We start from the raw sequence: 130,212 nt of genomic DNA, 5'->3' as shown, positions 1-130,212 counted from the left end.
CGCTGGAGGTCACTGCCTCCGTGCGCTTTCCCACCTCGCCGTCCCAGAGCAAGGCGAGTAACTTCAGCTCCATTTCTCGCTATTTTTCAGCAGCCAGAAATGGAATCCAAGTGATTTCGTGGGGGAGAGCTGAGAGGGACAGCCTAGGACAGAAATTACGAGGAGCTGAGCCCCCAGAGCAGTGGGTTTAATTTTTATTTTCTAATTGCACCGTGCTCCCCTGCAGCCATAACCGTGTGTCAGGCCAGCGGGATTCGTGTCCGGAAAGACAGAAGAGCCTGGATCGGGGAGACCCAGGGATAACGTGGCCGAGGGGGATCCCTGCAACACCGATTCCCGCTGGGAATCGCCCGGCCGCAGCAGCCCAGAGCTCCGCAGGGGCAAGCTGAAATCTTGGGCAGAATTTGCATCTGTCAGAAGCCTGGTGCTGCTGCAGCCGTGGGCGTTCAAACGAGCGCGGGCGTTTCTGTGTTACGCTTCAGTTCTTGCCGCGACGACGGCAGGGTAGCCGATCCTTTGGTGACTGCAAGCGCCTTGCCTGGCAGGATCGCCGATAACGCCGTCGCTCCTCTCTGAGCCACGTTTTTCACAAGAAGGGTGTGATTTCAGGAGAGGGTGTGATTTCAGGAGAGGGTGTGATTTCAGGACGGATGGCGGTGGCTTCAGAGCTGTTTAACTTGCTCATACCAGTATTCAGCAGCTCCGCCCTGCCTTGTCTCCCTTTAAAATCTGTAGCTAATTAACCCGAAACCCAAACCACATTCTTTCTCTTTGGATGAATCATTCTGAGGCCAGAGGCAATGACCAGCTTTATGCTAAACCTTCCTCTTTCATGTGGGTGAGACTCAGCTGATGGTTCCCATACACGCATCTGAGATTCGTTGGCAAGCCAGATGCTTGAGGAGGAACCCGCACAAGGATATTGGCCCCGCAGTGGGCTCCGACAGTGGGAATGTGCTGGTTTCTGCCTTTCCCTTTCCTCACCCCTGTGACTCAAACCCAGTTTTAATTTCTCGTCCCAGCGACGGGGCCAGCCCGAGGCTCGGCAGACGAGGGACGCGGGGCCTGGCCTTGTGTGGTGCCTACGTTGTTTGCTGCTTCTGGGCCCACAGGGTCTGGCAGGGGCTAAAAGCCGAACCCTCTCAGAGCTGGCAGTGCTGGAGCGTGCGACGCACGGTGCCTGGCTCTGGGGCAGCGTCGCACGCACGGGAGGCTCAAACACGGCCGGGAAGGCTTTGTTACGGGGCTCCGTGTACGCAGGAGCATGAAAATCCTCGCTGAGCAGCACAATGGAGATGTGCCTTTCGCTGTACGGGGCACGGCGTGTTGCTGGACCTGAAGTTATCCCCGATGACCGCATGTGATATGCGAATTTTCAGGGGATTTCAGACGGGTGGATGTGTAATGTCCTCCTTCCCCTTCTAGAACATTTGAAGTCACGGACAAAACCCCACTCCGTGTCGTTAGTGCTTTGCTTTTCCTGGGCTGCCACGGATTGTCGTTGTAGCGGCAGCGCGCGCTCCAGTTCCTTGCTAGATGCGTGGTGGGTGCGCTGCAGAACGTCTGTATGATCCATACCCAATCCTAGCCAGAAAAAGGGAATTTCTCAGTTACTGCTGTGCTGGTTTTGGGGTTGTTTGTTTTTTTTTTTTTTCTGCAATTAACAGCACTGGCCATCCACAGCGGAGAAGGGAGAAAGGCTGCGTGCTGCCTTGGCACGCTGGCAGCAGGGGCTGCGGGGCAGAACGCAGCTGCGAACGCAAGCCGCAGTGTGTTTCACTTAAAATCAACGCTGGCTGCGCATCGCGGGGCCAGGAGGGAGGTGGGTCGGTCTGACGCCGTATTTCGCTGGCTGCGGTGGTTTGTAGGCTTTGTGTGAGAAGCGGAACGTCGCGTGGGAGAGCGGTGTCACGCTGAGAGCGTTTGGGCTTTGAGCCCAGTGATGCCCGTGCGTGTGGCCTCTTCCAGATGTGGTTGCGGGCTGGGGTCTAACTCCTGCAGCTGGAGGGGTGCAGCCACAAAGCGGGGTTTGGGCTAGGAGGAGAGGCCTAGGTTTGAGCCATGTTGAGATTCTAAATGAATTCTATTAATTCGGGAGGATTTCTGTCCCAGATAGCCAAATTAACCCCTAAACCAAATTCACCTGCAGCCCAGTTGGCCTAAATCTTCTGGCCCCGGCATTGAAGTAGCGATTGGATCAATGCATGGAAATGTCAAACTGGGAGAACAGGTCTGCTGGGACGTAGTCAAGCCTGGGAGAGAAAAAGGTGTCTAGTTTTGCCCAGGGGTGCTCCCCGCTGCGCTGGGAGCTGGCTCCTGCCAGAGGAGGTGGAGCTGGAGGGACAGCGCAGGGCTTTCTGCCAGAGGAAGGCAATGAAAGGCAGCTCCGGCTGCCGTCCTGCCAGCAGCGTGGAGCCGCTGCGGAGCAGCCAAGCCCAGGTGTGCTTGAAGTGCCGGTTTTCCCTGCGAGGGAGTTAGCCTAAGTATGGTTTGCAACGAGGAAACAATTCCCAGGCGCTTGCAAAGGCTTCAGCAGCAGGGCCGCTCGCTCCCCTAGCTGAAAATGCCGTCAGCGTGGCTCAGATAACGCCCCAGCGCCGGGAGCAGGAGGCAGACGGAGACCCGCGGTGCTGGAAGCGACTTTGTCCCCGGTGCAGAAGGCGGATGTGGCTGGGAGCCAGCGGTTATTGCTTGGCAGCAGAAATAAAACAGCTGCTGCTCAAACGGCCATGAATGAAACCGCCGCTCCTCCGACTTGCTGAGCAAAGCCGGACTTTGTCCAACCCTTAGGAATAGCTGTAGATATAATCGAGGTGAAGCAGCTCCCTGCTCGCTAGCAGGGAGGGAGATGCTTCCCGCTGGCTCCTGGTCCCAGCCGTGTCCAGTGCTGTGACTTTCCCCGGGGTTCAAGCTTTTGCTTGCCTGCCCGCGCTCGTGTGTGCGAGGCACGGCCGAGCTGGGAGCTGCCCCGCGCTCCAGCTGCTGGGTGGTTGGACTCGACGATCTTAAAGGTCTTTTCCAACCGAAATGATGCCCTGGTTCTATGCTGCTGCCCGTGGTGCTCCAGGCGGGGTTGGCAGGGCCGGCTGCGGGCTCCCCTCCCTGCAGCCTGGTGCACAAGCCTCCCCTTGGGCTCGGGGAGCGATGGAGGGGCGGCACAGCAAGGGTAAATGAAAAAAGGCCCAGCCTGGGGGCTGAAAATGGCAGAGGCATCAGAAAACAGGAAGGAAATGAAGCCAGCTTATCTGCTTCAGCCACCAGCAGCAGGGCAGCTTGCTTCCTTCCAGTCTTGCCAGTTCTTGCCTATACTAGCAGCTAGGAAGGGTTGTGACATTGATTTATTTAACTCTGAAATTGAATAATGGATCGCACCCAAACCATGCTCCTGTGGCGAGACAGTCGGTTGCACCTTCGGTGCCGGTTGCCTCTGCCCGTGCCGATCCCCGTCTCCACCCTCAGCAGAGCTTTTCCTTCCCAGCCGCTGCCCCCGCCGCCGCGGGGCCCGGAGCACGCAGCCCTCGGGGAGAGAGGTGCCAGCGCCTTCCTCCGTTCTTTTGGGTAGCGCGGAAACCCAGCTCCGCAGAGGATGGCCAGGTGAGGGCAAAGAACGGCTTAATCCTTGGAGTTGTGAACAGATTTGTGTCCCCTTCGAAGCTGGAAGGCAGTACAGGACCTGAGCTTTCCTAAGTCCTGCATTACAAAGATATAGGAGGATCTGAGCCCTCTCCGGCCGGTGAAGGTTTGGACTCCCGAGCAGGGAATGCTCTTCGCTACTTTTGCTAAACATTATCTTAAGCGTAGGCTGGGAAAATCTGCAGCTTAAGCATACAGAACAGGCAAGGGACACAGTGGATTTTATTCAGATTTATTGAAGCAGCTCCGGGCTGAGTAATAAACACACACAACTGCTGTATTAAAAAGAAAAAAATACGTACAGAACCAGCCCATGGGCAAAGTCCTGTCACGTGTTAAGACATTGCAGGCAGCTGCCTCTGGTGCTGCCTGCATCCCAAGTCACGGCAGCCAGCAGCGCAGTCCCGAGCCTGCTGCCAGGTACTCGGGAGCTTCCTTTGTCCTTTCTAGCAAATAGCACTGAAAACAAAATATTGAAGGAAAGAAGTAACAAATATTCCTCCGGTTCCTGCTCTGAGATCCCATGAGTCAGGAGAAAACTTGGAAAGCTTTTGCCGTCTCGAGGGACAGCACAAGGTGCCGGGCCAAGGAGGCCCCTCCGCGCGCGTCCCCTCCCCGGGCTGCGCCAAGGGGATGCGCGGCAGCGGTTTGACACCAAACCTGCGTTGCCGTGGGCTCTGCTGATGCTCATGAGATCCACGCAAGGGCCGGCAGCCAGGGCAGTTCACGGACTTGCCCTCCTACTGCCCGTGCCTTCAGGCCGGATCCTCGCTGAAGCGAGACGCTGGCAAAATCAGGTGTGAAGCCTTGTAGTGCAGAAGCAAGCGTTGCGAGACCGGTGCGCAGCAAAGCCGAGAACGCTCCCCAGGCCTCGAAACCTCAAACGCCGCTGTCGTGGTGATGGCTGCTTGCTTCCCTCTACATCGAGGAATTTTTCCATAGCTATCGCAGGATATTTTATTACAAGTTCATTTGGGTCGTACGTCTCTTGCAAGGGGAAAAGAAAAAAAAAAAACCAGCAGGGATCTGTGATTCACTGGCATCTTTTCTGCCAAGAGCAAAGGTTTAATTCCAGTTGCAAATTTTTAAAAAGTTCATCGCTGCGTAGCAGGAAAGAAATGGCATGAAAGGGACACCAGAGAATAATTAGAAGCGGAGAAACCCTGTGTTTATATGTAGACAGGGCTTGTCTTACAAATGCAATTACCAACCATTCTGGGACTAAATCCCAGCTATAATCTTGTTCTGGCACCAGCTCACAGCCCTTGCGTCCCACAAGACATTTGGGTGCCACTGGCAGATTAACCGTGGCACCAGGAGGAGGAGGCGGCTGTGCTAAAAGCAGCCGCCGGTCCCCCCGGCCCCGCGGTCTGTCCCCGCTCCTGCAGACAGGCTGCCTGTTAACGCAACGGCGACTCGACGAGCTTTCTGTACCAGGGCCGACACCCAAGCCTCCTCGCAGAGAGCATTCCCCAAAATCCTTGCGTAGGCCAAGACTCAGTGGAAGGGCTAGGATGCCAGGTTAAGCGTCGTGTTATTTATACTAATCTCCCCGCAGCATTTCAGCACCTAAAGAGACGCTCGCTCTCCTACAGGGTTTTAGATCCCAAGCTACCAGCCTGGAAGCATGTTTCTGGAGCTGATGCTCGCACGAGGCTGTTCTCGAGGACAACTCCAGTCCAGATCCACGTGCATCTGCCGCTCAGGGTTTGACCCTTGTGCAGCGCAAAGTCACATAGAGGAGCTCTGGGTTGATCCGTAACTATTTCCCTTCCAGGTTCTTCGCCACGCCGTGACTCAGGCAGACAGGTACTTCCAGGTGCTGACGAAGGCGGTGGGGATGAGGGAATAAGGCACCGTCGTGACGCTGCTCCAGGTGTCGGATGATGGGTCGTAACAGTCCAGCGTTTTGCAGCGCTGAGCCCCGCAGTAGCCCCCCACCACGTACAGTCTGTTACCCGACGTAACAGCGCGGCAGCTGATGCGCTTAGCGGTGACGTCCCCAAATTTGGACCACTGGTAGGTGTCGCTGTGGAAGCGGTAAGCGGAGCTGGCGGAGAACTCGGTGTCCCCCCCGATGACGATGATGTGGCTGCCCACCACGGCGGCGGCCGTGTATCGCCAGGGCTGGGGGCAGCTGGCGGGCACCGTCCAGCGGTTCTGGCAGGGGTCGAAGCACTGCACCTTGGGCAGCTTCTCCTGGTTGGCGCTGGTGCCGCCGAAAACAAACAGTTTCATCTTGGCTCCCACCACGGCGGCGTTGCTTACGCCTTCTCGGAGAGGGGCCACCAAGGACCACTTGTCCAGCTGCGGGTCGTAGTGTTCCACTTGCTTGAGAGAGACGGAGGGCGAGGCCGGGAAGGCGCCGCTCACCGCGGTGTGACCCCCCACCACGTACAGGCAGTGGTCCAGCTCGGCGGAGCCGTGGCCAAACCGCGCCACCAGCATGGGAGCAGCTTTCGCCCACTCGTCGTGGAGGGTGTCGTAAACCCAGACGTCTTTGGAAGCGCCGTTCTCGGAGCCCTTGCCGCCGGTGATGTACACTTTGCACCCGATGGCGCAGGCACTGCACTCTTTACGAGGGCTTGGGATGTCGGCACGAGGAATGATCTCCCTGGTTTTATGATCCAGCATATAAATCTTGTCGCACATAAAGGTCTGGCCACCGAGCAGCAGCAGGGCCTGGCTGACCTTGCGGGGCCGGGCGCAGCACCCTGTCACAAGGCCATCGTTTTGCAGGATCTTCATTTTGCATCGGACGGCGTCGGCCACGATCTCCTCCCCCAGCTTGTGGCTGGTCACCAGCTTCTCGCAGGCCACTTGCTTCCGCAGGTAGGACTCGGGCAGAAGGGCCAGGCGGACGGAGCGCAGCAGCTCTGGCAGAACTTCATGGCGTCGGGGCAAATCGTACCGGATCCAACCTATAACGGCTTCGTAGACCAGCGTCTCATCCTCTACCTCCAGCTCTTCGCTCTCCACCAGCTCCAGCAGCTTGTCTTTGGGCAGGCGGAGGAAGTCTTCGGTCTTGCAGAGCGAGGTGAAGTTGGCCAACGCCATCCTCCAGGACAGCTCCAGCAGCCGCTCGCAGCAGTGGGCGTCGGACAGCAGCAGCATGTTCAAGCAATTCCCAGGGTAGAGATTCTTCTCCAGAAAGTCGGCCGAAGCATCCCGAATATCCTGAAACTGCAACATGTCCCCGGCCTCCAGCAAGGACTCGGCGTTCTCCTCGTTAATCAGCACCCGGGCCGAGTAGGCGTAGTCCAGCAGCAGCTCCAGCACCTCGGGGTGCAGGGAATCGTGGAAGTTGACTTCGGCGTCTCTGCTCTCCTTCAGGCCCCCGCTGAACATAGCGTCGAAGTAGCGGCTGCAGGAGGCCAGGACGGCCCGGTGGCAGTGGAAGGCCTGGTTCCCCGCCCGCAGCACCACGTCGGTGAAGAGGTGCCGCTTGCGGAGCAGGTTGAGGTGGGTGAGGAGGCTGTCGGCGTGGCCCGGTTTGTGGAAAAGGTGAATGTTCATGGAGCCGGAGCTCGAGCGGGATTTTCGGTTCTCGTGGCTGCTGACGGACATGGTGCTCAGGCTGCTCTGCAAGGGAGGAGCGGAGGGTCAGCAGGGGCAGGCCGGCAGCGCGGTCACCGGGGCCCGGGGCCGGCGGGGGTGCGGCTGGGGCCGGCGGGGGTGCAGCTGGGGCCGCCGGGGGTGCGGCTGGGGCCGGAGCACGGCACCCGGCCGGTACGGGGAGCTCGGAGGGGGCGTCCCGCGGCGGCGGGGCTCGGCACCGGGCGGCCCCGGACCAAACGCCGGTGCAGGGCACGGCCCCGCCGGCCCCCGCGTAGCACCGGAGGAGGGGGGGGGGGGGGCGATGCGCGCTCCCGCTGCTGCCCTCCCCGCCCCGCAGTCCCGTACCTCGCCGGGGCTCGCTCGGGGCCGCTCGCCGTTCGCCGCTCGCCGCCCGCTCTGCCGCCGCGCCCCGCCGCCGCCGCGTGGCCGCCCCGCCGCTGGCCCCGCCCCCTCCCCGACGGGCGCGGCGGAGCAGCCAATCAGCGGCCGCAGCGCCCTCCGCCGGCTCTTTTTTGTGAATGGGAGCCGGGGCCGCGCGTGCGCATGCGCCGCCCTTAACCCCTTCCCGCCCGGCGGCGGCGCGGCCCGGTCCCGCGGATCCCGGTGCCGGGGATCCCGGTCCGCCCCGGCCGGGAGCCGCCCCCCGGGGCAGCAGCTCCAGCAGCAGCTCAAGCCTCGGCGGTGGAGCCGCCCGGCCGCAAAGGCGCCGCAGAAGCGGGAGCCGGGGCTCGGAGCCGGAGTCGGCCGCTCCCGGCCTTCAGGGCCCGGCCGCAGCCACCCGCCCCCGCCCCGCAGCTGCCTGCAGGGGGCAAAGCGGGGGCTGAGCTGGGCCCGTGGCCGCGGCAGGGAACGGGGGGGAAGAAGAGAAAAGAAAAAAGGGGGGGGGGGAGAAAAAAAGAAAAAGGGGGGGAAGAAAAAGCGGGGGGAGAAAAAAAGAAAAACGGGGGGGAAGAAAAAGGGGAGGAGAGGAGGAAAAAGGCAAAAGGGGGGAAAAGAAAAAAGGGGAGAAAAAGGGGGGGGAAGGGGGGAAAAAAGCGGGGGAAAGGGGGGAAAAAAGGGGGAAGAAAAGGGGGGAAGGGGGAAAAAAAGTGGGGGGGAAAGGGTGAAAAAGAAGAAAAAAACCCCAAGTTCTGGGAGGATGGGGTCTGCCCGCGCAAGGTCTTGCACTAAAAAAGAGCGAGTGCTGCCCTGGGCAGTCAGCAGCAGCCACCGAAGGTGCTTCGACATCTGCGCGTCACTGGGGACCACTGCCCCTCTACAGAAAATACAGGTTTCAGGAATTCAGAATTGCCAGATTTTGCTTTATCTTTGCACGTTTTGGTTTGTCCTGTGCCTCACCGGCTGCAATTTAAAATCCCTCGATGAGGAAGCGGATGAAGCAAAGGCACTCAGACCAGTTCGCAGCACCCTTCTCTACGTTAAAATTCAAAGCGTGGTTCAGAGTTTCACTAATTTGGCATCAGAGGTGCGTGTATTTGGGGGTTTTTTAATTGCTGTAGCTACACCTTGTCCCACGCTAAGCAGGAGAGCGCGTTCTGAAGGAATGGCTTAACGAGGTTAAGAATACAAAGAGACGGGATCTGATTTCTTATGAAAAACACGAAAGGAGCTACCGTAGCTGGTGACAGGACTGGGCAGCAGCCACAGCTGTCCCCGAGCCGCGTCTCTTCCAGATAACGCACTCCAAACCGTACCAAAACCTGTAAATCCGACACCAAATTCTGAGCGCAGACCTGGTGCGGGGCGAAGGTCCAGATAAAGAGCCAGGACAGGGCGGAGGATAAAGCGTATCAAGACCGCGCTCTGCTCTTTGAACGCAGGCAGGAGACAGTTTCGCATGTCCGTGCCAAAAACAACAAAACAAAGAGGCCGAACCTCCTGGAAACGCGGTCTGCGCCGTACTGCGTTGCAGAGAGCAGAACCGTTTTCAAAAGAAGCGTCTCCATGACAGTCAGTCAGGTGCCCTGAATTATTTCGGGAGCAGGAAGGCCGGTAACGGACGGGGAGGCGCAGCCGACACAGCACATTTTCTGTCGCCTAGGCGCTGTTTGGAGCTTTCTAGAAGCAGATAAAGAACATTTGCCCGGCTATCGGAGGGAACAATCACTCAAGGCCACCTTTGAAGCATTCGTCTCATTTATTATTGGCACCGCCTAGAAAGATAACTGTAAAACTCATCTTGGCCTTGGTTTGATTGGTCCTTTGAAAGGTGATTAACAAATTTAAAAAAGAGTCCGTTGGCTGCTGCCAGAGCCTGGTGGAAGAGCTCCACCCGGTGGCGTTTCCTAAAGGCACAGCGGGAGGCTCCGCGCTGCTTCTGCTTTAACCGGGAAGTCTCAACTTCCAATATTTCTCCTTGAAGGAGTCGTGCAGGCCAGAAGAAAGCGTCGCAAGGCGCTGCTTACGGTTGCTGTTTCTTTCTAAAGAAACACAACCGTCACAAGCAAAATAACCGCTTGCTCCTCTTTGCGTTGTGGCATCTGCTCTGGGCTCAAACACCAAAGCATCTGGCGGAGAAACCTCCGCGACACGCGTCACCTCCCGGGTTGAGATGAGGCACCGAGCGCTGAGCCTGGTGCTCAGACTCGCAGGATCCGTCCCTTAGAAGTTTTGTGTGACAGAACCGTGGCCATTTCTCCACTAACGCCGACCTTGTGCTCTTTTAAGTGACAGCGAAGACTGGAGGCTTGCATTTGTCTTTTGGGGCATAGGAAGGAAGGACGGAAGTGACTCTTCCTCTATTTTATCAATCCTAGGAGATTTCTTGATTTTCAGAGGATTTGCCTGAAAGATTTCTCTGATGGAGAGTGATAAAAATTGTTAACTGCAAACAATCGTCTCTGTAACAAACATCTTGACTACAGTCCCAATTACGGGATGCATGGAATTACAATCATCGACACCCAGGAAAGTTAAAATACGCCCTGCCTTGCTAAAGGCGTTTTTACCACGTAAAGACTGGGCTCCGGACCTTAATGATGGTTTACACAGCTTCAGAACTTCCTCCTCTAGATGCTTGGTAGATACCAATCAGGGAAGATATGGTCCCCAGGAGACCTACTAACCATGGAGGAAAGCGTCCGGCCCAAAGAAATCCCGGAGGCAGCCAGTGGATCGCGTTGGAGAGGTCGGCCGCGTCTGTGAGGATGCTCAAGACTTCAGCCTTCACTTGGGCTTTCGTTTCCTTTTGACTCAGAGGCGAGGATGTGCTGTTGGAAGCAAAAGCACCATCAGGGATAGCCCATAATGTAATAATAATTAGCGATAGCTCACAAATGAGAACAGAGATGCTTGGGTTGAATTAGCTGTCTAGCCAAGGAGAGAAATCGTACCACTTGTGCTGCCTCAGCTTTCTTCTCAACTGGAACAAGATTCTCAGGGATCTGAAAACGAGACCACGGAGTTATTTCTCTTGTAGCATCAAAGGGGAGGGTTTTTTCCTCTGGCATTAACTGCGCCCGTGAGGAAGGGCACCCCTCTGCAGCTGAGGGCCCTTCATTTTAGCCGGATGACAGGGAACACGGTTCGCTCCCTGCCCGCCTCCCTCCCGCCGCGGCACCCCAGCCAGCCTCACCGCAGGATGCCCAGGAGCAGGGAGAAGGCCCAGAGCGCCGTGCTCAGCGTCCACCACTTCTGAGAGCCGACGCGGATGATGCCGGCGTCGGCCGCCCACGCGACGTGCTCGCAGGGGTAGTAGAGCTGGTTGGCCAGGTTGCAGAGCACCGACAGCCCCCGCACCAGCCCGTCCTCGTCCTGCGGGGAGCGCGGAGGACAGGCCTTGGCGCCTGCGGCGTGGCCGGGGAGGCTGCCGCCGCCCCCCGCGCCCCCCGCTCACCTTGGGGCCCAGCCCGTAGCCGCAGCTGTAGCTGAACATGGCGAGGTCATCGAAGAGGCGCAGGGCCGTGCGGCAGGCGCTCAGCTGGGCCGACACGGCCAGGAGGCTCCCGGGCAGCCCGGATGGTGAGGCCTGCGGCCCGGCCAGCGCCCCGCCCGCCAGCTGACAGCCATAGCAGAGCGCTCGGACCTGCGGAGGCACAGCCCGGTGAGGGCCCGGCCGCACCGGCAGGACGGGGCCCCGCCGGGCCGCCCCCGCCGCTCACCAGCCGGTCGCGGCCGCGGTAGGTCTCCAGCACGGCGACCAGGCCGCTGAGCGCGCCCGCCGCCATAGCAACGCTTCCGGGATGTGACGTCAGTCACATGGAGCCCGGCGCGGGGCTCGCCGGGAAGGTGGCGGAACCGTCGCCATGGCGACGCGGCCCGGTGGCTACCTGAAGCCCGGCCGCGGCCTCCCGCCTCCTCGGCGATGGCGGCCAGCGCGGTGCCGGCCATCCCGGCCCCCCTGACGGGCGTCCCCTTCCTGAAGGCGTCCCACGTCCAGCTGGGGGCTGAGCGCTGGGCGCCGGGAAGCCCCCGTCAGCCATTTTCTCACAGCCAGTTCCCCCCGCGCTGGGGGGTTTACAGGCCGCCGCCGGCCCCGCCGCCCCGCAGCGGGCGGGTGCTGAGCCCGGCCGGGGCTGACGGCGGGGAAACCTGCTCGGAAACTCGCCTGGCGTTTCCAGAGAGGCCCCTGCAGCCTGTGGCCCCCGTTGTCCCACCGGAGTCGCGGGTCCGCATGCACGCAGATCCCCGCATCCGCGTCCTCCCCTCGACGACGAGGGAGAGCTTCCCCTGTCCCCACAGCCCCCTTCAGAGACCCCTGCCCGCGGCCGAGAAATGGAAGGATAATATTCCTTGTGGAGACAGAGAGAAAATAAGGCTCCCTCCGTCCGTCTACACCTTCTCGTACCCAGGACGTGGGGGCCAGCCCGCTGCCAGGCCGCGGCGCTCGCCCAGGGGTGAGCTGTTTCACGGGGCGGCCGGTCCCCACCAGAGCTTCCCCGCAGTCCTCGGTGCCGCGCAGGCTTCCCGGGCACCGGGGGACTCAGTGGCTTGGCTCCGAGTCCTGCTGCGAGCAATTAAAGCTGTTAGAACGATTCGGATATTTTGCTTTCTGTTTTTATAGCTGAGTAAATCAATCTGGTGCTCATAAAACAGGTTAATAGCACTAACTAGAGCCGCTCGCCAGCCAAGCTTTTGCTGCACGGCCTTTCCAGCTGTCTTCTACGCTTGCTGCATCCTCAGATGCCGCAGTTTTCACACCAGATGAAACTGGATGAACTTCATCTACGTTCCGCAGTGTCGCGGCTCACCTCGCTGCAGTCTGGGGCCAAGTGCTTTGCCGTTTCATTCTATGAAATCGATTCAGTAGTACTAAACTGCTAAAAGAGCAGCTGCCTCGAGATTTCAGCTTCAATAGCATTAATATTTCCTTACCAGGGTAAATAGAGCATTTTTAGAAATAACACTGTTCGTTTTCCCCTCCGGCTGTTTGGCAGGATGTGTTACTGCTATTAAAGGGGACGGACAGCCCTATTACAACACTTCTTATCAAGCACAGTTTAAGGGTGAATGGAGTCCCCCTGCAGAGCCAAGTGAAAAGGTAACAGCGTGCTTTTTGGGGAGGACCAAGACGCAGTTAAAGGGCAGCACGTTCCCATGTTGAATTCTGTCCTGAAAGGGGTGGGATCTGTGCAAGTGAAAACCAGAGGGATGGAAAGACAGAGAGGGGAAACAACGGGATTGTGCTCTGAGTGGCTGTTCTGTCGCTCTCTTGGCTTCCCTTCAGCACATGTCCTCTATTAAATTTGGGGATCCCAGGAGCAGCGGATCTATGAGCGAGCAGAAACGTGCCTACAGTGCCCCAGACAAGAGGACACAGAGGTACCAGCAGGACAACCTGATGGGCATCCCCAGGAACTGCTCTCTCTGATGAACGTTAAACAGCTCCTATCTGGTATCTTGCAGAGTCTATGACAAGGGACGTGCTGCCTCCCGCATCCACCGCACGAACCTGCAGCTGGGGGACGGCTGCACCAGATTCTCCACCTCGACGTCAGAGCAATTCCCAGTACATAACCTAGGTAGGGGAGGTCCCTGACAAGGGGCAATGTGTACAGACCGCTACTGGGGTTTATAACAAGCTGGACAGTAGCTTTTATCACTTGGGTTTAATGATATAATTATAGATAAAGATATAATGCCTTCATATAATATGTATATAATTTTATATTTTTAGTTTTGTATAGTTTTTATGTACTCAGCATCAGTGTCGTCACTGTGAGGCTCAGTTTCATCCTCACTCCCCTTCCCTGGCAGGTTAAACAGCTGTATTCATTCCTGTGCATGAGGAGAAGCTGCTGTAGCTATAAATTGTTCAGAGACCGGAGTGCTCTGACATCCTTCACTCTCGCTTTTGCCAGAGCCTGTAACTATTGCCCGTCCAAACAAATATGCCTCATCCATCCCCAGAGGCGACGAAGACCCTGAGAGAAATCAAGCGTTGACAAGAACGACTACTACGCAGCTCTTCTACCCAGAGGTCTGTTCCCAGCTTTGCTGTGCGGGTGTTTCTCTGGTGGAGACCCTCTCTTCTTTTATGTACGCTCCTCTGGCACCTAAAGCCAGTGCTGTCGGCCCTTCTCCCCTCCCGCTCTGGGCTGTGCAGGGTGTAACGTGCCATAGGGCGCCTTTCCCAGCTACAGCCTGTTTCTGTTCAAGCAGCTCTCGCGTTCTGCAGGCTGACAGGTGGATCCTCGCACCGAAGCCTGACTTGCTACTGCAGAAGCATGGAAGCGACGTCTGCTTGGGAGATGAGCGTTCAGGCTCCCGTTTCTTCAGCACAACACAGCAGTCCGACTATCGACCACCCCACCAGAGCCAGAGGGTGACGGCAGACAGCAAGAGCCACCGCGAGAGCCACATCCCCTTCAACTACCACAGTAAGGCCGCGTTGCTCAGACTCTCGTGGCGGCAGGTGAAGCCTAGCTCTGTGCTAGGCCTAGCTCTGTGCTCTGAGGTTCTCCTAGCTCTGTGCGAGGGACAGCGATGCCAGTGCTCTGGGAGAGGAGGCAGCCCAGCCGTCTTGGGTTGGAGATGGCAGGAAGGCACTGGTGCAGCATCATGCCTTTAGTAAAATGAGACTGTTACCCCCAAACCAGGCAGGACAGCCGTGCTCAGCCCCGTGCCCGCTGCTGCGGGTTCTCACAGCGCCTGCTAATCTCGGGCACTTTCACCTCCCCAAATGACATCTCACCTTGATGCCTGTGCCAGCCACAGGCATTCGCTGCCATCGTACAGCAATGTTTGGTACATTCAGGTGACATAAATGATTTCTGGGACATGAACCAGTGGCTTGATCTTTCTCCTTTGCTACATTTGTTTTGAGAAGTTGCTTTGCATTTGTATTTGGGAGGAAGGAGAGGATTTCGATCAAAAGCTGTGCTTATGCAACCTCAGGAAGGGATGCGGTTAGAGCTGGTCATGGAAGGCATTAACAAGATCCTCGTCTGACATCGCCTCCTGTTTCTGATGGCCAGTACTCTGCAGCTAAGAGCGAGCTCCCTTCATGCCACGTATCTGGTTTTAAGCCATTTGTTTTACTAAATGTGGAACAGATCACGGTTGAATTGATCTTCTCCTTGGCCCCAAGCTTGTGGAACGGCTCCATAACTAGCATATGGAGTGATATTCCTGTACCTTCCATGTGAATTTCTTCATTTATCTCCTCACCCTGAGAATTGTTTTCTGTCTGGGCAAAGGTTTTCAGCAAAGTGCTGACAGCAAAGCCTATCTTTTCCTCTCGTTAATGGAAATGCAGAGATCTGGACTGCAGGTTAAACTGCAAAGCTTTTCTGATATTGCCTCCTAATTTACTGGCTTGAATTTTCTTTTTATTTTAATTCCATCTGTCAGCAGATGAAAGTTCTGTCACAACCACGCAGGCCATGCTGGTCCCACACAGACAGCAGAAACAACGACTCTCTGAAGACATGCTACAGCAGGTACAGCCTTAATAGGCTTGGATTTACCACGGGGCGGCTTGGGGAAGCAGGATTATACCAAGCGAAGCTGTAGCCTCCCAATTAACGTCATCAGATTTGGTGTGTGCTCTTGAGCTGCTTGAGATGGGACAGCCACACATCAAATCCTGTCTGCCTCCAGTCTCAAGTAAATGCGCTGTGGGGAGCAGAGTCGCAGCTGAGAAAAATCTTTGAAGGGAGAAGAAGGACAGGCAACCAAGTCCCTAAGCCAAGGAACACTGGAGGGAGAGGGAGGGTGATTCTGGTCCCCCCCAGAGGATCAGAGGAGGAAAATCGGCATGGCTAGAGGCGTCCAGCCGGGGTAAACGTCTCTTTGCAGCACCGGCAGAGAAGGCTGTGCATCTGCCAGAGAGAGAGGATGCAGGCAGGTGCCGGGGGGGTGACCCTTCAGGTAGCAACACAGGGCTCGGATGTTGGGGCTGCCAGGTTCCACGTTACCACCTGCCTCTTCCCCAGCCCCGTCCATCTGCTGAAAGCTTTTCTCTCTCCTCAGATCAAATGCTCACACCTGGGGCTACCCTGGAGGGCGCAGGACCTCTTCAGGACTGAGCAGAAAGATGCGTTCACGCCCAAGTCCAGAGGCCCAGCAGAAATCCCAAAGGCGACCTCCCAAGCGAGCTGCGTCCCGCTGGGGACCCTGAAAGGATACCGTCCCCAGAGGAAGGTGCTCTTCGCGCCATGATGTTCTCCCTTCTTCGGTGACTGCCCAGAACTTGCTGCACTGCGGACTGCCTACGCGTCGTGTTACCTGTTAGCCGTCCTGGTGCCCTGCTCTTGGCCTGTCTGTGTGTTGTTACAGGGAACGTTTATTTCACGAGTTGAATAAGGACACAAGAAGGTGTTGTGACAGCAAGAATAAACATTGGGAGATTAGCCCAAAGATGCGGGTGACACATCTCTCTGGATTGCAAGACCCACTGAGTGCCTCCAGGCAGGCGCTGGGGCGGGAGGAAGCAGGTGGGGTAGGGGGAAGCTCAGAGAAAGGGCAAGCGATCCGAAGCAAAGTGAGGGGCACTGTCAGGACTCTGTGTGGGCTGGAATATTCCCTCATTTTGTGTTTGGATTTTGGTGTCAAGGCCTGAAACCAAAGGTCAGTGAACAGCAGGGCAGAGGTAGCCCTCCCCAGCTTATGATGAGTGGGCTGTTTTCCTAGAGGTGAGCCGTGTATTGTTGTTGAGTTGGTAACTCATGTGGGTTTCCTGAATGCTGAGCTTGCACTATCTCTGTTTGGGATGTAGGTATTTTAAAGAGGGATCGGCGTGGGCCGGTCAGCCCCGGCCCTTGGGAGGCCGAGCAGGGTCAGCTGCTGCCTGCTCACAGCTGCCCCTTCACAAGCTCTTCTCAGCCCCTTGATTCACGTGCTGTGAGCCAGCACCGAAGCATTTGAGCACGGGTTACTAAACCATTTCCAATGGCTGCAGCTTGCGTGTGAGCAGTAGCTGGACCCGCGATCCCCCTGTGCTTTCCTCTCAGGATTTGACTCTACATCCCGCGGGAAAGGGACGGTCTTTGCTCCACGTGTACTTCAAAGAAGCTGTGTACTCAAGTCTTGCAAATGCACGCAGGCACCTCGGATCAGTATCCTACGCCGATACATCGCAAACACTTCCATTCAAACGCCTCGACTGCATCATTTGCTGTAGTAACGGGGACTTACATCTGCTACCAGTCTGCCCCGTTACTTTTATGTGACCCTGAGGTGACGTTGCCACCTGTGCTACCGCAGAAACAGCCGCGGTTCACTGGGGATAAATGGTGAACACCACCCTTTTGGTGGAACCAGCTGGCTGGGGAGCTGTTGCTGGGAGGACCCTGTGGTTATTCACTTTCTTTTTCATGTGGATTTTGATGCAACTTCAGACACAGAAAGTAAAACTGGCTTTGGGGGTCTTTGCTTTCTAAACTCCTCTCCCATCCCTTCCAGCAACGCCCCAGGAATGCCTGAAGCAGGAAGGCCGAACAGCTTTTCTTTGATTCCCCCGGCTACGTGAAATCTGCCGGCACGGTTGGTGGTGCGTGACACCCCTCCCTGCCAACGGAGCCACCAGCACGTACCAGTTGAATATCAACAGTGTCTGTGACTCAGAGATAAGATGAAGTCACGTCATTTCTCGATCGGTTTAAAAACACATCACTCGTCTCCGCGGCCCCATCCTCGGCACGGCATCACCCTCACGCACATGAGGTCAATGCTGAAGTGTCACTGCAAAACAGGGTCTCAGTCCAATCCTGGGGAAGATTAGGCCCGTAGGGTTGGGTCGGTTAGGGGCAGGGATAAATTAGGGGATCTCGGTGTGGCCTTTGATTTTTCCTCCCTTCCCTGGAAGGCTGCGCAGCTGCCTATCCCGCTCGCCTCAGCCCAGGCGGGGATCAGCCTCCTGGAGCTGCCGGATAAGCGGGGCCGGCAGCGATGCAGTCCCTGGGGCGTGTGCGGAGCTTGGCGGTGGAGCTGGAGGACGGGCAAGCGTGGGGCGCCTACGGCAGCGGGGAGCTGCTGCACGGCCGGGTGCAGCTGGAGCTACGCGGCGCGGTGCGGCTACGGGCGCTGGAGGTGCACGCTTGTGGACGCGCCACCACGCACTGGCTGGAGGGCCGCAGCGTGGGGCTCAACACCGTCTACCATGACTACACAGCCTACCAGACCTTCCTGTACCGCCACTGCCAGCTCATCCCCGGTAAGGCTGGGGCACGGGGGTGGTTCTCTGCTCCAGGACATTGGGTTGGGATCCCCTCGGGCTGCAGGCATCCCCTGCGCGAGGACCTCTGCCCTCCTGGGTGCTTCCAACCCTTGGGCACCCTCTTCTCACCTTTGCCTGAGGGTTTCTCTGCTGCTGGTTTCTAGGAGGCTGCCTGCAAACTCGGGGCTGGTGAGCAGGAAGGGTTGTGGCTTTTGTTCTGTTTGCACAGGGAAGCGCAAATAGAAGTGTCTGTTCGCAAGTGTGGAAAGAGCACTTAGTAGTTCAGTAAATATTTGGTTTCAGTTTTCTGATGCTGGGACTGCGTGCCCAGCTGGCACGTTGCTTAGATCTCCTGCAAGAGGACGAGCCGCTTGGGTTCTTTGTGTGGTTGGGATGAAATGATCCAGAGCCGAGGGATATGGGACATCTCAGCTGTCCGTCTGCTCATTAACTCTGTCTTTTCTTATGAAAGCGCATGGCTTTTATCCTCCCCGCCGATGACAGTGTTACAGTCATGGCTCTGTGGCTTTTTCTCCCCCTTTCCCTGCTTCCGATGGCCGTGTTATTGCCTGTGACACGGCGCTATGTGCCGCCCGGCCCCGGAGATGGCCGTAGGACTGCACTCGTGCTGAGGGCATTTAATTGTGTCAGTGGCCAAGCGCAACCCAGAAAGTCGTGCCAGCCCTAGCTGGCAAACGTAGAGGTTGCAGGAGGAAACGGGAGCGATGGAACGAGGACGTGAGCTGCCTTCCTGGAGGCGTTCCTGTCTCTGGCCTGCACTTGGAGGCTCATACTCTCTATTTCTGGATGACCGTACCTTGCCATCTGCTCCAAACACCTGCGTTACTCTGGAGTTTCTGTCTTTGGCAGTGTTGGATGGCCCCTTTGCAGCTGCAACTGCGCTAAGCGTCCCAATCACAGTTAAGGCGATGGGAGAAGCCCTTGCCCTGATGGTGGCCGCGTTAGCTGTAAGGTTACAGGGTGAGTTTTATTCCCCAGTATCCCTGCAGCGAATGTCTGCAGGGAAGCCACAAGCTGCTGTGAGCGTGTTTGGGTTTTGCTGCTGGGATCGTGTACGATAGAAGCCCCTGGAGCCATCTGGAGAAGGGCGCTCGGCCAGGGGCTGGAGGAATTGCACGAGCCGCTCGGCCTCGCCAGCGCCCCGCACTCCTGTAGCTTGGAGCTGATGGTTTCTGGCCCTCGCCTACCGCACGGGGAGAGCTGAACTGGGCTCCTTGGGGAGCACAGAGCCTCGCCAGAACTTGGGGGCTGGGATTTTATTGCCTCTGTCCACACGCGGATTCCTTTTCTGCTTCGTGAGAGGGACACGGGCGCGTGATCGCAGGAGTGTTTTAAGGGAGCGAAGGCTGTGGGCTGCAGGGAAGTGCTGTTCTGCAGCCAAAATCGCTTCCTTCGGATCCCGCTGGCTCCTGCTCCGTCCCGCTGTCCCCCCCGGCAGCACGAGGACCTTCCTGATGTCAGCTAGCGAGAGGCTGCTGAAAACGTGCCATCATCCAAAGGTCCCTGTGACTGCTCCCTTCTTGTTGCTTCTCGATGAGATCAACTGTGTCTGCGTGGTGTTTAAAAAATGCAGGTTTTGTCATGGTAACAAGGCAGTGCAGAGGAGGGAAGCCAGGCAGAGATAAGAGCCTCCCTTCTGCTCTCCCCTGAGCTGCGAGTTTATCTGCAGTTTCCTGGCAGGGTGGTGAGCGCTGGCACCGGGGTGCTGCCTTGTGAGACAAGAAAAAGGGTGAAAGAAGGATGTTCGGACTATTAAATGTATATTGTGTAATCGTCTTCGATAGGGAGCAGGAGGAGAGGAAAAGATCGGGGTGTAATGGGCAAAGGCAAGGCAAGGAAGGCCCTGGACTCTTCGGCATGAGGTGATGTGAGAGAGCCCGAGGAAGCATAAATGCTTTTTGTGCAGTGATCTTTTCTCTCCGAGGATCCCGCAGCACTTCCCAGAGGTGTAGGTCCTGCCCGGGTGAGAGGCAAACATCTAGAAGCCATTTTATTTTCATGGAGACATCCAGGAGAGTTACGGCACGTGGGCTAGGAGCACGTCAGGGCTCCTGTTCGTTGCGGGATGGCCCTCGATCAGCACCTTAATCCTCGTACATACGCAACACTCGCAAATCCAGCAGGGACAGAGCTTATTCCTCAAGCCGGGAGCGTGCGCTTGTGCAAGGCTCCGCGTTGCCCCGTCTTGTCTCCATCCTGGGTCAGGGTAGAGCTGCTGACTCGCCTTTTTACCTGCTGCATCTCCCTCTCTCTGGCTTTCCAGGGACCCTTGTGTGGCTCCAGGGTCAGTGGGCAGAAGCCACCAGGTCCCAGCAGCGGGTCAGGGAAGGAGAAGCCCCTTCTGAGCCAGGCTGGGTGTCAGCTCCTGTTGGGACCAGCTTAAGCCTGGCCAGACTCTAGGTGGGGCTGAAGAGTTGGAGATCTTGCCTGCACCGACCCTGGCCTGGGTTTTAGTTGGGTTTGGGCACCCAGGAGCATTCTTGAATGGAAAGCCCCTGGCCGTGGTCCCACAGCCCCTGCCCCTGGAGATCCCGGGAGAGAGGAGAGACCCTCTCCCGGCGCTGGGGTCCCAAAGAGGTGGGAGAGGGGCTGCCCACCCCGCGTGGAGGCGAGGAGGGGAGCCGTGGACATCTCGTGCGGCTGGCGCGGGAGGGAGGCTTGCAGAGATTCGCATCCCGTGGGCGAAGGCTGAGTCACGGGCTGAGGGGGGTGTGCCGGCAGGCGGGAGGAGAAGATGCCAAGCGCAGGATGGAGCCTCCTCGGCCCGGCCGAGCCTCCAGCCCCTCTCGAGAGCCCCACCGCCTCTAATGTCACCCTGCGCCGCAGCAGGGACACCAGGCACCTTCCCAGAGCTGGCATCACCCGTTGACTCACGCTGTGACGTGCCTTCCTTCCTTCTTTCCCTTTCCCGTTGCTGTCAGGCTGCCTGCGCAGCATTTGCTATGATCCACGTTTGCTTGTGGCAGCAAATGGTTGCGCACATAAAATAAAACACGGCCCCCTTCCCTTGGGGAGGGAGACAGACGATTCCAGTTAGCCTTTGGAGACAGCTAAAGCTTTGCAAGGCTTCAGCCCAGCTCATTTTCGGTGGCTGAGATCAACCCAGTTCAGCACAGCAGGTCCTGCCCAGCATGGCTGGGAGCAACTCGAAAATCCTCAAAACTTTAGCGGCCAAATGCTGAGTAACATTTTTAATGCCTGTTTTGTCTTATCCCCAGCCCGTGCCCGGGGTGGAGAGCTCTGGTGCTCTGCAAACGTGACAATCATGATTAAAGTGGAAGTTCCTAAAGCTGCGTTAACCCTTTTGGGGGGTGTAGACCCCTTTTTCCTCACTTTTACAACATCTCGGGGTGCTGCTAATGGTGATGTCCGCACTGAGAATCACCACCTCCCTGTTTTCATGCTTTTACCCCGGCTGAGCCCCGGCAGCAGCAGATGCTGCCGACAGAGCGAGTCCCCACGCCGTGCCTGCCCACGCAGGTGTAATTTGTCGCTGGGTTTTGGAGCGGCACCACACAAACTCCAGTACGAACTGGTAGAAAACCAGCCCTCGCCTGGTTAAAAAGCGCAGGGAAGATGTATTGCTCACTCTCTAATTGCACAAGCTGAATGGGAGCCAGTTCTTGATTTCTTAGAAATAAGGGAAGCGATGTCCCAGACCAGTTTTCCCTTCGTCGCCAGTTGGCCCGGCCGCGCCGTGCGAGGAGCCCAGATCCAGTTGCAGCCTGTTCCGACCCCTGGGAACGGCTCTTGGGAAAGGATGCGGATCCACGTGCAGCGCGGCCCTCGCCTATGGGAACTGAACGAGGGGGCTGCTGCGCCGAGTGAGGAATCCCGCCGGGAACGGGGATTCTGGCCAGTGCCGAGAGGATGGAGATGGGATGGGACGGCAGGATGGGAGCTGCAGGGGGGTTTTGGGGGGCACCGAGCAACACCCGCAGCAGACAAGGGGGTATCCAGGGCAGGGCTCAGCCCTGCGAAGCGCCCCGCCGCCGGACGCGCTCCCGCGGGCCGCCGCGGTGCAGCCGCCCCCGGCGATGTCTCGGTGCGGCACCGGCGCGGCGGAGGAGCCGGGGGAGCCGCGCTGGGCTGGGACACGCACCCCCAGGGCCCGACCCCCCCCCGGCAGGCCCGGGGAGCGGCGGGGCCGGCCCGCACATGCTCCCTGCCTTGTTTTGCAGGGCCCGGCGGGGCCGCCCCGTCCCGTCCCGTCCCGCCCCCCCCGGGGCCGCCCCCGGCCGCGCCGGGCACTTAAAGCGCGACGGGCGGCGGCGGGAGCGGGGCTGTGCCGCGGGAAGGGGCCTCGCCATGATCTTCGATCGCCTCAAACGCTTCTCGATCGTGCTGGAGGGTGCGGAGCGGGACGGCCCGGCCGCCTTCAGCCCCGGGCAGGCGGTGTCGGGCCGCGTGGTGCTGGAGCTGGCGGCGGCGGCGCGGCTGGGAGCCCTGAGGCTGCGGGCGATGGGCGCTGCCCGCGTTCACTGGACCGAATCCCGCAGCGCCGGCTCCAGCACCGCCTACACGCAGAGCTACAGCGACCAGGTGGAGTTTCTCAACCACCGGGACACGCTGCTGGCACCCCCAGGTACGGCACCCCGAAGCGGGGCGGCACCCCGGGGGCGGCTCGGAGAGCGGCGGCGTGGGCGCCCCGGAGACCCCGGGGCTGAAATAACGGGGGTGCGGGGCTGCCTGGGGCACCCCGGCCGCTGGGCGTGCGGCACCCCAACCCGCCGAAATCGGGGTGCCTGGGACACCCCGGCTGCTGGGCGTGCGGCACCCCAACCCGCCGAAATCGGGGTGCCTGGACACCCCGGCTGCTGGGCGTGCGGCACCCCAACCCGCTGAAATCGGGGTGCCTGGACACCCCGGCTGCTGGGCGTGCGGCACCCCAACCCACTGAAATCGGGGTGCCTGGGGCACCCTGGCTGCTGGGTGCTTCAGACACCCCAGCCACCTGAAATCTGGGTGCTAGGGACACCCCGGCTGCTGGGTGTGTGACACCCCAGCCAGCTGAAATCGGGGTGCCTGGACACCCCAGCTGCTGGGCATGTGGCACCCTGACCCACCGAAATCTGGGTGCTAGGGACACCCCGGCTGCTGGGCGTGCGACACCCCAACCCGCTGAAATCTGGGTGCATGGGGCAGCCTGGGATACCCTGGCTGCTGGGTGCCCCAGACACCCCAGCCAGCTGAAATCTGGGATACCCCGGCTGCTGGGTGCCCCAGACACCCCAGCCAGCTGAAATCTGGGATACCCCAGCTGCTGGGTGCCCCAGACACCCCAGCCAGCTGAAATCTGGGATACCCCAGCTGCTGGGTGCCCCAGACACCCCAGCCAGCTGAAATTTGGGTGCGAGGGACACCCCAGCTGCTGGGTGCATGATACCGCAACCTGCTGAAATCTGGGTGCCAGAAGCACCCTGGCTGCTGGGTGCCCCAGACCCCCCAACCCGCTGAAATCTGGGTGCATGGCAAAGCCTTGTGGACCAGGGAATCTGGGGACTGGGTGCATAGGTCCCCTCCAGACACCTCAAATGCTGAGTGCACCCCAGGACCCTGGGTCCTGGGGTGCACAGCCAGACCCTGCTGCCCGGCAGGGCACCCCAGTTAGGGACTGGCCCCACACAAGACTCCCCCTTTGCTGTGGGTGCTCCCTGGCATGGAAACAGCGTTGGAAGACTCCTGCGGAGGCCCAGGAGCTTGCTTTGAGCAGGGGGGTTGGACGATCCCTGGATCCGGGTGATCCCCAGAGGTCCCTTCCAACACCAGCCGCTCTGTGCAATGCAGGCAGGACCCTGGGGGGCACGGGGGGCTTGGCTTGCCCCCGGGAAGGGGCTGGCCACCCTCCCAGAGGGCACCTCCGGGCTCTGGCTCGCTCGCCGCAGCGCAGGGTGGCTGCAGGGTGAAGCAGAGCCCACCCGGGGAAGCTGCCCGGCTCTCCGAGGGGGTGCCCCTGGCTCGTGCGTGCCTGGAGACACGTGGAAAGCAGGCAGTGCCCGGCACCCACGGGACGTGCCCAGCTCTCACGTCACAGCTGTGTGTCTGCTGCTGCAGTTTAACCCTGGCAGAAATATCCCTGTGCCATCGTGCTGCTCCTTTGCTGTGTGCTGTACATCTCTGCCACCGATTTGCCCAGGGAGGAAGTTCTGCAGGAGGGAGATAATCGTCTTAAATCTGTTGTGCCCACAGACAATGGTGAAGTCACCGTCCTGCCGGCAGGAAGGCACGAGTTCCCCTTCACCTTCCAGCTCCCCGAGTAAGTTGATATTTTTTTTGTTTCCTTAATGCAAAGGGGGAGAGGAGGCGCTTGGTCTGTGACACAGGTCCTGGGGGGGCACAGGGCGCCTTGAAAACGAGATTTTTTTCATCAAAGCCCTTCTAAATTGCTCATTGCTTATACGCAGGACCCTGGCTACCTCCTTCGAGGGAAAGCACGGCAGCGTGCGCTACTGGGTGAAAGCCAAACTGCACAGACCCTGGTCGACAGTGAAGAAGGTGAAGAAGGAGTTCACTGTGATTGAACCCATCGACATCAACACGCCGGCGCTGCTGGTGAGCTCCCCCGGCTCCCCCTCGGGGCAGCGGCATCCAAAACTTCCCCGGGAAGCCCACGGGGGAGGTGTCTGCCTCCCCTCCGGCATTACAATGCAGGCCTGATCTCCAGAGGGAATATTTGCCCCCCTGTAACTTGTGCCCTGGGCAGAGGTCATCTCTATCTCTTAGTTTTTGGAAACTTTAATGCATTGCGACAGCATCTTGCATCAGATACCTAAGAAGTTGCTGATGCTCCTCGGCAGGTTCTCGGTGCCAGGGAGGTGCTTGCTTTGAGTTTCATCCTTTCTTGCTAAATAGCTTAAACATTTTCCTTTCTCCAGGCTCCCCAGGCAGGTGCTAAGGAGAAGCTTGCTCGTGCCTGGTACTGCAATCGTGGCCAGGTTTCTGTGACTGCCAAGATTGACCGAAAAGGCTACACCCCAGGTGAGACAACGTGCTGGTGCCCTTGAACCTCTGCAGGCCCTGGGGCGGACCCCCGCAGGAGGGGATTTGGGGTCACCGTGAGCTGGGTTCTTAACTCCTGGCACGAAATCAGTCCGAGAGCCTTAGTGTGTGCACCTGGTGTGGGCAGCCGCCTCGGGACAGGCTCCTGCTCGATTAAACCTTGTGCTGGCAGTGCCAGATAGCATGAGCAACCCTCGGTGATCCTCTGCAGGAATTCCTTGAGGCAGGACCGGGCTCCATCTCCCCTCCTCCAACATGTGCGTCTGTTTTGGTAGGTGAGGTCATCCCTATCTTTGCTGAGATCGACAACTGCACAAGCCGAGCGGTGGTGCCCAAAGCGGCCATCGTCCAGACTCAGACCTTCATCGCTCGGGGCACCAAGAAGCAGAAGAAGTCGGTGGTGACCAGCATCGTCGGTGACTCCATCGCAGCGGGGAAGCGGGAAGTGTGGCACGGGCGGGCGCTGAAGATCCCGCCGGTGGGTCCGTCCATCCTCCAGTGCCGCATCATCCAGGTGGAATACTCCCTGAAGGTGAGGACCTCGCGGGGGGCGTTGCAGGCGGCTCAGCTCAGCATTAAGCGTTTTCCCCTTCTCACCAGGGCTGTGCTCGTCGCTTTGGGCTTGTGCAGAGATTTTGGGGCTGGTGATTTGTATAAGGCCTTGGGTTCCCCCTGTGCAGCTGTGGCCGCTCTCCCCGTTGCCACTCGTGCACAGCACAAGGGCTCGTGCAGGAGCATTTGCATCTCCCTTTGCATCCCACTGCAAGAATTCCCTCTGGGCCAGCTTGAGCCAGTGCTGCGGGGGGATACCTGCCCCTCCAGGCTGGGAAAACACCAACAGCTTCTCTGCTCTCTCCTGTCTCTGAAGGTTTGTGTGGATATTCCTGGGACGTCCAAGCTGCTCCTTGAACTACCGCTTGTCATCGGAACCATCCCGCTGCACCCGTTCGGGAGCCGCACATCCAGCGTCAGCAGCCAGTACAGCGTCAACCTGGACTGGCTGAGCACCATCCCGGAGCAGCCGGAGGGTGAGCGTCTCCCTCTCCCTGGGATCTGTCTGGGTGCTGCACCCCTCCCTGGTCACCCTGCTGTGGATAGCGAGGGTCAGAGCAAGTTCTCAACCTTGTCTCTTGCTCCAGGACCAGCTTTTGCTTTTTTACTTAATTTTTTGGTTGTGGTGCTGCATCTCCTGGACTTTTTCCCCCAGGAACTGGGAGGGTTTGGGAAATAGTGGATTTCAAGCCCTTTTACCTGCATGTCTCCCATTAATGGAGAGTGTTTCCTGCTCCCTGATGGTTCCCTTCTCTCTTCAGCTCCCCCTGAATACTCGGCGGTCGTGTCCAGCCCGGAGGCTGAGCAGAGCCTGGCTCCGCCGTGCCGCAGCGAACTCGGCGGCATCCTGGAAGGTCCCTTCTTCGCCTACATCCAGGAGTTTCGCTTCAGACCACCTCCGCTGTATTCGGAGGTAACAAATCCCCCTGGGCTGGGAGGGCTGCTGGAGGTGGCTGCGATGTGCCTGCTGCCAAGGTTTTTGACTCTAAACTTGGCTTTGCAGATCGATCCAAACCCCCCTTCAGACAACATCCGTCCGCGCTGCATGACCTGTTGAGAGAAGAGCATCGGATGCGGTTGACAGTGTGGCGATCCCTTGGGATGAAAGCTTGCACCCTCGCAGCACTTCGGTCTGGAAACGGGGACGCGGCGGCCGTGAGACGAGAGCTCCCGCAGCGCCGAGACCCCGGCTCTGCTCACTGCCCTCAACTACTGTTGTCACGACTGTCCCACGGACTGACACCAAGCGTAGCGTTGTGGACTCGTGCATGGTAGGAGAACACGTGAGACTCCGCGGCGTGGAGCGGCTCCATGTGTGGTTGGGCAGGACGCGGAGGGTTAACAACTGCCCCGGGATTCTGGGGTTCAAAGGGGGGATATTTGCTCTCCCCTTGCCTGCAGTGGCCGTGCTCTGGCAACTCCTGTCATGGAAAACTGGAGCTTGGAGGTATTTCTCAGGATTACTAGAGAATATTTTAATCGTGCTCGGGTTTGAGTCCCGTGGTGATGGAGGTGCAGCCCCTCTCCTGCAGTAGCTCACCAGGATTGCGGTTCCCTAAGGAAGTAACAGGCCTTTTTCTGGCCAGATGAAGCAGAGACTTTGTCCGCTGCTGATAATCTTTGCCACGAGCCTGGTGATGCCTGCAGGGGGAATGGTTTGAGCTGATCTACCGAAACTGTAAAGGCTTCCATGGGCTGAGGACTTGGGGGATGAATTTTTATCATTTGTGGCAGCATTTTGGTGCCGTTTACCAAGAACAGGAAAGCTGGTTCCTGTGTGTTAGCGCCAAACCGGCACCATGTGCTGATGCCTCCCCCACGATGGGGCTGAAAACCAACCCCCAAACTGCGGTACCACCCCGGGGGTGTTGGAGCTGCGGCTCTGGCATCTCCCTGGTGGCCAAGGAAAAGAGCAGGAAGCCTGGTCTGAGGCTGGTGGCAGCCACAAATGCCGATGGGAGACGTGGAATTGAAATGAGTCCTTCAGGGCCAGGAGTCCTGCTCAGGACAGGTTTGATCCTGCACCCATAGAGGGGTCGGTGGCCCCGGTGCGGTGAGGCGCAACATGCGCTCGCCAGCATGGGAACTGGTGAGCCGGGTGTTGTAGCAAAGACCGCTTGCGTGTGCGTGCCAGGGGCTGACCCCGCTCGCTCTGGCATGACCTGAGCAGAGTTTGGGTGCTGAGGACCTTTGCATTCCCTCACTGAGACAATCCTGCCCGCGGGGCTGCTCGCTTCCCCGCGCACAACCAAAGCCAGGCGTGCCTTAGCCTCCGTGCTGGGGCCGCGCTCCGCTCGCTCGGGATTGTTCAGCTGATTTTTGTATCTGTGAACACTTTCATAACGACCACTCTTGTCTCTGATTATTCTTTTTTTTATGACTTCTTGTTGGAGAATTTTTGTTTGAAATAAATTCTTTAAACCCAGATGTTGCCTGGATATTTTCCTATTGCTCTCTTTCTGCTGGATCCGCTCACCGGCTCTGCCCACGCTTCCCATTGCCCGGAGCTGCACAGCTCACGTGGCTGTCGGGATGTCGGAGCGGGAGCGCTCCCTCCCCTCGCTTCATCGCCCTGCGGGCACCCAGCTCCATCCTGCACCCAGTCCTGCTCTGCACTGGGATTAACTGGGTCACTCGGCCAGCGCTGCTCCCCAGCAGGATTGGTCCCCCGCGCTCGGAGCCCCCCTGCCCAGATGTCAGGCTCCCAGGGCGAGCACTGAGCGATGCTCCGCGCCGTGCCTCCGGCTCCTCCACCTCCGTGCAGGTTTGGCCCTTTTCCCATCACCGGTTTAGATCCCGTTGTATTTTTCCACGCTCGCTCCTATCTGTGCCCGGGCTGCCGGAGGACAGAGAGCTGCCTCCATCCCGAGAGCCCGGCGGGGACCCGGCAGGTCCCACTGGCACAGAGAAGCCAGGACCCTCCTGCGGTGGCTTGGCCATTCCCAAGGAAGGTTGGGCTCCGTCACCTGCTTCCCTGGCTTAAGGTTTGGTTTTTAACAGCATTTCTGTGCTCCGTATCTCTGCTGAGCACAGCAAATCTTGCATTGGGTTTAGTTATGCCTTCCACAGACCGTGGTGTTTAAAAATATTGCCATGGGAATGTAATTTTTTTGTTGTTTGCTGAGCTGCTCAGCACCGCAGCTGCGTCGCAGCACGTGCTCCTGCAGTGGGCCAGGCGCTCGGCCGCAGCCCAGCGAGATAACGCATCCCGGTGTTTGCCTGCGACAGCCTGGTGCGTGTGTAACCTTTATTCAAATCTGATTTTTATTTGGCATCCCCGGCCGCACCAAGTAATCTGCCTCGGAAGAGGATTAACCGGCCTCACAGTGAATTTGTTTGCATCCTCGTTTGGGGAGATGCATGCCCGGATCTGCCGCTGACGGTAGCGGCAGCCGGGGCTGCATGGCCTCGCAGCTCAGCCGCGCTGGGGCATTTTGGTGACATCAAAGGGCACAAACCGCAGCGCTGCAACCCCCCTGGATAAAGATGCCTCCAAAGGAAACCCTGTGATCAGCCCCCCGGGGCCGGTGTGCAGCCAATCTCCGCCACGCCGCGGCATGGCACAAGGGAGCCATTCTGTGCCGGCAAACGCTGAGCGGCAGAGACGGCCGGGGGCTGCCGGTCAGACCCCGATCATCTGCCCCAGCCGCACAAGGGGATGCTTATTCCCAGGGCCAGAGGAGGAGGAGAGCCGCCAAGCACCCCGTCCGTCCTGCTGCGCCTTTCTGGGAAAGCACATCACGCCGTGACGGGGACAGGCCATGCTGGGCTGGGGAACCCAACGCCGGTGGGCACCGCTCCCGGTCCCCACGTGGGAGGGATCTTTCCAGCAGGAATTCTTTCAGATGCCTCCAGGTTTTTCTCATAAAGCCGGACAGTAGCACAGCAAGGGAGGGGGGGCACAGCCTGTCCGGGTCTCTTGCCAGCAAAAGGACTGCGCTCCTGAATGCTGGAGGGGCTAAAAATACCCCGTCTGGATATTCGGAGCTGCCCCGGAGTCGGGGCGAGGCACAGACCCCCCCGGCAGCGCTTTCACAACCGCTGGCTGTGCCACCGGTGCTCCCTCCAACCTGCTGTTTATCTTCCCCGGCTCCAAAGTCCTTGTTGAACAGCACCGGCTGCTCTCCTGTTCATCGGCCCAGGGGGGTTTGGGGCATGCGGGGGTCCCTGGGGGTCTGCTGAGCCAGGACAGCCCTGTGCCATGTGCGGCAGCGCCGGCCGCAGCACGGAGACCCGATGCCGGGCGGGAGGCGCGTTATGCAATTACAGTGCCGGCAGTATTTATAGCTCCTGGCCCCACGTGTTGGAAAATGCTTCCCAGACCACCCGGCCAAATCTGCTGCTCGCGAGGGGCATGGAAATGCCACCCCCCCACTTCTCTGCTCCTCTCTCTTTTCCTTTTTGCCCTTCAGGCTCAATAATGTGCGGGACCCCTCTGCCCCGGGCACTGGGTGCCGGGACCCCCCCGCTGCAGCTCGCAGCCCTGCAGGGTGCTGAGACCCCCCCCTTGCAGCTCACAGCCCTGCAGCCCCTTTCTGCAGGGTGTCGGGGGGCTGCTCCTTCCCCCCCTGCTGTCCCCATCCCCGGAGGATGCTTGCTCCCAGCACAGCAGCCGTGGTCTTCGCTTGAGGCTGTTGTCCTCCGGCGAAGGGTCAGTGGCGCGGGGCCAGCGCAGCCATGTCGCAGGGAGGGTGACACACGAAGCTCACGGCTGTCCCGGCACTGGCAGGGACAGAATGTGCCGGCGCCGGTGCAGCCTTGCAAGGGCCAGAGATCAGCTGCGCGGCTGCTGCTTCCCGGCCTGGGCGCCCATCCAGCTCCCAAAACAAGCGCCGCCTTCCCCCAGCCCAGCTGGGCTGAGCCCTGCAGGGTGCAGCTCGCCCCAAAACACCCGCCATGGGGGCACTGGGGGCTGGGCTGTTTGCAGGGAGGGGCGGTCGGGGATGATAAATCTGGATTTTGCCCTAATGGGGATGCCCCGCTCTGTCCCCGTGCTGGAGACAGGGTCGATGTGCTGCCCATCTTTGCAGCCGGTGGGATGCTGGGCTTGCGCTGCTCGCACCCTGGGGAGCAGCAAATCGGTGCTGACGGGTGCTCAGGAGCACAGGGACCTGCTCATCCCCGGGTTACAGGACCCGTGCCATGCCAGCAGGTCCCTGAGCACCCTGGGGACACACACGCAGTCCCCAGCAGCACAAGGCCTTGCTTTGGTTTTGCTCCAACCTGCAGTGCTGCAAACAGCACAGCTTGGCCCCAGCGGCATCTCCGGGGACCCCCTTTGCATGGCGGTGGCAGAGCTGCGCCGGGGCCCCGGGAAGCAGCCGTGCACCCCGACATGCCAGGGCGGCACCGCGGCCATCCTCCGCCTGCTGACTCAGCCGCCTGTGTGCCAGAGCTGCTCCCGCCCACGAAAACCGCAGGCAAAGTCCCCACATCCCTGCGCCGGGGCTTTCCCCGCCGGCTCGACAGGAATCGCAGCTTTTTCCCGGAGCAGTGGCCAAGCCGGCGCAGGCAGCAAGATCCTCCAGGTGCAGGGGAAAACTGCAGAGAAACCGGGGCTGGTTTATGCCGAAAAACAGGGTCTGGAGCAGCCAGATGGATGCGTCCCATGTGCCATGTGTCCTGTGCCCTGGGAGCACCATATCAGCGCGAGCGGGCATCACGGTGCTCACCGAGACACCCCGCAAACCCTGACGGCGGCGCTACTGGTGCCGGTGCAGCATTTACCGTGGGGCTGGCTGATGCCGTGGGCTGCTGGGAGCAAATCACCACCTTTATTCACTATATCAAACCCACCCCCTTGTTTTTCTGGGGCCGACCCCCCTTATTTGGGGTCCCTCGCTGTGGGGCTCCCAGCCCCTCGCGCGGTCACTGCTCCCTCCCTCGGGCAATGGAAAATTTTTATGACTTTTTGACTTTTATCCAGTTGTTTGGGAGCGAGGAAGGGGCTGGGCGCCGCGCACAAACATGTCTATGTATAAACAGCGGGGACCATGGCGGGGGGGGCTGGAGCTGCCGGCGCTGGGTGCCGGCAGGGACCCACCCCACCGAGCCGGGTGTCCCCTATCCCAGTGGCCCGGGCTTGGCGACCCAGAGCCGTCCCCACAGGGATGCAAATATTTTGGCTTTGTTCAAAAAAACAACAACACTAAAATATCCCCCCCTCCCGAATCATCCGACGGCGGCGCGTGATGTGTTGGCACACAAACAGGGCGCGTGGGGATGGTGCTGGCCTGGCCGGGGACGCGGCACGGCTCCCATGCCGGCATGCGGGGACAGGCTGGGATCTGCGGTGACACATCCATGCCCCGTGCCAGGGACGCGGCACGGCGGGACTTTGGCCCCAGCACGGCTCCCCACCCCGGCCATATTTGCCGTCGCTCCTGGCCACTGCTCCGCAAGTCGTGTGGAAACCCCCGTCCGGCGCGGGGTGCCCATCCCCTGCCACGTCTCAGGGGACGCGGCGCGGTGGCATCCCACGCCCTGACCACCGCATCTCCCTGCAGCTAAAACCTTGCTTGCGCAGGGCGTTTGGCACCAGGGAGGATGCTAGCAGCACCGCTGCCCTCACCGGTGGGCTGCTCCGGGTGCCGGCGGGGACGTGGCCATCCCCTACCGAGAGGCGAGGAGCGGGGGGCCATCACCCCCGCTGTTCCCCAGCCCCTGCCACCTCGGCCCCACTCCCGGGGCAGCTCCTGCGATGGGGTGACCCTGGCAAACCCTACAGCTCCAGTCCCCCATCTGCTCCCCAGTCTCAAAGCCTCCAGAAACAGGGTCGTGCTCCTTTTTTTCTTCCCCTTTTCCCCCCGCCCCTGCAAGAAGCAGCAATTTTGAGCCAGTTTCAGAAAAAAACCTTGAGCCAAGCCCAGGTTGGAGGAGAGGAAAGCTCTGAGCCAGCTTGCAGGGATGCCCACACATCACCAGGAGCCTGCAATTCAACCCCCTCCCCGTTTACTGACCTTGTTAGCAAGCCTGCACCCAATTAGTTTTAAATGCAAGGGTTTACATGGAGCAGGGAGAGAGATTTTCCTGCTAAGCAGCTGTGTAAATGCTACCATATCCCGGCACAGCGATGGAGGCAGCGATAGCCTGGGGGGGCCCAGCTGGTTGGAGGTGGCCATGGCAGGTAGCACCGGCGGGGAGGGCGGCCACGGCTCCTCCGGGGGGTCCCGAACTGGTTCACTCCGCTTTCCTGGCGGTTTTGTGCATGAAAAAATGAGGGAGAGTCAATCAGCTTGCAAAGAGCTGGTGAACGCCAGGAGGGTGGATCGGGGTGGGGGGATTGCTCTTGGTCCTGCATGTCTTGCTGCAAGGCTCAGCTGGTTGCGTGCTCCGGGATCAGCCCTTTCCCTGTATGCACGGACGGGGGGTTGCTGCAAAAATGGGATTTTTTGGAGAAATGGGGCTCTCTGGTTCCTGCTGAGCCAGCTATCCTTAGTTCAACCCCAGCCGCCTGCTCGAGCAAAATATGTTTATGCCGCAAACCTCTGGACGGCTCCGCTGCCAGGCGGGCAGGGGAATGTGTGTGCCGATAAGGGCGCCGTGTCCTTTCCTTCCAGATTACCCGACAGCCGGCGAAGCGCAGGGAGGTGGCTGCCTGGCTCCCAACACCCTTGTTTTATGATTTCTTTTATTATTACTATAAGGTTTTGGTTGGAAAACAAAACAAAAAAAAAATCAATAGCTGTGGCTTTGCTGTGCCAGGCTGCTGCCAAAGCCTGGAAAGCTTCGGCCGTGCCAGAGGCGGAGCTGCCCCCGGCGCTGCCAGCCCTGAGAGCAGCCACCCGAAAACATTAAAACTGCAGAAAGAAAATATTTCCTGCCATCACCCGGGCGTTTCTCGCGTGGCAGAGGGAGAAGATGGCTTCTAACCGCTCCTCCCGGCTCGCGTGCTGGGGCATGCCGCATCCTGGTGGGATTTTGCAGTGGTCTGAGCACCAAGCATAGCCCTGCAGGGGACGGGGCAGCTCTGAGCCCCTCTTAGTGGGGAAAAAAAAAAAAAACATTAAATATTCAATTTTGATGTTGCTTCAAGTCATTTTCCATTCTTGGGTTTGGAAATAACGCTTGCCCGGGTGAGGCTGTTGCAGCAGGCGAGCTCAGCCTGACGTGAGCAGGAAAGAGCCGGGGTGCTGGGAGGCCGCGGGCCCTGTTTGCAAAGTAAAACTGCAGTTGTTGTTGTTGTGACACCCGTACGGTTGCGAAATGCCGCCGCTGAAATACCCGTGACTTTCAAAACAAGCCGAGTCCAGCTGTGGCTGGCGGCTGTCTGTCCAGCTGTGGTCATCTGTCCAGCTGTGGTCCCTGCAGCCCCTTCCCCGCTGCACAGGCACAGCTGGGATGCCTGCGCCAGCGATGCTTGGGGTGGGGTTTGGGGGGGGAAGAACCCCAAAAGCTTTTCTTAAAGAGGAAAAGCAAAAATTCCCCAGCTGCAAGGGAGATTTTTCCACCTCGGGGATCCACCGGGCATCCCGGCCCCGGGGGTTTCACAGTGCCAGGGTGAGGAATGAGCTGCCTGTCCCTGGGTGCGATGCAGCCCTTGAATTCTGCTTAAAGAATAAAAAAAAATAAGCTAGGGATCGATTTGTTGGCTTAGAGATTAAGTCAAAGCAGCTCCTGAATGGTCACCTAATCCCCCGGGAGCGGGTGGCATTGTGTAGGTGGTGGCAGCGGTGGCTTTTTGCCCGGAAAATAATTCTCCTCCCTGCCACGGCTCGTGGTCGGGCTGGGCTCAAACACCTCGCTGGCATCGGCTCCCCTCTGGGCTGGGGCTCGGGGAGGGAGAAAAGGTGCTGGGTGCGGGGAAGGGGCTGCGAGAGGGACGGACGGACGAGGGAAGGGGCTGCAAGAAGGACGGACGAGGGAAGGGGCTGCAGGGTTGCAACCTTCTCCGCTGCTCGTGCCAAAACCAGGCTGTTGCTCTGCGGGGCTGCGTTTCCCTGAGGCTGGGAAACAGGTTAAACTCCTCGATCGGGGAGGAAAATCCCAGCCCAGACCCGCAGGGATGGACCTTGCCTCCCCCGGGGGCTCGGACCCCCCAAGAGCTGGTGGTTATGGGGCCGTAGCAAACCCCTCCAGCTGCTTTATGGTTTTCCTCCGGTGCTGGCCTGAGCTTGCATCCTCCAAAATCAGGGAGCCCAAAGCAAATCCCCAGGCTCCGAGCATCTTCCCGCAGCTCCGGCTGGCTGCACCGCGCGCTTTATTGGGATGCAGCGCTGAATTTTCTGCTTAGCAAGAGCAAGCGGAGGCGGCACGGGGTAAACCCACCCGTGCGTGTTGCCGGTGCCATTTGCTTTTGGGGACACAGCGCCAGGACCCTGTGGAATAGGGAGGGAATAGGGGGAGGTTTTTCCCCTTTAGGGCAGGGATGCTTGGCGCTCGCCTTGGCCGACGGCACCTTCACCCACGGCATTTGGGCAGCGGTGGCACCGGCGGCTGTAAACAGCCGTACAGAAATAGTCAGCGTATCAGGCAATATAAAAAGGCATTGCAGGACATAATCAGATGTTCCTCCTCTAAAAATAAAAGGCAGCGGGTCTTAAATTAGCTGCTTGTAAAGGTGTTGGGGTACACATGTACGGATGGCTGGGGCTGCTCCGCTCCGTCCGCCTGGGAAGACGCCAAAGCCGGGGGGACCCCACGGCTCTGTCTGGGTGCCTTTGGGATCGACGCTGGTCCAGCCACGCTCCCGCCATCCACGTGCGCCGGGCTGAGCTTTATTTTCCCCATCGCGGTGGCTTTTTGCTGCTTACCCCAGAGCTGTGCTAGAAAGAGTTCCCGGTTCAGTGTAATGAGTTGCCCGTTCTCAGGCTGCGGGTGGCAGCGGCTCTCACCAGGCATAACTGATGCCCTGCGGCACGTCTGGGTCCTGCGCGGGGTCGGATCCAGACGAGGAATGGAGAAGGTCACGTCCTGGCTGCAAAAGCTGGCCTGGCGGCCGTCCTTGGGTCGCTGGGCTGAGAGCGGCTCCCGCAGACTCATTTGGAAAACAGTCCTGTGAAATTTAAACTAATTAGAAAGTCCTTAGCCACTCGCTCGCACTAATTGGCAGGGCCGGCTTAATTAGTTTTCCCCGGCACGTTGCCTGTGGGCTCTGGCTGGCACCGTGTTCCCGGCAGAGCACTGACGAACTCAGGACACGTGTGGTAAAGGACGTGTGGGCTGTTGGTGGGGATGGGGCTGTCCCCAAAGGCGTTGGGGGGATGCGAGTGGCACCGTGGGTGGGCTGGATCCCTGGAGGGTGACCCCACGGGGGCGATGGGGGGTTCTCCTGTCCTGTCCCCCCCCATCCTCGGGGTGTTTTTAATGCAGCAATCGGGACTGGATGTCCCGGCATGAACCTGTTCCACGAACAGAAATGATTAACCGGTGGCGGCGCTGGCCCTCAGCCGGGCAATGTGTTTACCGCCGCCGCCCAACCATGCCGAGCCGTGACCCTGGTGCTGCTTCCTTCGCCACTCCGGCCCCAAAAACAGACTGTAAACAGGGGCCGGGGCTGAAACCCGAGTGCGCGCTCGCGCTGAGCTGGTAACTGAATACTTCCTCCGCACGTGGCTGGCCTGGTGCGCTCCGATGGCGAGCCCCCGTGTCGCCCAAATCCCAATAAAATCCCTAAATCTGATCTCTCCGGCTGGGTTTCTGGGGCCGGGAGGATGCCGGATCCTCGGCCTCCAGCCGATCCCCAGGGATTTGGGGTGCTGCAGAGCAAGGATGGAGGCTGCTGGCGATGCAGGGGCCCGCTGGGGGATGCGTGGCGGGGAGGGAAAGATGGATTTGCTCTGCTGGGAGGTGGAGAAGCACCCTGGGGACGCGGGGCTGGTGCCACCTCGTGGCTCCGCCGGCAGCTGAGACGCCCTGGACGTGCGGTGCCGTACACCCATGGGCACGGTGGCGGTGGGCACCGTGGTGGGGGGTCCTGCATGCACACAGCCGGCCGGGACCCTGTGCCATGGGAATGACGCTGTCGCAGCCGTCCCCATCCTCGGAGCGCTGGGAAGAGCCGTAAATCCCATCCCACCCTCAGCTGGCGGAGGTCGCGCAGGGGAACGTGCCGAAATGCAGCCGTGTGCCGCCCTGGCCGTGCGCCCCGGTGTGTTATCTCCAGTCGGCATCAGCGCGGTTTCTTCCCACGCGTGCCGGTGCTGCAAGTGTAATTTTAGTGAAATCCCTTGCAAAATGCGATCGGGGCTAAAAGCAGCAGCGAGGAGGCTGAGCCGTACGCCGGCGGCTGCAGCAGAGGCCCCGTGGCTCTGCCGGCGCTGCCTTTCCCCGGACTTCCCCGTGCTACTAACCCTGTTTTTTTTTTTTTTTTCCTTTTTATTTTTTGCACTCTCAGCAAGTAAATGCTGACGCCTCCGGCTCCTGCGTGCAGGGCAGACGAAACCGCAAACCGCTCTTCATCTTCAGCAGCATCTCCAGTTCTGCCCCAGATAAGGCCCGAGGCAGCGGCAGAGCCCCACGCAGGGGTGCTGGGGGGGCCCTGCCTGCCCCGGGTCGCCCCGAGTCCCGGCCCCGCTGCCTGGCTGCGTCCTCTGCAGCGCCGTGGATCACCCTCGACTCCAAATCCTTGCTGTGCTCTGCCTGCTCAGGCAAGGAAAGCCATCTCAGCTCTGCTGCTTTGTGCATTTACTTTAATTTTTTTTATTTTTGCATTTATTTTTAAGTTTTTGCATATTTTTAATTTTCGCAGGTAGCTGGTGTTTGGTGCTGGGGCTGTTTGTGCCCCATCCCGCAGGGGCCAGGGCGACGCTGGCCCCGGCTGCGGCAGGAGGCGGCCGGCCGGGATGAAGCTCTGCCTCTCCTCCTGATCCGGCCAAGGAAACCCCCTCAGCCCCGGCCGGACCCTGCGACCGCCTTCCCTCGTGATTTATCGCCGGTGAAAGGTTGAGGCTGGGAAGTGCATGGCCAGATCCTGGCCCCACCCAACGCTGCACCTGGAGGCATCGCCTTCCATGGCCTGGAAAGCAGAAAACTCCCTGAAGGTGCTGGTGCAACCACGAGCCCAAGGGGTGGATGCTCAGCACCCCGTGAGACCCTGCCTCATCTCCCTCCGGCCGCTCATCCCCGCTGCCCCAGCCTGGTGCTGGCTACAGCACCAACTTCTCCGGCGATGGGTCCCATCCTTCCTCGTCCCTGATGATGATGGGTTTGTCGGAGATGAGCAGGGCAATGGGGACCAGCAACGGGCGCAGCCCCTGCCTTCCCTCCTCCTCCTTCTCCTCCTCCTCTTCTTCCTCCTCCTCTTTCTCGCCAGCCGGGAGGCCGGAGCAGCCAGTGCTGCCAGGCAGTGGAAATCCAGCCAGGCTCAGCAACTCCTGCCTCCGGTAGGCGAATGGCAGCTCCTTCTCGCAGCCCAGCGGGCACACCACCACCGGTTCTTTGGCCGTGGGGCTGGGCTGCGGCGTGCTGGGCCGTGTGCTGGTGTCGGTCATCTCCTTGCCGGGGTTCAGCTCCGTTAGCAGCAGCTCAGCTGGGCTGAAACTCTCCGAGGGCTCCACAAAGCCTGGCCGGGGCTGGTCCTAAGGGTGGGATGTGTTTGGGATGGGAACATCCCGTGCCAGGGCCGTGTACGGGCGCCTGCTGAGGTGCAGGATCCGGCCCCTCCTGCACCTCGCATCTCACCTGGCTCATTTCACCGGCGGCGAACTGGATGGCTTTGCTGCCCATGGGCTTAGGCAGGGGTGGGAAGAGGAGGCGGCGAGCCCTGGGGAGGGGGTGGTTGGTGAGGGGGTGGGTAATGGGGGCGGGGGGGGCAGAGCGGGGTGGGGGCGAGGGTGCTGCCATCACCTCTTTTTGCTCAGCTGGTAGATGGCGGCCACGGCCGGGAGACTGAGCGAGATGCCCAGGTACTTCAGGTTGGATTTCCACGCTGCTCCCTGGGGACCTGGGGACGGGCGCAGCGGGATGGTGGCATTTCTGTCCCCAGCACCCCGTGTGGGACACAGGAGCCGTTTCGGGACAAGGGCAAGCACCCCATGGAGAGCACCCCATGGGGACCAGGGAGGGGATGGGATCTCCAGCCGTTACCCAGTGCCTTGGTCTGGAAGTGCCACCAAGCGTTGCACGTCCCCCTGCTCTCTGCTGTCACCTCCCAAACGCCCACCCTGTAGGCTGTGCCGGGCCGTAGGTTTTGGAGGGTGTAGTGTGATGCCGTGGCGTCCGCTTCACCATCTGGGCAAACGGTAACGATCAGGCGGTAGTCTGGCAGCTGCCTGCAGATTGCAGGCAGCACCATCCTCCTGCCCCACGGGGACGGGAGGTCCCGCTCACAGGTCACGTTGTCCCCCTCGGCCGCGTGGCAGATGAGGTACTTGGCCAGTGCCCCGGGGCAGGCGGCACGGGGGGACGGGCTCCACCAGAGGACGACGGCGGTGGCATCCCCGGCGCTGGCGTTGATGCGGATGGGCATGGCCAGCGAGGCTGCACATGATGGTGGGGGGGGTGCAAAAAAAAATGGGGGAGCATTTCATGAACCTCCTTTTTGCAGTTAAACTGGGCGCGGATGCTTGGTGTTGCCATACGTACCGTTGCCAGTGTAGTGGTGCTGCAGGGCGAAGGTGGACCAGCCCCGTGCCGGGGCCCAGCCGTGCACGGCGAGGCGGTAACACGCCGACGCTTCCACTGCTCCTGGAGCAGGAACCAGAGATGTCGGTTAAACCCCCGCCAGAATCCAGCCCCAGGCAGGGGGCACGGGGAGAGGGCTCAGGGTGCTCCCTTGCCTCTCTCCACATGGATGCTCTTGGCAGGGAAATCCCGTCGGATGCAAAGGCTCGGTTTTGGAGCTGCTGGCAGCGGCTGCTGCTGCTGCTCGAAGCAGTAGACTAAGCCAGGGCTTGGTGCTTCCCACCACGCCGACATGGTGCCGCCAGCCACGCTGACGTCCTTGAAGCCGAGATCTGGGATGAAACGGGGAGTGCAAGGGATGGCTGGGAAAATAACTCCCTCGAGGCTGCCGGGGAGCTCGGTCCTTCCGCGGGGCAGGTACCTGCATGCTGCTCTGCCTGCACCCGGAGCTGCTGTGCCGGCCCCGTCCCGGCAGCGTTGGCCGCTGTCAGCAGGATTTCGTACTCTGCCCCGGAGAGGGTGAGGTTGTGTGCCGTCACCTCCCTCCCCAGCACCACGGCGTCCTCCTCGGCCGGCTCGGCGCAGCGGCACGCCAGCATGCGGGCGCGCAGCGTGTAGGTGACGTCCCCCTGCTCCTCGGGGGCTTGCTGGGGGAGGGAGAGGCGGCGGCTCGGAGGATGAAATGGCGGGGGGACACCCGGGAGGGTCCCTGGGGGATGCTGCCGTACCTGCCAGCCCAGCCTCAGCACCCGCTGCCCATCTCTCCCCAGATTTCCCAGCTGGTAGCTCAACGCCGGGCTCGCCAGGATTTCTGCAAGAGGAACGAGCCCGGCTGGGCTATTGGCATTTTCGGGAGCTGTTGGGATCCCACCCGCTTCCTCTCGTCTTCCTCACCCTCGGGAACGAAGATGGAGCTGCTCCAGTCACTCCAGTAGCTGCTCCAGTGGGGGGGCTTGTGCCGGAGCTGGACCTCGAAGGCGCCGTTCCCCCCCAGGGCACAGGTCACTAGAGAGGGGTGGCAGGGTCAGGCGGGGGGTGACCCCCCCCCTTTTCCCCAGTTTTTGGCCGTCGCGGGGTGCTGGGGGGCCAGGGGAAAGCACGGGGCAGAGCCCCCCCATCAGGACCTGGGAACACCCCCAGGGGATGCTCGTCCCCCTCAGCCCTGCGGGCTAAACCGACCTGAGTCATCCTCATCCGTCACCGTCTCACACATCACCTGCAGAGAGAACCGGAGACGGAGGCACCCGCCCAGTAAAACCAGCATGTTACTGGGACATGAAAGCAGATGCTGCCCTGTGTCCCCTGAACATCCCAGGGGCTGGGAGAGCCAAATGGGGTGCAGGGGACATGGTGGCCAGGAGGGTCCCCTTGGCCGGGGTACCACGGCTTCGGCCCCGGGACCCTCCTGGCAGCAGTCAGAAGGGTGAGGGGTCCCTGGCTGCGGGGGGTTTCACTGGGGACGAGCGGCCGGATTTCATCCGTCGTCGTCGTTAGTCTAATCTGGGGTTTTGCCTGTGTAATCCCCGCGAATTGCAGCCTGATCCTTTTACGGGTGGCAGCGGGATCCCGTGGCCGGGAGGATGGAGCAGAGACAATAACACCATGAAACAGATGGGACATGGATGGTTTTAGGGGGGGACGGTGGCGTCACCGAGCCCCCGCACTCCCCAGGCTGCCTGGGCTGCCACAACGCTACTGACCATCCCGTCGGTCACCACCGGCTCCGGCAAATGGCGTTTTTACCTGTGTCCAGCCATGGTCACCCATCCTCTGGAAGCGAGCCTCCCTCTGTGGCGGCCGGCCCCCATGGTGGCACAGCGGCCACGGCACCCGCAGCCGCAGCCGGCCACCGGTCTTGGTGAAGGGCATCCCAGCGGAGGGTGGATCTGGCTTGACTGAAAAGACGAGGTAGTCTCGTGGTTGTTGGCACCAGTGCTGGCGCCCAGCCCAGCCCCGCAGGTCCTTACCGGCCTCGTTGAGGTACAGCGTGAGGTTCGGGGTCCTGTGGACGTGGTCCCCCCAGCGCGCCTCCACCCAGGCCGTGGCATTGGTGAGGACGTAAATGCGGTGATGCTTCAGGGTGTACGTCGTCCTCGCGCCCGCCTGGAACCGCTGGCACAGCCTGGGCACCACGTAGCTGCGGGGGGAGCGGGCGCAAGGTCGGATCTGGATGGGGCAGCACTCACCCTCCGGGTGGGCTTGGGATGCGGAGGGCACATGTCCCCACGTGTCCCCATGTGTCCCAGTCAAGACACATCCCATGGGCTCCCCAGGATGCGGTGCCCGACTCACCAGAGCGTCAGGACGTAGGAGGTGTTGCCGGCAGGGCCGCGGGGCGGCCAGGAGCAGAGGAACCAGCGGGAGCCGCATTGCTTCCAGCAGGAAAAGCCGGGGGCTGCAGCGGTGCCTGTGGGAGAGGGCAGTGGCTGGGGGCTCCTGCACCCCAAACCCCGGCAGGTTGGGCCAGGGTGGAGCAGCGCTGTAGCCGTTGCTCGATCACCGTGTTGCTCACCCGGGGGATCGGAGCAGCCGCGCTGGTGATTCTCACCCAAAAAACACCATTTCCCCCCTCCCCGGGGATGCGGTGCTGGCCGGTGCCGCTCGCCCCAACTCCTGCCCGCCACTGGTGGGGATTCACCCGGCTTTACTCTGCCCTTGTGGTTTTGGGTGAGCGTCTCCATCGCAGCGACAGCTCCCCGAGCCTTATCGCCCCCAAATCGTTCATTGAAAGTTTTCTGAAGTTATCTCTCATCTCCCGGCGCCGCAGGAGCACTTACCGCCCCGCGCCAGCGCCGCCAGTGCCGCCAGCAGCCACCCCAGCATCAGCCACCCGGGGCGTCCCACGCCGGATCCGGGCCTCCGCTGCCCTTCCTGGCTGCCCAGTCCCCCAGCACCCGGTGGGTGTCCCCCCCCAGCTCGGCGGCAGCCCCGGCGCTCGGCGCAGCTCCCCACGCCTGGTGTTTCCTCTTCTGCTAAAAGCTTGCTGAAGGGCGGCCGTTCCCAGGCAGGGCAGAGGGCGAGGCGTGATTGCATGCCTCACTTTTGGTAAAAGCAAAAGAGAAAGCAACGAAAATATCCCCCTTTTCTGCCTGCACGCCTGCCGGGACTCGGCCAAACCCTACCGGGGTTGTGCCGCGTGCCCCTGCCGTGCCGCATGCCCCGTCCTGGCAAGAAGCGCAAAGTAAGCAAAAAAGAGATGTCTTGGGGTTTTTGGGGTTTTTGCCTTTTTTTTTTTTTTTTTTTTGCTAACTTCACGGCATGCTTTTGATCCCCTGCCCGTAACCCAGCGAATCTCGAGCGGCTGCTCTAAGGTTGGGGGTTGTTCGGGTTTTCGGCAGCGTGTGTGTGTGCACACGGCTCTCGCCGAAACCAGGCTCCGGTGTCCATCCCCAGCACGACTTGTCCCCTGCGGCCGCGAACAAAGGCCCAGTGAGGCAGGAGAGCACGGTGTCACTGGGACGCCGGCAGCCGCGTGACGGGGCGGGTGACCCCGGGATGGCGGAGCCGGGTGGCACTGAGGGCCGCACACAGAGTCCCCTTGTTCCCGCAGAAAGCGTCCCCTTGTGCGGCTTTTGCTCGGGGCGGGAGGGCGGCGGTGGCGGGAACGTCCCCGCGCCGGGACGGCGCTGCCGGGACCCCTCTGTCCCGCTGCCACGGGCATGGCTGGGGCGGGGGCACAGAGGGTCCCCTGGCACCTTCCGCCTCGCTGTGCGCCCCTCCTGCCCTCCCAGCTGCGGTACGCGCCATGCTGGGCCATGCCACGCCAAACTGAGCCGTGCCGGGCTTTGCCATGCCACAACATACAGCAGGACTGTGCTGTACCTGGCCGGGCTGTGCCAAGCCATGCTAAACCGGGCCAGGCCATGCTGTGCCATGCCACACCAGGCTGTGCCATGCCGGACCGTGCCATGCCAGACTGGGCTGTGCCATGCCATGCTGGACTGTACTGGGCAACACTGGGCTGTGCTGGGCCATATGGACCATGCTGTGCCATGCCAGCCACGGGACAGACCTGGGCTGGCCCACACCGAGCCGGGGGGGCTGTTCCCACCCTGTGCCCTGCTGCGCCAGCCCCAGGCCATGCCGTGCTGGGCTGTACCGAGCCAGGCAGACTGCGCCAGCCCCATGCCATGCCGTGCTAGCCCTGTGCCATGCCGTGCCAGCTCTGTGCTGTGCCGTGCTGTGCCAGCCCCAGGCCATGCCGTGCTGGGCTGTACCGAGCCAGGCAGACTGTGCCGTGCTGTGCTGTGCCAGTCCTGGGCCATCCTGTGTTGTGCCATGCTGTGCCATGCTGTTCCAGCCCTGTGCCATGCTGTGCCGTTCTGTGCTATGCCAGCTCTGTGCTGTGCCGTGCTGTGCCAGCCCCAGGCCATGCCGTGCTGGGCTGTACCAAGCCAGGCAGACTGTGCCGTGCTGTGCTGTGCCAGTCCTGGGCCATCCTGTGTTGTGCCATGCTGTGCCATGCTGTTCCAGCCCTGTGCCATGCTGTGCCGTTCTGTGCTATGCCAGCCCTGTGCTGTGCCATGCCGTGTTGTGCTGTGCCGTGCTGTGCCATACTGGGCCGTACTGAGCCAGGCAGACTGCGCCAGCCCCATGCCGTGCCGTGCTAGCCCTGTGCCATGCCGTGCCAGCTCTGTGCTGTGCCGTGCTGTGCCAGCCCTGTGCCATGCCATGCCAGACCTTGCTGTGCTGGGCTGTACTGAGCCAAGCAGACTGTGTCAGCCCTGGACTGTGCCGTGCCATGCTGTGCCATGCCATGCTGTGCTGTGCCATACTATGCCATGCCATGCTGTGCTGTGCCATGCCGTGCTATGCCGTGCCGTGCCATGCCATGCTATGCCATGCTGTGCCATGCCATGCTGTGCCGTGCCGTGCCATGCCATGCTATTCCATGCTGTGCCGTGCTGTGCCATGCCGTGCCATGCTGTGCCGTGCCGTGCCATGCCATGGTATTCCATGCTGTGCCATGCTGTGCCATGCCATGCCATGCTGTGCTGTGCCGTGCTGTGCCGTGCCATGCCGTGCCGTGCCATGCCATGCTATTCCATGCTGTGGCGCGCCGTGCCGTGCCATGCTATGCCGTGCCATGCCGTGCCATGCCGTGCCATGCTATGCCATGCCGTGCCGTGCCATGCCATGCCGTGCCATGCCATGCCATGCCATGCTATGCCATGCTATGCCGTGCCGTGCCGTGCCGTGCCGTGCCATGCCGTGCCGTGCCATGCCATGCCATGCCATGCCATGCTATGCCATGCCATGCCATGCCATGCCGTGCTGTGCCATGCCATGCCGTGCCATGCCGTGCCATGCCATGCCGTGCCATGCCATGCTATGCCATGCCGTGCCGTCCCGTCCCATGCCATGCCCTGCCGTGCCGTGCCGTGCCATGCCATGCTATGCCGTGCCGTGCCGTGCCGTGCCGTGCCGTGCCATGCCATGCCATGCCATGCCATGCTATGCCATGCTATGCCGTGCCGTGCCGTGCCGTGCCGTGCCATGCCGTGCCGTGCCATGCCATGCCATGCCATGCTATGCCATGCCATGCCATGCCATGCCATGCCGTGCTGTGCCATGCCATGCCGTGCCATGCCGTGCCATGCCATGCCGTGCCATGCCATGCTATGCCATGCCGTGCCGTCCCGTCCCATGCCATGCCCTGCCGTGCCGTGCCGTGCCATGCCATGCTATGCCGTGCCGTGCCGTGCCGTGCCATGCCATGCCGTGCCATGCTATGCCATGCTATGCCGTGCCATGCCGTGCCATGCCATGCTGTGCCATGCCATGCTATGCTATTCCATGGTGTGGCATGGCGTGCCATGCTGTGCCATGCCGTGCCATGCCGTGCCATGCTATGCCATGCTATGCCGTGCCATGCCGTGCCATGCCATGCCATGCTATGCCGTGCCGTGCCGTGCCGTGCCATGCTGTGCCGTGCCATGCCCTGCCGTGCCGTGCCGTGCCGTGCCGTGCCAGCCCCGGGCTCGGTGCTGATGCGCGTCCGGTGACGCGGCGGGGCCGCTGGGCGGCGCCCCGGGCGCAGCGGGCGGACCGGGCGGACCGGGCGGCGGGCGGCGGGCGGCGGGCGGAGCGGGCGCGGCGGGAGGCGGCGGGCGGCGGCGGGCGCGGCGGGATGGACGAGCCCAGCATCCTGCGGCGCCGGGGCCTCCAGGTGAGCGCCGGGGAGCGGGAGCGGGGAGCGGCGGCGGCAGGGAGCCGGGGGGAGCCCGGCCCCGGGGAACCCGGGGTGAGGTGGGGGCTCTGGGTGCGGGTCTGCAGCGGGGGGTGCTGCGGGGGTGGAGTGGGTGCTCAGGGCGAGGGGTGGGCGCTCGGAGCGGGGGTGTGCAAGGGGTGGGTGCTCAGGGTGAGGGGTGGGTGTTTTGGGTGTGAGGTGGGTGTTTTGGGTGCACGTGAGAGGGGTGCTGTGTGTGCAAAAGGTGGGTGCTGCGAGTGAGAGGTGGGTGCTCTGGGGGTGTGCGTGTGCAAGAAGTGGGTGCTGCGTGTAGGAGTTGGGTGCTGTGGGTGGGTGTGTGCGAGAGGTGGGTGCTCTGGGTGCGAGGTGGGCGTTTTGGGTGCACGTGAGATGGGTGCTGTGTGTGCAAGAGGTGGGTGCTGCAGGTGAGAAGTGGGTGCTCTGGGTGGGTGCATGTGCAAAAAGTGGGTGCTGTGTGTAGGAGTTGGGTGCTGTGGGTGGTTGTGTGCAAGAGGTGGGTGCTGCAGTGAGAGGTGGGTGCTCTGGGGGTGTGCGTGCAAGAAGTGGGTGCTGTGAGAGGGAGTTGGGTGCTCTGCGTGCGTGTGTGTGTGAGAGGTGGGTGCTGCGTGGTAGAGGTGGGGGCTGCGCGTGAGCAGCGTGTGACGGGTGGGACAGGAGCCGGGCACCCAGCACCAGGAGTGGGGCAGGGGACAAGCCCCAGCCATGCCGTGGGGTGCTGGGGGGGAGCACCCGCCTGTGCAGGGGCTGGGGTCTCCCATGGGAGCGCCGTGGCCCCTCCAGCCCAGGATGCGATGCCGGTCTGTGCCAAACCGCTGTGCCAGCGCCGATTTGCCCCTCTGAGCAGCCACCCCCTCCGTCGCCCTGTGTTCCTGCTCCGGGCGGGCCGAGGGCACCCACCCTCCCTGTCCATCCCGCACCCGCTCCCCGCTGGCACCCGCTGTCATGCTTGGAGGGGTGACAACCCCTCAGAGCTGAGCGCTGAGCCCGATTTTCCGGGTGACCTCACGCCTCCCTCCCCATCTGCAGTAACCGGGGGGCCCGGCCCGAGCTGTCCGGGCGGTTGGAAGATGGCACGGCGCTGCCTTCATCCGAGCTGGCAGCTCCGCAGGGCAGCTGCGCTCCGCCGCACGCTCAGCCCGGGAAAGAGCCCCGCGCCGGAGCTGCGTCCCCGCTGACACGGCCGGTTGGAGCCGCGGCCGTGGGGTTCGGGGCTCTTGGCCGTGGGTGTCGCTCCCAGCAGTCCCGGGGCCAGCAGCCCCACGGGGCCGTGGCTGCGTGCCCGCATCCCCGCGGCAGGAGGGGCGGGAAGGGGCTCCCACCAGGGAGCTAATCCCAAAGCGCTGAGCAGCGATGCCGTCCCCGATGCCGTCCCCGATGCCGTCCCCACAGGGATCGGCTGATGGTTAATCCTGGCTCCCAGCAGGACCTGCTGATGGGAGATGTGCCGTGCTGCATGGGTGCATCAGGCACCCTGTGGGTGCTAGCCCTGTGGCGCTGCCCCACGCGGGTCCCCAGGGCCCTCGGGGGATGCTCTGCCTGTCCCCGGGGACGCAGCGTGGCCGGAGAGCCCCCGGCAGTGGTGGGTGTTGGGTGCCACAGGACCACTCCACGCCCTTGCACCCATAGATGGGTGAGGAGGCTGTGGGGTGGGGTGGGGGTGAGCATGGGGGACAGGGGTGTCTGTCCTCTGTCCCACTGTCCCATCTGCACGTGGCTGAGCAAGTAAAACCCTCGGGGTGACACTTCGCTGCCTCTTCCTCGCTTGGGGGCCAGTGGCCGGCAGCACGGCCCTGGGTGTGGGTGGGATGCGGGCTGGGCGACGGCAGGGCTGGGTGAGGGTGCTGGGGGGCTCCTGCTCCACGCAGGGACCCTCCACCCCCTTCCCCAGCCTGGGCCTGGGGTCACCCAGTGATGCTGGGTGCACTGGGACACCCACACCCACCCCGGGCACCCGCCCCCTGCCCCACACCCGCCCCCAGCACCCACGCCACCCCGGGACAGACGCGCACCCGTGGGCCCCGGGGCTGCCAAGTCCCTGTGCGCCCAGGCATGATGTCACCCGTTGCCATGGCGATGCTGCTGCATCACTGCGTTGCAGCGCGCCCCAATCCAGGGATTTCCGCAGGGGCTGCACAGCGTGGGCAGCGGGATGGGGTGCCGGCACCCTGGGGGGGTTGTAGGGTGCACGGGTGCTGCTGCGTGCCCCCACATGGGTGGCAGCACCCCCTGCCCGCGGGGAGCTCCCTGCCCACGTAGGGAATGTTCCTAAGCTGCCTGGGGGTACGGGGCTGGCGGGCACCGGCGGTGGGCACAGGATCAGGGCAATGACGGGGCATTAGCCAGCACGTGCACCCACCGCGTGTGCCAGCATCCCGTGGTGTGCCAGGGCACGCACCGGCCCATTCACGCCGTGCCCCTCGCACCGTGCCCGTGGGATCTGTGCCACTCTCTGTGGCGTGCCCGGTGGCACACGGGTGGGCACTGAGTCTGTGCCGGAGCCGGCCAGCGCCCACCGCACCGGGAGGATGGCGCGGGCCAGGGTTCCTGCCCGCACAGCTGCCCTTTGCCCTGTTGCACCACCTGCAAGCAAACAGCTCTCACAAGAAATATTCCCAGCGACTGGAAAAATAAACAGCGCAGGGGCTGCCAGCTGCTCCCCGCACCCGGGGCTGGGGGGACGGGGCGGGGGACAGGGCACAGCCACCACCCCGTGGCCACGCTCCAGCCAGGCGGCTGGGTGCTGCTCCCGCTCTGCCACCCTCGCGCCCTCGCTCCCGGGCCTGGCCACGGGGCCACCAGCCCTGGGGACCTTGGAAGGAGATGTCCCCTTGTGCTGACCCCGGGCGGGTGATTTGTCACCCTCACCTGACACGGCAAAGCCGCAGCACCCTGGGCACGGTGAGCGGGGTCCAGTCCGGCGGTGACAGCCTGGTGGCAGGGGCCGGCTGCAGGCAGTGTGGGTGCTGCTGGGCGCGTGGCCGCGGCCAGTGGGCGGTGGGGGTCTCGGGCGTGGGCACCCCCCGACACCTGGGGCCACGCTCTGACCCTGCTTCTCGCTTCTCTCCTTGCAGAAGGAGCTGAGCCTGCCGCGCCGAGGAAGAGCGTAAGTCCCCGAGCTGGGCCACCCGGGGCGCGGGACGGGGTGTCACCGGGAGGGACGCGCTTGGGGACGTGGCAGGGGGGCAGCGGGGATGGGTGGCGGGTGGCACCGGGGCTTGTTGTGCCCACATCTGGGATGGCATCGCCGTGTTCTCTGATACTGGAGGGACCTGATGTGCGTGTGCTGGGATGTACTGGGATGTACTGGGGTGTGCTGGGGTGTGCTGCAGGTACATTGGGGTGTGCTGGGGTGTTCTGGGGTGTTCTAAGTGGTATTGGAGCGTACTGGGATGTACTGGGGTGTGCTGTGCTCTGCTGCAGGTACATTGGGGTGTGCTGGGGTGTTCTAAGTGGTATTGGGGTGTACTGGGATGTACTGGGGTGTGCTGGGGTGTGCTGCAGGTGTATTAAGGTGTACTGGGGTGTTCTGGGGTGTTCTACGCAGTATTGGAGTGTACTGGGATGTACTGGGGTGTGCTGTGCTCTGCTGCAGGTACATTGGGGTGTGCTGGGGTGTTCTAAGTGGTATTGGGGTGTACTGGGATGTACTGGGGTGTGCTGGGGTGTGCTGCAGGTGTATTAAGGTGTACTGGGGTGTTCTAAGCAGTATTGGAGTGTACTGGGATGTACTGGGGTGCGTTGTGCTCTGCTGCAGGTACATTGGGGTGTGCTGGGGTGTTCTAAGTGGTATTGGGGTGTACTGGGATGTACTGGGGCGTGCTGTGCTCTGCTGCAGGTACATTGGGGTGTTCTGGGGTGTTCTAAGTGGTATTGGGGTGTACTGGGATGTACTGGGGCGTGCTGGGGTGTGCTGCAGGTGTATTAAGGTGTACTGGGGTGTTCTGGGGTGTTCTAAGCAATATTGGAGTGTACTGGGATGTACTGGGGTGCATTGTGCTCTGCTGCAGGTACATTGGGGTGTGCTGGGGTGTTCTAAGTGGTATTGGGGTGTACTGGGATGTACTGGGGCGTGCTGGGGTGTGCTGCAGGTGTATTAAGGTGTACTGGGGTGTTCTGGGGTGTTCTAAGCAGTATTGGAGTGTACTGGGATGTACTGGGGTGCGTTGTGCTCTGCTGCAGGTACATTGGGGTGTGCTGGGGTGTTCTAAGTGGTATTGGGGTGTACTGGGATGTACTGGGGTGTGCTGGGGTGTGCTGCAGGTGTATTAAGGTGTACTGGGGTGTTCTGGGGTGTTCTAAGCAGTATTGGAGTGTACTGGGATGTACTGGGGTGTGTTGTGCTCTGCTGCAGGTACATTGGGGTGTGCTGGGGTGTTCTAAGTGGTATTGGGGTGTACTGGGATGTACTGGGGTGTGCTGGGGTGTGCTGCAGGTGTATTAAGGTGTACTGGGGTGTTCTGGGGTGTTCTAAGCAATATTGGAGTGTACTGGGATGTACTGGGGTGCATTGTGCTCTGCTGCAGGTACATTGGGGTGTGCTGGGGTGTTCTAAGTGGTATTGGGGTGTACTGGGATGTACTGGGGCGTGCTGGGGTGTGCTGCAGGTGTATTAAGGTGTACTGGGGTGTTCTGGGGTGTTCTAAGCAGTATTGGAGTGTACTGGGATGTACTGGGGTGCGTTGTGCTCTGCTGCAGGTACATTGGGGTGTGCTGGGGTGTTCTAAGTGGTATTGGGGTGTACTGGGGTGTACTGGGGTGTGGTAGGAGGCTGTTGCGAAGCCACAGTGGGGTTGCGCATTGGGGTGCGTTGGAGTGTGCTGTTCCGGGGTGTTTTGGGGTGTTGCGGAGGTGATGCAGGGGGGTCTCGGCGCTGGGCTGGGGCTGTCGGGGGGTCACGGGGCTGTGTGCTGGGGGGACGTAGGGGCTGTGCTGGGGCCGTACTGGGGCTGTGCTAGCCATGCACTGGAGGGGCACTGGGGCTGTGTTAGGGATGCACTGGGGCTGTACTGGGCCTGTACTGGTGCTGGCTGCGGTGTCTCAGCGCCACCAGCGCCCCGGCGCATCCCGGGAGCCGGACGGATCGGGGCTGCCGCTGGACCGGGCCGGGCAGGCTGGGGTGCGCCGGGGGCTGCCGTGCCGAGCCGTGCCGAGCCGAGCCGTGCCGCAGGGGCGGGCCCGGGCCCGGCGGGCCGAGCAGGGAGCCCCGGCGGGGCCGCCGGTGCCGCCCGCCCGCGGGAGCCGCCCAGCGCGGGGGCAGCCGGTGCGGCGGCGGCGCGGGGAGCGGAGCGGGGCGGCGGCGGCGGCGGCGGCATGAAGTCGCGGCGGGACAGGCTGAAGATCCCCTCGCTGACCTTGGAGTGAGTCGGGGCCGGGGCGGGGCGCGCCGGTACCGGCCCCGGGGGCGAGCGGCGGCGCCCCGGGGCACCCCCGTCCCGGAGCATCCCCGTCCCGGAGCACCCCCATCCCGCTGCATCCCCGTGCCGGAGCATCCCCATCCCAGAGCACCCCCATCCCGCTGCATCCCCAATCCGCTGCATCCCCATCCCAGATCATCCCCGTCCCGGAGCACCCCCGTCCCGGAGCACCCCCGTCCCAGAGCACCCCCATCCCGGAGCACCCCCATCCCGCTGCATCCCCATCCCGCTGCACCCCCATCCCAGAGCACCCCCGTCCCGGAGCACCTCCATCCCCATCCCACTGCATTCCCACCCTCCGGGCCGCAGGTCCCAGCCCTTCCTCCCGCATCCACAGCCCCGGACCCCCCCGGTGACCCCCCCCCCCGGCAGCACCGGACCCCACGGTGTGCGTCCCCCCCCAGCCTTAGACCCTGCAGTGTCCCTGCTGTCCCCTGCGCTCCCCCTCCAGCTCTGCCCCTCTCCCTGCCCTGCCCGGCCCCCCCAGCCCTGGTCCCCTTGTCCCCCCTCCAGCCCTTGGCCCCTCTGCTCTTGGCCCCTGGCCCCCTCCAGACCCCCTGCCCCCCCCGGACCCCCAGCCCCCTGTGGCTGTGCCACCAGGGTGCCCGCCAGCACCCACTGACGCCACGCCGGCACGTCTTGCCTTGCAGCTTGTCTCCGAGCAGCCAGAGCCCGACGCTGCTGAGCCCCTGCAGCCCCTGCAGCCCCTGCAGCCCCTTACTAACCCTGCACCCCTGGAGGTAAGACCCCCCCAAACCTTCCCCGGGCACCGCGGCCACCAGCTCCGGGGCAGGAGAGACCAAGCAGGGAAGGGGGAGAGGTGGAGATGCGGGCAGCAAGGTGGGTCCCCCCCAGCATGGGTGCCTCGGGGAGCCCCGAAAGTGGCACTGTCTTCTGTGGGGCACGTGGGGCAACGCAGCCGGGGTCTGTCCCCAGCCCTGTGCACCCCGAAAGTGGCCTGGCCGTGCTGGTGGGCTAGCAACCGGTCCATTTTGGGGAGCCCTGATGGGAACGCCGTGGCAGTAGCTTGAGCTCAGGCTCTGAGCATCCTCATTTTGGGAGAGGATCGCCTCGAAATCAGACCAGGGCAGGGCATTGTGATGGGAGCGGGGATGGTGCCTTCCTCCCGCCCGGAAAACCTCCCTCGCCGCCTTTTCTGCTCTGCCGTAGTGGAAGGGGAGCGGGGGGCTGCTCTGGGGGATGGGTGCCCCTCACCCAAAATGCTGTGAGCCCCTTGCAGTGCCCCACCGGGTGCTGCTATCGTGGAGGCGGGTGGCCGGACCCTGCGGCATGCGCCGGCTGCGCTCTGCCCTGGGGACAAGGTGCAGTGGGTGTGCTGGCACCCGGCAGTCACGCCCCGGCCCTGTGCCCCATGGCGCCCGTGGGGCAGAGCTGCGGCCTGCCCGGCACCCATGGGTGACGCTGGGTGCCTCCATCCATCTGCCGGGGAGAGCAGCTGGCGCTGGGCGAGAAGGAAGCGGCCGGGAGCTCTGCCACTGCTCAGCAACAGGCAGAGCCATTTGTTGTGGGCAGGCAGGAGCCAGGGTGCTGCCTACACTCTGCCTGCACAGGAGGGTCCTTGCCTGCCGTGCTCCCTCCTGGCTGGCCACACCTCGCCCGCGGCACGTGGAAAAACAAGCGCGGCCATGCAGTTGCTCAGCCAAGGCCTCTGGGAGGGCGTTTTTGGGATGCTTGGAATGGGGACGGGATGGGGATGACGGGCAGTCTGGCAGCGCCCCGGGTGCTGCAACGTGCTGGCGTCTCACGGCTGCCGGGCAGGAGGCGAGGGGAAGCGTGGTGCTGCCAGGCTCGGTGCTGCCCTTTTGCCACGCTGAAACCCTGCCCAAACCCACTGGTGTCGGGATTTCTGGCCCTGGCACTTGCCAGCTGCCACCCAGCAAGCGTGGCGATGCCGTGCCGTGTGGCTCAGGAGGCTCCGCCGGCCCTGGCGTGCCACTGCAGGGGGTTTTGTCACCGCCACTAAGGGGATGGATGCCACTGGGTCTTTGCTTGGGATCTCCCTGATTAAACGGGAAAGCCGGCGTGGGAGGGAGGCTGCGGGGCGCTTGCCGGGGCGCTGCCGGGCGGTTGCCCTCCGAGCACGGTGCCCCGCGGGCGGCAGGATGCCGTTAGGGGATGCCGGCCCTGCTGACCTGGGGGGATTTGTGCCCCTCGAATGCAGAGTGGTGGAGGCTGCATCTCCATGGTAACCCTGACCCCATTTTGGGGTGCTGCCCCGTCGCTATGGTAACCCCAAGCCTCCATTTTGGGGCGATGTCCCATCTCTGTAGTAACCCTGACCTCATTTTGGGGTGCTGCCCCATCTCTGTGGCAGCCCTGAAGCCCTTTTGGGGTGCTGCCCCATCTTTATGGTAACCCCAAGCCCCAATTTTTGGGTGACACCCCATATCTGTAGTAACCCTGGCTCTGTTTTGGGGCGCAGCCCCGTCTTCATAGTAACCCTGACCCCATTTTGGGGTGCTGCCCCATCTCTATGGCAACCCTGACCCCGTTTTGGGGTGCTGCCCCGTCTCTATGGCAACCCCGAGCCCATTTTGGGGTGCTGCCCCATCTCCATGGTAACCCTGACCCCGTTTTGGGGTGCTGCCCCGTCTCTATGGCAACCCCGAGCCCATTTTGGGGTGCTGCCCCATCTCCATGGTAACCCTGACCCCGTTTTGGGGTGCTGCCCCGTCTCTATGGCAACCCCAAGCCCCTGTTTGGGGGTGCAGCCCCATCTCTCCCCTAACCCCGGCCCCACATCGGGGCGCTGCCTCGTTTCTATGGTAACCCCGTCCCCCCGTCCCCCCAATCCCCCAACTTCCTTTTGGGGGTGCTACCCCCGTCTCCATGGAAACCCCGACCCCGTTTCGGGGCGCTGCCCGTCTCCATGGTAACCCCGCCGCCGCCGGGCGGGAAGGGGCGGGCGGCGGCGGGAGGCGGCGGCGGCGGGAGCCCGGCCCGGCCCCGCTCCCAGCCCCCGGCGCGGTCCCGGCCCCTCGCGTCCCCGGCGGCGCCGCTCGGCCGGGCCGGTGGATGCGGCCGGGCCCCGGTGGGGCCGAGCCGCCCGCGATGTCGGACCCGAGCTGCTGGGGAGCCGCTCCGCCCGGTTACCGGGGCCAGCGGGCGGCCGGCGCCCTGCTCCAGCGCTCCAAGAGGTACCGGGCGGCGGGGGCCCTGCACCGGGGGGGGCCCTGCACCGGGGGGAGGCTGGGTTGGGGGGGGGCTTTGCACCGGGGGGGGCACCGGGGTGCCTGGGTTGGGGGGGGCTTTGCACCGGGGAGGGCACCGGAGTGCGTGGGTTGGGGGCGGGGAGCGTGCATGGAGGGGTGCGCACTGGAGTGTATGGTTTGGGGGGGCTCTTCCCACCGAGGGGGCACCCTGGGGTGTATGGTTTGGGGGGGTGCAGCGGGGGGGCACCCTGGGATGCATGGTGGTGGTGGGGTGCACTCTGGGGTGCATGGGTTGGGGTGTCTTTGCACCAGGAGTGCACCCTGGGGTGTGTGGGTTGGAGGGGGCTGCGCGCCATGGGTGCATTTTGGGGGTGCTGTGCACTGAGGGTGCACCCTCAGAGCCCTCAGGTTGCCTGGGGTGGGGTGCACCGGGGGGGGACCCCAGTGCCATGGGGGGTGCAGAGCGTAGGGTCCTGGGGCATTAGGGGATGCACGTTTTGGGGTGCTGTGCGCCAGTGCTGGGGGAGGTGGGTTGGGGCTCCTTGCAGCGGGGTGTGTGTTGGGGAGGGTCTTGCACGCACAAGGTGGAAATACCCCTGTTAGCCCCCGTACCAAGGTGGCCCCCGCACCCATGGCACGTGTCCCATGCGGTGACGTGTCCTGAGCCAGGGTGAGGGTCCCCAGGGCGCCTGGGGGGGTGGGAAGGGGCCAGTGCCTTGCAGCCAGCCGTGGGCTACGGGGGGGGCAAAGGGCTCACACACCCTTCGGCGGTGGGGCTGGGGGCCGTGTCAGGGGCTGCTGCGTAAACGGGGTGCTAGCGGGGCTACCCCAGCTCTCCAGCTGCAACGCCAGGCTTGGCCCAGGCGGGTAGGTGGGACGTGTCCCCGAGGAGGGGGCCAGGCAGCACTGCCGGCCCTGGGGGAGATGCAGCGAGCACCCGCTGAGCCCCCCGGGTGCAGGCAGTGGAGGCTGGCACCTCCATCCAGCAGATTTGGGGTGCTGTAGCCAGCCCAGGCATAAAACCCTTCCACGGCTTTGTATAAAAAAGGTGTTTAAGACAGTGCGGAGGCAGAGGGGAGATATTCCCATTGTGAATATCTTTTAATATTGCTGTGGGCTGGCACAAAGCGACACGGTTGCTTAGCAAATGAATCCATCCAGCGCCGATCCCAGCCCCGAGAAGGTGCCTGCTTCACCCGAGCTGCGGGAATTACGGCTGCCAGCACACGAGGATGGGCAAGCAGGACCCTTAATAAAGGAGAAGAGGCGTTGGATGGGGTTTTCCAACCTGGGGTGGCCAAGCCGCAGCGGCCCTGGGAGAGATGTGTAATTGGAGAGATGATCTAGGCAGTCATCTCTCTCCAGCTGAGCATGATGAGGCTGTAATTCTCATGAAGGGCAAAGGATTTGCTCTTCTTTCATCGGTATTCCTAGAATCCACGGTGAGAAGCGGTCTGGCCTATTTTACAGCGGGCAGAAAGCATATGGTGTTATTTAGTGGGATTAAGAGGGCTGAGAGATCCTAATTTCCCGTGGGGGGATGCTGAGATGGCCGGCGCGGGGCAGGACAGCCGGTGGTTCAGGGGCTGATGGGGCTCTTCTCCTCCATGGATGCTGCCCGTGGCTGTTCACACCTCGCACGCCACAGAAAAACGTGCCAGGAGACGTAACAGGTACCGTTTCCTACCCACTACTGGGAAACTGCGGCACGGGGACGTGCAGGGATGCGTCCAAGGAGCAAGGCAGTTTCTTTAGGTTTGTTTTCTTGCAGTGCAAAGAAATAAATGTCTCGACATGACTTGGTACTGCGCCATTTGGGATTTTGCTCTTGGGAGGAGCCCGGTGCGTTGCTCCATGCTCCGGGGCGGATTAATAAGAGCCTCCGCAGCACCAGGCTTTCAGCTGGGGTGGGAAGAGGGGCCAGGGCGGCTCTGCGGGGCGATGCTGGGTGCCTGGCGGGGTTGTGAAGATGTGGTGGAGTTGTGCGTGGCCCATGCTGGGCCGTGCTTTGCATTTCATCATCCAGACCCTGGTCCCCAGCCTCCCCCATCCCAGCCTCCCCCATCCCAGCCTCCTCCACCCCGGAGGCAGCCGAGTTCAGCGCCGTCAGAAGTCACGGAGAAGAAATGTCATGGAGAAACTTGGGATGCAGCTGCTTGGTTCGGCAGGTTTTGACGTTAAACACAAACCTATCCCACTGGAAAGCGATTTTTCCAGGATGTGGTGATCCATGGCACTTCCCCAAATCTCCAGGCACGTGAGCGCCGTGAGCCCATTTGCGGGATATGGAGGAAAAACTTTGTCCGCAGCCACGTGAAGAAGGGAGCCGGGAGCGCTGGCTCGTGCTTTTAATCACGCAGCCGGGAGCGGAGCCGCCTGCTTGTACTTTGAGACTGCGCCCGCTCCCTTATCGGCCTGACCCTGCCCTCGCAGCCGCGCTGCTCCCACCACCCTGCGCCCGCTGGCATTCACCCGCCGGCGGTGCCCAGCAGTGGGCTGGCATCTGGCGGATGATGCTCTACCATCCTGGGAAGCTTTAGGGGTCGGATCCTGCGGGAGAGGAGCGGGATGCTGCAGTTTCTCCGTGCATTTCCCAGTGATGGCCCTGCCTACGGCCGGGTGGTTTAGCCTGACCCTCGGTATTGCACGGTGCTGACTCCTTGCCCCCCAGCGCCGCTCGTCTGGATCCTGGCAGAGCCATTTGCCCATTAGAGACATCAGCGTTGTGCTGTGCAGCCGGATCCTGCCCTTCCCGCAGCTCCTTTCCTGCGGGAAGCTGTCAGATTTTGCTCTGTCGCCTGCCTGTGGACATCCCGGCCGTGCCGTACCGAGGCTGGGTGCTGGTGCGGGTGCCGGCAGGCAGTGGGAGGTGCCGGTTCCTCCTTGCAGGCAGCCTCGGGACGGGTGACACATATTTTGCTCCAGGCTTCGGGGTGACACCGGCTGTCACACACTTTCCTCATCCTTTGAAATAAGTGCTGGACGGCAACGGCAGCCCCAAGGCCGAGGCAGCCTCAGCATGAGCAGCACGGGAGATGCTGACGGCGATTTTCCACTCCATTTTTGGTACCAAATGTGCAATTAGGTGATGGAGGCAGAGAGGGCAGCTGCCCTAGCTCCTGCCTTCAGGGCTCGGCAGCTCGTCTCTGCCCCGAGGCTTGTTTCTAGCCTGAGGTTTCCGTGCTGTGAAGGATGGGAACCAGCTGTAAATGATGCATCAGGCGAAGGGGGGTTGAAGTGGCGCAAGATGGTTGCGGAGCCGAGGGTGGAGCGCACGGAAACAGGAAACGTCGGCCTCCCTCTGTGTCACTATTACTGGAACTTGCTTCGTTAAAGGTTTGTTTTCACTTCCAAAATGAAACCGAGCAAGCAGGAGCGAGCCCCTCGTCCCCTGGGATGTCCCCCCCTGCAAAACACAGACGCATGTGCACCCACGGCAGGACCGAATGGTGAAGCAATGCCAAAGCTGGCTGCTCTCTGCAGCCCTCCTGGTTAATAAGCCTCTGCTCGTGCCGCTTCGGTAGTGGAGCGGGTTTGCTTGCAGTGCCTCGGTTTCCCATCCGGCACGCAGAGCTGGCAGCAGCAAGAGGCTGTGGTTTGCTCTTGCTCTGGGGGTGGGTGCTGGGCTGTGAGTTTGCAGCCGTAGGTGCTGCAATTGGTGTTTAAGCCTGTGTTTAAGCAAGAAAAGCAAATGGAGGGGCCAGGCAGGGGTGGGAAGGGGTGAATGGTCGGGGGGGAAGGTTTCTGCCTCCCCCCGGCATCATGGCTCAGCTCCGGTGCTGAGCAGGAGGCTCCAAGCCCTCCAAAGCCGCTGCAGCTCTGGGTGAGCTCAGGGCGGTTGGGGGGTGCATGTCCCAGGGAGACACCCAGGGACCCCTCATCCTGGGTGCAGCTGGCAGAGGAGGGTTTTGGGGGGCCCCAAGCTGCCTCCCCGGTCACCGGCTTGGCCGAGACCTTCAGTCTCGAGCAGAAGAGTTGGGGCTCCTGGTTTTAGGGTGGGAGCAAGAGGAGCCCTGCGGGGGGGAGATGCCAGCGGTGACAGGGTGCCAGGCATCGCTTGCAGAGCTCTGACCACGTGTCACCGGCGTTGGCCGTGCACCAGTGCCGTGTACATCCATCTGGAGGGGTGGCGTGTTGCAAAACGCCGTCCTTTGCACCCCAGATACCGTATCCGCCGTTCACTTCTGGGTTTGGGATCCGGGGAGAATCCCTCGGGTTCGTCCTCTCGATTTCGCAGGTGTATCTGGCCATGGCATGATGTTAAATGACGTCCTTTAATTAGTGGCATCCGTGCGGGTTCCTGTTCCCAGCCTGGCGAGGAAATTCAGCGTCGCCTTTGTAGAACTTGCAGCCCGAGGAAGCGCAGATAGAGGAAAGGGGAGGTCGTCCTTGTGCTTGCACGCCAGCTTGCACCAGGTTCTGCTTTGCGCTGTGGATATCTGCAGTTCCCTCTCTGCAGAGTGGCAGAGACATTAAATGAGCCCATCATCCTTTAAATGGGGTTGAAATGGGCTGCATACGACAGGAGTAGGGCTGCAGCACCCCTGCGGGCAGGCGGGCTTTTTGAGGCTGGGCCACGCTTGCGAGGCAGCCTTGGGCTCGGGGCTTGGAGAGGGGCTGAAAGGAAAGGAAGAAGGAAATTCCTGCAAGAAGAACCGAAATCTTGTGAGTTGGGAGGGTGGGAATGGAGACGGTGATATGGAGACCCGGCGCTTGTGGACACGGCCTTTTGCTTGTTCCAGAGGAGCTCTGTGGGATGCTGGAGTGTGGCACTGGGAGGGGAGTTTTGGGGTGTTTGGGGTGTCGAGGCGCCGTTGCCGTCAGCACGGACCCGCGCGCGGTGCTGCTTTTCACCCGGCGCCAGCGCACGTGGCTTCCTGCCGGAGCGTGGCCGAGCCGGACCCCTGCCGGGGCATCGCAAACGCCCAGTGACACCGCAAAGTCTCGGGGACCAACTGTCCTCCCCGCTGTGACATGGGGACCACCGAGTGTAGGGAGGTTTATAGGAACTGGGGGCATTTTCCATGCAATGGAGCAGGTCAGGTTGTGGCCGCTTGGCATTTCCATCGCTTCCTCCTTTTACATCCCTTTTTCTGTTCCTGCCCTCGGCCCGTTGCCCAAGGGGCCGCCTGCCTCTGCCCTCCCCAGCGAGCCAAAACCAGAAGCGGGACCTTGATGAGACGATTCATCGTTAAAAATAACCCCGGCAGCACTGAACCAGGGACGGATCTTCCCTGCGGCGGGAGATCCGTAATCGATGGGGTGATGGCAGCCATGTCCCCTGGCACAGGGTGTCGCATACAAGTGGACCCGTACGTGCCCGAGCCCGTCCAGCCTTGCCCGTCCTTTGCTTCCCGCAATTAATTCCCTCTTTTTCTTCCCTAGTTGCCGAAGCAGCAATAGGAAGAGCTTAGTGGTGGGCACCCCCTCTCCGACGCTCTCGCGGCCGCTCTCCCCTCTCTCCGTGCCGACAGGTAAGGGATGTCCCAGGCGATGGGTTGAGCATCTCCCCAAATTACCCGAATATTTTGCAGGGTGACCCTCCTGCAGCACCTTGTTAGCAGCAGTGGGCTGGCTCCTGGCCACGGGTGCCTTTTCCAGGAGGGAATATCCTGGGAAGCGATTTACCTTCTCTTTCCCCTGAAGGAGCAGCTTGCGGCACCCCGAGCATCGCGGGTATCGGGGTGACTTTTCCCCCTTTCTCCCCACAGCCGGGAGCAGCCCCTTGGACAGCCCACGCAACTTCTCCGCCAGCACCTCCATCAACTTCCCCTTCGCTCGCAGGTGAGCTCCCGGCCCCCCTCCCAGACCATTAATATTCACTAATAATTATAATTCACCACCTGGGACTGTTCTGTTGATCTCAAGTGATTTGTTTTGATTTTTTTTTTCGCTTTTTTTCTCCCTGTTTTTTGGTCTGGTGGTGTTTGCTCTGCTGTGACCGGTGCCTCCCGCCACCCCAGCCATGCTCCTCGGACTGACAGGTGAGTACCGGGCACGGGCTGGGGCTGCGGTCCGGGGAGACGTCTGCTCCGCATCGGCACGGCCCTTCTTTGTGTGCGTCCCTGGGCGGGAGATTTTGCTCTAGAACCAGGCTCCCTGCAGCTCCCGGAGCAGAAATATCCCTGTTCCCATCACACCGTCGCCAGCCACGAGCTCAGCCCCAGCTCGGGCCTGCTCTGAGCGCTCCCGACGGATGCTCGGCAGATATCCAGGGACGGATGCTCAGCCGGATCCCCGCGGAGGCAGATCTCGCTGCATCCCCTTCCCAGCCTGCGCTGCTCCAGACGCAGATGCCAAAATCCTGTTTAATTAATTAATTAACTGCACACATGGGGGCGGACAGCTGATTTTAACCCATCGATTGTCACATGGAAAAAAGCTGGAGGCTTACGGATGGTTTTCAGGCTTGTAACAGAGTGAAAAGCCAAGCTGCGGGGCTGGGGGTTTGCGAGCCTGCCGGCAGCGAGGGTACGTGGTGGTGCCAGTGCCGGATCCGGCACCCTGCCAGCTCCTGCCGGCCTTGGCCCCGCACGGGAAACGGCGGCGGGAGGTGAAGGGCCTCCTCTTGACCTGGACATTGCCCCGTCCATTAGAAACGTCTCCAGGAGGAAGCATTCGCCTACGTATGAGCGGTTGCCTTCCTGTTTATAACCGGGCTCTGCTCCGCGGCGCCTGTTGTCTCAGGATGGGTCTTTAGGAATCCCGATGTCTCATAGCACAAAGTCCCAGAAGGCTGAATTTTGCTCTAGTTAAAAATCAGATTCTCGCAGTTTGGGTTTTTTTCTGTCTGAAACGGATTCGCCACCTGACCCAGCCCCAGCGCTGTCCCTTCGTGGGGACCGTGCTCGCTGTCACTGTCCCCATGGACGCCTGCACGCTGGGGGTGCAGAACCCCCCCCACCTGCAAACCCCTCTTATTTCACCCCATTTCAGTCTATCCTGAAAAGAGGTTTCAGGGCTTTATTATTCAAGCCAAACCTGCGTTCTCTTCCCGATCCTTATCACTCTGACGTTATTTATTTGCATTTAGATGATGGTTTTTTTCCTGTATGTGATTGGCATGTTTGCACTCGCAGGGCTGATGGCAGAAGGTGGTCACTGGCTTCGCTACCCTCCTCTGGCTATGGGACCAACACCCCCAGCTCCACTGTCTCGGTAACGTTTCCTTTCTCATGGCAGCAGGCGAGAAGAACCCAAACCCTTTGATTTTTGGTGAAACGCCTCCCGAGCCCCACGGCATCGGGTCCTAGGCAGCCCCTCCATTCCTAGAGGACCATGTGCTTTAGCTGCGTCGTGCTTTCCAAATGTGGTTTTAAGAAAGCCGTAGAGCTCAGCTAACGGCTTACAGCGTCCCTGGGCGTTACAGCATCCCTGCGTGTCGCGGGTCGAGCGTGCACGGGGCGCATCCCGACCGTGCAGGGAAATGGCCGGGCAGGAGCCGCCCGGGATGCTGCGGGTACAAGGGATGGGGCGGTCAGCGGAGCTGGATTGAGTGGTTTGGGGTGGGAGTGGGCAGCGCAGACCTCCCCAGCCTGGCCTTGCCATCCGTATTTCGCATTATCGAGCACAGAGCATGCTGCCCGTTAGTGTTTCCAGCCTCCTAAGAGGCTCCAAGAAATATTTTCCTTGTGGACTTGCTGGTTTCCACCCTGCTGCTGGGAAGCACGGATCCGTCTCCTGATCCCCCCGTGTCTGTCCTTCTTTCCAGTCGTCTTCGTCCTCCCAGGAGCGCCTGCACCAGCTGCCGTACCAGCCCACTCCCGACGAGCTGCATTTCCTTTCTAAGCATTTCCGCAGTACGGAGAGCGTCATGGACGAGGAGGGGCGGCATTCGCCCTGCCTGCGCCCACGATCCAGGAGCCTCAGGTACGGCACCCGCTGTGGGGAGCACCCACGGTGCTGCCGGGACGATGCACCGGGTGCCGGCACATCCAGCGCATCCTCTGCCCTCTCGGAAGCTGTTCCTGAGATGTCCTGGTCCTGCTAAGCCCGTCCCAAGGTGTTGACCCCAATGCGGGTTTTCCCCTTGCAGGGGAGTGAAGAAGCTATGGCTTGAGGTTGTAGATGCCCCATCCCTGGAAATAATCAAGGTCAGGTTGGACGGGGCTCTTGGAGATGGTCCTGCTCATTGCAGGGGGGTTGGACTAGATGGCCTTTAAAGGTCCCTTCCAACTCAAACTGTTCCATGAGTCTGTGATCCTAAGCTCCATGGTTTTGGGCATGAGGTTCTCAGCATCTTCTCGGCTGTCGGGATGTGGCATTGCTCTCCTGGCAGCGGACGACACCTGAGAGTGAGGTTTCCTGGGGCTGAAGCTGGAGAAAGTGGGATTTGTTCCAAAATAGTTGGTTTGCAGCTTCTTGCTCAATTGTCTCAAAGGTTTCGGTGGAGACAAGGGGACTGCTGAGCAGAAGCCCAAGCGGTGGCCGTCCTTGCAGGGCACAGCTGGGAGGCCACCAGCCTGAGCTGCTGTTAAAAGGTTAAAAATCTCGTTTCTGGGCTTGGGTGAGGAAACATCACCTGTGTTTGCTGGGGCTGAGCATCAGCCTGGCCTTTGCCTCTGCAAAAAACAAGGAGCGCAGGTGGACAGGCATTTGCAGGCTGGAGAGAGGAAAATCTGGAGAGAGCATCAAGCTGGTGGCCATAGCATTGTGCAAGCTGACCCTACAGACCTGCCGAGCTCCGCGTTGCTGCTCCAAGACCGTGTCCCGTTCAAGGAGCTGGTCATGTTTCCGCTTGTCCAGCACCAGGAGCTTGTGCTTTTTACAGGGGATGTTTCGGTTAAATTCTCTTTTCCCACTGAAAAAGCTCCCGGCCCTCTTTGCGCCAGAGGCAGAGCCATAGCCCTGCGTGTCGCCAGCTGAAATTTCATTAAAATCAGATTAATTATCTGACAGGGCTTTGTAGGTGGCGAGGTTTTCACCAAGGAGATGCCAGCTCTGCGGTCAGCACAGCAAAGGCTGAGCTGGGGCTGGCAGCGAGCGGCTTGGGTCTGGTTTTAGTCGCCGCATTTATTATATAGCGGTTAATGAGTTGCTGGCTGCTCCTGCAACTTGCTTTGCATAACAGGATCACCAGGCAGGGGCCTGAGAGAGGCAATGTTGGGTGAGGGTAAGAGAGAAGCCGTGTTTAATGAAGGACCCTGCGTCCACCACGGGGTTCGGTTGGGGTTTTTTTGCTGGTGAGCTGCAAAAGGGCAACGATGGTGAGAAATTGTGGGATCCAGAGGAAGGAAAGGATGAGCTCGCTCTTCAAAGCCCAGGGACTGATGCACCAGTCTCTCAGCCCTGGATTTTCAAGTGACTTGAGTTTGGAGACCTGGGTCTGCAGGACATTAACCTCCCCTGGACCAGGTCCCAGGGACCTCCAGATCCATGCATGGTGGGAGGGATGCTGCTGGAAGTGCTGGCCCAAGGCTGATGGCTCCACTCAGATGAGCTTTAACCACTTGGGACTGGGAGTTAGGAGGAGGGAACAAATTGCTCTCCAGGGGTGGTAGCTATTTGCATGGATGTAAATGACTTGGACCTTGTAACGCAACCGGCTTCCTCCCTCCGCAGCCCTGGGCGGACGAGTGGAACGTTTGATAACGAGGTTGTGATGATGAACCATGTCTACAAGGAGCGGTTCCCCAAGGTAACTGCTGGGACCAGGGAGGACGAGAACGTTAGTGCCTCCGCGGTATCCTGACAGCATCTTCTCCAGAACCATCTCTTCTCTATGCTGGAATATAGAATGCATGGGTAGATGTAGCAGGGGGTGTTGGAGGACACCGGAGACGTGGTCATGGGTGAGGGAGGCAGGGACCTGCGGGTCTGTGTCATCACACATGCAAGCAGAGGTCTCTGGGGACTCTGGTGGAGCTTTTCCAGCCTGCTGGAAGCTGGGTCCCAGGTGGGGCCAGGGTGTGCACATGGATGTTGGATCTGTGGGAGGTGGTAGGATGAGATCCTGGCTGGCCAAACCCAACACAGGAGGTGGTAGGATGAGATCTGGGCTGGCCAAACCCAATGCATGGTATGGGACACATGTTCCCAGGGGTCACCATCCATTCTGCCTTGCAGGCCACGGCCCAAATGGAAGAGCGTCTGCAGGACACCATCACAAACTTCTCTCCGAGCAGCACTCTGCCGCTGGCAGACGGGGTGCTGGGCTTCATCCACCACCAGATCATTGAGTTGGCCCGTGACTGTCTGGCGAAGTCCCAGGGAGCTCTCATCACCTCCCGCTACTTCATGGAGCTGCAGGAAAAACTTGAGAAGATGCTCCGAGATGTGAGTACGGGGCAGTTCCCTGCCCGACGTCGTCTCCTGAGGCCACCGATAGATGCCTGGCTTCTGTCTCCTCTCCGTCAGGCTCAGGAGCGTTCGGAGAGCGAGGAGGTGAAGTTCATCGACCAACTGGTGAGGAAGCTGCTGATCATCATCTCCCGTCCTGCTCGCCTTCTGGAGTGCCTGGTAAGACATGGCAGCTTCTGATGTGTCTTGTCTTTCACGGTAAAGCCTCCTTTCCGGGTTGGCGTGGACAATGAAAGACAAGGCATCTTCTCACCACCTTGCCTAGTCCACCATGGGAACTGCTGCTCCTCACCATCCTGACCAGGCTGTAGCAAGGAGCTAAGACCATTCCTAGCATCCAAGCCATTTTTCAGAGGGGAGAAGCTGGTTTTTCCTAGCAGAGTAGGGAGATGTGAACTTCTTGGCAAGCTTTCTCATCCATTTTCAGGTTTTTTTTTTAGCTGTTGTGCTGAATTTCTAAAGCACTCGCCTTTGTGCCGTCGTTCCTGCAGCTGGAAGATGGAGCTCATGGGGCTTCATTTTTTTTCCATCAACCCTTTATGTTGGGAATGATGGCAGAAACAGGAGCAGAGCATTTAGTTTTCTCCTGCAAGCATCCAGAGCCAGTCCTCAATTACAGATGTCACCTGCAAGACTTAAAGGAAAGGTTGAACTTTGCAAAGTCTCACTCCTCTACTGTTCTTGGTTTTCCCTGTCCAGGAGTTTGACCCGGAGGAGTTTTACCATCTCCTGGAAGCTGCAGAAGGACACGCCAAAGTTGGCCAGGGAATAAAGACCGATATTCCCCGATACATCATCAGCCAACTGGGGCTCGTCAAGGACCCACTGGAGGGTAGGCAACTGCCTGGGTTGGTGGCCCCGAGGTCTGCAGCAGGATGTGGACTCCCAGTTTGGCTGCTGGCAAGCATGAACGAGCACTGGGAGGTGGCAGGGGGACTAGCAGGGCTGAGCTGGTGCCATGGAGTGGGTCACAGCAGGACCAGGACAGTGTCCAAGTCTCCTGGCCAGCCCCACATCCCTTGTTATTGCTCCCAACACGTTCAGCAAAGCAGATTAAGCTCAAGAACGCTTAATCCATAGGAAGCCACGGCCTTGGGGGGGAACCATAATCCCTGAGGAACACGGGAATGACTATGGAAAAAAGAGAATTATGTAAATGTTTAACCTCGTGTTGAACCTCTTAATGCCATGACCTGAATTTCTCCATACAATAGCTCAAGCAAAGCGTGTGGCTAAATCCCCGCGGGATCTCCAAGTTTGGAGGGAAAGTGGTTGGTGGGGAGTTATTTTGGTGGGGGTTGAGCATGAAGAAGGTGAAAACCATCTCTGTCTTCTGCAGAAATGGTCCAGCTGGATCATTTTGACAGCGGGAACACCATCACGCCAGAGAATGATGACGCCTGTGAGGTGAGTGTGGTCATACCTGCATGTCCCACCTGCTGCCTCCATCGTCATCCTGCCTCACCCCACACCACAGCTCCTTGCAGCAGCTCCTCTGCTATCTTAGTCTGGGAGATGTTAATTCAGGTTGCCTCCAAGGGTGACTGCTGTATTCAGGTGTAATATCTCACAGTCCCTCAACCGGCTTCTTGCGTGGACAGAGCTCAGAGTGGGCTCTTGATCTGCAGAGCATCTTGGTCTTCTGGCTTGGGGTTTGTGGCTGGAGAGGGCTCAGGGAGGGATGTCCTCTGGCAGCGAGGAGCACTTGGAGGTGCTTGGTGAATTCCTGCCTGCACTCAAAGCACCAGCATGCCAGGAAACATTAAAGACCTTCCATGTCTTCTTCAGCGCCAGCCTTTGGTCACCGCTCCTCGGAGGAAGCCCTGCGAGGGGGACTTTGAGACCATCAAGCTGATCAGCAATGGGGCTTACGGGTGAGTTGGGAAGTTCCTAATGCTTGTCTCCATCTATAACATCTCCAAAGTCCTCCCTGTCCAAATCCTGCTGTGCTGTGTGGTCGGTCTTGGTGGTCGGAGGATATGTTTTGAGGTCCGGCAATATCGCTCCCTCCTAGGGCCGTGTACCTGGTGAGACACAGGGAGACACGGCAGCGCTTCGCCTTGAAGAAAATCAACAAGCAGAACCTCATCCTGAGGAACCAGATCCAGCAGGTCTTCGTGGAGAGGGACATCCTCACCTTTGCAGAGAACCCCTTCGTGGTCAGCATGTTCTGCTCCTTCGAGACGAAGCGACACCTCTGCATGGTGATGGAGTACGTGGAAGGTGAGAACGGGATTCGGGGCTGGAGGGAGGGGGCAATATCAATGTCTGAGCGCTGAGGACACCACTCGAACGTGTCCTGCCCTGCTTTGCTCCAGGGAGTTGAGGGAAGCGTGAGGAGATGCTTTGGTGATCCTGAGTCTCACCTTGATGAAGGCGGTGGCCATGCTCACCTAGGAGAGCGTTTGTGCCCCATGCCCAGGGATCAGTGCTTCTCCAAGGAGGGATGGGAGGGTCTGGCTGGGAGCCTGCTTGGCAGGAGAGGCAGCACAGCCCTGTCCCCTGCCTTCTCTGAGCCCCCCATGCTCAGGAAGACCCGTGTCCCCGCAGGGGGGGATTGTGCCACATTGCTGAAGAACATGGGCCCGCTGCCTGTCGACATGGCGAAGATGTACTTTGCCGAGACTGTTCTCGCGCTGGAATATCTCCACAACTATGGCATTGTCCACCGGGACCTCAAACCCGACAAGTGAGGACGCGGGTCAGGTCTGAACAAGGACGGGGTTGGGTTTGGGTGGGGATGGGAGAGGGACTGATCCAAGCCAAGAGGGCAAGGCAGAATGAGGTCACAGGTTCTGGTGCCCAAAGACCTGGTTCTGTGCCGTTGCACCAGGACCAGAGGTCTTGGGGTCCAGCTGGTCCTGCCCAGGTCTTCCCAGAAGCAAACGGCATCATCATGGGGCATCTGTCTTCTCTTGCAGTTTGCTCATCACCTCCATGGGCCACATAAAGCTGACAGACTTCGGTCTGTCAAAGATCGGCTTGATGAACATGACCACGAACCTCTACGAAGGGCACATGGAGAAGGACACTCGAGAGTTCATGGACAAGCAGGTACGAGATCCTGCTCCATTTGGCCGATCTGCCATCACCGGGGACTGGGATAGCCTCGGGACTTGTTGCAAAGGTCATTGCAGAGGTGTCAGCCGCTGCTTCCCACGCAGGTGTGTGGCACTCCAGAGTACATCGCCCCAGAAGTCATCCTCATACAGGGCTACGGGAAGCCTGTTGACTGGTGGGCCATGGGCATCATCCTCTATGAGTTCCTGGTGGGCTGCGTCCCCTTCTTCGGAGACACCCCCGAGGAGCTCTTCGGGCAGGTCATCAGCGGTGAGTGTCGGTGGCAACTTTGCTCCTCCGTTTGCTCTTCCCAGCAGTCATGGCTCGTCCTTAACGTCTGGAGAGCTTCGTTCCATCATTTGGTACTTGGCTGAACAGTGAGAAAGCTCCTCACGCTTTGATTTCCCAGTTTGGGAGGATGCTTTCATCTGCTGCGGCTGCTGGGGGACTTTCCTCTTGCCCAGAACTGACTTCTCCTGTGACCTCGCATCGTCACAGTCCCCGTCGTGTCCAAACTCTTCCAGCCACACCAAACTCCTTCTCCTTTTTCCTTGCAGATGAAATTATGTGGCCGGAAGGGGACGAGGCTCTTCCCGCGGACGCCCAGGACCTGATCATGCGGTTGCTGAGACAGTGTCCCCTCGAGCGCTTGGGCACCGGTACGCATGGCGGCCCCTGCACAGCGCTCGGGGGGTGACCTGGCACCCTAATTCATGTCAAGCCATTTTCCGAAACCAAAGCGTGTCCTGCCGCGTTGAGGGTGCTCAGAGGAGGTCCCTGGTTCGGGGTTCACCCCGGGAAGGCAGCACAGGGATCTGATCCATCCTATTTTAAGCCATTTGCTCTGCATGGAGGAGAGACCGTGCCGTTTGGGATGGAAGCGGGAGCATCCCGGATCCTGCCCTGTCCCCGTGACGCGGGTTTCTCTGCCTGGCAGGGGGTGCGCACGAGGTGAAGCACCATTCCTTCTTCCTCCACCTGGACTGGAACGGGCTGCTGCGGCAGAAGGCCGAGTTCATCCCCCAGCTGGAGTCAGAGGACGACACCAGCTACTTCGACAGTGAGGCCAAATCCATCCCCTTTTCCCCACCTCTGCCAATCCGTTATCCCAGCTGCAGGTCGGATTCTCCCGTGGGATATGAAAATCTCCTGGGTGAAGTCAGTTGCTTTACAACCGAAGTCGCGAAACAGATGCAATCCTATTTCTAGGCTGCTCAGCCTTACCAAAACCCTTACTTTCTCACCCCAAAAATTCCCTGGGATTTGGGACCGGGCTGTCAGCCACAGTACAGTTCCCCGTGGCTGCAGGTCCCACCGGGGCCGCGTGGGCAGGCAGAACGGGGTGTGTTGCAGGCAGGGTGACAGCCCTGCCTGCTCTGGCTCTTGCTTTCAGCTCGCTCCGAGAGGTACCGCCACTTGGATTCGGAGGATGAAGAAACCAACGATGAGGAATCATCCGTGGAGATCGGGCAGTTCTCCTCCTGCTCCCATCGCTTCAGCAAGGTGCTCCAGTCCCTCCTCCGGCATCCAAAATGACGGGGCGCCATAGCCGGCGCGGTTGTGCCAAGCATCCGTGTCCTGGCTGATGCCAGAGTGCCTGGATTCCTGAATTTCTTCTCCTTGCTGATGGCTTGTCTCCTCCTCAGGTGTACAGCAGCTCCGAATTCCTGGCGGCTCACTCCAACCTCAGCCTCTCGTCCTCCGATCAGAGTCACAGCGAGGACAAAGAGGAACGATGGGACAGGCACTCGGGAGACGAGGACAGGAGCCGGCTGGCAGGCACAGAGCCCCGGTGCGTGCTGAGACAGGGAATGTAACGCTGATGTGGGTTTGTGCCGGCGCCGAGGGTTTGTGCCGGCACCGAGGGTTTGCAGAGGTGTGGGTGGGACATGTCCTGGGGTGCTGCAGCGGCTCGGTGCCGTCCCCCTTGCCCATCTTTGGTTGTCCTGAGCCCTCCTGCTCTCCCCGCGCAGGCTCCGCTCCTGGACGTCCTGCAGCTCCACGCCGTACACCTCCCGGCATGAGCGAAGCCGCAGCCCTGCCGCACTGCCCAGCACCTACAGCCTGGACACCATGCCCAAGTTTGCCTTCTCCTCGGAGGACGAAAGCCCTTGCGTGGCGTCCTCCAAGCCGGAGAGACCCAAGTTTGTGCTGGGAGACCCTGACGTGGGGACCAGTGGCGCAGTGAAGCCGTCAGCATTATCCGGTGCGTAGGCTGCGGGTGCCAGTGCAGGATGCTCCGGGGGCAGCCGGGGTCCCACACGGCATGGGGTGGCTTCTCCACGTCCCCAAACTCTCCCTCGTCCTCTCTGTGCAGCCGATATCGTCAGCCTGAACCGCATCCGCCTCCGGAGCAACAGCACCGGCACCAAAAACTCGACTCCCCGGGGCCTGGAGCCGGGCGGGAGCCGTCGGCTGGGCAGCCAGAAGGATGTGCCGGACAGGCAGAGAGCCTCGCCGGGCGGCCGTGTCCCCAAATCTGCCTCCGTCTCAGCCTTATCCCTCATCATCACATCAGGTGCGTGTGCCATGTGGTTTATCCTGCCGGATGGTGGCTGCCACGTGGTTTTCCCAGGCTGAGCCGGCTTCTCCCACTCGCAGATGACTTTGGTGGCGGTGCCCTGATGAGCCCCATCTCCCCCCACTCCCTCTCGTCCAACCCCTCTTCCCGTGACTCCTCCCCAAGCCGAGACTCATCCCTCGCCATCGCCAGCCTGCGGCCTCCCATCATCATCCACAGCTCGGGCAAGAAGTACGGCTTCACCCTGCGAGCCATCCGCGTCTACATGGGGGACAGCGACGTCTATACTGTCCACCATATGGTCTGGGTATGTGGCCTGGGCTCCGCATGGGGAGGGACCGGCGGTGCCGGATACTGCGTTTCCTGATGGAAAATCCCAGGAGGAAACTTAGGCTTGCGTCCGAATAATATCTTGGTCTTTTGATTGCAGAGCGTGGAAGAGGGGAGCCCTGCTCAGGAAGCGGGGCTGAGAGCGGGCGATCTCATCACACATGTGAACGGCGAATCGGTGCTGGGTTTAGTTCACCGGGACGTCGTGGAGCTGCTGCTGAAGGTAGGTGACCGGTGCCACACTGCTCGTCCAGCCGGCCCCCGGCAATGGCGCATCGATCCAGCGGCTCCCCGGCATCGCCTCCGCCGGCACCTGAGGCAGGAGCTGGTTCAGATCCGGCGCTTGGATCCGGCATGCTGCAGTGACTTGTTTTTCACCCCTCAGAGCGGGAATAAAGTAGCCCTGCGGACCACTGCCCTGGAGAACACCTCCATTAAAATCGGCCCTGCTCGGAAAAACAGTTCCAAGACGAGGATGGCGCGGAGGAGTAAGAAGAGCAGGAAAAGGGACAGCCAGGACAGGTGGGTACAAACAGGGTGGGATAAAATGGCATTTGTCCCGGCGCGTGCCATACGGGGGGGGATGCTCTGGCTCTGCCATACCGGGGGATCTAGCAGGGTCCGGTCCTGCCAGCACCAGCTCGGCAGGCTGATGGCCACCAGCTTTAAGGAGAAGTCAAGGCTCTTCCTGTCCCCGCCACCTTTGTGCCCCCCACCAGGAGAAAATCCCTTTTCAAGAAGATCTCCAAGCAGTCATCGGTCCTGCACACCAGCCGCAGCTTCTCCTCCGGTCTCCATCACTCACTGTCCTCCAGCGAGAGCCTCCCGGAGTCCCCCACGCACAGCCTGTCCCCGGGTCCCACGACGCCCTGCCGCAGCCCCGCTCCCGACCTGCCCCCAGGTACCCCAACCTGCGGCGGGGGGTGGATTTTAGCTCCGGGCATGGCGGGGATGCCACGTGTCCCTCCATCCCTCGCGGTGACCTGTTTCTCTTTGTGCGGCAGATGCTGTGTCCCCACAGAGCACCTCTCCCTCCTCCAGCACCCCAACGTCGCCCGCTGGCCACGTGCGCCCCAGCTCCCTGCATGGGCTGGCACCCAAACTGGGTGGGCAACGCTACAAAGTGGGACGTCGCAAATCCACCAGCAGCATCCCCCCCTCGCCCCTCGCCTGCACCCCTTCCTCTGCCCAGCGCCCGCCTTCTCCCCAGCGCTCCCCATCCCCGCTCCCAGGGTACCCCAAAACCCCCCATTCCTTCCAGGGCAAGACCCTGTCCCCCCCCACCATCGTCCGCCAGAGCTCACGACCCCGCAGCGCCGACTGCCCCCGCTCCCCCCTCCTCAAACGTGTCCAGTCGGCCGAGAAGATCGGCCGCAAGCTGGGGCTGGAGATGCCTGCGATGGATGGGGAGGCCATGGGGGAAGGCGAAGCACCGGCGTACCCCGGGGAGCACGGTTATCACCCCACCAGCTCCCGGCTGGGGGACAGACACGACCGGGACCAGGAGGTGGTGGTCATGCGGCGCTTGAACCTCTCCGAGCGTCGGGACTCCTTCAAGAAGCAAGAAGCGGTTCAAGAAGTGAGTTTCGATGAGCCGGAGTCAGCGCCGGCAAGCGAAGATGGTGGCAAGAGCGAAGCCGGGCAGGGCGCATCTCTCCGGTGCGGCGGCATGGCTGGCACGGAGTCGAAGCCGAAGCCCAGCCCGGTCCCGCAGATCGCGGTGCAGGGCTCCGAGAGCGACGAGCAGGAGCCAGCGGCGGCCGAGTGGGAATGCCAGGGCTCCTACCCCATCGGCAAGGCCGAGCAGCCGGACGGCAGCGTCTCCTCGCTGTGGCGGGATGGATGTGAGCATCGGGACCACAGCTCCCGGCAGCACCGGAACTGTGGGGAGAGAGCAACCGGCCACTGGCAACCACCGCGGGTGCCGCCGGCACCACCGGCGTGGGGCCAGGAGCCAGCAGGTGCTCAGCTCCCGGCACCCCGGAGCAGTGCATGGAGCGGGGCCAAACATGCCTGAGCCCCATGCCGGCACCCGGGGATGGTTCAGGCTCCCCGCGGCATCCCACCACCTCCCCAAAAAACCCATCCTGCGCCGCGTATCCATGAGATAAACATTCCCGGAGCCGTTCTGGACGTCGGCGCTGGCCGGGTTGGCTGCGCCCTGGCACTTCGCCTCCCCCGAAGGCTTTTTGTACTCCCCGAAAGATGCTCATATTTTTATAGAGACGCGGGAGCTTTTCCGGCGGCGGCGTTTCTCCGGCAGGGCCCCAACCTTTGTGTACAGAAAGGACTCGATGCAAATATTCATTAATTAATTTATTACTTTTATAAGCTAAACGGTCAGCGCAGGACTGTCGCAGGGTCCGACCCGGCCCCAGGGGGTCCCAGGCTTTTCCGTGCGGCTCCCGGCTCCCGGCTCCCAGCCGGATGACACGATATTTTCTAACCTTGCAAAGACCCACTTGCCTTTCCCCACTTTTTATCTTCAGTTTTAGCTGGAAACACCCCAAATCTCCTAAGAAACCCTCTTTGAGGGGGGTAATTGTAATATTTAAAATTAAAAAAACCCCAAACCCACAGCAACATTCCCCAAATGCTGGCGGCCCGAGCTGGGATGCATATGAGTGATTTTACGTGCATATGGTTCATCATATAACAATGCGTATGGTTCATTTTATAAGCGTATAGCGGATGTAAATGTTTTAATTTTTTTTATTCGGAGCCTTTTGGAGCCACCCAGCTCCATCGGCCCTTCCAGGCAGGAAAAGCAGAGACCTCCCCATGGGGACGGCAATCGGATGCAAGTATTAACGGGATTTTTAGGGTTGGTTTTTGCTCTTTGCATTTCTTCTGCCACCACATCCCACGGTGTTCCTCAGTTGGTGCATACGGACATCCATAAAAAGCCAGTATTTCTTTTATTTTTTCAAAAAACCCAACCCAGCCAGCCCCTGTGCTGCTGCTTCATTTGTAATTTGGAAACTTCACGCCCTTCTCTCCCCCCCTCATCACTTTTTATCCACCAAACTACGGCTCAACCCGTCACTTCCCCCCCATTTCTACTGTTTTCTATGATATAAATGTTTCCATTTGATAATGCATGTACCGGCTTTTCCTCCCGCCGCGGTTTGCCACCCTGGTGCTCTGAGCACCACGTGCCGGCGATGGGGGGACCGTCCCCGGTTTGCTGAACCCCCTGCCACCGGGCATCGCCACGCCACCGCCGGCGAGTGCGTCTCCTATCCCGAAGCAACCGGCGGATTTTTTGGCTGCCTGTTGGATTATTTTGTGCGTGTGCGGTTTGTGCCAGGCTCCGTATCCTGCTTCTCCCCCTGTTAAACCGGCGCCGTTTACCCCCCCAAAACGAGCAGCCGGAGCCGCTCGGCGTTTGCTTTGCTTCTTCCTCCGCCGTCTGTATTAAAGTCTCAGGAAGGCAGCGGGGTTTGGGGGAGACACCGGGCACCCCCTGCCCACCGGCACCACGGGAAGGGGGGCTGGGCCGCACACCGGCGGCACGGATACAGCGGGAAAAAGATTTTTTTAATGGAAAATGTCTTAAAAGCCAAGGGGACCGTGTCTTCCTGCCCAGCGCCCGGCTCTGTTCTTACCTTCGGGAAGTTTTCTGTTGTATTAAAATTGTTCCTTGCGATGACCTGCGGCGTGGTGTCTGCAGCCAGGGAGGCTGGATTCGGCGGTGCCGGCACCGGAGCGGGGCTGGGCAGGGAGCACCAGCTGTGTGGGGTGATGGTGAGGGGTAAACGGGGGCTGGTGGGTGCCGGAGCTGCCCCCGCTCACCCGGGGCTCCGCTTGCCCAGCAGGAGGGAGGGCTGGGGGAACGCGGCCCCACCAGCAGCACCCCGGCACCGAGCCTGGCTCCCGGGCCTGGGTTGTGGGTGCCCGGTGCAGTGCGCGGTGCCCAAGGCGGTACCCGGTGCAGTATCAGTGTCTGCAGCACCCAGTGCAATGCCCACTGCTGGGCCCAATGCAGCGCCCGGTGTGGTGCCCAGTGCCCAGTGCAGCACCCAGTGCCCAATGCAGTACCCCATGGCCACAGCACCCAGTGCCCGGTGCAGTCCCGGTGCTGTGCCATGCCCAGCGCAGTCCTGGTGCCCGGTGCTGTTCCCCATGCCTGGTGCTGTGCCCCCTGCCCAGTGCGGTGCCCAGTGCAGTCCCAGTGCAGTGCCCCATGCCTGGTGCAGTGCCCAGTGCAGTGCCCGGTGCCCGGTGCAGTCCTGGTGCCGTGCCCCATGCCCGGTGCTCAGTGCTGTACCCCATGCCCGGTGCCCGGTGCAGTCCTGGTGCCGTACCCCATGCCCGGTGCCCAGTGCAGTCCCAGTGCCTGGTGCCATGCCCCATGCCCGGTGCAGTCCCGGTGCAGTGACCCTTGCGGGCCCGGTGCCGTGCCCCATGCCCGGTTCCCGGTGCCCGGCACTGTGCCCCATGCCCAGTGCAGTCGCGGTGCAGTGCCCGGTGCAGGCCTGGTGCCGTACCCCATGCCCCATGCCCGGTGCCCGGTGCCCGGTGCTGTGCCCCATGCCCAGTGCATTCCCGGTGCAGTGTCCGGTGCAGGCCCGGTGCCGTGCCCCATGCCCGGTGCCCGGTGCTGTGCCCCATGCCCAGTGCAGTCCCGGTGCAGTGTCCGGTGCAGGCCCGGTGCCGTGCCCGGTGCCCGGTGCCCGGTGCCCGGTGCCCGGTGCTGTGCCCCATGCCCAGTGCAGTCGCAGTGCAGTGTCCGGTGCAGGCCCGGTGCCCTGCCCCATGCCCGGTGCCCGGTGCCCGGTGCTGTGCCCCATGCCCAGTGCAGTCCCGGTGCAGTGTCCGGTGCAGGCCCGGTGCCCTGCTCCAAGCCCGGTGCCCGGTGCCCGGTGCCCGATCCGCAGTCCCGGCCCGCCGCTAGGGGGCGCCGCCGCGCTCGCCCGCAGCGCCGAGCGGCCGTTGGCGCCGGCGACCCCTCGGCTCCTTCCGGAGCGGCTCGGGCGAGGGGCGTGGCCCCGATCGCTGCCGGCGGCCGGGGGAAGGGGCGGGACCGCCGAGGCTTCGGGGAGGTTCGTTCCTCTCCGGCATTTGTCGGCTATTTCCGGGGCGGGTTCGGGCCGTTCCGGCGGTGCTCGGGCCCTTTCCCAGGCTGCCGCCGGGCTGGGAGGCAGGAGCGGGCTGGAGCCGAGCGGCGGTGGATGAGGCCGGCGGAGAGGTGGGACGGGGCCGGGGACGAGGGGACCGGGGCTGGGGGAGAGGAAGGCCGGGATCGGAACCAGACCCAGGGCCTGGCGAGCGGGCCGGCGCCGGGACCCGCGGTGAGCGCGGCCCCTCAGCCTGAGGCGCCCCGGGGGCCCTGGGTGGGAGCGCCTCGCCGGGCTCCCCGGGCCCAGCCTCTGCCCGCTCCCCGGGGGCAGCACCGGGGCTGTCCCCGTTCCCCTACCGGTGGTGCCAGCGCAGGGTGCCCCGCTGCCGGGGCAGCGTCACCCCCGGGCCGTGCCACCCCCGGGCTGGCCCTGTGCCCCCGCCCCGAGGTGCCAGGGCAGGTCCCCTGTGTCCCCCGCCGCGGTGCCGGGGCTGTCCCCGTCCCCTCCCTGTGCAAGGGCCGTGCCCCCCGCTCCCCCCAGGCCGTCTCCGTCCCCAGCAGTGCCAGCATGGGGACCTCCGTGCCGTTCCCACTGCGGTGGTGCCGGTGCAGGGACCCCCCCTTGGCAGGGTGCCTGGGCACCCCCTCGGGGTGGCAGAGCCGGAGGAAAGCGGCCCGTCAGGGCTGCAGGGCTCCAGCCTGGGCTGAGGGCTTGGCCCCACCGCGGTTCTGCCCCAGCAGGCCCTAGGCTGGGGCTGGATGGCCTGGGGATTCGCCTGTCCCTCTGGATGTACCGGGGTCCGGCCTGGGGTGGCTGTGGCTTTGCTGGCTCTAGACACAGTTGCCACCAAGCCCTGGCTCTGCGACGGTGGCCAGCCCACCTCTTTCCAGTGAGGTTTGTGCCCTGTGTCTTTTCTAATGCTGGGGATGTTTCTCAGCCCCTTGAAGAGGAAGCTTCCCGTGGTCACGTACCTCCCAAACTGGGGCTCAATGGGAAATAAAAGGTGGGGGGAAAACCTGTCTCAAATGAGCTCTGCGAGAGCTGCAGAAAGCTGGAGTGGCATCAGCATTGCGCCTGTCGGCACCCCTGCCCGGCGTGGCAGAGGAATGGCCGCCTCTCCTCCCCATTAATGCGAGGCTTTTCTTTCCCTCTTTCCCGAGCAGCTCTTAGAGCCACTGGGGAACTGGCCCTGTGACTTTCTCTGTGAGAGCAGAGAATGGAGACAGCTGAGTAAATATAGCCTAAATCACTGCTTTCCTGGCCATTCCCCCGCCCTTCCCTGACATGCGAAGGGCTGGTGTGTCCCCGAGGCTGGGTTGGCCTCTGCTCCAGTCATCGACTCTTCCATGATGTGGGAAAAGGCCAAGCGATGGTTTGGTTTCTTTGGTGACTCTCTTCTCTGACGTGGGCAGATCGTGCTTTGATCTGCCCGTGCGGTTCGCAACGAGGCTTTGGTCCTCTGAAAGGTGATTGCTGCCCCAAACCCTCGTTTTTTTAACTCGCTAGAACAAGGTTTTAAGCACACAGGAAAATCCTTTCTGCCCGCAGTTGGGTCTCGCTGGACAAAAGCTCTGGGTTGGAAGAGAAACCACGGCTCAGCTGGAATGCGGCAAGGAGCAGAGTGGTTTGTGGAGCCAGTTTGGAGCCATGTCAGAGCGCCGGCGCTTCGCTCCGAGTGCTGGCGTGTGTTTACAATGAAAAAGAATATTTATAATATCAAGGGCTCTTTTAATTCCTCTGGGAATATCTGGAGCCGCAGCTTGGAGCTAAAGTAACTGAGTAATGGAAGATAAAAAGCAAACAGAGGAAGGGACAGTGGATTTCTCAAGTTGGAAGGTCTCGCCTCTCTCAACCAATACCCAAATAATGTTGGTCTGCTAAGATGGTTACTGCTCACCTTGTAGGCTGCTTCATGTGATTGCTGCGCTGTGCAGAGCTGCTAATAAATCATCATATAAATTCCAAATACCCCAGGGAATGTGATTTTAAGCAGATGAGTTAGCAAGAGCGGTTGGATTTTTTTTTTTTACATACTCAGTTTTTTAGAACTGTAAGTTTTGAGGGAAGTCGCCAAAGCACAGCTCCTGGGTTTATTTCTGAAAAAAAAAAAAAACAAAACAACAAAAAAACCAACCTAAACCCTGCTCTGTGAATGCTCCTAAAATGGAAGTAGTGTTCTTGCTGCTTGGGGGCTGGTGTAAAGGGAGCCTGGAGCAAAGGGACGGTGCTGGTGTAGGGTGCTTGGTCCTTCTCCGCTTGGTGCCGGTGTGTAAAAGTCTCTGGCCAGGCAAAATGCTCTTGGAGGAGAAAGTCGCTGAGGTGGGTGAGACAGGACGGGCTTCAAGTGAAGCAAGAAAGTCCAATGTCAGGGGAAACCTCTGGACAGTAAGAGAAGTCTTGGAGTAGGTCTGCAGATTGCCTGAGGCGCTCTCAGATTGTCCAGGCTTTGAGGAGGAGGTCGCTGAGACCCCCAGTTGTCTCTTAGAAATGAGGTAGGTATCGGTCATCCCAAGGCAGGGATTTATGAGGCTCCTCAGGTCCCCGTTAACTATAACATTTACTTTTTCGGTGAAATGTTTCAGATGTTCCTTCACTTCCTTGGGTTTCAGTGAATAAAGCAAAATATTTAATGAAATGGAAGTCTGAGCAGCAAATGCTCTGTATCCCTGGCAAAGGGCAGCTGGTGGCCGTGGGCAGGATGCTGCTCCTCCTTGGGCTCTGTTGCTGGCTGCAGGAGAAGCATTTCTTGGTGAGAAAAGAGGTGAATATGGCCTCTGCTGCGATGTGGTCGCTCTCAGGACAGCGGGCCTGGCTTGGGCACAGTTCGTGGCATAACTCGGCTCCCCTGCCGCTTTCCCCCGTTCAGAGGGAAATACCAGCTGGCTTGGCAGCGCCGTGGCCGTCGCCAGCCCGGGAGCGTGAGCCCCCGGTGCGGCTCTGGCTCTCCCCCTGCCTCTGGCCGCTTCCCTGGGGGCAGCTGATGGAACGTGTCCAGCTCCGCTTCCCGCCCACGCCGGCTCCCTGCGGGCTCGCCCTGCTCGTTCCCCCATGGCTCGTCGTGGCCTTCCCGCCTCCGCCGCAGCCTCGCTTGTGGCTCAAGCCTTGCGAGTCGTCATTTAGGCTCTTTGGCGGGCCAGGGATGGAGCTGGCCCGCAAAGCTGCCCGGGAGCGCAGGGGATTGCTGTGCTGTCTGTCCCGAATGATAAACCAGGGGTTCCCAAGCTCTCGCCCTCGCCACCCTGGTGCTGCTTGGTGGTTTGGGTGCTTGTGGGCACAGTGTGACCCCCGGCGTGCTTGGCACCGCTGGCTTCTGCCGCTCTGGCAGGGTGCAAGGCCAGCAGAGCTGCCCTGGCTGCATAGGTCAGAGAGACTCGATGCAGCAGCAGTTGTCACGATAGGGCACAGTGTGGCAGACGGTTCCGTGTCCATTTTTATTTCCATCCCTAGTTGCATTGTCCTATTTTCCCTTTTTCTTAAAGGAAAGGTTTGTTTTCGTTGATTGTAACCCATTAACATGTAGCATTTTACAGTTCAAAACTGGAGTTGGTGGTTTTTTGCTCGCTAAGGATCTGATGTAACTTGGAAAGATTTGAGCCGTGTAGATTGTTGTAAGCATATTCTTTTAAATATTTTGATGCGTTCTTTCGCCTCACTGGAGGGAAAGTAACGCTCAGTCTCGCTTCGAGTCAAGCTGCACTTTGAACTGCGCTTGGAACTGGGTTAAAAAGCACAGGAACCACATTTGAAACGTTAAGATGCTTTTATTTATGTGTTGGGCACACACAAAAAGACTTGTAATGTGTTTTTTGTTTCAAACCGATGTATTAAACAAAGAAAGTATTGACAGCAGTTAATGAATCGAGGGATTGTTTCTGGGCGCTGAGATAGATTTACCAAAGGTATTTAGATGTCTGATGCATGGGATTTTCAGAGCAGCCTAAGCAAGTGCTCGCCAGCACGGACACACGAGGTTCCTCTCCGAGAGCCGAGCAAACCTGGAGCTGGGCCCAGCTGGAATCTTTTGGCAAGCTGCTCCCTCTCTCCTGTGCACGCAGAGCCCCGGCTCGGAGGTGTGCTTCCAGCCGACAGGCTCGTGCGTGTCCCGGGCTCGGGGCGCTGCCTTTCCCAACTCGCCTTCCCTCCGAAGAGCTGTTCCAGGGCTTTGGGAAGTGCGTGTTCCCTCTCCCCAAAGACACGACGATTCGGGCAGCTGCTCTCTGTGGGGTGCAGAGCTTTTCTGAGTGGCGGCTGCCATCCCGCACACGCAGCTCAGCCTGGGAAGCTTCTCGCTGGGTCCGTGGCAGGACAGAGGACGAGTGTTTCCCCTGGAGAGGACAGCGCTGGCGTTAGCCATGTGGATTTGGGTTTCCCGGGGGGCTCCTCACCCCCATACAGGCTGAGCGTGGGGAAGGCAGGTGAGGCTGCTCCAGGACCAGGCTGGCTCCGAGTATTTTTTTGTGTGCCCAGTGACACTCTGGGACTTGCAGAGCAGAGTGGCACGGAGCTCTGCATTCCCACCACAGGGAAGGAGGCTGGAAGGAGTCAATGGAGCAGGAGCTGCGGGACCTGCTCTTTGGAGAAACTCGGTGCTCCGGAGTGACTCTCTTCTCTTCCCACCCCTCCACGCAGGTCTGCTCTTAAAAGCTACTGAACAAGTTTGCCAGGGCTGAGCGTTTTCTCCTTCTAGCCTCTTCGGCTGCACCGGCTTGTCTGAGGCACCCGGAGTCGGGGCTGGGATCTGCGGGTGGAAGCTGGGGAGGTGCCTGCAGGGGAGCATCGACCCCGCTGGGTTTGGGCTCTGCTGCATTGGGGTGCGTTATGGGGTCTGTCGTCTCCGGGAGGAGCGGGAGCTGCCGGCGCCTGTCCCGGCACACGGCGGCCGCTCGGCCCTTGGCAGTCAGACAGTGCCCCCGGCGCTGCCGACTCGGCTCCGCCGGACCCTGACAGGCAGCGTTCAGAGGGGCGAGGGGCAGGCAGTGAGCCTGGTCATAAATCTCTCTTTATATTCTGGATTATGAAGTAATATTTTCCTGGCTGGGGCTGGTTGGACTGGGGAAATGCGGGCTCTGCTGTGAGTTCCCTGCTGCTGCTGTCCCAGCACAGTGGGAGCTTGCATGGCAGCTGTACTGGGATGTGCTGCTTCTCCCACAAACACCCCTGTCCCCAGGGTCTCTCTATGAGTCCTGCAGCCTGGTGTTGCTCCTGGAGCTCCGGAGAAGCTCTCCAGTGACCCAGATCAGGCTCAATCCTGTTCCCCACCCGCCGGAGCCTGGCTGCAAGTGTCCTACCTCCCCGAGGGCAGCGCCTGCTCATTCATGGCAAAGACAGCCCAGCTGGGACACTTGCCCGAGCTCAGGCAACTAGTGCGGGTGCTGGCTGCTGTACAGGTTTCATGTGCCACGGCCTCTTTGTGCCTTTCTTCTTTGTCAAGGGAAGGAGCCCGCAGCGTGGTGCTGGGCTGGGGAGCCTGGCTGCAGAGAGGTGAAGCTGGCTGCTCACAGGGGACTCGCACAGATCTCAGACTTTCTGGTAGCGTGCAGGGGTGGTGGCACGTGCAGGAGGAAAGTGGGGCTTGTAGCTGATGTGAACTGTAACGTGTTGCTGGCCTGAAAGGGTTATTTTGAAATACTGCAGATCACCAACGTTAGTGCCTCTCGCAGAGTCCAGCCAGCGGTCGGAGCAGCCTTGGCTTTGTGCCGTGCTTGGTTGTGCATTGACCCCGCTGGGAAGGGTGCCCTGGCTCCCTTTGCCTCCTCGCCTCCCTCTGCAGAGGCTCCCGCAGCCCTGAGAAGCGCCTTCCTGCTCACTAATAGTTTTCAGATGAGACTCAAGAGTTTGAGCTGGTTTTGGTGGTTTCTGGGCCAAAACAGCTCAAGCCATTAATAGGACCTGCAGCGTTTCAGCAGGCCTAGGGTGTCCCTGGGAAGGCTGGTTTCTGGCTGCCCCGGTGCCTTGTAGGTCCGGTCCTTGGTTGCATGCCCTGGCTGCGGGAACTGGAATGCTGAGATTTGCCTGGGGGAGGTGGAAAACTGGCCCGCGCGGCTGGGACGGGATGGGAAAAGAGGACGTGCTCGGCTGGTGGGAATGCCCCAGCTCATACATCCCTTCAACGACATGTTATAACCCAGGTTTGTTCTTTTTGGTGGATTTCTGGGCAGGGCAGGCAGCATATTCTTCAATTTCTCTCTGAATAGCTGAAAGGCAGTTAGCACCTCTAAGTAGACTTCAAGGCTTCTGAAGATTATTTTAACTCATCTCACCTCCATCTCTGTGAAAAGAACCCATGCCCGCACTTGATGCTATTGCTGCTTTTGAAAGTTCAAAAATTTACTTTGCTCAGAGCAAAGCTTTGAAGTGCTGCTCTGTGGGAATGGCAAAAGCATCTCGAAAGCCTTTTGCTGAAAGCTTGGTTAACCTACATTTGTGGGCAGCTACCTTCAGAAAATGACTTTGTGGGGGACTGCATGGGGAGATGTAACGGTGAACTGTAAAATTTAATCGATTTAACAAGGAAAGGTTAAATCTGTTTGTTTTGCTCCTATTCAGGGCCTCCAGCTGGTGGTTGCAGGGTCACCCTTTTCTGTATGCAAAAGTTCCTGCATAAAGGCTGTTTTGTCCCACTTGTTGTCTTCTTGTTTGCATAAGTGCTGCGAGGAGGGTAAGCTGAAGAAGCAGGAGTGAACCTCTTTAAGATGCAGAGCTGGTGCCTGACTGTAGCAGAGAGGAGGTGGCATTCCTGCCCGCAGCCGCCAGCTCCTCTCTTGCTTTTGGGAGTGTAAACTGATATTAGCATGTCCTGGTTGGACCCAGGGCTCAGCATCGGCTGGTAGGTAGGAGAGAAACGACTTCTGCCTCTCTCGGCTCCTCAGATTAACCCCTGGTTTGAACGTTGGCGTCTCGTCAGGGTGCGGGGTGCCTGGCTGTGCAGTGACAAGTCTTCTTCTCTTTGCAGGCACTGGAAAGGGAGACACAGCACGCCGCACCGTTCTGGGCTGGAAGTGCACTGTGCTTTTGCCTCCTGGACTCCAAGAAACCTGCTTCTTTTTTGGTGAAGCGGACCCTGATCTCCTGTTTCTTTGCTGCATGCCCACTCACCAGTGCTGGATTATGTTTGTCTCCTTCTCCCTTTGCTCCATAATTTGGCTGAATCGTGGTTTCAAGCTAAGGAAAAGGGGCTGCACCTAAGCGCGCCGGCGCACCCGGACCAGGCTCCTGGGGTGCTGGTTCACACAGAGACGTTCAGAGTGCTGATGGGGGAGAGCTGCCTCTGAGATCCCTCCTCTCCCGCCCTAAACGTGCTGCCTCGCCGTTCAGAGCTGGTCTCCCCGCAGCCGAGAGAATGGGCAGCACCGATGGGTTCCAGTACCGCGCGCTCTACCCCTACCGTAAGGAGCGCGAGGAGGACATTGATCTGCTGCCTGGGGACATCCTGGTGGTGAGCAAGGGGGCCCTGCAAGCCTTGGGCTTCAAAGACGGGGATGAGCAGACCCCCAATCAGATTGGGTGGATCCTGGGCGTCAACGAGCGGACCAAGCAGAAGGGCGACTTTCCCGGCACGTACGTGGAGTACGTGGGGCCTGTGAAGATCTCTGTCCCTTCGCACCGGCCCCGAGTGCAGAGACCCCTGCCCGCGACGCCGGGGGCCAGCGGCTGCCGGCTGCAGGAGGCTCTGGAGCAAGGTAAGCCCTGCTGCCTGCCGTGGAGCGGACGAGGGTGTGTGAGTGGCTTTGCAGGACAGTGGTGAAGCCCTTGGCTCTGCAGCGCTGGATTGCCCTGCGGGCAGCAGTGCGGTTGAGTTGCCTGGGAGTTGTGGGCTCGCGCTGAGTCCTGGCTGAGAGAAAAGCACGTTGTTCCTTCAGCTTATCGATCTGCTTAGCAGAGCTTCTTGGGGTGAGCCTCGTCCCCCTCTTACCTCTGCAAGATCCTTTTCCCTCTCTGGCCCACGACCAGCCAGGATCCCTGTGGTCCTTGGTCCCTCTCCCTGCTCTCTGAGGGTTTTGCCCCGCTCCCTCCCTTTAGGAATAAGTCCTGACCTCTCCCAGCCACCTCCCTGCCTCTGGAGCGCCTGGGGCATTGCTCCCTGCCAAGAGCCACTCAGCCCCGCTGAGACACACAATTACTTGTCTCTGGGCAAGAGGAGAAAAGTCAGGGTCTAAAAGAGTACTTCCGAGAACTGGAGCTAATTGCTTGTCTGCTTGGCACCCATCCCTCCCTGCGGATCGCAGAGCTCTCGCTGGGGCTGGGCAGCCGCCCTCGGGCAGGCCATGGGCCGCCCTGCACCTGCGGCTGCCTCCCAGCTGGCACTGAGCTTGGCACGGACCCGGTCCGGGAGCTGGGAGAGCCGCCGGGCCTCAGTGCTGCCCATAAAGCTGTGGCAGCTGCCTTCTCTTTGCCTATTTTTCTTGCTCCCAGGCACATAAGCCCCTGTGGCAGGGGCTCAGCAGGCCCTGGGGGCTCCGAGACAGCAAAGAGGAGTTGTAGCCACGCTTTGCCTTCCTGTGCCTTGCAGAAGACCTCGTGCTGGTGCTCGTGGGAGGAGTAGGGTCAGCAGCAGGAGCTGGTGGGCATCAGAGCACGCTCCCGGCTGGCAGTCCTGCATCCTCCCCGTCCCTCTCTGCCTGGGAGCCATGGCTATCCCATCAGATGCCTCTAGCTGTGTGAAACATCTCCGAGGTCTTAAGGAATGGAAAAGAGTCTCAGAAACCAGGGTGGTGGGGCTGGGTGCGTGGCTTCCCGCAGCTGCCTCCCGTGCTCCTGCTCCTGGAGCCAGAGGGGCGGCCCCGGGAAACGTCTCCGCAGGGTGGGAATGCAGCCGGGCCATGCGTTTGGGTTGGCAGCGAGAGCCGCTGACCTGAGTCATCCCACTCGCAACCTGCCTTTCCAAGAAAGCAGCTCCTCTTGGGAGCCTGGGGCATGCTCTGCGGTGGATGCATCGGCCTTGCCTGCATCCAGCCCTGCGCTCCCTCGGGGGCTGTATTTATGCCTTCGTGGGCTCTCTCTTCTTCTCAAGCAGGGCTTGGTGGGGGTGCGTCTGGGTGGTCAAAGCCGCTGCCCTGCGCAGGGGTGGGGATCTTTGGGCTGTGGAAGAAGATACGTGCCAAAGCTCCTGACACACAGAAAAGATGCGGTTGGGAAAGAAACCAAAAGCCAGCCTGTCTGCGTCCTGCCCGGGGATGGAGGAGAGTGAGGGTAGGGTACCAGGGCACGCGAGGGGGGTGCCAGCCCTGTCCCTGTCCCCTGTGGGAACATCCTCACAGCCAGCCTCCAGCCTGGGCACAGGCAGGGCCTGCAGGGTGGCAAACAAAAGCCCGGGGCCATTTTAGATGCAACCTGCTGGGATGCTGGTGAGGAGGCGCATTTTTGCAACTGAGAAACTGTATTTAAGCCAAGCCCATGTTATTTCTTCGTGGTCTGCACTTTGGGACGTGCAGAGATGTCTCCTGGCTGCCGCACGAAGCTCATAGCTGGCGGCGTTGCCGGGTCCTGCCCTGGCTGGCGGGGATCCCTTAGCCCCCCAGTGTCACACGCGGAGCGGGGCCAGTGCCACGGCTGTCACGCAGCCCGGGAGCAGGGCTGGCCCTGAAGAGCAACGAGATCCAGCGCTTTCTGCCGGTGAATTTACGAGCTGCCGGTGTTTGCCTTCCGCAGAGAACACGAGCGGAAAATGCGGCTCGGAAATATTTCCGCAGCTGCCCCGGCCGTGCTGTGAGCGGCCTTGTTTGCGGCAGCCCAGCCCGGAGGCCCGGCAGGCTCGGGAGCCGCTGCTGGCTCCGGCACAGGCTGCCTGACAAAAAAAGGCAAGCTGCTGCCTGCTGAAGCAGCACATTCCCGGCCGGGCCACGTGGGCAGCACCAGTATTTACTCTCCCTTCAGCCCTTCCCAAGGGTCAGGCTTGGAGCTGCCAACCTGGCAGCTTGCCTGCAGCTTCCCCAACCCGACCAGCGCCATGCTGAGCCCTTTCCCATGCCCAGGGGCTCTCTCTGGAGGGGAATTGCTCCCCCAGCACCACAGGCCCTTGCAGAACTGCTGGGTGCCTGCCCCTCTGCTCCATGGCTGCTGAGTTGAAGCACCAGCACGAGCTGCTTCATCTCCCCGCGAGGCTGTGGGTGCAGGAGGCTCAGCTGGGTGCAGAATTTCAGCTTGCTGCGCCTTGTGGCGAGACCACACCGGGCGAGTTCGGGTCAGATCCATGACAACAGAGCTGTGTTTCGCAATGGGGAGCAGCCTTTTGGCTCTGCCTCCCCAGAGTGGAGCGTGTTGGGTGTCCTCACCGACCGCGGGCTCCCCGGGGTCTGCCCGGTGCTGCGGACCGGCCCGGAGGAGCCTCCTGCACCGGCTGGTGCTCAGTTGGAAGCGAGACGGGGCCTGGCACCGCTCATCCTTCGGCAAGCCTCCCGCTGGCAGCTGCTCAGCCAGGCCTGCGTGCTCCTGCCCCGGCATGCATCACCCGTCCAGCACAGGGAAGTGGGGTGCCCGGAGCCGGGACCTCAAGATCTTCTGGAGGTGACAGCAAAACGCCACCCAATGCAGGGCCGCAGATCCCCTGGGAAAGGAGGGACCCTGGTCCTGTGCCGCGGGCTGTCTGCGCCCTGTAACAGCTTGCACTGAGGCTGTGGGCTTGCGGGGAGGGGGAGGCAGAGGGCTGGTTTCCATGTTAAACGAGCAATCAAGGGCAGGAATTTGCTGACATGGCGTTCTGTCTGAATCGTTGGATTAATCACAGCTCACCACCGCAAGCGAGCTCCCTGGCCGTGCTCCTCCACCAGCCCTGCACAGCCCCTGTGCTGGGCAGGGACTGAGCCCAGCCTGAGCTCCAGGAGTCCTGGTAACCCCTGTGCTGCCTGCCCGGGGTGCTGGGGTCCCCGGGGGGGATACGCTCTGCCTCCGAGCCTCTGCAGGGAGCGGTAGGGATCCCGCTGTGCACACCCTGTTGGGGGCTCGGAGCAAGGCCGGGTTCAACAAGTGCTGTGCTGGTTTCTGGGCCAGCTCGCAGGTTCCCCACAGCCTCCATGCGGTGTTCACGTGGGCTGTGGCCTCGTGGCAGGGGCTGTGGCTTTCCTCGCTCTCGGATGCTGCCGTTGGGAGCAGCACTGGTTGTGTCCAAGCCCAGCTCTGCCGCAGAGCGTCTGCTGGGGGCCGAGCTGGGGCTGATCCCTTCTCTCCCTCCCTCTCCCCCAGGGTCTCCTCTCCCAGACTTGCAGGAGCAGTTCAGCCCTCCGGAGATTGCGCCGCCGCTGCTGGTGAAGCTGGTGGAAGCTATTGAGAAGAAAGGTAAGGGGGGACACTGAGCACCAAGGGGCTGATACCCCCCAAAACCCCGCAGCGAGGGCAGAGAGGGAGGCAGCTGTCTTTAAAAGCTGTTGGCATTGGACCGAGCCCCATGGGACATGCAGGAGGCAGCTGCCTGCAGAAGGGGGGGCCTCCTGCTCCTCCCTGGCTTGAGTTGCTGTTCCCCAGAGCCGGGCTTGACCCCGCTGTGCCGTCCTGTGCAGAGGCCTGGGGTGAGGGCGCTGGATCTGCACGCAGGACGCCTATGCACCCCGGATGGGTGCTGGGGTTTGGGAATCTCTTCCAGACTGGATCTGTGCTGTGGGGGAGAAACAGGACCACTGAACCAGGTGTCCTGGGGGCCAAGGGGGCTGCAGCAGCATCTGCAGGAGGTTGGCTTAGCCACCATCCAGGCCTGGTTAGCCGTGCCACAGCTGTAGCCCGGCCAGCGCGCGGCTGCCGGGCTGGCACCGAAATGGTGCATGTGTTGGGAGCTGCACGGCTCACAGCTAACAGCAGTGTCCCCGCTTCCGCAGGGTTAGACAGCGAGATGTTGTACAGGACATCTGGCTCCGAACTGAGGCAAGCGCTGAGAACCGGTAAGAACCAGCTCCGCGTGGTGAGGAGGCGAATCGGCTCAGATGGAGGAGATTAGTGGATGTGACAGCGCCAGCAGTAATGCAATCCAGGCCGGGCTTGCCTGTCCCCGGCAGTTCCTGACTCCCGGCACGCTGCCTGTGGGGCTGGGCCGTCCCCCGTCCCAACACGTCCCTGTCCCCCTCTCGCATGGAAGGGACAGGAGAGGTGGGGATTCCTGCCACCATGCGTGGGCTGGAGCAAAGGGACGTGGCACCGGCTCGGAGACTCGCAGGCCAACAAGTGAACCCCTGCGCTTGTCTCCTGCTGTCTCTTCAGGGTGCCCCGCTCTTGGGGTGCTCTGTTGATGGGCTGGCGGAGGCTTCTCTGGCTCTGTCACACCACTAATAAGCAGGGGAGGATCTTTCAGCTCAGCTTGGTGGCGGGAGCCTTGGCTCCGCTGTGCTGGCGGCTGATGTCTCTGCCAGGGAGCCTTCAGAGTTGTCTCCCACTCGGCTGGGCTTGGGCCTCATCCAGCACCGCGCTGGCTTGTCCCCTTCCGCAGTCGTTCTTGCAAACCCCAGCTACACGGTGCTGTCAGCTCTGGCCGCGCTGCTTTCGGGACAGGCTTTATGTGCTGTCCCGACAGCCTGCGCCTTGCATTTGTGGGATGACACGGTTTGAGGGAGACCTTCTCCCCGCTGGGTTCAGCGTGTGGCTGGTCAGTCTGCGCTTGTCTCTACCAGCAGCAGGGAACAAAATTGTCACACGAGTCGTGTGTGCCCAGGATTCCTGTGGCAGGGCTCCAGGCAAAGGGTGTGGGCATCCAAAATGACCTCTGCCCCCTCCCAGGCAGGACCTGCCTGGGTTCCCAGAGCCAGCTTATTTCTGGGGTGCAGGGGGCACTTCCAGGCGACCTCCGTTGTGTGGGCTCAGCTGCCCGAGGGCTGCCTGAGCTCCCTCATGCTGGGCTGCTGTGTCCCAGGATAGCTGGCCAGGTGGTGCGCGATGGTCTCTGGGATGGATGTTGGCAGCACCGGAGCTGCCAGCTGAGTGCCCGGTGCTGTGCCCGCCACCCATGGGAAACCTGTGCCCTGGCAGATTGGACCCTGGGCGACCTGGAGCCCTTCGACGTGCACTCCCTGGGCGAGGCGCTGCGAGGCTACCTGCAGGACCTGCCCTCCCCCGTGGTGCCGGTGTCCGTGCACGGAGACATCCTTCGCATCCTGCAGGGTAAGGGCTTCCCCTGGCTACGCTTGGGAACGGGTGGCTGGGCGGGACGGACGCGTTTGGGGTATTAAAAGTCCTTTCCCTATGGGGGCTGGCACATGGCCCCTGCTGCCGACAGTGCTCCCACGCTGTGACACAGCCGGAGCACGGAGAGTGGTGCCGGCCGTCCCAACCCTTCCATCGTGTCTTGTTCTCTCCCCAGAGATCCCCCAGCCAGAGAATTGCCGGAAGCAGCTGCTGCTGGCCCTGGAGTCGCCTGCGGTCCCGCTCCAGAACACGCTCACCCTGCAGTTCCTGCTCCGGCATCTGGGGAAGGTATCGCAGCAGGCCGAGAGCAACAGCCTCCACCCTCGGGCCCTGGGAGAGATCTTCGGCCCCCTTCTCCTCCGGCTGCCTGGCGCCAGGTACGTGCGGCTCTCGGGTTCCAGCTGTGTACCAAGTGTCACCCGCTGTGCCTGCCAGGACGAGGAGTCCAGCCAGTAACAGCAGGTCTGCCCGCAGCCCCTGCCTCGCTGCGTGTGGGACTGAACTGCTGGCAGCCCACAGAGGTGGGACTCAAAGCCACGGCAGAGCCTTTGCTTCTGTGTCAGCCTGGGATCTGGCAGCTGGGCTGTGCGCTGGGATGAACCAGCCGACCCCGGGGGGCACGGGAGCAGTGCCAGGTTCTCCCCCACAACCGCTGATCTTGGCTCCTCTCTCCCTGCAGCCCAGAGCTGAGCCCTGACTTCTCCGTGCTGTTTCTGGAGATACTTCTGCAGACGAAGGAGTTGGAGCCGGAACAGTTGCCTCCAGGTACTGAGATGCCTCTTCCTTGGGGCCCGAGGCACCGTGCTCCGTGGGTGTGGAGTCTCTGCCCCCGTGAGCGGGATGCCAAGGGCACTTCTGTAGCCCAGCTGTGCCTGGAGGCTGGCTTCAGGCGCTCATCTGCTGCTGTAGATGTGCCTGGAGCAGCTTCGGGCAGCGTGGCAGCCAAGCGGGGCTTCCCAGGACGGTCACTGCAGGGAGGGGGACTCGGTGCTCCGAGGAATTGCCCATGGGGAGCTGGGACTTGGGCTCACCCTGCGTCAACCCTCCTTCTCTTACAGCCTTGCCTCCAAAACCGCCTAAGCCAAAGCCCAGCGCAGCCAGCTTGGCCAACGGGAACAGCGTGCCCTTGCAGGACGCCGAGTGGTACTGGGGTGACATTTCTCGGTAAGGGGGTGGCTGGCAGCTCACGTCCTGAGTGCCCTGCCCATCAAGTTATCTAGGGGAGCTCTGGTTGTGCCTCACAGGCTATGACAATGATGTTCCTTGCAGGGAGGAGGTGAACGAGAAGCTACGGGACACACCAGATGGTACCTTCTTGGTGCGCGATGCCTCCAGCAAGATCCAAGGGGAATACACGCTCACGCTCAGGTAGGGCGCTGGGGTCCCTCGAGAGCCTCCGCTGCTCTGGGGCGGAGCTGTCGGCACGATTACGGCTGCCTGGACACCCAGACGTCAGGCTGGTGTAGGGCGCTGGGGTGGTGATAAGTGCCCTCTCTCCCCTCCCCGCTACAGAAAGGGAGGCAATAACAAGCTGATCAAGATCTTTCACCGAGAGGGGAAGTACGGCTTCTCAGAGCCTCTGACTTTCGGCTCGGTGGTGGAGCTCATCACCCATTACCGGCACGAGTCGCTCGCCCAGTACAACGCCAAGCTGGACACCAGGCTGCTCTACCCCATCTCCAAATACCAGCAGGTGAGGCCTGTGCCAGAGGGGTGCGGCTGGCCAGCACAGCCTGGACCAGGGGCATTTGCTCGTCCATCCCTGGCCCTTTGGTAGATGACAATGTCTCACCCCTTCCCCCGTGGCGGGACATTGCTTTGTGGGGTGATGGGTGGCTGGGGAGGGTGTGTGGGACCGGCTGCCTTGCCAGGGGGCTGTCGTAGGGCAGGAGCAGGTCCTGATTGAGGCTGTGCTTATGGCAGGACCAAGTGGTGAAAGAGGACAGCGTAGAAGCTGTCGGGGAGCAGCTGAAGGTCTATCACCAGCAGTACCAGGACAAGAGCTGGGAGTACGACCTGCTGTATGAGGAGTACACGCGCACTTCCCAGGTATGCGGGCACTGCCTTCCCCCGGGGTTGCCCTGACATCCCCTGCTCGCTGGCCGCCACGCTGCTGTGCACAGAGGAGAGCAGAGATTGGGCACCCGCTGCCCCATTTGTCTGCTCCTGAACTTGAGGGGACGCCCCAGAGAATGGGCTTTGAAGAGGGGGGTATTTTGGCTGCAGGAAGGACAGTGCTGCTTTGGGAAGGGGGGTAAGAGGGGATGCGAATGGGCAGAAACCTGCCCAAATGCTCCCCATTCCTCAGATCTCCCCTCCCTTCTCCTCAGGAGCTGCAGATGAAGAGGACGGCAATCGAGGCCTTCAACGAGACAATCAAGATCTTTGAGGAGCAGTGTCAGACGCAGGAGAAATGCAGCAAGGAGTACATCGAGCGCTTCCGACGGGAGGGCAACGAGAAGGAGGTGCAACGGTGAGGACTGGGGGTGCTGGTGACCTGCACTGCTGGGGAAGGGCTCTGCGGGCTGGAAGGATCATCCTGGCCCAGCGCAGAGCCGAGGCATGCGCAGTCCTTGTCTCTCCAGCAGCGTGCTGTGGGCTGGAGCTGGCAGGCTTCCTCCTCTGCCTCCCCCACTCTGGCTCACAGCCTAAACCCCCCTCCTTCTCCCAGGATCCTCATGAATTCGGAGAAGCTCAAGTCTCGCATCACGGAGATCCACGACAGCAAGATGAAGCTGGAGCAGGACCTGAAGAAACAAGCCTCGGAGAACCGGGAGATCGACAAGCGCATGAACAGCCTCAAGCCAGACCTCATGCAGCTGCGCAAACTGCGGGACCAGTATTTGGTGTACGTAGTGCCTGCCCCCGCAGAGGGCTGGGAGCGGGGCCCCGCTGCCCCTCCAGCCCAGCCCGGGAGCGATGCAGCTGGCTCCTGGAGGGCTTTGGGGCTTGTCGGACCGGGCTTGCGGGCTGCTGGGTGCAGGAGCGAGCCCTGCAGCATGCAGCAAGCCCTGCAGCATGCAGCCTCGGGGCACAGCAGTCCCTCAAAGGGGACGGCTGCTGCCCTCTGGTGATGGCTGCGCAAGTGGTGTCTGGTCCGGACGCCGCAGGCCGGGCACGCTGCCTGCGCTGAGCTCTGCCTCTCCTTCCCCAGGTGGCTGACGCAGAAGGGTGCCCGGCAGAAGAAAATCAACGAGTGGTTGGGCATCAAGAACGAGACGGAGGAGTGAGTGTCCCCGCTTGCGCGTTGTGGGATGTGGGGGGCTGCAGGAGCGCAGGCTGCGCAGCCGGTTCTGCCTGCTCCGGAGCCACAGGCAAGTCCCATCTCCCTGCCTGGGAGCTGAGGACGCCTTCCCTGCCAGAAAGGGTGACGGCAGTTAGCAGTGGGAGGGGAGATTTGGGGGCCACGTGCCCAAACCGAGGGGCTCTGACCCTGTCTGTGCTCAATTGCAGCCAGTACTCCATGATGGATGACGAGGAGGAGCTGCCGCACCACGAGGAGCGGACGTGGTACGTGGGGAAGATCAACCGCTTGCAGGCAGAAGAGATGCTGTGCGGCAAGCGGGACGGCACCTTCCTGATCCGTGAGAGCAGCCAGAAGGGATGCTACGCCTGCTCCGTGGTGTGAGTACCCCCAGGCGGACGTGGTGGGATGGAGCTGGCGCGGGCTGCGCTCCCGCATCGCTCTGCCCTTCTCTCGCCAGATGCTGGAGGCTGGCGGAGGCGTCAGCTGGCAGGCTGGGCTTCCCCGAGGTCTCCCGTCTGCCTCGGCTCCTCCTCCAGGGCCAGATACATCTTTGGGCTGCTTTGGTGACGCCCGCTTGTGCTCTGCTGTCCCTGTCCCTGTCCCAGCGGGGCTCCCTCACACCGGTGTGCCGCTGACCCATGCTCCCTTGTCTCCCTGGCAGGGTGGACGGTGACACCAAGCACTGCGTGATCTACAAAACGGCAACCGGCTACGGGTTCGCTGAACCCTACAACCTCTACGCCTCCCTCAAAGACCTGGTCTTGCACTACAAGCACACGTCCCTGGTGCAGCACAATGACTCCCTGAATGTCACGCTGGCTCACCCGGTCCTTTCCCAGCCGCCGGCCAGATGAGCAGCCCGTGCACAACACAACAGCTGCCTTCAGCTTCTCCCCAGGGCGCTGCTTTCTGGCTCTGGACTCTTGCACCCTGTATAGTTGAGTCTCTGTGCTCCTGCCCCTCCAGAGCCTCCGAGATGTCTGTGACCGTTCCTGGTGTCCCTTTTGGTCTGTAGCTGAAACCCATGTTGGCTGATGGGACAAAAAGGCTGGGCTGTTGACTCCCAGTGGGCTCCAGCCTCTGGGAGGTGGGATCCAGTTGTGATTGAATTGCTGTGGGCGAGCACAGCCCCCTCCCCTTCCCCGATAAGCAGGTCAGATCCCCTTCTTGCTGGCAGGTCGCCCCGCTACGCATCACTGTAGAGCTAGATTCCCGATTCCTCGGTGCGCTACGACGTGGGTCACCGCCTCAGCCGAGCGGCCGCGAGCGCTGCTCTGAGCAAGGGGCTCCCTGCCCGGATGCCGGAGGAGGCAGAGGAGGAGGCTGCGCTGAGCGGTTGAGCGCGGGCGTCCTCCACTCTCACTTCCCTCGGTGATCTTGCAGGCTGCGGTGGTGTCTGGTACGAGGGGTGCTGCTCCTTCCGTGCAGAGACTCGTTTAGAAAGGAGAAACCCCATCCTCCGTGGGGCTGCTCGGCCGAGGCCTCTGCTCCGGGCCATGCCCCACCTCACCGTCTTGTTCCCTGGTGTCATAAACACCCCTTGAGTGTTGCTGTCTGGGGAGGGAGGATCCGGTTAGCGATGAATCTCTCGCCTTAGTTGTGCCAACTAAGCTGTGAAATCCGTGTTGGTACCCGTGTTTTTTCCCAGCAGAATCTGTGGGATGCACAGCTCGTTGTTTCTGGCTGTCTTCGGTGAATCTCTGCAGACGTAACCCATCGAAGCTAACTGTAGCTCTGTAAATATGGTTCTTTTTGTAATCGGCTGCTTACCTAGTACTGGTGTTTGCTGAACTCCCACTACGATACGCAAGCGCGTGGGCAGCAGCTGGCCGGGCTGTTGCAGACTCGGGTCCTGCCGGCTGAAGCAGGAGGGGGCCGGAGTCCGACGCACACTACGAGCCCTACACAAAATGAAGGACCTCTCTGCTGCAGGAGGACGGTATCTCCGCTGGGCCAAGGGCCTTAGCACATAGAAATGTATATGCATGATGTCGAACTATGTATGCAAAGCACTTATAATCACGAGTACTGTATGGGGACTTGGGGTGAAAGAGCGGGGGGTTGCTGTAGTGCCGCCCATCGCAGCTGGCTGGCGCGGGCAGGGCTTCTTGCGTCTTTTCGGATAATGCTGAGTTCAGAGGGCTCGAGGGCAACGGAGGTGGCCCTGGAAGAGCTTCAAAAGTTGAGGCCGTGGTGGCATTTGCTTTACTGCGTTATCTTGTCTGCCTGGCTTGAAGAAAGCATTAATTGTCCTCTTGATTTGCTGGAGAGGCTCCTTCCCCTTCTGGAGGCCGCGTCCTCAGGACGGGCTGGTGGATGCTGTAGGTTTTGACGCTTCTGCTTTGTGTTTGCGACTCGGGCTGCGCCGGATCCGCGGGGTGCTGTGTGCTTGTGCTCTGCCTGCGTCCTGTCCTCGATGCGTCGGGGACCACGCTGTCCCTGGCTCAGCTCTGCTGCTCGCCTCACTCCGGGTTGGTCCCTGGATCCTTTTGGATCTGGGATTGCTGGAGCAAACATCCCCTTCCCGTTGCTTTGGCAGCTCTCCTATGCTTGACTGTACAGACCCTGTTCCCTGCTCTGCATGCCCTCTCCGGGCCCTGGGCCGTGTTTTTTGGTTCTGGTTTGTCGGTGTTTGGCGCTCCGAGGATGCGGGGCAGCGGTGCTGTCCCCGACCCATCGCAGCTCAGGTGTGCGCTCGGGTGCCGAAGTGCCAGCGAAGGGGCAGGCGATGGGTCGGGGGAGCTGCGGGGCAGGGGAGGCTGCGTTTGCCGTCGGAGATCACTTGGGAAAAGCTGTCGGGGATAATCAACGGAATCGTTTGGGCTCGGAGACGTGAGAGCATGTGGGGATGGGGCAGGGAGGCCCGGTGCTCATAGCCCTCTCTGCGGAGGCCTCCCGGGGCCCGTGGCGTGGCCGAGGGGGCTGTGCCAAGACCCCAAAGCTTCCTGCCAGGCTCCCGCCCCAGTCGTGGCGGCACATTTTCAGCCTGGGGACTCCACGCTGGTCCTGCCCCGGTCCCGTGCTCGTCCCTGCGCTTCCAGCACATCCCTGCGCCACGGGTCAGGCTGCCGGCGGATGGGGTCCTCCAGCCGCTCGCCCCACCGTGGCCCCGTCCCCCCGCCACCCCACCAACGTGAGCTCGGGGCCAGTCCTGCCGGCGGGTTTGCTCCTGGCTCATGCCAGGGCCTGCCGAGCGTCTGGGAGAGTCTCAGCTTCAAGCCATCGCTTGTCGACACTTCGCTTGGTGCTCGCCCCGGCTCTGCTGGCCAGGGAAATTCCAGCTTCTCGTGACAGCGTTTATTTTTACCCTTTCGGCTGAATTTCTGCTGTTCTCCCCACGCTGTCCCTTCCTGCCGCCCAGACAGAGCCTCTTCCTCCCCAGCAGCATGGGCAGCTCAGCACGAGCACGGGGGGCCACCATCACCCCCTGCGTCCTCCAGCACTGCCGTTCCTGCCCGCCAGCGCCCGTCCCCGTGCCCCGTCCCCGACGGGGCTCTGCTTGCAAGTCCTGTGTACAACGAGGAGGAAAATGCCCTTCCCCAGGGCTGCCTTTCCCTGACGGTGCTTGACTTGGCTCCCTGAAACGCAGCTTTTTCCCTCGTCTCCCCCTGGGGTGGAAGCCCAGGCCCTGAGCTCCCTGCCTGCAGCGCAGCTTCCCCCAGAATTAAGCTAGTTGTGATTTGTGCTTTGATGCTTTCGCTCGTGCTGTTCGCGCCGCCGGATGAACCCGGCAGCCATGCGTTTCGAGGCCCTGGGCTGTGCTTTGCTGCTTGTGACCCCCCCCCCCGTGTCCCCCAACCCACGTCCCGTGGGTGCGACGTGGCCGTTCCTGCTCCCCGGGGCGCAGCTCGGCTCTCGTCCCTCCGTGTCCCAGCTCGGGATGCTCCGTGCTCCCCCCGTGTAAACCCCCCGTGTCACCGGCGGCTTTGTGCTCGGAGAGGACGTGGACATGCGTGAATGCTCCTGAGATTTTAGTTCCTAGGTATATGCAATAAATAACTTGCCACTTCAGCTGTTCGTTACCAGCAGTAGTTCTCTATGCTCTTTCTGTTGATGTTTACTAATGTAAACCCAGTATTTGTTACTGTAAGAGGATTTTTTTTGTACGGTACTTCGAAAACCCCACAAAAAACCAAAAAAAAAAAAGAAAGAAATAAACAGAATTAATGAAACGGCTGCAGAGATTTCAGCGGAAGGGTGTTATGCCAGGGGAGCGGAGGCGGGAGGGCTGGGCTGGGTGCAGGATGTGACCCATCGCCCGGCTGGTGCTGGGCTGTGCCGGGGCTCGGCTCCCCGGGGTCGTGCAGGGCCGGGGTGCGCGGGGGCCAGGCCCGGGCTCGCCGGCCGGGCCAGGAGGCGGCAGCGGAGCCCGGAGGGGTGAGAAGCAGCCGGAAGCGGCGGCTCCAAACAGCAGGGGAAGCGCGAGGTTCCTCCGCGCTGGGCCCCAGCAGTGAGCCCAGGGGATGGTTCTGGGCAGCACCCTCTGCCCGCACCCGCAGCTGCCAGCCCGGGGGTGCTTCAGCACCTGCACCCAGCCCGGGGGGGCTCGGCAGACCGCGGCGGGGGTCCGACACGGAGCCACCCCACTGCTTGTTTGGGAGACGCCGAGCGTAGGCTGCTCGGGGTTGGGTTTCTGTTTCCAACCCGTCGCAACCTGCGGGGAAGCGGCAGCCGCCGGCGGGGCTGGGGCGAGGGGCTGCGACCCCCAAAGCCCCGATTCGGGGCCGCGGTCCCCGGCGGGACAGCGGGGACGGGGTGGCCAGAGCCGGACGGCCCCGCGTGAGTCAGCAGCGTCGGCGTCACAGGAGGAGGCCGGTTGAGCCGGGCAGGAAGGGCGCACGGAGGCGGGCGCAGCCAAGCTTTAAAAGTCCTCGCGGGGACAGGTTCGCCTCCGCGCCACCCCACCGTCCTCATGGCCCCCGCGGTGCTGCTGGCTCTCCTGGTGCTGGTGGCCCTGCTGGCCCCGGGGCTCGGGGTGGCCTTCCCCGGCTGCGACTACCCGGCCCACCTCTGGTGCAGCTCAAAGGAGATCGCCGTCGCCTGCCAGGTCAGAGCCGCCGGTGCCAGGGCTGCCCCGGCCGCCCGCTGACGCTGGCAGCCCACGCAGGGCCGCCCGGCACGCGGGGATCCCGCCGAAACGGCACGCGCGGGGCTGGGCGCCTGCCCAGACGGCGGGGCTGGGGCGCGTGGGAACAGCATCAGGGCATCGCCCGGCCGTGGTACCCGGTGCCAAGCGCCGGCTCTGAGCATCCCCACAGCACAGGCTGGCACACCGCAGGGATGCTCAGAGCCCCCGTGCCGCGCTGGCACCGCGGCACTCCCCGGCATCCCCGGGGAAGCGCCGTGCTGCAGCCAGACCCCAGCCCCAAGCCTTCCCCAGGCGCTGCTGGCACTTCTGCTTTTTCAGCGTAATCCAGCTTTTCAGCTTATTCCACCTTGAACATCCCTGGACGGTGACACCGCTGCGACGGCGGGTCCGGCAGCGCCCTGTGAGCCCCGCGGGGCCGCAGCCACCACCCGGCAGTGGGTGCTGGGCTGTACCCCCACCCAGGCACGTCCTGGCCCCACCAGATACGCTTTTCCCCAAAAATATTTTGGGGAAGTTCCCGTGGAAAGCCCCGGCGCTGCTGCAGGAGGCCCCTGGCCGCTCTCACTTCCCTCCCAGCGCTGCACACCCTCGTCCCCGCTCCTGCCCCGCATCCCAGCAGCTTTTCCCCCATCCCCTGCAAATACGGGGGCGGGGGGCTGCAGCCGTAGCCCCCCGTGCACCCCGAAACCTTCCCGCACGCAGGCAGAAAGCCGCTGCGCCAACCTCTCGCGCCCGGCGGCCGCCCCCGTGGAGCTGAGCCTCTACTACGAGAGCCTGTGCCCGGCGTGCCGCGGGTTCCTGGTCCAGCAGCTCTTCACCGCCTGGCTGCTGCTGCCCGCCGAGGCCCTGAGCATCACCCTGGTGCCCTACGGCAACGCCGAGGTAGGAGCTGGCCCGACCCGGTGCCGCAGGCGCTCGCCCCGGTGCCGCCGGCCCCGATCAGACTCGTTGGTCCTGCAGGAGAAGAACATCAGCGGGAAGTGGCACTTCCAGTGCCAGCACGGCCCGGAGGAGTGTTTGGGCAACATGATCGAGGTGACCGTGACCATCCCCGTCCCCCCGGTGCCGGCGTGGGGGGGTCCGGCGGCCCCTCACCGCCTGCCCCGTCCCCACAGACCTGCGTGATGGACGAGGCCAAGAACTTCAGCACCTACTTCCCCGTCATCTTCTGCCTGGAGTCGGGCAGCTCCGTCACCAAGAACCTGGAGGCCGTATGTCCCCTTCCCCGTCCCCGTCGCCCCGCCGTGGGGCTGTCCCCATCCCCCTGACCGCGTCCCCCCGCTCTCCCCGGCAGTGCCTGCAGATCTACGCCCCGCAGCTGGACGGGGGCCGCATCGCCGCCTGCGTGCAGGGGGACGCGGGGGCCGCCCTGATGCACCGCAACGCCCAGCTGACGGCGGCCCTCGACCCCCCGCACCAATACGTGCCCTGGGTCGTCATCAACGGGGTATGGCGAGGAGGGGGACGCGCGCCGGGGCGCCGGGCAGGGCCGGGGCAGCGCGGGGACCCCCTGACCGGCCCCGTCGCCCCTCTCCCCGCAGAAGCACACGGACGAGCTGCAGGCGCAGGCCGAGGCCTCGCTGCTGGGGCTGATCTGCCGCCTCTACCAGGTGGGACGGGGGGCACGGGGAGGGCCGGCAGGGCTGGGGACACGTCCCCGTCCCCGTCCCCGCCGGGGCTCCATCGGCCGCTCTCTGGCAGGGGGAGAAGCCCGAAGCCTGTGGGGGCTCAAGGGCCCCGAAGGCCCCGTCCGGCTGCAGACGCTGAGGGACGGCGTGGGAGCACCCAGCGAGCGGCGAATAAAAAGGATGGATTGGGGTTTTTTTGTGGAAAAACAAGAGGCTCCGAGTGGTGTGGGGGGGAAGCGGGGAGCGGTGCGGGAGCCGGGCCCCGGGGCGCCGGGCCTGGCCTCCGCCGGGCCCCGCGGAAACGCTGCTGCCTCGGTAGGTGTCATGGCGGCCGCCTGCGCCTCGGTAGGCGTCATGGCGGCTGCCGGCGCCCCGGTAGGTGTCATGGCGGCCGCCTGCGCCTCGGTAGGTGTCATGGCGGCCTTCGGAAGCGGAAGGCTCCCCGACACCGGACGCGCGCCCTCTTCCGCGTGCCGGTGGCGGAAGCGCGCGGCGGTGAGCTGGGGGGGGCATCGATGTGAGGAGGGGGGGGAACTGGGAGGACTGGGGGCACGGGGGGGAACTGGGGGGCACGGGGGTGACGGGGGGGTCCAGCAGGGGGGCCCGGGGGGGGCACAGCAGGAGGAACTGGGGCACGGGGGGCACTGGGAGGGTACAGCGGTGCTAACTGGGGAAACTGGGGAGCGCAGCATGGGGAACTGGGGAGCACTGGGAGGGTAGGGCAGTGCTAACGGGGAACTGGGGAGCACGGCATGGATAACTGGGGGGGAACTGGGAGGGTAGAGCAGTGCTAACTGGGGAAACTGGGGAAACTTGGGAGCGCAGCATGGGGAACTGGGGGGCACTGGGAGGGTAGGGCAGTGCTAACGGGGAACTGGGGAGCACGGCATGGATAACTGGGGGGGAACTGGGAGGGTAGAGCAGTGCTAACTGGGGAAACTGGGGAGCACAGCAACATGGGGAACTGGGGGGAACTGGGAGGGTAGAGCGGTGCTAACTGGGGAAACTGGGGAGCACAAGAGCATGGATAACTGGGGGAACTGGGAGGGTAGGGCAGTGCTGACTGGGGGAACGGGAGAGCACAGCATGGATAACTGGGGGGAACTGGGAGGGTAGAGCAGTGCTAACTGGGGAAACTGGGGAGCACGACAGCATGGGTAACTGGAGGACACTGGGAGGGCAGGGCAGTGCTGACTGGGGGAACTGGAGAGCACAAGAGCATGGATAACTGGGGGAACTGGGAGGGTAGGGCAATGCTGACTGGGGAAACTGGGGAGCGCATCATGGGGAACTGGGGGCACGGGGCACTGGGAGGGTAGGGGAGTGCTGACTGGGGGAACTGGGGAGCACAGCATGGATAACTGGGGGGCACAGGGGGCACTGGGAGGGTCGGGCAGTGCTAACTGGGGGAACTGGGGAGCACAACAGCATGGATAACTGGGGGGACTGGGAGGGCAGGGCAGTGCTAACTGGGGGATCTGGGGAGCACAACAGCATGGATAACTGGGGGGCACTGGAAGGGCAGGGCAGTGCTGACTGGGGGAACTGGGGAGCACAACAGCATGGATAACTGGGGGGACTGGGAAGGTAGGGCAGTGCTAACTGGGGGATCTGGGGAGCACAACAGCATGGATAACTGGGGGGCACTGGGAGGGCAGGGCAGTGCTAACTGGGGAATCTGGGGAGCACAACAGCATGGATAACTGGGGTGACTGGGAGGGCAGGGCAGTGCTAACTGGGGGTTCTGGGGAGCACAACGGCATGGATAACTGGGGGGCACTGGGAGGGCAGGGCAGTGCTAACTGGGGGAACTGGGGAGCACAACAGCATGGATAACTGGAGGGCACTGGGAGGGCAGGGCAGTGCTAACTGGGGGAACTGGGGAGCACAACAGCATGGATAACTGGAGGGCACTGGGAGGGCAGGGCAGTGCTAACTGGGGGATCTGGGGAGCACAACAGCATGGATAACTGGGGGGCACTGGGAGGGCAGGGCAGTGCTAACTGGGGGATCTGGGGAGCACAACGGCATGGATAACTGGGGGGCACTGGGAGGGCAGGGCAGGTACAGCAGTGCTAACTGGGGAGCGCATCATGCATAACTGTGGGCACAGGGCACTGGGAGGGTAGGGCAGTGGTGACTGGGGGAACTGGGGAGCACGGCATGGGTAACTGGGGGCCACAGGAGCGACTGGGGGCGCGGGGGCCCCGTCCCCACTGAGCCCCGGGCAGGGCCGCGGGTGCCTGCCCGCAGGATGCTGGCGCGGGGCCGGCACCTCCTGCGCTGCTGGAAGCCGCTCTTCAGCGGCCGCCTGCTGCTGCTGACCAACACGGCGAGCTGCGGCGCGCTGCTGGCCACCGGCGACGTGCTGCAGCAGGCCTGGCACTGCCGGCGGCACCCGGACACCGAGCCCCAGGTGGCCCGCACAGGTGACAACCCTGGGGGGGGACACGCACGAACCGCGGTGGGGGGTGATGCAGCGCAGCCTCACGCATCGTTTAAGCCACGCTCGTTATCACGGCGGGGTGGAATTGGGGCGGCGTTCCCCGGCACGACGCAAAGCCGCCTCCGTGCCTTCCCCGGAGCCAGAGCCGCTTTCGGGGGGGGGCGGGGAGCCCAGGGTGGGGGTGACATAAATAATTCATCGGTCGCCGGGGCGGTGTTGTGTTGCAGGACGCATGTTCGCCGTCGGCTGCAGCATGGGCCCGCTGATGCACTACTGGTACGTCTGGCTGGACGCCGCCTTCCCGGCGCGGGGCGTGCGGGGGCTGAAAACCGTCCTGAAGAAAGTCCTCATCGACCAGCTGGTGGCATCGCCCGTCCTCGGCGCCTGGTATTTCTTCGGTACGTGGCGGCACCCGCCTCGCGTCAGCGTCGCTGAGAACTGAGCGTGGCCCAGGCTGCCGGTGACGCGTTACGGCGCGTGGGTGCCGGCACGACGCCTGTCACCCTCCCTTGGTGGGCGCCTGTGGGGTTCCCGGGGCTCCCTCCCTCCGGCTGCGGCCGGCGCTGCCCTTCCCTCCCACGGTGAGGGTTTTTTGCCATTTTTCGGCATCCAGCCCAGCTGAGATAGCAATTCCCATCCACGCTCCCCACATGGAGCCTCGTGGGCGCTCCCATCCCCGCTGACGTCCGTCTGTCCCCGCAGGCATGGGCTCGCTGGAGGGCCAGTCTCTCCAGGAGAGCTGGGAGGAGCTGAAGGAGAAGTTTTGGGAGTTTTACAAGGTAAATACGCCCCCCGCCGAGCTCTCCCTGCCGCCCGCGGTGGGGACCGGGCTCCGGCGGGGAGCGCCTGGCTGCTCTTTGCTCCCGGCAGGCCGACTGGTGCATCTGGCCGGCGGCTCAGCTCCTGAATTTCCTCTTCGTCCCGCCCAAGTACCGGGTGGTTTACATCAACGTGATCACGCTGGGCTGGGACACCTACCTCTCCTACCTCAAACACAGGGTGAGCACCGGCACCGCGGTGCCACGCGGCCGCGCCTCGCCGCTGCGGCCAGTCGGGCTCGTGCCGAACGTACCTTGGTTCTCTTTATTTTCCAGCCTGGCAGCCCCCCGAGCGCCGCGCACGACTCGCTGCGGGAGAACCGGCGCGGTGCCGGGATGTAAAGCGGCAGCCGCTCTTGGCGACTGCGACGTTTTCGGGGGCTCCTGCCCGCAGCAAGCGATTTTCTGGGCATCGCGGCGGACGCGGCTCCATCCACCCAACGACCGTGATGGCCGGAGCTCACCGCGACCGCCGTCTGCAGCTCGCTGCCGCCTGCGCGGCTCTTGCCGGTTAACTCATCTCCTGATTGCAGTGCTGGGGTTGGGTATTTTTAACGAATCTCCTGTCGCAGGCTAGCCTGGAACGCGATTTTTTTTTGTATTCTTCCACAGAGCCCACGCTGCCGGGGCGGGGAGGAGCCGCTGCAGCTGCACTTTGCCTTCGGCGCCCCGGGGAAGGTCCCCAGCGCTCTCCCCGCTGCTGCAGCCGGGTTTTTTCCCCCCTTCTCCAGGGCAAGGCCGGCCCCTTGCTCCCCTCCTCGGCTCTTGCACGGAGCCAGCGGCTCGGGTCCCTGCCTTGCTCCCGCTTCGGCAGCGGGATGCCGCCCCGCCGCTGTCGGCGCAGCTCCTCGGCCCTTTCCCTGCTGCTTTTTCTCTTGCAGCTGAAGGGAGAAGTCATCCGGCTCCCCGCACCCGCCGCCTCGTCTCCCTTTCGCCCCACCTCGCACCCACCTCCCCGGCGCCGCGCGTGGGCTGGGCTGCAGCCGCCCAGTTTTTATAAAAATAGCGGCGCGATCGCTGCCGCCTGCTCGCCACCGGCTTTGACAGCGGCAGAGTCGCCACGGAGGCGGTCGGGGGTTTTTAAGGCAAAGTTTTTCACAGGATTTGGACCACAGCTCCCCGGGCAACTTATTTATTACCAGCATCGATAAAAATTGCCTAAATGTGATTTTTTTTTTTCCCCGAAAGCTGTGCCGTACAGCTCTGGCCTGGTCCCTCCTGCCACCCCTGCCGGGGGGACGCCAGCCCGCCCACCGCAGCCAGCCAAGCTGCCAAGCCACCGCAGGAGCCATTTGGTGAATGCTAATTAAGAAACCAGCTCATTTCTGCTCCTCTCCGGCAACGAGCTGGACAGCGCGGGGCCGAGGCGAGCGGAGGTTACCGACGCCGAGCGGAGCGCCCGGCCCGCTGCCCCCTCTCCGCCTGCAATGACCCGGAGGAACCGGTGATCAGCATTGATTTATTTCTTCACAACATTTCTTTAATACAGTGATTTTTAGGAAATTGTACTCTTTTTTGACACTTTTGACATTTGTACAGTACAGTGTAACTCTTCCATAAGTAAACTTCACAAAAAATAGGAAAGGGGAAGGGGAGGAGATGGTATCGCGGTCGGGGAAGGGGAAAAATCTGTAAAATAAAGACACAGCGCTCCAAGAAAAATAAATAAGAGGGCAGCAAGACCTCCGGGTCCGTCATCGCTACAGGAATATCCACTTATTCACAGTCTCCACAGAAGCACGGTACTACAGGAACACACGAGGAGCCCAAGGCCCTGCAGCAAATTAGCAACGCTCCTCCGAGCCCCGCGAGCCAAAACCGGGGGCTCTGCGAAGGTCCCCGGCCCTGAACCGGGGCTAAGTTGCTGCAGCTCGCTTGGCTGGCCTCGCTTTTATTTTTTTTATTTTTTTATTTTTTTTTTAAATCTTTAAATAAGAGATTTTTAAAAGTGATATTCACAAGCAAGGTTACCACACTGAGGAAAAAAAAAAAATAAATGCACCAACACGGCCACAGCACAGCAGGTCACGCGCACAGCGTCACTTCCTACGCCTATTTACAAGGAGATTGTCTTATGTACAAGGAGGAAGACGGCGGGAGCATAAATTAGCATCTATTTATACAAATAAACATATTTGTTAGGAAATATCCATCCATCTGGGGGGAGGAGAGCCGGGGCAAAGAGCCCCCGGGAGCTCTCTGGGCAGGCGGGACCTGCGCCGCGGCGGGGAGGGGGACACGGGGAGTCCCAGCGGGACGTGAGGTTCTGGGGTCCCATCGCAGCCCCCCCCCCCGCCCGTCCCTGCCCCCCAGGGACCCCGGGGAGGGACGGGACCGGGGGCGATGGGAGCTGGCGGTGGCGAGCAGAGAAAATAATATTTCTCGGCGAGTGGAGCGATTACAAGCAGAATGGGGGGAGTTTTCTACCAGCCCAGGCTTAAAAATAAATTAAGGGGGGGGGGACACAGCCTAACTGAATTGGGAGGGGGCTCCTAGAGGGGCCGCAGCCCTTTCGGAGGTATCAGCAGCAAAAGCCCCCACGGGACCCCCAAGAAGAGGGGCTGGGGGGGTGGCGGGGGGTGCACTGACCGGTTTTTGGGGCGCGGGGTGGGGGCTGGCCCTAGCAGGCACAGTCCTGGTGCGGGGGGGCCTGCTGGTCCGTCAGCTGGGGGCCCTGCTTGGCGCCGGTGACCGCCGGGTCGGCCGTGTCCAGCGACTCCGACATCTTCTCGCAGATGATGTCCACCAGCCGCTCGAAGGTCTGCTTGACGTTGATGTTGTCCTTGGCGCTGGCCTCGAAAAACTCAAAACCTGGGGGGGGGGGGGGGACGGGGACGACAACGACAACAACGACATCAGGGCTGCAAACCCCCACCCCGCTGCAGCCCTGCATCCAGCCGCCCAACATCCCAAACCTTTTCCAGCTCCTCCTCCCCTCGTTAAATATTGAAGGGCCGCTCGTGCCGCACGGCCGGACCACCCGGCTGCGACCCGCCCCGCGCCCACCCAGGGACGCCCGATTTTCCCCTCCCGGCACCTCTCGGCAGCCGGTGGCGGGTTTACGGGGCTGTAACAGAAACCGGCATCGCACCCTGCAGCTCGTGGCTTAATTACAGCTTTTTTTTTTTGTTAGGTGACAACTCACCGCTGCTATTGAAGCAGAATTACAGCGAGGGAGTTAAGCCCCTAATTAAATTATTTGTGGGACGATGGCTGCGCCGGCGTGGCCCCCCCACTCACCCAGGTGCTCGGCGAGCTGGCGGCCCTTCTCCGAGGAGACGACGCGCTCGTCCTCCATGTCACATTTGTTCCCCACCAGCAGGACCTGGGCGTTGTCCCAGGAGTAGGTCTTGATCTGGGTGGACCTTTGGGGAAGGCAAAGGGGGAAATCAGGCGGGGGGCAGAGCACGGTGCCGGGGGGGACGCCCCTAAGGGGGGGGACGGTTATGGGGGTCCTCGGAGCCCCTCCGGGCGCTCACCAGTCCTGCACGGCGTTGAAGGACTCCTCGTTGGTGATGTCGTACATCAGGATGAAGCCCATGGCGCCGCGGTAGTAGGCGGTGGTGATGGTGCGGTACCGCTCCTGGCCGGCCGTGTCCTGGGGAGGGGCGGAGAGCGGCACGTCACCCCCGGGGACGCGGGGACGCCGGTGGCTTGCAGGGTCCAGCCACCCCTTGGGGTGCTCCAGGGGACAGCGGGGTCCCCGGGGACGCGTCCCTCCCCACCAGCACTGCAGCCCAGCCGGGGCTGGGGGCACCCTCAACATCACCCCCGGCGCTTCCAGCCCCGGCAAACGGCGGAGCAGCCCCACACCAACCGTCCGCCCCGTGCCACGCACCCCCGTGCCGGCGTGGGGACCGGCGGGGACCCCCGGGGCGCCTCACCCAGATCTGCAGCTTGATGCGCTTGTCATTCCGGTAGATGGTCTTGACCTTGAAGTCGATGCCGACGGTGCTGACGAAGGCAGGCGTGAAGGAGTCGTCGGCGTACCGGAAGAGGAAGGAGGTTTTCCCCACGCTGCTGTTGCCGATGATCAGGATCTTGAACATGTAGTCAAAGTTCTGGTCCGAGGATTCCTTCTGCCCATAGCGGGAATCGGTAGCGGACGCCATCTGCAAGGCGGAGGAGAGGCCGTGACGGAGACGGCGCGGCAACGGCCAGGGTGGCGGCTGCAAACTCACGCGATGCCGGGCCCCGGCTGGCACCGGTGCCACGGTCCGAAGCCGTTTCCCACGGTTGAGTCATATTTTGATTCGGGATGGGTGAGCAGCGCCGGGGCGAGGCGCGCTGCCACCAGCGGCGTCACTCGGCCCCAGGATTGTCCCTGAAGGGCTTTGCCGGGCCGGCTCCTGTCACCCCCGATGCGGGGACCCCCCAGAAGGCGCCCACAGCAAATATGGGGTGCACAGACCCTGGCGTTTGCTGTCACGGGGGGGGGTCCGTGACCCTGGCAGGGGTGCAGCTGGCAGCCAGGGCGCTGCAGCCTCTCCTGCATCTCCCCTGCAAAATGGCACCTGCAGCGGTGCCCCCGCACGCCGTGCCCAGCCCGGCCGCCGCTTCGGCAGCACAGCGGGGTGCTGCGGGTGGGTGCTCAGCGCTGGGGCAGGGGGTGATGCCGGGCAGGGGTGCACAGGGGTGGGTGCTCACCCGGGGCTGCAGGGCGGAGCGCGGGGATGCTGGGCAGCGGGTGCTGCAGCGTGCAGGGTGCTGCGGAGCGCAGGGTGCTGGGGGTGGGGGGCAGGGTGCTGCGCGGGGGGGGACACTGGGTGCTGCAGGGTGCTGCAGGGAGGGGGTGCAGGGTGCTACAGGGTGCTGCGGGGGGGGCTGCAGGGGGGTGCAGTGTGCTGCGGGGAGGGGATGCAGAGCGTTCCAAGGAGGGGGTGCAGAGGGTTGCAGGGTGCTGCGGGGGGGAGAGTGCAGGGGGTTGCAGGGAGGGGGTGCAGAGGGTTGCAGGGTGCTGCGGGGGGGAGAGTGCAGGGGGTTGCAGGGAGGGGGTGCAGGGGGTTGCGGGGTGCTGCGGGGGAGGGGGTGCAGGGGGTTGCAGGGAGGGGGTGCGGGGGGGGAGCTCAGCCCCTGCCCCTCCCCGCAGGCCCGAGCCCGCTGCACCCGGCCGGTCCCCGCCGCACCCCGCTGCACCGAGAGACCCCCCCCCCCCCCCGCCATGCAGCGAGGAGCGCCCCCCCCCCCGCCGCATCTCTCCCCCCCCCCGCCCGCTGCAGTCGCCATCCCCGCCCGCTGCCGTGCACCCCCCTCCCCGAGCAGCGCCCGCCCGGCGCGGTGCAGCCGCCGGTGCCGGTACCGGTATCAGGGAGGGGGGGGCCCCGGGGGGGTGGGGGGGGGGCGGGGGCGCGCGCTCACCTCCAGCCCGCGCTCGCGCCGCCGCCTCCTCCTGCAGCAACTGCAGCAGCGGCGCGCGCCGCCCCGGCGTTGCAGAGCCCGGATGACGTCGCCGCGGGGAGGGGGCGGGAGGGGAGGGGGCGGGGCGTGGTATGTAAATGAGCGCTCGACGTCAGCGTTCGGGCCCCGGGGGGAAGCGCTGATTGGCCGGCAGCGCGCTGTGATGGACAGCCGGCGGGGGCCACGCTGGGCGGGGCGGGGAGGGGGGAGGAGACCCCCCTCCCGGCGCGGTGGTGGGCGCCGCCCCCCCCCTCGCAGCGCGCAGTGGTGCGGCCCGGCGGCGCCCCGCGGGCCGGGGGCTGAACCATCCCCTCCCCGGGCGGGGGGCGCGGGGCGGACCACTCCCGTTGGAGGGGGGGGGCGAGCCATCTCTGTTCAAGGGGGGGCGAGCCCTCACAGCCTCCCCTGTCACGACATGACCCCCTGTCGCGACGGCCAGCGCGGCCCGCGGCCCCCCTCAGGCCTGCAAGCACGGGCAGCCTGACCCCATCCCCTGACGGGGGCACTTGGCCCTGAGGTGAGGCCCACTGCCCCCAGTGCCCCCAGTGCCCCCAGTGCCCGGCCCAGCTGGGGCGGGGGAGCGCAGGCGGGCGGCCATGTCCTGCCCGGACCCCTGCGTCCTCCCTCGCCCTGAGGCAATCAGCGGGGATTAGGGGGAGGCAGCATATGGCGGCCCCGCGGGAGGGCGGCGGGGCCCGGCCTGGGGCTCCGCAGGCCCCGGGGCAGCGGCGCTCCCCTCCCCGCCGGCCTGGCCCTCGCCCGGGCCTGCCTCTGCCCTGCCCGAAGCCCGCAGGCCCCAGGAGCCTCCTAGGCTGGCCCTGCCCGGCCCTGCCCTGCCTCTGGGACGCTGGGGACTCAGGGGCCTCTGGTGCAGCTCCTCGCCACCACAGGGACTCACCGGGGCTGCCACAGCCCGTGGGAGGACAGAGCCGGACACCCCTGGCTCTGCCTGGAGCCAGCTGGGTGGGACTGGGGCCCCCCGAGCCAGCGGGACAGCACAGGCGGTCACGGCACGACCGGGAGGCAGGGATGGATCCAGCCGCCATGGGTGCTGCCACCCACCTCCTCCAGGCATGGGCTCCACCACCCTCCCTCCATCCCTCCTCCACCCCCCCCCATCCCCATCCTGCATGGATGCTGCAGCCCCTCGGCCAAGCAAGGGGTGAAAAGGGTTTTTTTTAACCAGCTCCCACCCCGCTCCCAGCCTGGCAGAGAGCCTGGGGCTGGATCCGAGTGCAGCATGAGCCATCCTATAGAAGCGTGGATGGGCCAACGTGGCACAGAATCATAGAATCGTTAAGGTTGGAAAGGACCTCTGAGATCATCGAGTCCAACCGTTAACCTGACCGCCTGGTCCATCTCTAAACCCTGTCCCTAGGCACCACATCCACACGTTTTTTTGAATACTCCCAGGGACGGTGATTGCACCGCTTCCCTGGGCAGCCTGTTCCAATGCCTGATGGCACGGAGGTGCTTTTGAGCCTCAGATGGTAATAAAACACCGGGCTGGCACCCAGGGCAGATGTGAAAGCAGCATCGACAGGCCTACAATGTAAGCAATAAAACATGAAATATGGATGGAGCATGATTTCGAAGCTTGGGGGTTGGAGGGCAGAAGCGCAGGTGAGGGCGCCGGGGCTCTCAGAGAGACGGCCACCGGACCAGAACGTCCTGATCCCTCTGTCAGCAGGAGTTTGGTACCGCCATGCCTCCCCGATTCCTGGCCTTGTCCTCCCTCTGCAACACATCCCCTGCTTACGTTGCAGGAGCAGGAGGAGAAAAGGCACTGAGCTACAGACAGCCCGAGAGGGAAGCAGGACACCATACCATCCTCGCAGGAGGGCTGTATGGGCAGCACGCAAGGCGTGCTTGTGAGACGGGTGATTTTAGATTGGATATTAGGGAAAATTTCTTCACGGAAAGGGCTGTCAGGCCCTGGCGCAGGCTGCCCAGGGCAGGGGTTGAGTCCCCAGCCCTGGAGGTATTTAAAAGACGTGTAGACGTGGTGCTTAGGGACGTGGTTTAGTGGTGGGCTTGGCAGTGCTGGGTTAACGGTTGGGCTCGATGAGCTGAAGGGTCTTTTCCAACCTAAACGATTCTGTGATCCTATGAGGCCGTTCAGGGAGCTCTGGGAGCACAGAGCCTCACCTGGTCCCTACCAACCTGCCAGCGCACAGCCCCTCTCCATCAAGAGAGACGGGGGGATGCCGAGCACCCGCCCGCGAGGCGGGGACGGCACAGAGCCACCCGCCAGCCCCTGCGGCACCCGGCACTCCCGGCCGAGCCCTGGAAACCGGCTGGGCTGGGAAAGGAGCACCTGGCTCCCACGACCCCGCTGCCGATGGGGAAGCAGGGGACGGGCGGTGGGCGAGAGCTGGCGGGGCCCCGCGTGCCAGGGCAGTGCCGCGGGTGGGGACGTGTTTGCAGATATAAATCACCGTTGGGAGCAATGCGGAAGAGCGAGGGAACGGGCTCTGCGCCGCGCCAAGCCGGCGATTAAATATTTACCTTAGCCGGTTGTGTTTGCCAGTGATGGATCGACGTTTCCAGGGAGGAGCTCGCTTTTGTTCAAACACAGAGCAGGGCCCTCACCGGTGCCCGGCAGGAGATGGGGCCACCAACAGCGCTGGTCCCTGGGGACATCGTCCCGACCAACATGACCACGGCTCCTGCAGCAGCGGCACGGTAAAGAGACGCTTACAAGGCTCGCGTTTGGGGGGGGAACAAACCAGGTTTAATCTCTGGAAGGTGAAGGAAGAAACCAAAAGGACCCCGGGGGCTGCCCCGGCCCCTGCAGAGACGTGGGGGTCATGGCACCTGCCGGGGCCCGAAGTGCGAAGTGCAAAGTACAAACGCAGCATTTCGAGTGCCGATCACAGAGCAGAAACGCGTCTTTCTGCCACAGGAGCGCGTGTGAGTGTGCCTAGGTGAGGCTTGTATTAAAAAGTGAGCTACAAAAGGCTTTAAAAAGTGAACCTGTCCCCAAATAAATAAACAAACCACTGACTCGTGCCCATGCTGTGCCCCGGTGCCTGGCTGCACTGAGGTCCCTCGTGCTGGGGGCTGTCACCAGCGCCCTGCGCCCACCTCACCGTCCCACCCTGGGGCTGCTGTTCTGCGAGGGGCCACCCGGAGAGACACCAAAATGCTTTTGGCTGTGCCTGGCCCCGTGGGAGACCTCTCCCCAGAGCCCTGTGGGGCATGGTGTCCCCAGGGCTGGGCTGGGGCAGGAGCACAGGGTCCCCAAGCCCTGTCTGAAGGGGACAGGGACCTTTCCCAGCAGCTGTACATGGCGACGCTGGGTGGGAGCCGGGGACAGTCGCTGGGAGAGGGCGAGCAGTGTCCTCGCGCCCAAGAGGACCTGCCCAGCTCCCACACGGGGACACGCTTTGGGTCCCTCTGCGTCCCGGCGGCCGCCCCGCTCCCTGCGGTGCCGGTGCTCTCCGCTGCCAGCCCACGGGCAGGGAGCACTCGCCGGGGCAGCGCCCAGTCCCACGTCCCCGCGGCAGCAAGGGGACCCACCGGCCGGTGCTGCTACGTGCCCAGGGGCAGGAATGTGACGTTGCCCTCCGTGTCCAGGCACAGCCCCTGGCTGCCCTCGGGCCCCGGCACCGAGCGCCCGCTGCCACCGCCATCCTTCGGTAGCGTCCCCTCCAGCGCCCGCCGGTTGTCCACGTCCCTGGGGCGGGTGACAGGCGAGTCCCGGTCCCCGGGGCCGGGTGACAGGTGCTCGGTATCGGCCAACTCCGAGTCATCTGTGGCTGGTGTCTTGGAGCCGCTGTTGTCCTCATCCAAGGGGCTCTCGGTCCCCTCCAGCTCCGTGTCCGACTCACCCTCCTCCTCCTCCTCCAGCGTCAGCTCAAACTGGAACTTGTCGGTGGTGGCAGGGGACACTCCGGGTCCCTCGGGTGGTGGGGACGGGCTGCGCGGGATCACGCTCTGGTACCATTCCCGATTGTCCTCCAGCGTGTCCAGGATCTCCTGGGCATCGGGGTGCACCAGGTCGGCCCACGTCTCCCACAGTGGGTGGGCAATGAAGTCGATGAAGCCCACCTGGAGGAAGGCAGAGCTTAGCCCCCAGCCTGGGCCTGCGGCCCCCACCCCGGCCCCACGCCGCTGCCCCACCTGGGACTTCTCCACGGAGGCGGTGTGCTTGTCACACATGGGGCTGATCTCCATCCCCTTCTCCCGCTCCCGGTCACCTTGGCGGAAGAACTCCACCATGATGCGGTCGGTCCATTGCCGGTACAGCTCCAGTGGCTTCGTGGGGTTGCTGAGGTCGGCGCAGTGCACCATGTTCTGCAGGACCTGCGGACACAACCACGGTGTCACTTACCCGACACCTTTTGTCCCCCAGGGCCACCACCCCTGTGCCAGGAACCCCCTTGGCCATGGCCACCTGGGGTTGGGAGGGGCGGTGGCACCGAACAGGACATCCCGGCAGCCCTGGCCAGAGCCAGGACCTACGCCTGCAACGCCAGGAAGGTTTCCCCACCCGCGCCCACCTGGATCCGGTCAGAGTAGTTGTCCAGCAGCAGCACCCCCAGACTGGTCACCTTCTTGGTCTCCACCATGGTTTTCAAATCCGCCAGCAGATTCATGTGCTTGGACATGTCCGTGGCCAGCACCTGGGCAGAGCAAGCCGGGAACGGGACTCAGCCTGACCCCACCACAAAGCCCCCCAGCCCACCCTGGGGTGGTCCGGGCCCTCCCGTACCATGTCGATGACCATTTTGCGGAGTGACTGCCTCTGCTTCTTGCTCAGGTTTTGGAAGATGTCGCAGTTCTCCTCCTGGAGAAGCTTGAAGCCCACGGCCAGGTGGTGGTTCTCCAGCACCGAGGCGTCGTTGTACATCAGCGCCAGCTCTGAGTCTGTGAGATGGCACCGGTCACCCTGGGGTGGCTCCTGGACACTGGGGCCCCCCATGCCCTCCCAGCTCCATCCTTGCACCCCCGCTCACTGGTGTTGATGAGGAACTGGTTGGAGACACCAGGGTGGTCAACATCATGGATGGCACTGGCAAAGATGGCAGCCATGATCTCCAGGTCTGTGAAGACAGCCTAGGAGTGGTGGAAAAAGGCATTGCAGATGTGTTATGGCCCTGCCAGACACACTTGGTGGCCTCGGTGGCCTTGGGTGACCAGGGCTCACCTCCAGCGCGGGCGTGGAGAGGAGGACATGGGTGGACTGAGCCACGTCGGCGGCGTGGATGTTGTTGTGATAGGCCACGTCGGCGTGGTAGTGGTCCTCCAGCGTCAGCATGTAGGTGATGAAGGTGTTGACGGGGATGCGGAAGGTCTTCATCAGGTCACGCTCCTGCGGGGAGGTGGGAGGTGGCTCGTCCCCATCCGGGCATGGGGATGGGGACATCCCGTTGGGATGCTCACCTGGAAGATGCTGTACATGATGACCGTCAGCGGGTGGTTGCCTGAGTACTCGGCGACTTTAAACACGTTGAGCCCCCACTTGTTGATGTTCTCCAGCTCCTGGGGACCAGAGGGACAGAGGTCCATGCAGGGCCAGTGCCAGGGACCCCACGGCCGGCTGGGTCACCCACACTGGGGCCCACCTTGGCCAGCAGCTCCTCCTGGTCCGTCCGCACTCCGAAGCGGGGAATGCCGGCGGCGGCGAGGCTGGAGCCGTGCGTGAGCTTCCTGACGCCACTGATCTGGGACATGGGACGCTTCCTCCGCTCCTTCTCCTTGTCCTTGGCCAGCGCCGAGGGGATCTCCACCTCATGCTGCTTGTCTGGGCCGGCACGGGGGGCACGTGAGCAGGGGGGAGTCTGATCCCCCCCGTCACACCCCCCCCCCGTCACCCCGATGACATCAGCTGGCGCAGATAACACGGCGATGCCATGGCAACGGGGGGCTGCATGGGGGATGCCCAGCACCTTCCCTCCCCCCCTGCACGGGGCCACCCGCCTGCCATGGGACCCAGCCCCTGCCCTGGACACCCCCCAGGGCCACAACAGCCCCAGTGCACCAGTGTGCACCAGTGTGCACCAGTATGCACCAGTGCTCCCAGCCAAAAGGAGCTGGGACCTCCAAAGCAGCACATCCCACAGGGACACCTGGGAAAGCCCCCCCCGCCCTCCCCATTTAATTTCTTTGCAAAAAGCAAGCGGGCCCAGCCGCTGGCACTGTCCCCGTGGGCACCCGGTGCCACAGGATTCGCGCCCAGGTCCCTGTGGGTACGAAGCCCACCCTGCTGCCGGCAGAGAAGTGACACCAGGCGGTGTCCCCGGGGGGGTCCTCACCCAGGAAGGTGCTGGAGATGTACTCGGAGACCTGGTTCCCCGAGCGGCTGGTCTCCGAGAGGTGCGTCAGCTCCCGGCTCAGCATCCTTTTGAACTGCAGGCAGCGGGCAGGGCTCAGCGGCGCGGGGGGCAGGCAGGACCCCGGGCTGCCCGTCCCGGGGGGCTCTGCGGTGCAGGGGTCTCCGTGCCCCCCCAGGGTGATGGGGGGGCTCCGTGCCAGGGACCCTTACCTTGTTGGAGGCCATCTCGCTGACCGAGTGCCTGGTCTGCAGCGTCTCCAGCTGGTCCAGGCACCAGTCCAGCTCCTCCAGGGTCTCCCGCGAGAGCTTCTGGTGGGCATCCTCTGCTGGGGGCACGCGCTGGCTTGGCAAGGGACCTGCCGACGGCACGGCGACCCGGCACGGGGGCACACGCAGGGTCCCGGCCGTGGCACCCCGAGCCCCGGCAGGTGGCTGTGCCGCACCAAGCCCAGGGGCTCACCGTCTCGGCTGCTCACATCCCCCCCTGAGTGAGGTGGCCGGTGGCACAGGGGGATGCAGGGGACCGGCCAGGGCCAGCATCTGGGGTCAAGCATCCCTAGGCAGCGGGGCTCAGCCCCATCACACCGTCCCCATCGCAGGCAGCCCCGGCACACCGGCATGCCACGCCGTCCCCGCGGGGTGACAGCCAGCCCTGGGGCAGCCAGGCTCCCGCGGGGCCCCGCTCGCCGCCGGGGTTTTATTAATGGAAGGTTTGACGTCAATGGGAGCCTTTCCACCGCCGCCGCGGCGCGAAGGGCGGCCAGGCGGGAGGAGCTGCCGAAAACCAGACATGGATCCCAAAGGGCAAAGCCGCAGCTCTGCCCCGGCCGGGGGGGGCCTTGCTGCACCCCCCAGGGCCCAGCAGGACCCATCCCCGGGGATATAGCAACAGCCAGCTCGTCCCGAAAGCATCCCCCCCATCTTCCCCCTCAGCACTCACCGGCGAGGCTGGCCTTGCTCCCGGAGGGCAGGCTGCTGCTCGACGCTCGCCTGCGAAACATGGGGGGCTGAGCGGCCGGGACCCCCAGGGCGGTGCCCCCCCCCTTGCCGTGGGTCGGAGTCCCCCACCCAGGCGAGACCCTCGCCCTCGCCATCCCACGGTCGACTCACTTGATGCCGGTGCGGTCCTGGAGGTGCGTCAGGTTGCTCCGGACGGTGCGGAGGCTGGCCAGGACCTGGGGGGTGAGAGGGGGCTGGGGCTGGGTGGACCCCCCCGGGACACCCACCCCGGCGCTGGGTGCAGGGCTGTGTCCCCTCCTCGCCGGGGCGCGGGGACGACACCTACCTGGGCGAACGGCGTGACGATCATGTCTTCTCCGTGCCTGTGGGAGCAAAGGGAGCGTGAGCCTCAGGGAGGGGAGCGGGGGTCCAGGGCACTCGGGGCGGGGGACACTCACAGGTCGCTGGCGATGGAGGAGTTGCGGGACATGGCTTTCGGGGACAGGTCGTAGTCGCTGTCGGAGCGGTAGAGGAAGGACTCGCGGCGCTGGCCATGGGGGAAGGTGCCTTGCAGGACCAGCCCCGCTCCCGGGCTGGCCTGGGGGTCCATCGCGCCCCGGCCCGGGGGGCCATTCTCCAGGTCGAAGCTGCGAGGGGAGAGGGGACAAGGCTGTCATGGGGTGGGTGGCCTGGGGACCTCAGCCCACAGGAGCAGGGGCACAGCCCGGGGGACGCTGCCAGGTTTGCCAGGCTCTCCGTGCCACCGTCCTGCTCAGCCCAGCACACCCTGACTCGGTGGCCCCTGCGGTGACACCAGCCACTGCCCAGCCTGGCCCCGCCGGCTCCTTCACCCCAGTGCTGAGAACGGGCACAACTCAGTGCACGTGGACCCCCTCAGCACCCTGCCAGCACAGTGGGGTCCGGGACTGGGGACACTGGCTAGCGAAGGCAGGTTGTCCCATGTCACCAGGTGGGACAGGACCTCCTGCCCTGAAGCTCCCGGCTCCAGAGACCCCAGGCACGGCTCCTGCCCGTCCTGTCCCCGTCCCCAGTGCCGCGGTCCCCAATTGCCCCAAGTCCTCGAAAGCCTCAAAGCATCCACAGGGCTCAGGACACTGTGTCCCATGGGGGGGACAACGTCCTGGCCACGGCACGGAGCCAGGGGACACCAAAGGACAGAAACTGCTGGGGAAGCCAAGCCCTGGCCCTCAGGGACACGCCGGTGGTGGCCCGGGGACACCCCAACCAGAGCCACCTAGCAGCCATGTGGGTCCATGGGCGGACAGGGGACACAGGGACAGTGACCCTGCAGTGTCCCTATGGTGGCCGCGGCCACCTCACCCCCCTCCTGCTCCGGTGGCCCCGGGGTCATGGGAAAGGCTGTGCACAGGGACATGGCGAGGGCCACCCAGCGCCTGTCCCCTCCCGCAGCCGCCACCACCGCAGGGACGGGGACGAGCCATCCTAGAGCACCGGGTGAACTGGGAAAGCACGGGTGCCACCAGGGCCACCCCAGTCCCCGTCGCACCGCTGGGAGCTCGGCACCTACCCGATGCAGGAGTGCCTCCGGGACGGGCACCGGCTGCCCGGCAGCATCTCCGCGCTCCGGCAGCACCGCCGGCAGCCCCGGTCCCTGCGGCGTGGCCGTCCCCGGCAGCGGCAGTGCTGGCCAGGCACCGCGTCATGCCGTCCCGCAGCCCCTTGTTTTCCTGCCTCTGCTTCGCGTCCCCAATGGTACCGGGGACACAAAGCCGCATTGTGGCTCCGCCGGCCTCGCGGGTGATGCCCGCGTCTGTTCCCGGCCCCGTGCCACCACCTCTGACCCCGCTGCCACCCCAGGGGACAGCCCCGAGTCCCCAGGCTGGGCAGGGGGGACACAAACCCCCGCCGTGGGGCTGGTGCCGAATTCAACCCCCTCGTTTCGGTGACGGGCTGTCGGCATTAATAACCGCCGAGCGGTGCCGGATGGCAGGGGGAGCCAGGGGCTGCTATAAATAGATGCTGTTGCTGCTGAGGAGGGATCTGCTGATCCCCATGGCGCCCGCGCAGGTGGGGCAGGCACCCACCGGCGCCCCGGGGCGCGGGCAGGGGGGCACCCCGAAACAAACCCTACATAGCTCCAGTGCGGGGGGGGGACAGCGAGGTGCCACAGTGGGTGCTTTGGTGCCTTGCCGTGCTGGGAAAAGCCCCTCTCCCCTCCCCGCCTCAGGCCCCTGCCGTGGGGCTGACACCCTTTGCACCTGGAGGGTCCCTGCCTGGCCATCACTGCAATGAGTGCGTCCATGCTCAGCCATGCTCGGCCAGCGGCTCCCCCCTGCCCGGCTCAGCCCCCCCAGCTGTGCGGTGACCCCCGCTGTCCCCTGCTCATCCCCCACGTCCTCGTGGGCCCACAGCCCTGGGGACGTGCCACAGCACTGGGGGGGTCCACAGTGACCCCGTCCTGGCAGAGCAGCCCAGTGCCTCCTCCCGCCCTCCCGGGGCCGAGCGTGGCCCCTCGCCGGGGACCCGCCAGCGACCCCCCCTTACCAGAGGGGATGCGCCACGGTGAAGCGCCGCTGCAGGCGAATGCTCTGGTTCATCAGGAGCTTCCTGAAGAGGACGGGGGAATTGCGGGGGGAATTGCGGGGGGACGCTGCCGGCGAAGTCCCCGGCGAGCGGTGCGTGGTGGGCAGCATGGCACGGCTCAGGGACCCCCGGCACGGCGGCGGCGGTGACGGCGAGGCCACGCTGCCCGCCGGTGCGGAGCAGGAAGCGTGCGGCTGTCCCAGCCCCAGCCCCGGCAGCCCCGGGAAACTTTCCATCCCCCTCCCGCCCAAGCCTGGGAAATTAAACAACTGTCTGGCTCCGGCAGCCGGCACACGGAGTGGGTCTCCGCCGGCTGCGCTGGCCCAGTGTGCGCCCGGCTGCCTGGGCATGTGGCCCCTTGCTGGCCCCGTGCCACCGGCCACCCTGCTGTCCCCAAGGCGGCAGCTGCTCCCGCAAGGGCAGGGGTGCTCTGCCCGGACACATGGCGAAATGCCACGCTGAGCCCCCAGCGGCCACGACATATGGGACGGCTGTGCCACGGTGCCACCGAGGGACACGGCTGGGTCTGGAGCATCCCAGAGACACGGTGTGGACACGCCATGGTGCCACCGAGGGACACAGCCAAGCCTGGAGCATCCTGGGCATAGAGCACCGGCGTGCCACGGTGCCACCGAGGGACACGGCTGGGTCTGGAGCGTCCCGGAGACACGGTGTGGACACACCATGGTGCCACCGAGGGACACAGCCAAGCCTGGAGCATCCTGGGCACATGATGTGGCCATGCCACAGGGCCACCGAGGGACACAGCCAAGCCTGGAGCATCCTGGACAGGCGGTGTGGCCACGCCACGGTGCCACCAAGTGACATGTCTGAGCCTGGAGCATCCCGGACACACGGTGTGGCCATGCCACAGTGCCACCAAGGGACCTGTGAGAGCCAAACTCACCCCGGGGCTCCCATCGTGCCCCCAGCCCCTCCTCGCTGCCCGGCGTGGGGCCGTGCCTGGCAGGGACAGGGAGGAGCAGGATGAGGCCCGGCCGGTGGCGGTGGCACCTGTGGGGGGGCCCCTGGCCTGGCTGTGTGAGATGGGGACCCCAAAACCCACCAGAGGGGGGTCTTGGTGGAGGCGTCCCCCCTCACTTCCAAGGGACTGCAAGCACAATCAGGGCAGAGGGACAGAGGGACACCAGGGGACATTTTGGCGGGGGCAGAGCCAGCCCCCCCGGGCTGCCTGGCAGCCAGCAGCCGCTGGGACAGCCGGAGCTGGGCAGGACCGGCCCCAGGACAGCCAGTCCCCGGCCCCAGGACAGCCAGTCCCTGTCCCCTCCCGGGCTGCGGCTGTCCCCGCCGGACACGTGTCTGTGCAGGGGGTGGACGGCGAGTGACACCGGAGCCAGGTCCCTCGGCCGTGCCAGCCCCATGCTGTCCCCAAGCTGGGGACAGGCACGGGGGGGGGGACGACACACGGGCCCAAAAATAACCCTGCAGCAGCGCGGCCGGGACCGAGCCACAGCGGGAGGGACCGAGGTCACCCCCGGGCAGGGCCAGGCCTCCCCTGCGGTGGCACCCGGCTGGGACAGGGGATGGGGACAAGGGGGGGTGAGGAGGATGAGGACACGGGGATGGGGAGAGGGATTGGGGATGGGGTGACGGGGATGGGGATGATGGGGACGGAGGGGATGGGGATGGGGACAGGGTGGTGGGGATGGGGGAGAGAGGGACGGGGGGGACAGGGACGGGGGGGATGGGGACAGAAGGGATGGAGGGGACGGGGATGGGGGGGGACAGGGACGGGGTGGATGGGGACGGAAGGGATGGAGGGGACGGGGATGGAGGGGACGGGGATGGGGACGGGGGAGGATGAGGGGGACAGGGACGGGAGGGATGGGGATGGGGGGGACGGGGACAGACGGCGATCGGGACAGACATCCCGGAGCCAGAGCAACGGGGACGGTGACAGAGGGGTTTGTCCCAAGCCCAGCGGTGCCGCAGCAGCCGCTGGCACCGGGTGCTCTGCCGGTGCCGGTGCCGGTGCCGCTCCCCGGTGCCGGTGCCTCTCCCCGGTGCCGCTGTCCGCCCGCCGGTGCTGAAACCGGGAGCAGCACCGACGGCAGCTCCCCGTCCGGTAACCCCATCCCGGTGCCACCGGGGTGAGCAAACCCCCCCTCTCCCCCCGTTTCGCTCTTACCGGGGGGGCTCGGACTCGTCGCCGCTGCTGGGGCCGCTCTCCTCGATGGTGAAGACCACCCGGGCGCCCTCGGGCTCGGGGCCGCGGGCCGCCTCCGCCAACCGGCAGCCCAGGGGCGGCAGCAACGGGCTCCCGGAGAAACGCCGGCGAACGGCGCCCACCGCCGCTCCCGGTACCGATCCCGACGGGGCGGCTTCGGCAGCGTCGCGGCAACGCTGCGAGGAAACGGGGCGGCGGTGAGGGGCGCGGGTACCGGTACCGGGGAGCTCCGCAGGGCGCTGCTCCCGGGGCGCTGCCCGCTCTCCGTGTGTCCGTCCGTGTGTGTCCCCCCCCCCCGCCGTACGGGGGTCCCTCCCCCGGGGCAGCCCCCCCCCCCCCCCCGCCGTCACCGGGCGCCGGTAGCGCGCGGGCGCCCCCTGCTGGGCTCGGTGCGGCGCCGCACCCCGGGGGCACCGGGGGGGGGGCGGGGGGCACGGAGCCAAGGGCACAGCCGGTGCACCGGGAGCGGCTCGGCCCGCAGCGCACGGAGCCGCCGGGACCCCCCCCCCCCCTTCGCCCCCGCCGCCACCGGAGGGGACCCCCCGCCCCCCGGGACCCCGCCGGAAAAACCCCCGGAGCCGGCGCGCAATTACGCAGAGGTGAATAATAATTAACCGCCCATTAAGGGGATAATTAACTCCCGCTGAACGTCGCCATCCCGGTTATTGCTGCCCGGGGGCCCGGCGGCCGGGACGCTCGTACCGGGGACACCCCCCCCCCCCCCCCGCAGCCGGGGACACCCCCTCGTCCCCCCGGTGCCCCCCGGTGCCGGTCCCGGTCTCACCTCCGCGCCGAGGAAGGGCAGCGCCGTTCGGCTCCGTCGCATCGCCGTCCCTGCGGGGGGGAGCTCCGGGAACCGCGGCCGGGGGGGGCTCGGCGGCGGGGACCCCCCCAGCCCGGGGCCGCCCCGGGGCCGGGACACGCGGGTTCCTCCCGCCCGTGATTTATGGGCGCTGGATCTCGGCCGCGGCGGCTGCCCGAGCTCAGCCCCCGCCTCGGGTTTCAGGGCCCCGCACCGGCCCCCCCCGGGACAGCCCCCCCCCGTCCCCGGTGTCCCCGGTGCTCCCGAGGGCTGGACGAGGACGGGGCCACCCGGGGGACGTGGGCCCGAGGCCACGAGGATGGCCCGCGGCCCGCAGCACCCGCCAAGCCGTGCACCCACCCGCGCCACGTTAATGATCAACCACGGGCGCCCGTTACCCACTGTCCCCGGGGAAGCGGGGCGCACCGGGGGCTGCCCAGCCGGTTGTGCCCGCAGAGGCCCCCCCGTCCCCCGGTTGCGCCCGCAGAGCCCCCCACGCCCCAGCCGGCACCGGGAGCAGCCTCGGCCCGAGCCCGGGGGATGCCGAGCCCCGGCACGGGGGTCCCCGCTGCCGCCAGCCCCCTGCCCTCGCCCGCAGCCCCTTACCAGCACCCGGTCCTCGCGGTGCGCCGCGGTCCTCGCAGCGTGCCGCGGCCTCGGCCGAGTGCAGCGGAGCAGAAGGAAGGCGACGTGCGTGCCTGGCCGCGCGCTCCCTCCCATCCCACCCCGCCGGGGAGGCTGCGCGGCCCCCACCACCCTGCACCCACCCTGCCCAGCCTGGGGGCACCCCGGGGCCTCCAGCCCGGTGCGGGGCACCCCGAAAGCGGTCGGGGCCTCCCCCAGGACCAGGGGTTTTCCCCGGGGAGGGTGCAGAGCGCACGGCAGATGGGAAACCAGAGCCAAAGCAGCAGCTTCTTTATTCGGCAGCGTGGGCAGCCCGGGGGGGCCGTGGCAGGGGGTCACCTGGGTGGGTAGTGGGTGACGGGGGACCTCTCCGTCACCTTGCTCTAGGGGAGAGAGAAAGAGCGGGGTGAGCCCCTGCAGCCCAGCCCTGCTCCCCCCATGGCCCCCCGGCCCCCCACGCACCATGGGCACCTCGTCCAGGTGGCGGAAGCGGGGGGTCCCGCGCCGGCACAGCCGCACCAGCAGCACCGCTGCTCCCCCCGCCAGCACGCAGATGAAGAGGCAGATGATGACGACCAGGCCGGGGCTGGGTTTGGCGAGGAGCTGCTCTGTGGGGGCAAGATGGGCACCCCGTTACCCCCCCGGCACTGCCGAGCCTTGTGCCCAACCTCCGAGCACCACGGCAGCTCTTGGGGGCCCGAGACCAGCTCCAGCTCCCCCCCGACTGCCGTCCCACCCCTCGCAGACCCAGCACCCAGCTCCTGTGTCACCTCCACCCGCCAGGGACCAGCCCGGGGCCCTCCCACCCTCCCTGGCTGGGGTCCCACGACCCAAAGGCTGGGGGACAGAGGGGGGGCTCTCAACATCCCCCCCAAGTAGGACGGGGCAGCCCAGGGGGGCTCTGGGCTCACCCAGGGACCTGCACCCCTGAGCCCCCCTGCCCCATCCTGCCAGCACAGCCCCCGAGCGGGGGGTCCGGGGGGGAAATGGGGCTGCTGCCGTGCCCATGGCTGTGGGCACGTCTGGGGCTCGTGGTTCCCCCCCCCAGCCTGGCTCTCACCTGAGCTGCCGGCTGCGGTGCCGGTGCCGATGGCCAGTGTCGTTCCAGAGCTGGTGGCCAAGGTGCTGCTGGGACCCGGGCTCACAGTAGGCGCAGGAGAGCTGGGAGCAGGCGTGGGGCTGGGGGGCCCGGGCGAGGACAGGGCTGGAGCTGCCGTCGAGCTGGGTGGATGCCCCGTGGCTGGGGAGCTGGGCACGGCCGGGTGGGACGGAGACGGTGCCACGGTCGTGTTGGATGGAGATGTCGGAGGTGTCGGAGGTGCTGCTGAGCCGGTTATCCCGGCGGGAGATGATGCCGCGAGTGGGTCGGATGAAGATGTAGGTGCTGCTGGAGCCGACGTTGCAGCTCTGTCGGATAAAGCTGTGGGCACCACCGAGTCCAGTGTCCTGGACGGAGACGCTGCCGTGGTTGGGTCGGGTGGAGGTGTTGCAGGTGCCGCTGTGCTCGCTTTGCTGGATGGAGACGACGCTGTGGCTGAGCCAGACGGAGGCACACTGGCCATCCCTGAGTCAGAGCTGGATGGGGACACATTCGGTGTCCCCGAGCTGGCGGCTGTGGGTGTGCTGGATGGTGACGGTGACATGGCTGTCCCCGAGTTGTGTGGAGACGGCGTGCTGTTGGCATCGGCGCCATGTCCTGTCTCTAAAGCGTGGAGGAGAGAGCTGGTCAGCCGGGACGCGGCAGGGCCCTGGCAGGGGCAGGCAGGGCCCCGGGCAGGGCAGTGGCGCCTGCCCCGGCTCCCGGCCTCGCGGGGCTCATTTTCCAGGTGGTTTCACCATACACAGAGGACCAGAAAACCAGGATTTAGCCAGTATCAGATCCCAGAAATCCAGGGTTGGGAAGAACGTCCCAAGCCATCATGGCATGGGCACAGTGCCACAGGGACGAGCAGAGCGGCACGGTGGTGGTGGCCATATGCCACGGCACAGGGACACGTGCCAGACCGGCCTTCGTGGCACCCACCGGACACCCCCGGGCCGGCCCGTGAAGGGGGCTCCGCCATGGTCACGTGGGACCTGGCAGCGTTTGGGGGCACCAACGGCAGTGCCCTTATCCGCCTGTTTGCACAAGAGGAGGAGCTGGCCCAGCCCGGCCCCACGAGGGACACCGGAGCAAAATGCCCTATGGCAGAGCCGGCACCCAGTGCCAGCACCCAGGGGGGCCGGCGTGGCTGGGTGCTGGGGGTCCCCACAGCCACCAGGCCCACCGGGATGGGCCGTTCCCACCCAGCTGCCACCCTACGCCGGGATGGCGGCGAGCCCAGGGCCGAGCACCCAGCGTTGGGTGCCGGCTTCCGTGCCAAGGCACGTGAGCCGAGGCACCCCGGGGTGCAGACGGGGCTGCTGGGGGCCCAGGCTGGAAACGGGGGGGGCCACGGTGCAGCGTGGCCCACGGCGGCACAGGGTGCCGGGGCCCTTTGCCCCCGGAGTGCCAAGGCGGTGCCGGAGCACCCACGCCACCGCGAGCACCAGCCGGCCCAGCCGGTTTGGCAGCACCGGGGCCTCATCCTGCCCCACGGTGCTGTCAGCTGCGGGAGGGGCAGGGTGCTCGCCTCCAGCCTGGCGAGCCCCCGGGGGGACCGTCCCCAGCGGCCTCCCGGGACCCCCCGGCAGCGGGTGCAGCCCACCCCCGCGCCCCCGGCTGCCCCGGGCAGGGCTGGATCCGGCCCCGCTGCAACCCCCGGGGCTGGGTTTAGCGGGCAGGGACCCCCGCAGCTCCCCAGCCCCGGGGGGGGCACACGGACCCCCCCAGCGCCCGGTGGCCCCAGCGCACACCGAGCCCATCGGTGCGGAGCGCAGGGGAGCACACGGACACCCCCCCCCGTACCCCTCGGTGCCCCCGGCCCCCTCCCGGTGTCCCTGGTCCCCTCCCGGTGCCCGGTGCTGTAGGGCTGGGCGGTAGGAAGCCACAAACCCACTCCCCGGTACTGCGGGGTGCGCAGACCCCAAGTGCCCCCAGGACCCCACGGGGACCCCCGAGACGCACGGACCCTCCCCGGTGCCCCCCATCCCCCGGTCTCCCGCCGGTGCCCCCCATCCCCCGGTCTCCCCCCGCTCCCCCGGTGCCCCCGGCTCCCCGGTACCTGCAGCGAGCAGGGCAGAGGCGCAGCAGAGCAGCAGGCGGAGCGCGCCCCGGGCCATCCCGCCGCCGCCCCGGGCCATCCCGCCGCCGCCCCGGGCCCCGCCGCCGCCGCCGCCTTTATCCGCCCCGGGGGAGGCGGGGGCGACCCCGCCCGCGGCTCCCTCTGCCGGCACCGGGCCGCGCCGCACCCCGGGACCCCGGGAGGAGCCCCCCTGCCCTGCCTGTGCCTCGGTTTCCCCTGAGCCCCCCCCGCCCCCGGACCGGGGGACCGCCCCGGGCACCGGGAGCCGCCCCGGGGGAGGACAAGGGTCCGGGCTGGGGAGACGGGGACACGGGGGTGGGGGGCGCGGGCACACAGAGCGATGGGGACGTGGGGACAAAGGGATCCGGGGACAGGGAGACACGGGGTGTGGGGACTTGGGGGTGTCGGGACACAGGGACTTGGGGACACAGAGACATCGGGGTGCGGGGACTTGGGGGTGTCAGGACACGGGGACGGGGGCACACAGGGACGTGGAGACATGGGGACGTGGGGACTTGGGGACAAAGGGATCTGGGGACACAGAGATATCGGGGTGCGGGGACTTGAGGGTGTCAGGACACGGGGACGGGGGCACACAGGGACGTGGAGACATGGGGACGTGGGGACTTGGGGACAAAGGGATCTGGGGACACAGAGATATCGGGGTGCAGGGACTTGGGGACGTCAGGACACAGGGACCTGGGGACATGTGGACCTGGGGATAAAGGGATCTGGGGACACGGAGACATTGGGATGCAAGAACACGGGGACTTGGGCACACACGGATGTGGGGACATGGGGACACGGAGGCATGGGGATGTGGGGACTTGGGGACAAAGGGATCTGGGGACATGGAGACATTGGGATGCAGGAACACGGGGACTTGGGCACACAGGGATGTGGGGACATGGGGACACGGAGGCATGGGGATGTGGGGACTTGGGGACAAAGGGATCTGAGGACATGGAGACATCGGGGTGCGAGGACTTGGGGATGTCAGGGCACAGGGACACGGGGACATGGGGACCTGGGGACAAAGGGATCTGGGGACACGGAGACACGGGGATGAGGGGACTTGGGGACACACGGATCTGGGCACACAGGGGTGTGGGGACCCGGGGACAAAGAGACATGGGGATGTGGGGAACTTGGGGACATGAGGACAAAGGGATCTGGAGACGTGGGGACGTGAGGAACTCGGGAGACGCGGGGATGCAGGGACAAAGGGATCTGGGCACACAGGGACGCAGGGATCTGGGCACACAGGGACGCGGGGACACAGCGACGCTGGACCCGCTGCTGGCGGCAGCCGTGGGGCTGCGCTGGCTCTGCCGCAGGGAGCGGGGGACGCCCCGTCCGTCTCCGTGCCGGAGCAGCACATCCGGGGCGCAGCACGGCCGCGCCAGGACGGGGCCGCTTCCGCGCGGCGGGGAAGGGCGCTTCCTCCCGGCAAACCACAGCCGGCCCGGCACGGCACCAGGTCCCTGGGGAGGCCATGCTCCCCCCACAGCAGGGCCCCAGCGTGCCGGGCTCCCCGCCAGCCCCCCGGGAGCGGGGCGATCCTTGGTGTTGGCACGTTACGGCACGGCTCGGCTGGAACAGGCCAGGGCAGCCAGGCCAACCCTCCTGCCGTCGGTGCCGCCGTCCCCAAACGCTCCGGGGACAGAGCGCCTGTCCCTCGGGTGCTGCTCTGTGGGACGGAGCTGGGACCAGGCCTCGCAGGTGGGGGACGAGGAGGAGGAGCGATGGCGGTGCCGGGAAGCCAAGGCCTGGTGCCGAAGCCCAGGGAGGAGCCGCGGAGGCCCAGCCTCGCTGTCCGCCCTGGCGGGGCGACCCCGGGGTGCCAGGAGGTGACCCCGCCATGGCGGCACCAGCCCCCCCAGGGGTCTGGCAGGACAAGGGCCGGGACAGAGCCACAGCCGGGTTCCCCCCGCCGCCTCCCCACCCGCGGGGACCCCCCCAGCAACCCCCCACCCCCCCAAGGGAGCCCCAGTAACCCCAGCACCCCCCTACCCAAGGGAGCCCCCCAGCCCCGGGGGTAACCCCACACTCCCCCCCGGCACCCCCATCCCTCCCCCCCGACCCCCGGCACCCCCAAACCCCCCCACCCGTCCCCGTTTGCCCCCCCCGCCGCCTCCCGCCCCAAGATGGCAGCCGGCCGCGCCGCTTCCTGCCCGCGCCGCCGCGCCAGGCCCCGCCGGGGCCCATCCGTCCCCCCCCGCCCCACCACCCCCGTTCGCCCCCGGCGCAGCAGACAGCGAGAGGCCGGTCTCCGTGTGGCGGGGTTTTACTGGGGCCTCCGACTGGAATGTCTCGGGGGCCCGGCGGGAGCCGTCCGGGCTTTTCCCCCCTCCCCTCAGTCCGTTTAGCGGGGCGGGAGGCCCCCTCGGGAGCCCCGTCCTCTCCCTCCCCTCGCACCCGCGGTCCCTCAGTCCGGGCCGCCCCCTCAGTCCGGGCTCCCCCCTCAGTCCGGGCCCGGGGCGCGGGAGGGGAAGCCCCTCGGTCCCCCGTGGGCTCAGTAAGCCGGCACCTGGTGCTGGTGCTGGGGCAGGAGCTGGCAGCCGCTGTTGACGTGGCTGAGGACCTTCTGCTTGAGCTGGGCGACCTGCTCCCGGAGCAGGCTGGCGGTGGAGGCCAGCTCCGTGTTCTGGCTCTTCAGGCTCTTCACCTTCTCCTCCAGGCGGGAGATCCGCTCCAGCTTCCTCTTGCGGCACTTGGAGGCGGCGATACGGTTCCTCAGCCGTTTGCGTTCCGCCTTGATACGCTCCTGCGTGTCCATGTCGATGGGGGAGAGCGGCGGGCTCTCCCCGAAGCTCGGCACCTCCGGGACGATCTGAGGTTCGTCCTTTAAGGGCGGAGGAGGCGGCGGGGGGAGCCGCGGAGGCGGCGCCGCGAAGGGGCCGGGGTCGGCGGCGTAGCTGACCGCCGGGTAGCTGCTGAGGTTGGCGTACACCGGCGGCTCCGGGGCCAGGCCGGCGGCGGGCAGCTCGCCCGCTCCTCCGCTGCCGCCGCCGCCGCCTCCTCCTCCGCCGCCGCCTCCGCCGCCGCCGCTCCCCGCCGCGCCGCCGCCCAGCTGGTTCTGCTTGTGCAAGTCCTCCAGCGCCTTCACGAAACCCTCGGCGAACTCCTGCTCCTCGGAGGCGGCCGCTTTGGGGTAGAGGAACTGCCCGCTGGTCGGCGTGGTGGTCACCAGCCCGTTGGACTGGATGATGAGCCGCTCCAGCTCGGGGGACGCCAGCTTCAGCAGACCCAGCTCGGCCGAGCCCAGCAACCCCGCCGCTTCACCGCTCGTCGCACCCGGTGCTTTCAAAGCCGCCGCCACCTGCTCCGGTAACGCCATCCCGAGCGCGTCCTTCTTCATCATGCTGCCGCCGGGGAAGGGCAGGAGGAGCCCGCTGCTACCGGAGGACGGGGCGAAGCCGCTGCCGAGGCCGCTCAACACATCATCATGGTAGAAGGGTGTTTCCATCCTCCTCCCCCGCCCGGCTGCGGGGGAAAACGGGGGGCCGGGGCGGGGGGGAAGGGAAGGAACGGGGCTGAAGCGCTGGGGCCGGGGGGAGGGGAGGGCGGGGGAGGCGCCGCCGCCGCGCACCGGCCGCGGCCCCGCTCTCGCGCGCGCGCACACACGCGTCTGCCGCCGCCGCGGCCCCCGCGCCGCTTTAAATACGCGGCGCCGCCGCGGTGACCTCACCGCGCCGGGCCCCCATTGGCTGCAGATGACGTCCTCGCCCGACGTCGTTTGCATAAGGGGGAGGGGCCTCCGCCCCGGGGAGGCGGCACCACGCCCACTCCTGGCCCCGCGCCGTCGCCGGGACGACCGGCGGGTAAACGGGACAACAGCGCGAGGGCCCCTGGGATGACGTCAGGGCGGGGGAGGGGCGGTCACGTGGACGCCGCCGCCGCCGCCGCCGCGCGCCCCGCCGGGGCTGATGGGCACAAAGGGAGGGGCGGGCCCCGGGAGCGAGCACCGGGCCCCGGGCCCCGTCTGTAAACGCGCCGGGCCGGGCCGCGGCGCCTCGGCGGGAGCGGCCGGGCCGTGCCCTGCCCCGCGTGGGGTGAACCGGGCCGGCGGCTGCACCGGCGGCGGCGCTGGACGGTGCCCGGGCACACCGGGAGCTGCCCGCCCCGGTTGGGCCACGGCGCCGCGCGTGCCCCCGGCGCCCCCTCTGTCACACCGCGTCCCCCCTCCCCGCCACCGCAGCCCCGACGTTCGCCGCCGGCGGCACCGGGGACGGTGCGGTTTGCCCGGCGAGCGCCGGTGCGCGCCACCACCGCGTGGCGGGCGGCCAACCGCGGTGCATTGTGGGGTTGCGCCATTGCCAGCTCCGGCCTGCTCCGGTTGGGCCTGGCGCCGCGGCACGGTGGGTCAACCGGGCCCGGGTCCCCGCTCCGCCGGCAGCGGGGAAGGAGTTAAGCGGCGGCGGTGGCGGCGGCGCACGTCACGGCCGGCCAAGCCCGCGGGCGGCTGAGGGGGTGGATCGGCGTCAGCGGCTGACGTCACCAGTCCCCGCGTGGAGCCGCCGCACGGGGGGAGGCAGCGCCGATGGCCAACGATAACCCCCCGCGCCGGCAGGATGCGGCCCCCGCGGCGCAGGCCGAGGGATCCCGGCACCGCTCGCCCGGGGCACGGCGAGGCCGTGGGGACGCTGCGGTGACGCTGAGCTGCCCCTAATTGCAGCCAGATGGTCCCGGGCCTGCGCTAACGAGGGCGATAAATCAGCAGTGTCGGGTGTGGGGGACCCAGCGGGACCCTGCGCCGGCGGTGCCAGGCCGTGAGCGACGGCTGTGCCGGTGCCGCACCGGCCCCGCGCCCTCTGCCCTCCCGGCGTGGGCAGCGAGGAGCCCCTGCCCCGGTGCGCCCGTCCCGCCTGCCCGACCGCGGCCGCCTGGCACGGTGTGGGGCACGGCACGGCACCGGGCGCGGGGACGGCACAGGGCACGGCACGGTTCAGCCCTGGCTGCAAGGAGGCCACAGGGGACACAGGTGGCAACCGGGACAGGGCTGGGGTAGCCCCCGGGGCTGGGACACCTGGACCCAGCGCTGGGAAAACCGAGGCACGGAGGGGCTGGGACCGACAGGGACCTACCCTCCCCCCCAGCTGCAGTTAATTAAATCCCAAATAAACCCAGTTGATTAAACCTCAAATAAACCGGAGCGCGACCGAGCCCCATGCCCGTGGCGCCTGCCAGCCCCCGTGGCCCGATCCAGGGAGGGCGGCGGTGCCAGCGCTGGTGTCCCCAGGGCTCGGCGGGCCGGGCTGGCACGGAGCTCCCAGGTGAAGCCGCCGTCCGCGTTTCCGCTGCAAAACCCGTCATTGGGGTGCGGCCGGCGGCCGGACCGGCAGGTTCAGACTTTCCGTCCTGACGAAACCCGGCCGGCGAGGGACAGGGACCGGGGTGGGAGGGACGGGGACAGGCTCCCCCCCGCCCCAGCATCGCTTGGGGACCCCCCGGCCTGGGACGCACCCATGGGCACGGCCGCCTGCACCCCGCGGCCATCGGCGTACGCCCTGCGGGCATCCACGTACGTGCTCCTGCCTGCACCCTGCCTGCACCCCCGCGGCCCCCCCATCGCAATCCGGGCTGCAGCGGGACGAAATGAGAACCAGCTTTGGCTGCAGGGGCTTTAATCAGTTGCAGGGAGGAACGAACCGGCCCCGGGGCCTCCCTGGAAGAGCGGCTGGCCGGCGGCCAGGGATGCGAGCCACGAGCCGCGCTCCGGCCGGGCCCCGCCGTCGGCACCCGCCGGCAAAACCCCGCCAATCCCCCAGCATCCCTCCCCGAGGGTCGCAGCACCCCGTGGGGCTCATCCTGCTGTCCCCCACCGCATGCTTCCCTCCGTCGCCACTGGTGCTCGTCCCGCGTGTCCCTTGTCCCCAAACCGGAGACACCGCAGGTTGTCTCGCCGGTGGCAGCCCAATGCCCGCGGCGAGCTGGCAGCTTCATTTTCCTAATGAGCCTTTAATGAGGGTCATGATTCAGCGGCCCCTTCCGCCTTCTGCCCTTCTTGAGGGCAGACCCATGGGGAGCACGAGGAGGGCGGTCCCCATCCAGGGAGCCGGTGGCAGTGCCACCGTCACCTCGGCTGGGGGCTGGTGGCCGAAGCTGCTATTCCCGGAGGCGTCGGAGCCCGGCTCGGCCCCGCAAGCACCCACTGAGTCACGCTGCGCCTTGCCACCTGCCAGCCGGGCTATATTTACCCCGGAGCAGGCAGCGAGGATTTGGGTGAACCCATGCCGCCGCCAGACCTCGGCGAGGCCACGTTCACCAGAGCATCCTCGCACCTCCGAGCGCGGCGCGTCCCCGCGCGGGTCCTGCTCTCCCCATTTCCCTGGCCCCAAAAGGCCAATTCCCTGCGTGCCACCGGCTCCATTACACCGGTGGTGCCTGATCCCGCTCCGCCGCTCCGGCCAGGAGCCGAGATGAGGTGCCGCGCCACCGCTCGACGCCCACGGCTCCGACCGAGGGCACGGGCTGGACCCAGAGCAAGATGCCCACGAGCCACGCAGATGCACCCGCATCCCCCTGCTTTCCCGGCACGCTGAGCCACCCCTGGAAAAGGGAACAAGCAGGAGAGCGTTTGCCGCTCCGGGATTTGCACCACGGGTACCGGGCGCACAGTGGAAGCCACCGTCTTAGTCATCGCCACAGGGAGGGAGAGAGGAACCGAGCCGGGAAAACAAGAAGTTGCCAGCCACCAGCGCCTGCCCCCAAACCCATGCCGGTCCCCGAGGGGCCGCGCTGCCCCCGGGCGCGGGGGCCTCCGAGAATCAAACTCAAGAATTAAAAAAAAAAAAAAAAAAAGAAAGAAAGAAAGAAAGAAAGAAAGAAAACACATTTAAAAAGGAAAAAGGAGGAGGAGGGTTTGACGTGTATTTTTAGTTGCTTAGCGCAGCCCTGAAATATTTCGGCAGCCACTCCCTCCGTGTC

The 130,212-nt window shown here is 63.3% G+C and overlaps 13 protein-coding genes across 25 annotated transcripts; 6 read left to right on the top strand and 7 right to left on the bottom strand.

Annotated features, from left to right (window-relative positions):
• Positions 1-4,032: 4,032 nt before the first annotated feature.
• On the bottom strand, positions 4,033-10,316 carry LOC309599707 (ectoderm-neural cortex protein 1-like). The gene is made up of 2 exons (XM_082331405.1): positions 10,257-10,316; positions 4,033-7,215 (listed from the first exon to the last, which is right to left on the bottom strand). Exons 1-2 carry the CDS (start codon positions 10,257-10,259, stop codon positions 5,431-5,433), a joined length of 1,788 nt encoding a protein of 595 aa, XP_082187531.1. The 5' UTR covers positions 10,260-10,316; the 3' UTR covers positions 4,033-5,430.
• On the bottom strand, positions 7,110-11,440 carry PEX11G (peroxisomal biogenesis factor 11 gamma; the record flags this gene model as incomplete). Of its 4 annotated transcripts, none has more annotated exons than XM_082331413.1 (6): positions 11,292-11,440; positions 11,027-11,215; positions 10,766-10,944; positions 10,524-10,574; positions 10,257-10,400; positions 7,110-7,215 (listed from the first exon to the last, which is right to left on the bottom strand). In XM_082331413.1, coding segments are annotated over exons 1-6 (630 nt in total). In that variant the 5' UTR covers positions 11,358-11,440. The 4 variants fall into 4 exon arrangements, with proteins under 4 accessions (XP_082187539.1, XP_082187538.1, XP_082187536.1 ...); XM_082331412.1 differs by lacking the exon at positions 7,110-7,215 and adding an exon at positions 9,901-9,988; XM_082331410.1 differs by lacking the exon at positions 7,110-7,215 and having other exon boundaries at positions 10,175-10,400; positions 11,292-11,439.
• Positions 11,413-16,860, top strand: SAXO5 (stabilizer of axonemal microtubules 5). Of its 2 annotated transcripts, none has more exons than XM_082331409.1 (8): positions 11,413-12,026; positions 12,567-12,670; positions 12,857-12,951; positions 13,036-13,151; positions 13,491-13,609; positions 13,808-14,009; positions 14,986-15,071; positions 15,604-16,860. In XM_082331409.1, exons 1-8 carry the CDS (start codon positions 11,495-11,497, stop codon positions 15,790-15,792), a joined length of 1,443 nt encoding a protein of 480 aa, XP_082187535.1. In that variant the 5' UTR covers positions 11,413-11,494; the 3' UTR covers positions 15,793-16,860. The 2 variants fall into 2 exon arrangements, with proteins under 2 accessions (XP_082187535.1, XP_082187534.1); XM_082331408.1 differs by having other exon boundaries at positions 14,983-15,071.
• Positions 16,861-17,041: 181 nt separating this feature from the next.
• Positions 17,042-27,785, top strand: ARRDC2 (arrestin domain containing 2). 2 transcript variants are annotated; one of them, XM_082331407.1, is made up of 8 exons: positions 17,042-17,785; positions 23,999-24,065; positions 24,214-24,361; positions 24,685-24,787; positions 25,084-25,340; positions 25,677-25,836; positions 26,122-26,273; positions 26,364-27,785. In XM_082331407.1, the coding sequence occupies exons 1-8, from the start codon at positions 17,521-17,523 to the stop codon at positions 26,415-26,417; spliced, it is 1,206 nt and encodes a 401-aa protein (XP_082187533.1). In that variant the 5' UTR covers positions 17,042-17,520; the 3' UTR covers positions 26,418-27,785. The 2 variants fall into 2 exon arrangements, with proteins under 2 accessions (XP_082187533.1, XP_082187532.1); XM_082331406.1 differs by lacking the exon at positions 17,042-17,785 and adding an exon at positions 22,018-22,394.
• Positions 27,786-37,226: 9,441 nt separating this feature from the next.
• Positions 37,227-41,839, bottom strand: IL12RB1 (interleukin 12 receptor subunit beta 1; the record flags this gene model as incomplete). Its single annotated transcript, XM_082331125.1, has 15 exons — positions 41,701-41,839; positions 41,216-41,330; positions 40,891-41,060; positions 40,639-40,818; positions 39,818-39,928; positions 39,652-39,734; positions 39,345-39,570; positions 39,079-39,255; positions 38,885-38,986; positions 38,630-38,779; positions 38,387-38,530; positions 38,147-38,243; positions 37,982-38,063; positions 37,456-37,878; positions 37,227-37,316 (listed from the first exon to the last, which is right to left on the bottom strand). Exons 1-15 carry the CDS (start codon positions 41,744-41,746, stop codon positions 37,227-37,229), a joined length of 2,196 nt encoding a protein of 731 aa, XP_082187251.1. The 5' UTR covers positions 41,747-41,839.
• A 3,194-nt stretch (positions 41,840-45,033) lies between these two features.
• Positions 45,034-73,519, top strand: MAST3 (microtubule associated serine/threonine kinase 3). Of its 3 annotated transcripts, XM_082331190.1 has the most exons (28): positions 45,034-45,092; positions 48,206-48,237; positions 59,107-59,195; positions 59,433-59,505; positions 59,685-59,705; positions 60,801-60,879; positions 61,433-61,590; positions 63,283-63,358; positions 63,787-63,996; positions 64,078-64,179; positions 64,720-64,852; positions 65,360-65,427; positions 65,809-65,894; positions 66,035-66,243; positions 66,571-66,709; positions 66,942-67,074; positions 67,185-67,350; positions 67,638-67,739; positions 68,018-68,140; positions 68,474-68,583; positions 68,727-68,872; positions 69,054-69,286; positions 69,398-69,598; positions 69,682-69,908; positions 70,032-70,154; positions 70,317-70,453; positions 70,651-70,832; positions 70,936-73,519. In XM_082331190.1, the coding sequence occupies exons 1-28, from the start codon at positions 45,054-45,056 to the stop codon at positions 71,946-71,948; spliced, it is 4,410 nt and encodes a 1,469-aa protein (XP_082187316.1). In that variant the 5' UTR covers positions 45,034-45,053; the 3' UTR covers positions 71,949-73,519. The 3 variants fall into 3 exon arrangements, with proteins under 3 accessions (XP_082187316.1, XP_082187315.1, XP_082187317.1); XM_082331189.1 differs by lacking the exons at positions 45,034-45,092; positions 48,206-48,237 and adding an exon at positions 53,602-53,706; XM_082331191.1 differs by lacking the exons at positions 45,034-45,092; positions 48,206-48,237 and adding an exon at positions 57,092-57,170.
• Positions 73,520-75,023: 1,504 nt separating this feature from the next.
• Positions 75,024-95,456, top strand: PIK3R2 (phosphoinositide-3-kinase regulatory subunit 2). Its single transcript, XM_082331090.1, has 16 exons — positions 75,024-75,122; positions 81,947-82,673; positions 86,173-86,265; positions 86,799-86,861; positions 87,940-88,071; positions 88,271-88,472; positions 88,775-88,860; positions 89,154-89,259; positions 89,365-89,463; positions 89,608-89,788; positions 90,019-90,144; positions 90,426-90,568; positions 90,767-90,943; positions 91,250-91,321; positions 91,549-91,719; positions 92,004-95,456. Exons 2-16 carry the CDS (start codon positions 82,334-82,336, stop codon positions 92,194-92,196), a joined length of 2,184 nt encoding a protein of 727 aa, XP_082187216.1. The 5' UTR covers positions 75,024-75,122; positions 81,947-82,333; the 3' UTR covers positions 92,197-95,456.
• Positions 95,457-95,902: 446 nt separating this feature from the next.
• Positions 95,903-98,266, top strand: IFI30 (IFI30 lysosomal thiol reductase). The gene is made up of 7 exons (XM_082331038.1): positions 95,903-96,389; positions 97,134-97,313; positions 97,392-97,466; positions 97,547-97,642; positions 97,726-97,878; positions 97,973-98,041; positions 98,133-98,266. Exons 1-7 carry the CDS (start codon positions 96,255-96,257, stop codon positions 98,196-98,198), a joined length of 774 nt encoding a protein of 257 aa, XP_082187164.1. The 5' UTR covers positions 95,903-96,254; the 3' UTR covers positions 98,199-98,266.
• A 226-nt stretch (positions 98,267-98,492) lies between these two features.
• On the top strand, positions 98,493-103,243 carry MPV17L2 (MPV17 mitochondrial inner membrane protein like 2). Of its 4 annotated transcripts, none has more exons than XM_082331335.1 (6): positions 98,493-98,554; positions 100,291-100,488; positions 100,733-100,903; positions 101,208-101,284; positions 101,376-101,504; positions 102,512-103,243. In XM_082331335.1, exons 2-6 carry the CDS (start codon positions 100,314-100,316, stop codon positions 102,620-102,622), a joined length of 663 nt encoding a protein of 220 aa, XP_082187461.1. In that variant the 5' UTR covers positions 98,493-98,554; positions 100,291-100,313; the 3' UTR covers positions 102,623-103,243. The 4 variants fall into 4 exon arrangements, with proteins under 4 accessions (XP_082187461.1, XP_082187463.1, XP_082187462.1 ...); XM_082331337.1 differs by having other exon boundaries at positions 98,537-98,554; positions 100,313-100,488; XM_082331336.1 differs by having other exon boundaries at positions 98,546-98,576.
• On the bottom strand, positions 102,771-106,744 carry RAB3A (RAB3A, member RAS oncogene family). The gene is made up of 5 exons (XM_082331339.1): positions 106,682-106,744; positions 105,208-105,435; positions 104,803-104,921; positions 104,564-104,688; positions 102,771-104,134 (listed from the first exon to the last, which is right to left on the bottom strand). Exons 2-5 carry the CDS (start codon positions 105,433-105,435, stop codon positions 103,944-103,946), a joined length of 663 nt encoding a protein of 220 aa, XP_082187465.1. The 5' UTR covers positions 106,682-106,744; the 3' UTR covers positions 102,771-103,943.
• Positions 106,745-109,437: 2,693 nt separating this feature from the next.
• Positions 109,438-119,527, bottom strand: PDE4C (phosphodiesterase 4C; the record flags this gene model as incomplete). 3 transcript variants are annotated; one of them, XM_082330900.1, is made up of 16 exons in its annotated part: positions 109,438-110,773; positions 110,846-111,028; positions 111,226-111,348; positions 111,438-111,592; positions 111,682-111,781; positions 111,873-112,037; positions 112,109-112,207; positions 112,291-112,469; positions 112,981-113,074; positions 113,211-113,323; positions 113,941-113,990; positions 114,111-114,175; positions 114,286-114,322; positions 114,398-114,586; positions 118,654-118,868; positions 119,477-119,527. In XM_082330900.1, the coding sequence occupies 16 exons, from the start codon at positions 119,516-119,518 to the stop codon at positions 110,255-110,257; spliced, it is 2,328 nt and encodes a 775-aa protein (XP_082187026.1). In that variant the 3' UTR covers positions 109,438-110,254. The 3 variants fall into 3 exon arrangements, with proteins under 3 accessions (XP_082187026.1, XP_082187028.1, XP_082187027.1); XM_082330902.1 differs by lacking the exons at positions 118,654-118,868; positions 119,477-119,527 and adding an exon at positions 116,466-116,614 and having other exon boundaries at positions 113,211-113,326; XM_082330901.1 differs by lacking the exons at positions 113,941-113,990; positions 118,654-118,868; positions 119,477-119,527 and adding an exon at positions 116,466-116,614 and having other exon boundaries at positions 113,211-113,379.
• A 904-nt stretch (positions 119,528-120,431) lies between these two features.
• LOC309599706 (uncharacterized protein) lies at positions 120,432-121,792 on the bottom strand. Its single transcript, XM_082331404.1, has 3 exons — positions 121,179-121,792; positions 120,581-120,726; positions 120,432-120,501 (listed from the first exon to the last, which is right to left on the bottom strand). Exons 1-3 carry the CDS (start codon positions 121,759-121,761, stop codon positions 120,454-120,456), a joined length of 777 nt encoding a protein of 258 aa, XP_082187530.1. The 5' UTR covers positions 121,762-121,792; the 3' UTR covers positions 120,432-120,453.
• A 3,761-nt stretch (positions 121,793-125,553) lies between these two features.
• Positions 125,554-126,863, bottom strand: JUND (JunD proto-oncogene, AP-1 transcription factor subunit). The gene has a single exon (XM_082330950.1). It carries the CDS (start codon positions 126,749-126,751, stop codon positions 125,798-125,800), a length of 954 nt encoding a protein of 317 aa, XP_082187076.1. The 5' UTR covers positions 126,752-126,863; the 3' UTR covers positions 125,554-125,797.
• Positions 126,864-130,212: the final 3,349 nt, after the last annotated feature.

The sequence above is a fragment of the Platalea leucorodia genome (assembly GCF_965183815.1).
Source record: "Platalea leucorodia genome assembly, chromosome: 21".
Taxonomy (NCBI): Eukaryota; Metazoa; Chordata; class Aves; order Pelecaniformes; family Threskiornithidae; genus Platalea; species Platalea leucorodia.
The sequence above is the reverse complement of the archived record's forward strand: the minus strand, read 5'-3'. Positions and strand labels throughout refer to the sequence as shown.

Bases quoted from the DNA above. Each gene is read 5' to 3' on its own strand.
- LOC309599706 (XM_082331404.1), bottom strand. From the start codon at position 121,761: ATGTCACCGTCACCATCCAGCACACCCACAGCCGCCAGCTCGGGGACA. The intron at 120,727-121,178 runs GTGAGAGCCAGG...TTGCCCCCACAG, and splicing joins CACCGCAGCCGGCAGCTCAG to AGCAGCTCCTCGCCAAACCC. The intron at 120,502-120,580 runs GTGCGTGGGGGG...TCTCTCCCCTAG, and splicing joins ACCTGGACGAGGTGCCCATG to AGCAAGGTGACGGAGAGGTC.
- MPV17L2 (XM_082331335.1), top strand. From the start codon at position 100,314: ATGCTGGCGCGGGGCCGGCACCTCCTGCGCTGCTGGAAGCCGCTCTTC. The intron at 100,489-100,732 runs GTGACAACCCTG...GTTGTGTTGCAG, and splicing joins GCCCCAGGTGGCCCGCACAG to GACGCATGTTCGCCGTCGGC. The intron at 100,904-101,207 runs GTACGTGGCGGC...CTGTCCCCGCAG, and splicing joins CGGCGCCTGGTATTTCTTCG to GCATGGGCTCGCTGGAGGGC.
- PIK3R2 (XM_082331090.1), top strand. From the start codon at position 82,334: ATGGGCAGCACCGATGGGTTCCAGTACCGCGCGCTCTACCCCTACCGT. The intron at 82,674-86,172 runs GTAAGCCCTGCT...CCTCTCCCCCAG, and splicing joins GCAGGAGGCTCTGGAGCAAG to GGTCTCCTCTCCCAGACTTG. The intron at 86,862-87,939 runs GTAAGAACCAGC...GTGCCCTGGCAG, and splicing joins GAGGCAAGCGCTGAGAACCG to ATTGGACCCTGGGCGACCTG.
- MAST3 (XM_082331189.1), top strand. From the start codon at position 53,621: ATGTCGGACCCGAGCTGCTGGGGAGCCGCTCCGCCCGGTTACCGGGGC. The intron at 59,706-60,800 runs GTGAGTACCGGG...TTGCACTCGCAG, and splicing joins CATGCTCCTCGGACTGACAG to GGCTGATGGCAGAAGGTGGT. The intron at 61,591-63,282 runs GTACGGCACCCG...CTCCCTCCGCAG, and splicing joins CCACGATCCAGGAGCCTCAG to CCCTGGGCGGACGAGTGGAA.
- RAB3A (XM_082331339.1), bottom strand. From the start codon at position 105,435: ATGGCGTCCGCTACCGATTCCCGCTATGGGCAGAAGGAATCCTCGGAC. The intron at 104,922-105,207 runs GTGAGGCGCCCC...GCCCCTCCCCAG, and splicing joins GCATCAAGCTGCAGATCTGG to GACACGGCCGGCCAGGAGCG. The intron at 104,689-104,802 runs GTGAGCGCCCGG...CCTTCCCCAAAG, and splicing joins TTCAACGCCGTGCAGGACTG to GTCCACCCAGATCAAGACCT.
- IFI30 (XM_082331038.1), top strand. From the start codon at position 96,255: ATGGCCCCCGCGGTGCTGCTGGCTCTCCTGGTGCTGGTGGCCCTGCTG. The intron at 97,314-97,391 runs GTAGGAGCTGGC...TTGGTCCTGCAG, and splicing joins TGCCCTACGGCAACGCCGAG to GAGAAGAACATCAGCGGGAA. The intron at 97,467-97,546 runs GTGACCGTGACC...CCGTCCCCACAG, and splicing joins GTTTGGGCAACATGATCGAG to ACCTGCGTGATGGACGAGGC.
- JUND (XM_082330950.1), bottom strand. From the start codon at position 126,751: ATGGAAACACCCTTCTACCATGATGATGTGTTGAGCGGCCTCGGCAGC.
- SAXO5 (XM_082331408.1), top strand. From the start codon at position 11,495: ATGGCGGCCAGCGCGGTGCCGGCCATCCCGGCCCCCCTGACGGGCGTC. The intron at 12,027-12,566 runs GTGAGCTGTTTC...GCTGTTTGGCAG, and splicing joins GCCGCGGCGCTCGCCCAGGG to GATGTGTTACTGCTATTAAA. The intron at 13,152-13,490 runs GTAGGGGAGGTC...CGCTTTTGCCAG, and splicing joins ATTCCCAGTACATAACCTAG to AGCCTGTAACTATTGCCCGT.
- ARRDC2 (XM_082331406.1), top strand. From the start codon at position 22,118: ATGATCTTCGATCGCCTCAAACGCTTCTCGATCGTGCTGGAGGGTGCG. The intron at 24,066-24,213 runs GTAAGTTGATAT...GCTTATACGCAG, and splicing joins TTCACCTTCCAGCTCCCCGA to GACCCTGGCTACCTCCTTCG. The intron at 24,362-24,684 runs GTGAGCTCCCCC...TCCTTTCTCCAG, and splicing joins TCAACACGCCGGCGCTGCTG to GCTCCCCAGGCAGGTGCTAA.